Source organism: Saccopteryx leptura, chromosome 2 (assembly GCF_036850995.1).
Source record: "Saccopteryx leptura isolate mSacLep1 chromosome 2, mSacLep1_pri_phased_curated, whole genome shotgun sequence".
NCBI lineage: Eukaryota > Metazoa > Chordata > Mammalia > Chiroptera > Emballonuridae > Saccopteryx > Saccopteryx leptura.
In genome coordinates, this window is record NC_089504.1 from 358,415,272 (window position 1) to 358,549,908 (window position 134,637).

The window sequence follows — 134,637 nt, forward strand, 5'->3', positions numbered from 1 at the left end:
CAGGCTAAGGGTCCAGAGTGCAAGCTGAAGGACACCTCCTATCTGACAGGGCTTGAGCTTTACATGAGCCCCTTACCCACGTCCTGTCCACAGAGGTGCCCAGAACCTGGGCAGAATCCTACCGGCAGCTGGGTATGTTTCCTCGATAAATCTCCCTCCATGCTGGCTTTCTGGGAAATTAGATTCCAGTGATCTGCCCTGGCCCCTCTGTCTCTGGCTCAGGGTCATTTTTTGGACAGGCATGCCTCCTAATGCTAACTTCGGTGCAAGCTAAGAAGTGTTTGTTTTCTTGGAGGGACAGGCTGGCTACCTGATTGTGTCCTGACATCTCTTTAGCACGTCCTGGTCCTGCTGTTCTAAGTCAAAGCCCAGGTTTAAGGGTGGGCATAACCAGCCTCTGCCACAGTCCTCCTGTCCACAAGGGGGCACCTCTAGGTATTTCTTAGTCCTCTGATTTTGTTCTAAAATGGACAGAATCTGGTGGGTTTGACTAAATCAGTGGTTGGCAAACTGCGGCTCACAAGCCACATGCAGCTCTTTGGCCACTTGAGTGTGGCTCTGCCACAAAATACCACGTGCAGGCACTACCTCGATAAGGAATGTACCTACCTATATAGTTTAAGTTTAAAAAATTTGGCTCTCAAAAGAAATTTCAGTTGTTGTACTGTTGATATTTGGCTCTGTTGACTAATGAGTTTGCCGACCACTGGACTAAATTCTTAGGTTGGAATCCAGGCGAGATATCCCTGGATATACTTCTCCATGCACAGTGACATGGGAATCCTCTTTTCCCAGGATCTCAGGTGCAAGAAGTGAAATCTGACCTTTGCATAGCCAAAGAAGTGCAGCCCTTCTCACCCTTACCCCCACTCAACTCCTTGCACTGTGACTCTGGTCAGAGAGCAGACAGGAGCAGGGTTTGGTCAGGCACAGAATTTGACTCAGGAAGCAGAGTAGGTTAGGGGGGCGGGATCTGAGAGCTAGGGAAGCAGAAAACAATAAGGTGTTGAGTGGCTGTGGAGAAAGATACAAATCTCTAATTTTAGAAGCAACAGACTGGAAGGGAGAGCATCAGACTCCCCAGATTATCATCTGCTTCCATCAGAATGGGCTAGATCAGGGGTCCCCAAACTACGGCCCACGGGCCACATGCGGCCCCCTGAGTCCATTTATCTGGCCTCCGTTGCACTTCCGGAAGGGGCACCTTTTTCATCGATGGTCAGTGAGAGGAGCATAGTTCCCATTGAAATACTGGTCAGTTTGTTCATTTAAATTTACTTGTTCTTTATTTTAAATATTGTATTTGCTCCCATTTTGTTCTTTTACTTTAAAATAAGATTTGTGCAGTGTGCATAGGAATTTGTTCATAGTTTTTTTTATAATCCGGCCCTCCAACGGTCTGAGGGACAGTGAATTGGCCCCCTGTGTAAAAAGTTTGGGGACCCCTGGGCTAGAGTATGCTGTAACAAGAAACAGTCCTGACATTTCAATGGCCCAACAGAAGTTTATATCTCTCTCTACATCATGTCCAACTCAGGTCAGCAGGGGGTTCCGATCTAGTCCCTCCGAGGCAGAAGCTGATGAAAGTGCCATCTCAACACGTGCTTCTAGAACAGCAGAGGCAGAGAGCACTCTGGAGGGGCTCATGCCTGTAGTTAAATGCTCCAGCCTGCAGATGACTTGCATCACTTCTGCTTACAGCTGATTGGCCAAAACTCATCCATGACCCCACCCACCATCCACAACCACAAAAGAGCTAGATGTTGAGTCTTCCATGAGTCCAGAAGAAGAACCAGATCTCAGTGGCAACACTAACAACTCCCACACCCAGCAGATGCCTTTGCAAAACATTTGCTTTTTTCCCTTGAGTCTGGGTATTCCTTTACTTCCTAATGGATGGATGACACACTCTGGGAAGTGAAGGCAGGAATGCAGGGTTTGGCTAAGTGGAGAGTTAAACTGGGAGGTTTCCCATCTCCAGAACAGATGATTCAGGGACTCACAGCCGCTCCATCCTTCTCCAATCCCGTGGTACCCCACCCACCTACACACACACACACACACACACACACACACACACACACACACACACATATCAAAACAAAAATGAAGTGGAAGCCAAATATGTTGGTTTTTATTGAACTCACTAGGCTCAAGGACAAGAAGAAGAAGAAAAGAAGAAGGAGGAAGAGGAGGAGGAGGAGGAGGAGGAGGAGGAGGAGAAGAAAATAGAAAAGAAAAGAAAAGGAATGGTAATAGGAGGACAAGAAGACAAGAGCTGAGAGAGACTCCGTATATACCCAGGCCAGGACCCTGGCCCACAGAGAACTACAATCAGAGCTCCAAGCGAGCTGGGCTCTAATTCTACACCTCCCTTTAAAGATGTTGGGGTCAGAGGGGTCCACTTGGTGAGTCTAGGCCATACACCCTTTCTTCCCCAGTTCTCAGGCTCTTTCAGAGAAGGAAGTTGGATTGGTTGGTCCTAGACTTGGAGGAAATGGAAAACAAAAAGGCAAGGTAGGAGAAAGTTTGGGGATGGAGGGAGAAAGTCCTGGGAAGAAAGGTTAGAGTCCCAGGCTGCGGATCCCAATGGGAGGAGGTAGATTCTGACAGGAGAGGGAAGTAAGGAAAAGGCTGCCCACAGCAGGACAAGGGGTGATAGGGGTTCTTCCTTTTGGAGGTTCTGTTGTGCGTTTAACTTTAGCCAGCAGCTTCTCGCCCTGGATACTGCTGCACTGGTCCCCCACAGCTCAGGCGGAGGTCATATGATGCTGGAGCCATCTTGGGTGGAAAAGGTCCCCAGGCGCAGAGAAGTTTCAGGCTGATGGGGAGCCGGAAGGGCAAAGAGCCTGGAGGACCCGAAGAAGCTGGCCTTGGTCCTGCTTGGGCCTTTCTTCCAGGCCGGTAGGAGGAGGGGATTAAATGGAGACGCTGTTCTCGATGAGGGGAGGGTCCAGGTAGGTGTAGGGCAGCGCCATTCCCTGGTTCCGCTCCCGGATTTCCTGCGAGATCTGGGCCAGGCGGCTCTGGAGGGCGGCGATGCTCCGCTGTGCGGCCTCCTCAGTGAAGTGCTCATCCGGATAGGTTCCCAGGGGCCGCTGGGAGAAAGCCAGGTGCAGGGTCAGGGTGATGTTCGGGACAGGATGGAGAATAATGAAGGGCCACATTTGCCAGCAAATAGGGTTTATTCTAAGGACACGAGCTAGGCACAGCTACAGTATTACACAAACCCTTCAAGCCACAACCCCAAACCACCACTTCGCGCCACTGCCATCTGCACACCCACAGCTCAGGGAGCGTGGGGCCGGAATGGGACCTAGGAGCCAGCCAACCTAGCGTTAGTGCTCCCTCTGTTGGTAACCCTTTGCCTGTTACTCTGACACAGTTTCTGCTTCTCAAAATGGATTGAACTGGAAAATCTTTCAAGATCCCTTGAAGTGCCTGGCGCACTGTCCTATGAACTAAAAGAACACAACTACATTGTAACACAACTGAAAGCAACGCAAACACGCTCCCGCAAGGATGCCCAAGAATACACCTAGTGCCTCACAATGGAACAAAATTCAACTTCTGAAGACAGCCAGGGCCGAGGTCTCTTCCCAATCACCAAACACCATGAAACTTTTGCCAGCACCAGTTATCGTCACCATACCCTGTCAAACTAAGCAGCATGGCCAACCACAGTCAAGAAATATTGCAAGAAAAACAATACAATATTGCAATAAATTTCAGTCAATGCCATCTTATGGCAGTACAAGGCCGCCTCTCTCCAAGACCACGCCACACGACCGGTTCGCCATCATCGTTCAAGGAGCCAGCCTTCTAAATAGCACACGCTTCTTGTCTAATATAATTTTGTACAATATAACTGTTGCCAATAATACTGACGTTTAAAAATTATTGCACTGGTAAAGCCTTCCAGAACAGTGTTAAATAACAGCAGTAACAATGGTCATTATTTTCTTGTCCCTTGCTACAATAAGGGGACCTCTATGGTTATACTGTTAAGTACAGTGTTTTGTTTTCTGAAATATACAGTTTCATATTACACTAAGTTTTCATTAGTAATGGCTGTTCACGCTTACTTAATGCTGTTTCAGTTGATTCAGAGATGATTATATGGTGTATTTACTTTTTTATGTAACGAATTGTATTGTTAGGTTTCATAAGGTTGAACCAACTTTTCATTCCTTTCATTCCTAGAATAAACTAGAATTCATCATGATGTATTATTGTTTCACTATGTACTATTGGCCTTCATTGGGTGATGATATATTTTTATGATTGTTGTAGCTAAGTGGAACGAGTTTATAATTTTATTTTCTTAATTACAGCTAACATGTTGTAAGCCCTTTACGTGGACTATCACAATGGCACAACAATCCTGTAAGACAGGTACGTATAATTCTCACTTTACCGGTAAAGAAACTGAGGCTTAGAGACACCCAATTATATAACCAAGTCACATAGGTGGGATGTGTAGATCTGGGACAAGAATCCTCTACCTAAGACCCACTTCTGTTCTTAAGAGCACCTCCTTTGCCAGGTGCTGATATCAGGGTCCTCACTAAACTAGAACCCAGTAAAATGATTTGGGAAACGTTCACCCTTTTCTAAACTTCAAGTAGTTTAAATAATTTAGGAATTACTTGCTCCTTAAAGGTTTATTAGACTCTCCCTTTGCAAGGATAGGGATGGGATCTTCTACAACCTTTCCATTTATGTATTGTTTTCATTGTCTTTCAGAGCCTTAAATTTTGTTTGTGTTTTCTTAGAAAATCTTTTTTTGTTTGTTTGTTTGTTTTTACTGGTGGGCCATTAGCTTTAATCCTAGCTTGCACCCGGCGGGCAAGTAAAAACACACACTGGGCTCCAAAACCCACTCATTCGAGGCTCACAAAGCTAATGACTTATCCAAGTTTCCTAGAATCAAAAGTTTCTAGCTCACCAGCCTTATTCACCTCTGTTCCCCATCTCCTTCTCTCTGCACAAACTGCACAAACTGGCTTCTCCTTCAACACTCCGCCATCTTGGCTGCTTCTTCTGCTCTCTCTGCTCTCTTTTTCTAATGCTATAATCTCAGGAACTGAGCAGAAAATCTTTTTTTTTCTAGATTTCCACATTTGTTTGCATAAAACTCTAAGTAGAATTTTCTTCTAATTTCTTCAGCCTTCTCTGTATTTGTGGCTGTATGCCTTTCCATTCCTAAGGTTGTATGTTTATTTTCTCTTTTTTTTCTTAATTAAAATTAGCTCTTTCTTACATTTTTTTTCCTGCTTTCTTCCTTTCATTAGTCTTTTCAAAGAATCAGTTTTATGTCTTATATACCAAATGACATCTAATTTCTAAAACTATAGTTTAGTTGTTTATAAGCAGAACACAGAAGTATGACAGACTGGGTACAAAGCCTACATGTTAGCTGTGTGACCTTGGACAGATTGCTTAGTGTCTCTGAACCTCATTTTTCTCCCTTGTAAAATGGAACTACCATTTTCTGAACAGTTACATGCTAGGCACTGTTGTAAGCATTTTAAATATAGCCACTTATTTATTTAAAAATAGTAGACATGTGGTATCTGATTTGATGACTAAGATATATCTCAAGAAGTGATAGCTGTTATTATTGTGGTTGTTGTGGTTAAACTTCCCACTGGCTCATGGGGAAGGAATCCTTTGCCCTCATCCTCTTAGCTACTCATCTTTCTCCACTATGATTTATAAGATATATATAGTTGGCCTGTCCTGTGGTGAAGCAGTGGCTAAAGCATTAACGTGGAATTTTTTAAGTATTTAAAAAAAAATTTTAAAGTATTTAAAAAATATATATATACATATATATATATATATATTTTAATTTATTCATTTTTAGAGAGAAAGAAGAGAGAGAGAAGGGATAGGAGCAGGAATAATCAATTCCCATATGTGCCTTGATCAGATAAATCCAGGGTTTTGAACCAGCAACCTCAGTATTCCAGGTCAATGCTTTATCCACTGTGCCACCGCAGGTCAGGCCAACTTGACATTCTTAAGTCGCGGGTTCAAATCCCCAGACTTGCCCAGTCAAGGCACATACAATAAGCAACTACTATGAGTCGATGCTTCACATTCCTCCCCATCTCTGCCTTTCTCTCTCTGTCTCCTCTTTCTAAAATCAATAAATAAAATCTAAAAAAGAAAGGAAAGAAATATATATTTGGTTTTCCTCCCATTCCTGGCACAGAGATCCTAAAATTCTTCTAATTTCATGGTAGAGTGTTAGGGGTGTTTTTTGTTATTCAAATTAAGCTCCTTTCAACTACACTTGAGTTTATGTTAATGGAGTGACTTGGCGGGGAGCCCCTAAGGATAGGGGCTGGTTGCCCAGAGAATCAACAATGTGATTAGAGGTGAAACTTTTAGTTCCACCCCCAACCTCTGGGGAGGGGAGAAAGGCTGGAGGTTAAATTAATCCCCAAAGCTTGACCTGTGGTGGCGCAGTGGATAAAGCATGGACCTGGAACGCTGAGGTCGCTGGTTCGAAACCTCAGGCTTGCCGGGTCAAGCCACATATGAGAAGCAGCTATGAGTTGACGCTTCCTGCTCCTCTATACCCCCTCCTCCACCTTTCTGTCTCTCTAAAATCAATCATCTATAAAAAATGTCTAATGATCACTAATAATCAATTATTCCTATGTAATGGTGGTAAATGTGTGGAAAGGCTGTCAGAGGGCATTAAAGCTCTGCACCCCTGCCCCTGGCCATCGTACCCTCTTATAAGAAACCAGTAATTTAGTAAACTGTTTTCCTGAGCTCTGTGAGCTGTTCCAGCAAATAATTGAACCTGAGGAGGGGGTTGCAGAAATGATTTACAGCTAGTTGGTCAGAAACACAGCTGCCGGCCTGGGCTCTTGACTGGCAATTGGCATCTGAAGGAGGCGAAGGGCAGTCCTGTGGGACTGAGCCCTTAACCAGGGGGATCTGACACTATCTTCAGGTACCGTCACAATTGAGCTAAATTATAGGACACTCAGCTAGTATCTGAGAACTGCTTGGAATGGGAACCTCCCCTGTGCATCTGGTGGCCAGAGTACTGAGTGAGAATACTGAGAGGAGTAATAGGGTAGCCTGTGGGTGGACAAAAACAGAGGTTTCTATAAAAAATGAATGTCTCCAAACCCTTGGGAGATGGGACCTGAAAGAATTAGGGTCCAGGGATGAGTTTTTGGCATTAAGATGGTAAGTTAAAACTTGTTAAGGAGATAAAATATCTACCCCAAATGGAGTCAAGTATGAGAAATGAGGATATTCTTGTAATGTCAGAGAGCTTGTGAACAAGACCAGGAGGGCAGAGGTATGACTGATAACCCAATATGTAATAGGGATGATGGTAATTGCTGATTAAAGGGCTGCACCCCTACGTAAGGCCTAGACTAAGGAACAGCCTCCTCCCTGTCACTGTTGCCTCCAGGATAGCCCCTCCCATCCATCCACGCAGCCACGGAAGCACTCATGCTGAAACACAAATTTAGCCAGGCTTAAATCTCTCCAGGGTCTCCCCATTGTCTTCTGAATGAATACTGCGCCCGCCCTGTCCCAGTAGTGATTTTTGAGACACACCAGCGGACTCTTGCCTTCACTTCATTTCACTTCACTTGGTCTCATCCTTCCCTCTGTCTAAAAATTAACCCTGACCCTCCTTTGTCTGCCACACTCCTATTTGTCTCACAGGTTTCAGCTTAGATGTCGCTTCCTCCAAGAAGCCTCCCTGGGTTCACCCAGACTCGGTCAGGTTCCCCAGGGCCCTGTCCTCACCTCTACCACTAAACTGTAGTAAGCTCATGAAAACAGGGCTATTATCTGTCCATCAGTGTCTGTCACATTAAAGGAGCTCAAGAGGTAGATGTTCAAATGGAGGAATTAGTACCTAAATAATTTCCTACAACACCATGGTACCCTTTTTTCATTTATCTGTGTAGGATTCTTGGAGGTAGGCAGGTCCCACTCAACTTCATATGCCTGAGACCTGGCACTGGGTTGACACATGGGAGGTATCCAAAAAAATGTGTGTTGAATGTTTAGATGAATGGAAGAGTTGTTGATGGATGAATGGCTGATGGAACAAAGAATAAATGGTCAGATGGATGGATGGATGAATTGTAAACTGGTGAATTGAATGGACTTGTACCCTGGCCACTAACTGATATTTGAGTGTATGTCTCTTGGGGTCAGCTATCATTTCCTGAAGAAACTGAAGAACTCAAGCAGTTCAGCAGTGAACATAAATGACAGCAGTCACTCCCCAAGTGCCCCCCAGAACAGTATCAATACCTCCACTACCCAGGCTCTACACTCTCCAATCCCCCAATCTCCCCCAACACACACACCTGGTCCTTGGGCTCTTGGCTGACCAACCAGAAGAGGAGAAGGTTGTTACAGGTGATGTTCACTTCTGGGAGGGTCTCTAGGTAACTCTCCAGGGTGGTGGTCCCCTTGGTCTGGGGTGGGGGCTGCCTCATGGATGATGGTGCATTGGGCATCCAGGCTCCAAAGTCATGCTGTGGAGACCCCACCCCAGTTGAGTCAACTGGCCGGAGAGAGAGGATCAGCTCCTTTATCATCATCCCTGATCCTGCCCCCTATCTTCCCAGGTCTTGCAGTTAGGAAATGAGGGGATTGTGGAAAGGGAAGAGAGTTCCAGAAAGTTCCAGAACTGGGGCAGGATCCTGGCTCACCCTTTGTTACTCCCCGCCCAATGTTCCAGAACTGGGTGGAATGAATCACCAAGGAAGGAGGAGGGCCCAGAGAGGAGGTAACCCTAGAAATGGCCCTTGGGCTGGTATGCCAAACAAAGCATCCTGATGCTCCACTTGGCTCCGTCGTAACCATGACAGGAGTTCACAAGGTCTACTCTTTATGCAACACCACGCAAGTCACCATTACAACCTTGGACCTAGCTCCACCCCACGCCAGTCCTCACCCCACTCAGTCACCACTCCAACCCCATCCCTAATCATAAACCCACCCCAAGTCTCTCAACCTGAACCCTGGCCTCACATGCATTGCTGAGCCTAACCTTTTGTGGAGCAGTGCCCCCTGGCCTGACCTCTGCAGACTCACCTGCCCGCTGTTGACAGCAGCGTGCTGGGCAGAACAGTTGAAGATGATCGCTGTGAGGAACTTCACCAGCTCTCCTGGGGTGTGCAGCCGGCATGGGAAGCCTGGGTGGGGGAGAAGGGGAAGAGGCTGCGGCGGGGACCGGACGCCTGGGGGCAGCTCCATCTGAGGCTCAGCCCAGGGGGGGACTGAGGAAGTAGGGGTGAACATTGGGCCACCACTGTCTTTAGACTAAGGTTGGAGTTGGGCTGAGATTAGGGCTAGTCACCACCAAGGTTTGTGGTCTCTGCAGGGGGTCAGGAGTGGAGCTGGCTGCTGGGGTCAGACCAGAAAACACCCAGCTGGCAGAGCTCACAGCCAGGCTCAAGCTGATCACCAAGGCGCTTCTGTCTTGGCTGCCATATTATTACTTAATGATTTCATTCGACTCAGTGCACTAAGATTGGGCTCTTGTCCAAGCAAGATTTGTCCAAGCAAGCACCCAGGAGCAGATCACCTGCTACTGGGCTGCGTTGCAGGGACAGGTGACCAGATGTGCTACTCATAAGCTCATAGTAATGGCAGCAGAAGGAAGCTCTTGGGCCAGGGGTGGGCTCTTTGAAGAGAGGTCAGGCCAGCAAGGCATTGGGGCTGACACACTTGGGGGGGGGACAAAGAGCCTGTCGGAGTGAGAGTGGGTAAGCTTTGAATGGGAAAAGATGACAAAGGAAACAGTGCAGCCCTTGGCCTTCTTCTCTCAGCGCCTCACTAGTCTCATCCAAGTCCGTGGTTTAACCACCTCCCATGGTCTGAAAATCCCTCGGTTCACATTTCTGGCTGGCTCACCCTGGCCCTCGAACGCTAGACTCAACTGTGGGCATATATCTGAAGCGGCTACCGGACAGCTCCACCTGTGTTTACATGAAACACTTAACATTTGTAAAAGCTAATGCTTGCCTCCATGCCCTACACTCCCCCAACCTGTGCCTTCCACAGTCACCCCATCGATACTCTTCATCCTGTGCACTCACCCCTCTTTTTATCTCATACCCGCAAGTCAGCGGATACTTCAGAAGCCAGTTTCATCTCACCGCCTCGGCTCTACCACTCCCCGCTATCCATCTCACTCCTGGATGAATTGGACTGCTCCCACCATTACCCACGACAGCTAGAGGGAGTGATCCTTTAGATCATATATTCAACTATGTCACTAAAACCCCCCGTGGGCTTCGCATCTCACTTGCCTCGCATGGTCCTATGTGGTCTGGCTTGTTCTCTGACTGCATTTCCTCCCCAACTTCTCTCCCTCTTCCTCTAGCCCAGGCACACAGGCCTTCCTCCCACTCCCCAGACCTACAAGCGTGCTCCCAGCTCAGGGCCTTGCACGCCCACCTCTACCTGCACACTCAGCCCAGCTAGCCACAGAACTAGCTCTCTCATCTCTTTCATATCCCTACTCAAACATCACCTCCTCAGCGAGGCCTTTCCTGACCGCCTGTTTTATCCCACCACCTCGGCACACTGGTGATTTCTGATGCTGTTTCATCCTTCTTAGCATTCATAACCACCTACCTAATATATACATGTATATAGAGTGATCTGTGTCTTCCCATAAGAGGCTGGGAGTTTTTTAGCAAGACAGACAGACAGAGATGAGAAGCATCAATTCTTTGTTGTGATTACCTTAGTTTTTCATTGATTGCTTTCCCATATGTGCTTTGACCTAGGGGACTCCAGCCGAGTGACCCCCTGCTCAAGCCAGTGACCTTGGGTTCAAGCCAGCGATCTTGGGTTCAAGCCAGCGACCATGGGGTCAAGCCAGCGACCATGGGGCCATGTTTATGATCCCACACTCAAACCAGAGACCCTGCGCTCAAGCTGGTGAGCCCGCACTGAAGCCAGAAACCTTGGGGTTTACGAACCTGGGACCTCAGCATCCCAGGCCAACACTCTATCCACTGCATCACCTCCTGGTCAGGCCAGGCTGGGGATTTTTGTCTGTCGTGTTTACTGCTGAACTCCAGCACCTGGAACAATACCTAATGCCCAGGAAGAGCCCAGCAATGACGGGTTGAATGAAGCGAATACATGAGAGGGTAAGAAGCCGGAGTGGGAAGAATGGGGCAGAGCAAGGTGAAGGGTCAGGGAGGGTACTTCTTGGGAGTGAGGCTACAGCAGTGTGCCAGGTCAGGTGGTTTCCGGGCACAATTTCGGAGGATTACCAGGGCGGCGCCCCACAGGCTGGGCGGGCAAGCGTCCAAAGGCTGGGAGAGGTGGGACTGGTGGAGAAGCAGCTGCCACAATGCAGGGATAATGTGAAAACTGGGACTAGGGTGGTGGCAGTGGGAAATGACGGTGACAATAGGATTAGCTAGCCACCCAACTGGATTTGGGGGCAGAGGAAGACAGAGGGGAGCATTAGTCAAAGATGGCTCCGAGGTTTGGAGTCAGGATGATGCAGACAGACTGACGCAAGAGAGCAGACAGGGAGGTCTGGGGGAGGACGGGGTGTCTGCCTGGGAGTGTGGGGGAACTTTCGGAGTGTTCTGTTCATGGTGGGTATTCTAATCCTGAGAACTGGAAATAAAAAAGTGAAGCAGTCAGCTCATCTGTGGGAATTTTCAGCAGCTCCTATTGTTTATTTTTCCCCCGTGAAATATGGAGCAGGAGGCATACTGACGGATGGTAATGAACGAGTGTTTTACCTTAAAACATGTGAATCTAGAATTTGGTTGTACTGGTCAGGAGAGATGTTTGTCAGTGTGAAGAATGTTCTAATGTCTTCAACCAGAGACAAGTTTAATGAAGTAAGATAGGAGAGGTGAGCCAACAGTAGTTATATCCCCCTCTGGTCTTAAATAGGAAACAGACAACCCCAAAGAGAAACTGCCTTCAGGAAGAGAAGCAATTAGAATCAGGACTGCCCATGATTAAATGGTAGGCTTGCAAAGCTCGGGAAGGGGTCGCCCTTTAAAAGAGCCAAAAGCAATCTGGCTGTCACCACCACCTTTACTCAGAAATCACTCTAGGCCTCACTAATAGTGAGACAACCTGACATGACATTATGTGCCACCCAAGATGAGATAATGCACAGACCACAGCATCACCTGAGAAATATTCTTGCCCAAAATATTTAACCTTTAGATATTACTTCCTTTGGATATTATAGGGGATAGAGGAACAAGATGAATGACATTATGAGGAAGCAATTAGATAAATTCAGAAAGTGAGACATTCTGCAAAACTAGTTCTGGCTTTTCATCATCAGATGTCATGTGGCTTAAAAAGAGAAGGGGAGCCTGACCTGTGGTGGTGCAGTGGATAAAGTGTGGGCCTGGAACGCTGAGGTCGCCAGTTCGAAACCCCAGGCTTGCCTGGTCAAGGCACATATGAGAGTTGATGCTTCCTGCTCCTCCTTCCCCCCTTCTCTTTCTCTCTCCCCTCTCTAAAATGAATAAATAAAGTCTTTAAAAGAGAGAGGGGGGGGAGAGAGAGGGAGAGGGAAAGGGAGAGGGAGAGGGAGAGGGAGAGGGAGAGGGAGAGGGAGAGGGAGAGGGAGAGGGAGAGGGAGAGGGAGAGGGAGAGGGAGAGGGAGAGGGAGAGGGAGAGGGAGAGGGAGAGGGAGGGCCCTGGCGGGTTGGCTCAGCGGTAGAGCGTCGGCCTGGCGTGCGGGGGACCCGGGTTTGATTCCCGGCCAGGGCACATAAGAGAAGCGCCCATTTGCTTCTCCACCCCTCCCCTCCTTCCTCTCTGTCTCTCTCTTCCCCTCCCACAGCCAAGGCTCCATTGGAGCAAAGATGGCCCGGGCTCTTTGGCCTCTGCCCCAGGCGCTAGAGTGACTCTGGTCGCGGCAGAGCGACGCCCCGGAGGGGCAGAGCATCGCCCCCTGGTGGGCAGAGCATCCTCCCCTGGTGGGCGTGCCGGGTGGATCCCGGTCGGGCGCATGCGGGAGTCTGTCTGACTGTCTCTCCCCGTTTCCAGCTTCAGAAAAATACACAAAAAAAAATAAAATAAAAAAATTAAAAAAAGAGAGAGAGAGAGAGAGAGAGAGAAGGGAGTGTTGTCCTTAAAAAATTAAGAAACTTTAGAGTCAAAACAAACAAATATATCATGTGGTTCTTGACTGGCTCCAGAATCAAAAGGATCAATTGAGGGAAAATGGTGACAAGTGAGGAAATTTGAACATGGACCAGAAAAGAGGGTGATATTGGAGATTATTGTCAATTTTGTTAGTGTGATGACAATAATATAGTTGTGTAGAAAAACATCATTGTGCCTGACCAGGCAGTGGCTTGACCAAGGCAGTGGTGCAGTGGATAGAAGACTGGAACGCAGAGGACCCAGGTTCAAAACCCCAAGGTGGCCAGCTTGAGCATGGGCTCAATCAGCTTGAGTGTGGGGTCACTGGCTTGAGTTTGGGATTATAGACATGACCCCATGGTCGTTGGCCTGAGCCCAAAGGTCACTGTCTTGAGCCCAAACGTTGCTGGCTTGAGCCCAAGGCTCACTGGCTTGAAGCCCAAGCTCATTGGCTTGAAGCCCAATGTCACTGGCTTGAGCAAGGGGTCACTTGCTCTGCTGTAGCCCCCCCCCCCATCAAGGCACATATGAGAAAGCAATCAATGAACAACTAAGGTGCCACAACAAAGAATTGATGCTTCTCATCTCTCTCCCTTCCTGTCTGTCCCTATCTGTTTCTCTCTCTCTCTCTCCTTGTCACACACACAAAAAAATTGTTCTGAGGTGCACGCTGTTTAGGGGTAAAGTATGAAATATATGTAATTACTTTAAAAGAATTTGGCAATGAACAAAGCAACAAATTTATCGCATGTAGCAAAGATGTTAGCAATTGTTAGATCTGGGTGGTGAGTAAATGGGTGTTTATTACATTATACTCCTTACTTTCTATATGTTTAAAATTTTTGTTTGTTTGTTTAAAAAAAAGACTGGGAGCTGCAAAAGCTGTTCATTCTATTTGTGAGTGACCTGAGACCATTCTTCCTCCCTGAGTGTTCCCAGATAGGAACTCCTTTGGGTGGCCACCGGAAGTGCTAAGCCTGCTGAAAGTCACATCCGTGCTGAGAGGGGATGTCCCAGGCAGTGAGAGTCTTCCACCCTCAGGTCAGGGCAGGGGGAACTGGAGGATGGACATTTGCACCACTTGGAGCTCCTCCTTTTCTTTCACTACACCCAGATGTAGAAGTCTACTCTCCATTTTCCAATGCCTGACATGCAGCGGCACTAGGGAAGTAGACTAGCAAGACTAGCAATGAGGTATATAACCCCAGTGAGGCCAAAACCCTTTGGAATGACATAATTTTCATTCCAAAATTTCATTCGGGTCTCATGACTGACAATGAGATACCCAACAAGAAAAGTCCTTCCGGAAATGGGAAGTGGAGGATTTCTAAGCCAGGAATCAGCAACAGAGGAGAAACACAAGACAAGATCATTCCCACAGAAAGAAGAGACAGATCCAGGATAATCTAAAAGCTGGGATGGGGAGGTGACAGGGAGGGACTTGGGAAGAAGTGGGAGGTTCAGGAGGACATATTCTCCTTGGAGCTCAGGGAAGACTTTAAGGAAGAGAGGGTGATCTGGGCATCTGCTTAGCACTGACGTGAAGCAGAGATCTACAAGGGGCTTGGTGGGTCTCAGAGGGCTTTCGGGCATTGTCAGAAGAGAGAGGAGAGTGAGGGCTACATGACCGAAGTAAGAGGAATCAGGCAGCAACAGGACCAACTCACTCCTTGTAGCCAAAGAAAGTGAGAGAAGTTGATAGGGAGGGGGCCACCTGGCAACACATGATGAGAGTATGAGAGAGGGTTCTAGAATCTTTTATATTTGAAGCTAAAGATGTCTCCTACTTCATGCTGTGACACTTCCACACAACTCAGCAAGCAGAGTGAATGGATGGGTTCAGGCTTGTGTAAAGGTCTAGAATGGACCAGGAGGGCATGGGGGAGCGGCTGAATGCCAGGGCTTTGCAGACCATGGGAGCTGGCTCTGGGTCCTGCCTCTGCAACTTACTGTATAACCTTCTCCATGTCTGTTTCTCATCTGCTCAGTGCGGCTACTGATAGGACTCATGTCCAAGGCTGATCAATAAATAGGAACTGATTAACAGTGGGGCCAGGGGGAGCACTGGGCCCTTGGGAACCTGTGGTTAAAGGATGGAGAAAGGGTACCTGAGCTTTCGCGGCCCAGGAACGCTTGAGCAAAAATTTCGCCGACCCAGGCCTGCAGCTCCGAATCCTGCTGCACAGACGCATCACTGGGGTAATAGTAGCCCACAATTTCTGAGACAAAGCTGCAGGAAAGAGATGTCCGTGCCATGGCAATGACTTTGGGCTCAGGCCTGGCCAGAAAACCAAAGTTCAGTTCTGCTCAGGTGGGGAGGCCAACTGGTCAGTGTCCACTGAGAGCTCACGGGTGTTCCATGGGGACCCCCAGGTGCATTTGGAACCTGAGTGCCCAGGTTTCCCTCAAGTCTCACTCCCACTCCTAAGTCGTGGGTGCTCTGGCCTCCCTTCTGTACAGGGGAGGGCGCACAGAGGAGAGCCAGGCCCCTGCTGCATCCCTTCCCTGTTCCGCACCCCGCAGAAGGGAAGACCTGCCCGCCTGGAGGCCACAGCCTACACCGAGCTGAACACCTTGTCTTTCCCTCCCTCCACTGTGTTCACGCACAGCCCAACCTCTCCCCAGCCCAAAGCTATCTGCCATGTCATAGTGGACCCCAACCCCAACTCTCATCCCTGGGACTGCCCATGCTTGGGCCTGAGAACACCTGGAACCCCCAGCACCCAGCTCTTCAGTCTGGATAAACACAAAGGTTCACACTGCCCCTGGACTAAGAGGCCCTAATGGGGCCAGACTGGCTTCAGGGTCCCAGGCCCACACCTCTTAATGGCGGCCCAGATCTTCAGACCATCATCTCGGTAGTGGTAGTTGGGGATAGACAGAACACCGCGGGCCCGCAGGCTATCCGGAAGGCAGAAATTGGTGTAGGTGAAGTGGGCCAGACCGGTGCTCATGAGGTACAAGAGGCCTTGTCTCCCGATGGAGGTGACCTGAGGACACATCACAGCTCAGCTCCCAGGCCCTTCCAACCCCCACCTCAGTGCCTGGGGGACAAGATGGGACTAAGTGACTCAGCAGAGGGGACTTTTCAGTTAATCAAGTAGTCCAAGACCACGAATCAAAAATACCCATAGGGTCTGACACGGGCTGTGCAAGTTGCGGGTCTACCACGTGCATAGGAGGCAATCCTTAGGTATTTGGCAACTAAAAGAATAAACTGATCTAGGGAGAAGGAAGGCGAGAGCAGATCTCAGCGCAGCGTCAGTGAGGGGCTGTGCTCAGGCTGGGGGTTCCCTACCCACTTCAAGAAGCCTTTGAAACTCTGCCTGAGGAGCGGGCCGTAAGTGGCATGGGCGGGCGGAGACAGGGTTTGTGGGCGGGGCAAGTAGGAGGCTGGTGGGGGAAGGGCCCTGTGGGGAGGGGCTGGTAGTAACTCTGGAGTGGGATTGGAGGCCGGACGGGGGCTTGTAGGCGGGGCGAGGTACGGAGCCACGCCTCCGAGGTGGGGTGGGCGGGGCAGGAAAGCTGCACCTGGTCCACCAGGCCCTCTGGGTTGAGCAGCGTGGCGCGGGCGATGGTGTTCACCTGCAGCGTGTACCGAGTGTGTGGAAGCAGGAGCTGCGAGCGGGATGAGAACACAGGGACCGAAGGTCAGGGAAGAAGGCTGCCCTGGCCCCGCTCTTTCCAGCCCCACCCGAGGGTCACACCAACCTTGTAGATAGGATGACAGAGCGGCAGCTGGCGCAGCGTGGCCAAGGCGAAGGCTTCGCACAGCAAATGTGTGCATAAGAAGTGCGTGTTGTTCTCGTGCACCAGGAACTCAGAGTTGCGCACCCACGTCTTGGCCAGCAGCCAGTCCCAGTCGGAGTCCGTGGGCAGAAAGATGGGGCTGTCGGGCCCAGGGGTCTGGCTGAGCTGCGTCCATGGAATAATAAGGGGGTGAGATTCAAGATGGCTAGTGTGCCCCTTGAGGCCACACCCCCCCAAAGCTCCAGCCCAGGCTCACCTGGATAGCCAAAGGCATCAATGCCCCCTGGGGGTTGAGCCACAGCAGGCAGAGCGGGGCGGCCACGTACTGCTGGCGGCCATTCAGGCAGTGGACAGGGGCCTCAGCTAGGATCCAGTAGTCGGCTAGGAAGATGTTCCCCCTCTGGGGAAGGTGCACAGAGTCTCAGAGTACCCTCCCCAGCCAGTCTTCGCTTTCCTCCCCATTCTCTGCCCTCTCCCACCTCAGCCCCAGCCTCAGTAATGCTTGGTACCTGGACTCATGGTCAATGTTGGGCACTGCACCCTTCCCAGAACGTCTGAAATGAGGTCCAGCAGAGTCCCTGGTTGTGCAACCTCTCACCTGTCTTCCCAGCTTGGACAAACCAGCACCCCCTCCCTCCTCCCCACAGCTGGGCCTTCCTACTCTCAACGCAGATGACCTCAGGGTATCCAAGAAAAGCAAAATCACTGAACTCATCTCCCACCCTCTGGAGAGTTCCTGAGGACTTGGCTGCTTCAGAGTGACTGAATCGTCTTTCTCCCATGCCCTCAAAACTCCTAGCTCCCCATGATTGTTTTTGCCTTTGGCCTGTCCTAAAAAAGCCTTCTTTGGGCCTCAGCACTTAGGATCCCGAAGGCCCCAGAATAGAGGCAGGGCCTCCTCCAAACTGTTAGCCCTGAACAAACATCCATACCTCTTCCCCACACCCCATGTCAGGCCCCAAGCCGTACCCTGTTCCATCTGGCCCTCATCCATACCTACTCTGATCAAAAGGTGCAGGGCACACAGTGTACAGATAAGGTGTCATGGAGTTGTGCACCTGAAACCTGTCTAATCTTGTTAACCACTTTCATCCCAATAAATTCAACAAAAAGGGGGAGGGCAAAAGGTGCAGGGCCGGGGCCACCCCCAGAGGAGGCCTGCAGATGGGATGCATCTTGGCCGTCCCATCCTTACCCTTTACAGCCATTCTTTGTCCCTAATGGCAACTCACTCACCTTTAGCTCTGTCTGCAGGCAGGTGCCAGGTCCCAGCAAGGGGGCCACCATGTCATTGGTGACAGGCAGTTTGCTGGGCAAGCTGGAGAGGCAATGGAGCATGACAGGGTTGACACCATTCAGGTACTGGTACCCGAAGAAATAGTCCTCACACCAGTGCTCTGTGACAAACTCTAGGGGGGAAGAGAAAGGGGTACTGCTGGCCTGAAAATGACTTCCCCAGATCCTGCCCCTGCCCGGCTTTCTGCTCATCACTGTGGCTGAGGACTTCCTCACAGCAACCCGGTGAAGTAGGTATAATTATATCTTCAATTTAACACTGCACGTTGAGAGTCAACGAGATGGAATAAGTTGCTCAGTTGAGTGGTATCACAGGGCTTTGAACATAACAGTCCAGAACTCTTGGTGGAAAAAGTAGAGAAGGAGAGCGACCACTCCTGATCAGGATCAGGACTCCCTAAATGAACCTTGACCCTCTCCCAGGCAGACAGTGTCTCTCTGTCCCCACTCCCCTACTCTCGTCCCCTCACAGAGGAAGAGGAGATCGTGTTCCTGTGGGGAGTCTGTGAGATTGCCACCAGTGAAGCCAGGGGTCCCTTTCCCTGGAGTCCAGCCGTCTCTGAGAGTGCTGGGGGGGGGTGCTTCCCCAGGATGGGCAGAGGGGTTTGGGTACGGGGTAGTGGGGAGTGGACGTCTGCTTGGCTCTGCACACCTGAAGTGAAGGTCTTGTGGCACCAGAAGATATTCCGGATGTCATCCAGCTTCTTCCAGGAGCCCTTTCGGTCCAGCAGTCCTCTAAGCTTCATGCCCAGGGACCTGAGGGGGACGAGAAGAGAAGTTGGGGTTCGGGGCTGCCAGGGGCACTGTGTCTCCAGCCTAGATGTTTTGAGTGTCGATGTCCAGAGCAGAAGTGCCTAGCAATCCTCATGGGAGAAAAGTCAAGTGGCCAGATGAGGCTGTGTAGGGGTGGCCCCACATCTGACATGAAGGTGGCACAAAGAGCCCCACGAGGCAGACCAAGTCACCTCCATTGGTGTTTTCACCTGGTTTCTCCAGGCTTCTATCTCACCGTAAACCTTCCCTGGCATAACACTCTTCCTATAGGACAAGGTCCTACCTGCTAAGGCTGGCTAGGAAGCTCCCTGCCAGCCAGTTTCTATCCACCTTTCCAGCTTCTCCTGCTACCCTGTGCACTAGACAATGCCAACCGCAGCCTTCTTGCTAAACAAGGCCAAAGACTGATGCACCTTGGACTGATAAAGTTTGCATTGGCAACCTGGGGAGTGGGCATTTTCCACTCTGCGGAGGTCTGAACTGTTTGAGTTTTTTATAATGAGTGTATGTTGTTTTATGAGAAGAAAAAAAATGCTTGAAATGAAGTCTACTTTTTCCACATCCAGGCTTGGTTCAAGCTGTACCTCTCCTAGAAAGCTATCTCCCTTCATCCCCACCTATCCGTTCTCCTGTGTGCATTTTATTTTATTTTTTTAAATTTATTCATTTCAGAGAGGAGAGGGAGAGACAGAAAGAGAGAGAGAGAGAGAGAGAAGTGGGGGAGGAGCTGGAAGCATCAACTCCCGTATGTGCCTTGACCAGGCAAGCCCAGAGTTTCGAGCCGGCGACCCCAGAGTTTCGAACCGGCGACCCCAGCATTTCCAGGTCGACGCTTTATCCACTGCGCCACCACAGGTCAGGTCCTGTGTGCATTTTAGATACAACATCCTTTTATGAAGCATGGCCTGTATCTCCCAGAACTCTCATCACTCCCTTCACCGGCTTGTCAGTACAATGCACTCACTCATGTCACCTCCCATGATACCACAGGTTCTTAGGACTGTGACTTGGCTCGGTATGCCCCGACATACCAGGTTCATAATAATCATTTACTAAAGAGGTCAAGTCAAATAGAAAGGCATAGGGCCTCAGGCAGGTCGTGACTGGTCAATAAGGTAGGCTGTGTAAGGGTGCTGTAAAGAGTGTGGACAGATAGAGACAGCAGGGGTCAAGGGGGTATTAGTGACCTGACAAGTCCAGGGACGACTTCCTGTGTTCTCAAAAGCTACTTGCACCTCCTTCCACATGCACTTGCTGAGTGCCTGCCCAGCCAGGACGCAAGAGACGGGAAAAACTGGGCAGAGGAGGCAATTAAGGAGAAAGAAAAGGATGTCCTCCTTCCGAGGGCTCACCGCACACAGTTTTCAGAGCGCCCTGCAGTAGCCCTGCACTAAAGCCCGACTATTGCCCTCTGCTATGAGTACCTGGACAGTTGCCAGATGCCGGCTCCCACTCCTGACTGGCCCCTCTCGGAGCCCCGTGCCAACTGTCCTGGTGGCCTCCTGGGCCTTCCCCCGCCTAGCCCATATATCCATTTGGGGAGCAACTCAGGTTTCTCTATCTTCCAAGAGGTCCCTCTGGTCCCTCAGTCCCGCCAGGGCCTTTTAGTGGGCCTTTGTCCCGAAGCCCTGAAGCCCCAGCCACCAAGCCACCACGCTGCCCGCCTGCTCCAACCCACCACAGACACTCTGAGCCCTGCCGCTCCTTTGCACCCTCTCCCACTAGACTCTCCCCAAAGGAGTCGTTCTTGGTGCAGGCCCAGACCATGGAAAGCCGGCTTTGGTTCTGGCTTCCTCTGGGCTTACCAACCCAGCCACAGCACGGGTGGCCGCTGAGCCTCTCCCTCCTGCCAAACCGACCGGGGTTTGCCCGGGATCCTACCACTTGGCCCTCACCTCTCCTTCTCTCCCTGGCTCAAAGCGTGCTTCAGAGCTGACCTGTGGTGGCGCAGTGGGTAAAAGCGTCGACCTGGAACACTGAGGTCGCCGGATCGCAAACCCCAGGCTTGCCTGGTCAAGGCACATATGGGAGTTGATGCTTCCTGCTCCTCCCTCTGTTCTTTCTATCTCTTTCCTCTCTCTGTCTCTTTCTCTCTCTGTGTCTCCTCTCTCTAAAAAAATGAATAAATAAATAAATTGTAAAAAAAAAAAAAAAAAAAAGACTAAGCTTTAAAAAAATAAAAAAGCCTGCTTCAGTTTCCCCGGCCACCCCAGGAGCCACCTCCCGTCCAGCCCTTCCTAGACCCCTGCCTCTTCTAGAAAGTTGAGTGTCAACTGTATTCCTTCCTTCCAGCCCTGTTCTGCTTAGAGCTTCAGCTGTTGCCTGGAGTAGCTAATGATCCTTGTGGTTGCTAATTAACTGCGTTACATGTCCGGCTAGTGGTACTGAGTTCCTTCCGGCCAAGTTTATATCCTAGTTCTACTAGCATGTATTGAGAGATTACTTTGTGCTGGGTGCTACTTCATTAAATTCCCTCCCAAACCTATGAGGTAGGTATGAATATTATTGTATTTTTATAAGTCAGGAAACCATTTAGAGGCTAAGTGAAAATCAAGGTCATGCATCTTCTAGAAAGCATTGGTTTTGGGGGTTAAAACTGAGGTGGTCTGACCACCTCCTTAAAGTGTAAGGGCCAGGCCTCTCTGTTCTACTCAACATGGTCCCAACAGGGCCTGGGGCCATGCTGTGCACAACAGATTGATTGGTTTGAGGAATGAAAAAAGAATGGATGAGTAAGGAGCAAAGAGGAGGTGATGAGGAGATAGAGAATGGAGGAGTGTAAGGAGAGAGAGAGAGAGGAGCCTGGGGCCACAGAGTGGGGAGACTGGGAGGGAGAGGGAAGACTAGGGGACAAAGAGAGGGGAGACCTGGGGGGGGGCAGGGAGAAGGGAAAGTGAGGCGGAGAGTGCTTGTGCCTCAGGGGGCCGAGGCAGGTGGGAGAGTGGGCAGGAATGTTGCTCACGCGGGAATGGCGTTGAAGATCAGTGAGGTCGTCTTGGTGACTGAGTATCTAATATTGGGCTCCATGTGCATCAGGGACGGGATGTCAATTTTCATGGGGAAGCCAGGAAGGTACCGGTTCCCACTGCTGGGGAGCAGGAGGGGGCGGGGCAGAAGAACAGAGACCAGTCAGGAAGACCTGCAGCGCACCTCCCTCATTCCTCCCCACCCCCACCCCCGACTTCCTAGGCCTCCCCTCACTTTGGGCTTCCCCTCTCCCCTCTCCCTTTGAGCCGGAAACCACTTCCTCCCCTCTGCCAGAACCCTAGGCCCTTCCCGCCTTTTATGCTCCTGACACTTGAATTAAATTGCAATTATCGTTGTTCCCGCTTCTCTTCCCAGGCTGCCTGGGTCTCATCCTCTCAACAGAACTGCCGCTTCCCACCCCTCCAGCGTCTTTCCGAGCCCAGACCCTCGCACCTATCGTCCTGGTCTGCACGAGGTGCTGTCCTGGTCAAGGCAAATTTGTTGTCTGACTCCATCTGCGCGAAGCTGCTGATGTCCACGATGCCAGGGAAGCCAGGGGCGTAGACTTTCCAGCTTCCAGGGGAAGGAAGGTTAGAGGCGGTGAGTCAAATTTAGGGTACACAGAAACTTTAACTTTTAAAGACATGCCCTGGAATTAAAACTCCCCCCCAAAACTCTCATTATCTGGGTCGGTGACAGAGAAATCAGAATTTTCTCCCTGAGGTACTGGGTTTCAGAGCAGGGTAGCATTTGAGAATGACATGAATCCCAGGCTGGTTTCAAGTCAGCTTTGTGCTGAGATTGAGATCACAGTCATTTTGGAGGTGAGGCTGAGGGTGGGCTGAGATTCTTCAATACCAGGGTTATATCAAGGGCAGCTGGGGATCAGGGTGGATTCATTGATGGTATTGGGACAATTATTGGCACTGGTGTTCTGGGCCTGCACTCAAGGGCAATATTAGGTTGAGGTTAGGTTTAAATAATAGTCCTGATTGGAGTTGGGTCCCCAAAGTTGGAACTGAGGTCAGAGTTAGTAGCAATACGATTAAGTCTGAATGTGATTTATTCTGATAAAGTTGGGGGGGAAAGTCAAAATAGGTTATCCTCACCGGTAGCATTCCTGTCGGGCCTGGAGTTCCCGTTTCCTGTGGTCCAAAAGGAGGGGAAGGGAGTCTTGACAAATAGTTCTTGCTGTGAGGAATGAAAACTACTCACCATTTAAGTCCTTTTTTAAAACAACTTCTCCAGCAAAGCTTTCCTAAAGTCCCTAACCCCTGAATCTAATCCCTCAGTGACATGGATACCCCATGTTCTTTGTGCATTCATCAGTAGAAGGGATCTAGGATGATCTCACCCCCAAATTATAACAATGTTCCTTATTGTTTGCATATTTGTCTCCTTCCTAAGTCAAAAAACTCCTTCTGGGCAGAAGCCACTTTGTGTCTATTTATTTATTTATTCATTTTTGTACTTGCCTGGAGCCTAGCACCATGCTCATAGCATGCACTTTATAAGTGAGATAAATGTATATATTTTGTGAAGTGATGGATGGATGGATTGCTATGATGATATGTGGAGGTTCAGAGTGAGGTCTTTGAAGAACTCACATTACTGAGGGGTAATGTTCACCTTACCTTGACCTAGAACAGCATCTCTCATCCCTAAGACTCATCTCAAACCATGGACTAGCCCTAAGCTTGTCTTTCCAGATCAGACGGCTCAGGAGAGATGGGGAGTCTAGAGGCTGAAGGAGCTAGAGCCCAGCATTCTTGAAAGGCCCCCCAAATTCCTGTGGGGAGAACAGTGCCTCACAGGACTTTATTCACACCAGAAAAACCAGTAGTAGTGGACAGGGCCTTTTCAGCTAAATACTCTCAACATTCAGGGCTTCTCCACCTCTTGAAATCCAATTACTCAGCTTGTAGCTTGGCTCCTTTTTGGACTCCAAAGGAATTCATTTTGGGGAAGTGCAGAGGGAATCAGTGGAAAGAAAACTGCCCTCCGTGTGTGTGTGTGTGTGTGTGTGTGTGTGTGTGTGTGTGTCCGGGTGGTGTGAGTATACATGTGTGTGTGTGTGTGTGTGTGTGTGTGTCCGGGTGGTGTGAGTATACATTAGTGTGTGTCCTGTCTCTGTGTGTCTCCAGAGGCATGGATACTGTCTGGGAAGCCCCTGTATTTCAGGGCTTTAGAGGCTCACTTTTTTCAGAAAGCATCGACTTGGGAGCCCTGAACTTGTGACGCAAACCCCTGCCCTGTTCCCTACACCCTGGGCTCTGACAGACACCGCCCGTAATCCCAATGGATGCCTCCTGCAGCTCAGCCCAGCCCCTGCCTCTGGCCCACCTGTTCCTGGTCGCAGCTCCATAGTGCAGAAGCCCTCAATCCACTGATAGCAGGGGAACTGGGAAAGGGTGCCGTCGGGGGCAGTGACACAGATGTGGCTGCAGTACCAGGAGTCCTTATGAAATAAAGCGTAGCGCTCCTTGTGTAGACGCAGAAGCAAGAGCTCCCCCAGCTCTGCTGAGCAGCGCACCTTGTACTTCTTCACCTGAGGGGACCAAGAAAGGAGGAAGCTGAGAGGCAAGGAATGGCCAGAGCTGTCCTTGTCCTCGCAAAGTGTGTCTACACCTACACCTATTCTGGCGTAGAAACCTGAACGGCCGCTAATCCACGTGATGTTTCTGCATAAATTAGAAAAAAGCACACCACCAGGCAGAAGCAGCCACAGCTACCACGGGCAGAGTGGGTTCTGGATGGCACTAGCCTCTTTGGTGGTAGGTCTCCCCAAGACCCACCAGCAAACAATCCCGGGGCCTGGCAGAGACAGGCAGATCTCCTCCAGAGAAGAGGAAAGCCAGACTCGGAGTGTTTGAGTGGTTTGCCCAAAGCCCACGTCAGTTATGAGAGGAGGAACTAGGAGCCAATGGGATTCTTCTGCCCCCCCTTGCTCAGGGCTCCTTCACAGCCCTGTCTGGGTTTATCAGGCCCAGAAAGACAGGAACCAGACAGAAGAGGGGGCATGAGGAAGTCGGGCCAGCACCCTGAGTTCTGCAGGATATGATGACCCCTGAGGGAATACCTTCCCCTTCTGCAGGGGCCCCTGCCGCCCGTGCCCCTCGGGAATCGCTCCTCCCTGCCTCCTCTGTACTCACCGATCCCGAGGTAAAGTCCCTGCCCAGGTGATCCAGCAGCTGCTTGGGACTCTCACCACACATGCCCACCAGAGTGACGGAGATGTTGTCCAGTGTGCCTGCCCCCAGGTAGGCACCGGTGGTCACATGCACGCGGTACACGGCCATGATGGGAGGGGAGGAGGGATGTCCCCCGACAAAGATAGCCCCCAACAGCAGCTGGCCTGGAGGTGAGCGGCGCGCCCGGCAGGACCGGGCGGCTGGGATGCTGAGCCGCTGGCCGGATGGTCTGGGGGCGGCAGGGTAGGCCTCCGGGGAAAGGCCCGGCTCTCTCTGGGACGTTCTCTCTCTTCCGAAGTCCCTGGCCTCTGCCCTTGCTCACTGCCGGCTCCCTCTCCCCGCCCGCTCACAATGCGCCCTAATAATTGTTTGCTGGCCTCTGGCACAGCCGGTCCCTCTGCCTGGCGGGACAGGGCTTACCCAGATGGCTATCAGGAGCCGGAACACCATCGGGAAGGGAGGGACTAAATGCTGAGAGAGACAGGGAGTAGGTGACACCTGCACGATTGGGACATTGCCCTCCTCCCTGTCAGGGGCCCTACAGATGCTCCGGGGCCCCGGTCCAAGCGCCCACCTCCAAATTCCCCCCCCCAGACTCCTCCTCTCTCTCCGCCGCAACTGGGCACAGAGTTCCCACATTCCTGCTTGTGAATCATCCACGTGAATCACTATACGCAAGTGAGACCCACATAAGTCACACATGACTAAACAACACGCAGGTGAGTCTCACGCTCATTCCTGCCCACCGCATGGGGGTCAGAAACAACTCCCGGCACCCCACACTCTGCACCACCGTCCCACGCCCGGCCTCTGGGCGCCCTGTACTGGGCACGCCAGGCTTCAATCTGTCCCTTGGAATGGGGCCAGGCCGGGCACCGAAGTGGATTCCGGGAGCACAGCACCCGAGGGCCCCATGTGGCATTCTTTCTGCCCCGGGTGCGCCCTCGATCTTCGGGTGGGTGGGCGGGAGTGGGAGTGCCGAGGTGCCCAGGATTGAGGTCATCCAGAGCGGGGAGAACCCTCCCCGCAAGGAAGTCCGCAGCCGGCAGCGGCCCCGCGCGGCCAGTCCCGGCACCGCACCATCTCAGCCTCCGCGGCGCTCAGGCCCTGTAACGAGCCGAGCTCGGCGGGGACTCTGTTCCGGGCAGACCGGGTGACAAGCGCTATCGGCAGTCGGCCGGCGGCCACAGCTTCCTCCGGGTCTGTGCGGGAGTCCTCTGAACACACGCATACAACTTGCCCCTCGGTTTTGCGAGCGTGAGCCTTTGCAAGTGGAACAGCCTTAAGAACAGCGGAGAAGGTTTCAGTGTAGAGCCCGGATAGCTCAGTCGGTAGAGCATCAGACTTTTAATCTGAGGGTCCAGGGTTCAAGTCCCTGTTCGGGCGCTCCGTTCTTTTTCTACCTGGGCACGCTCGCTTTTGATTTCTTCAAACAAAATAAAGGACAAGAGTAACAGACATACTACTAGTTTTAAAAGGAAGTGGTAGTGAGTAGTTTTAAGAAGGTAGAATGAATAACGGGAAGAAAAATAGAGATGATTTAGAGCAGTTACATATGTGAGTCGCACACGCTAATTTTAAAAGTAAGAATTTCATCAAGATTTATAGACATTAAATGTATGCAGTTTTTGTATATCAATGACACTTCAATAAAGCTAAAAATGTAATAATAATATATTTTCTGTTCAATTATTCTGTAAACATAAAATTGCTCTAAGAAATGTTATTTTTAAAAAAGTAAAAATCAACAATTGAAATTAATTTTAATAACATTTTATTTAACCTAAAATATCCGAAATCGTAGCATTTTAACATGTAATCAATATTTTTATACTAATAAAATTTTAACAATTTTTTTTACTGTCTTTCTAAGTATGGTTTTTATTTTACACTTACAGTACATCTCAGATGCTCGATGGTAGTCTACGTTACCCAACAGTTGTTTTGTTTTCTGCGAATGGCAGAATGCAGGTGGATAGATAGATCAGGGAATTCACTAATATATGAATACTCAGATGATACCGCTAGCAAGTAGGTTCCATGGTGTAATGGTTAGCACTCTGGACTCTGAATCCAGCGATCCGAGTTCAAATCTCGGTGGAACCTTAAGCCTTCTTTTCACTATCACGATGCTCGTCATTAATTTTACATATGAGATTCTTCTATGATCTGAAAGTTTTTTAAAAGAATAATACTATTCTGTTCTTTGACCTGTTCAGCCTGAGTATTGGATCCTTCACAACACTATGAGGAAAATACACAGTAAATCACTTAAAGATGTATATGAACAAGTGCTGCGCTAATTTTTACACAAGTATGTTACTTCAGGGCATTAATAACGTGGAGATCCGTTTTGAAGAAATGCAGGCTCCCTTATCAGTTTCCGTCAGGTCTTGGTTTGGGGCTGGGATACAGACCTAGGTAGGCTATGTCTGCAATCTCAGAGACAGATGACAGTGACGAGACCTCTTCCCGGGGTCCTCATAAAATTGAGAAGCTTCCTACAAGGGACTGCTGCAAGGGTATATAAACCATAAGAAAAACTCTGGTCTGGCAGCGGTGGGATTCGAACCCACGCCTCCGAAGAGACTGGAGCCTAAATCCAGCGCCTTAGACCGCTCGGCCACGCTACCTGCGTGACTTAAGGTGCTTCCGCGGTCCTCCTAAGAGACTATAGCGACGGAGTAAACTAAAGATGTACCCAATTGGTTGGCTTTCTTTGGAAATTATCTAGATTCGACTGCGAGGCAGCGGTTGACAGAGCAAATAGACCAAAGGGAACAGACACACAGAGAAATTTACAATGGAACACGTTTATTTTGATGGGTGAGGCCACATCTGGGAGTGGGGTGCGCCCGGGCTGGAAGCATCCCCCCAGCAGGCAGCCGGAGCTCTGGGCTCGCCTCCTCGCTCGTACTCAGTTGCCCTCTCTCCGTTTCTTCCACTCGTGTGCGCCCGCACCCCCCCGGCTCACCTGCTGTGCGCCCGCTACCTCTCACAGGTAGGCCGCTTGAGGTCCGAACCGCGCGCTGTCAGCATCCCCCTCCCCCCTTTCCCGCGCTAGTACCCGTAAGCCGTCAGGCGCCACTTCTCACTGGCGGGCTCTGTGGCGCAATGGATAGCGCATTGGACTTCTAGTGACGAAAGAGCGATTCAAAGGTTGTGGGTTCGAATCCCACCAGAGTCGGTTTTATTTCAATTATTTTTTCCTTTCCCTCTTGTTTTTTTTTTGTTTTTCTTAAAGGCTCTCTCCCCTTTTTCCCCTCTCCATCTCTGTGTTTCCCACCTGTTTTCAGTTCCAACCTGTCTCCACTCTGCTCTCTTTACTTACCTGTCTGCCCCGGGGCTTGGGTCATGGAGAGCAGGACTAGGGGGACCGGAGACAGAAGAGCAGGGAAAGTGGGCGTGGACGCTGAGATAAAGGCAGGCCCCTGGCTCGGGGACACACGGGGATTTAATAACCACTTTATTCCATGCACTAGGGACTAGAGAAGGGACTGGGACTGGACTTGTGGGCAGAGAGGGTACAATCCTAGATGCAAGTGTGGCAGGGGAAAAGGACAGGAACCAAGGAAATATATATTTATATAGATACTCTAATATAGACCACATCTCACCCGCGCGCTGCGCCTGCGCGCCCCGCCGCCCTCCCCAGCACCCCCGCGCCCCGACGCCCGGGTCCCTCTGCTGCGCTTAGGCTGGAGTCTCTACCCTACCCCAGCCCCGCCCCCACCCCCCAGAGCTTAGGGCCAAGGTCTCCAGAAAGCGGGCGGCGGGGGCGGCGGGGCCTTGGGCACCCCGTCTTGTCTGTGAGACGGCGGCGGCGGCAGCAGTCCGGTGAGGGGCGCCGGCGCGCCGGAATCCCCGGCGCGGGGGGAGCAGGGGGACGGGGACCAGGCACAGCGAGGGCTGGGGGGCCCCTGGTGCACTGGGGGGCGCTGGTGCAGCGCGGGGCCCGGAGCCGGCGCGGCGGGGTCCAGCGGTGGGCGCGACGCTTGGGGCCTCAGATCTACCGGTGCCTGCCGGGGCGGCTTGGGGCGCAGGTAGCCGTGCAGCGCGGAGAAGAGCTGGGCACGGGCTGCTGGGCTGGCGTCGTGCGCGAAGGCCGCCAGGCGAAGCAGGCACTCGCGGAAGCCGGACAAGTAGCAGCTGGCGAGCGCCTCGGCGTCCTGTGCTGGTGACCGCGGAGCCCCTGGAACCGCGGCGGCGGGGGCGACCGGCGGGAGGTGGACGGTCAGGGCAGGGGCCCAGAGGGGGCAGGGCAGGGCAGGGCAGGGCAGGGCAGGGGCGCGGAGATACCAAGGCCGGACAGGCGCACAGAGACAGGAAACCAGATGGACGGACCGAGGGAGAAAATGAGGGAGACAGAGACAGAGACAGACACGCGCGGGTGTTATTAACCTCGCCTCGGAGCAGAGCCTGCCCCTCCCCAAGCCCGCCATCCACGGCCGAGTCCGCCCCACCTACCCGGCCTCTACCTCGGTGAACCCCCCGCCCGCCCGCCGCTCCCCCACCCCCGCGCTGTACCCGGGGGCTCCACCCGGCTTCGCTCCCTCAAGTAGCCCACGGCGAACTCCAGTATCTCTGCTTTCTCCAGCTTCGGGTTCCGGAGGTTCTACAGACAGGAGGGGAGGGGCAAAGACAGGGAGGGGTGGGGAGAGAGGGGGAAAGTGGCAGGGGGAAGAAAGGAGGGAGGGATGCGGGAGCTGGGGATGCCCCTGGTTCGCGTCTGCGCGCTGGCCGCAGAGCGCGCTACCGAATACGGAGTGGAGATGACCAAGAATGGTCCTCGCCCACCCTGAGACGAAACTGTCCAGCCCGACCGGATGGAACCAGCCCCACACTGTGAGGACGGCGTTTGAAGTAGCAGACCCAGCGAGCGAAATTAACCCACTCTGCTGGCTGTTTGGGGTAGGAGGCGGGGAACAGGAGGAAGAAGGTCCAGACCCAGAGCTTGAAACGGACCCACCCTGGAAGTGAGATTTAGAGAGCCGGCTGTGAAACTTACAGACCCGAGGGGCTGCCACGAAGATCGCGTTCTGAGAGCAAGAGGGGGTCTGGGATGGGATTCCAAGGGCGGGACTCAGGTCAGGATGCCTCGGGGCCAGGGTCGCAAATGCAGCGAGCATATGTCCCCACCCAAGTGGGAAGCCCTGGGACGCGAGGACCGGGTGCTTAGGGGTCCGGAAGGACTGACCTGGTCCCGGGTTCGCTCCAGCAGCAGCAGCCTCAGCTCTTCCAGGCTGCGGTTGATGCGATCTCGGCGCCGCTTCTCCACAAGCGGCTTCAGCATCTGCGACCAGCAGGAAAGGGAAAGCGGGCCGACCGGACCAAGACTCAGCGCGGCCGCGCGGGCGTCGGGATCCCGCCGCTGGGATGGTCCGGCCTCCGCCCCTTTCCCAGGACTCCCGAGAGCCTAGGGCTGGCCCCATTCGATCCCTCTCCGCGCCCCCTCCCGACGTCCGTCCCTAGGGTCGACTTCTGAAGCTCGCCTCCTCTCTCTCCCGGGTCTTCTGCATCCTCCTCTCTCAGTCTTGTCCTCCCTCCTCCCCTCTCTGTGTCTCTCCTCCTCCTCTTTTCTCTCTACTTCTCCGCATCGCGCAGTCTCTCTCTGTCTCAGTGGAGAAACTTTGGGGGCCCTCTTTGCGCCCAGACACGTGGGCCACAAGGTGCCGGACTCAGAGTTGGCGGCCCTGAGTGTAGAAAGGGAGATACCCAGCGCGACGGCGCCTCCTCCTCTCCCTCTAACCCGTCTAAGCGGTCCCGGTTCTCATCTGGTTCTAAAATCTTCCACCCAGGCTCCGGCCTCTGGAACCAATGCCCCCTGGGCCAGCCCGCGTGGAGCAAGTGCGCATCTCCGCTTTTTGTTTCCACCACCCTCCTCCCTTAGCTCTGGGCTCCTCTTGGAGATTTCACTCCAACACCGGCCCACTCCCGCCCCCTCGAGGCCGCAGGCTGCCCAGCTCCCGTTACCCAAACCCCAGACCTCTGCTTCTGCCGCCCGCGCGGGCCCTGCTCTGACCCTTTTCCCTTCTTCATCTTTCGCAGCATCCTCCCCAATTCCTGGCTCCCTGAGTATCCCGTGCACATCTCCCCCTTCCAGCGCAGCGGCTCCAGCCTCTTCCCTGACCCACAGTCTCAGAGACACGGTCCTCTGACCGGACCAGGTTTCTCTGCTCCCTCTTCTCCCGCCTCTCACCTTGGGGCCGTCCCTATTCTCGGCTCGATCCCGGGTGACCATCGCTCCTCCGGACCCTGGTGTGGACCGAGTCCTTGCTCGCATTGCGCCTTATATCCCTCAAGTTCCCGGGGGGGGGGGGCAGGGAGAACCCGGACCCGCCCCCTTAGGCACCCGGATCCCTCCTGGCGTGGCCCGGGGCACGAGGCTCCCGGAAAGGGGAGGAGCGCAAAGGTGGGGGAGAGGGAGTGAAACTGGCCGGGGAGTGTGGGAAATGAAGGGTCAATGCAGCACCAGCTGGTTTAAGGACCATAAGGCTGTATAATGAGGCGGGTCTCAGCTGAAGGGAGGAGGTTATTAGGGGTAGAGAGAGTTCAGGTGATTTGGGGACAGAACTCTCCCCTAGAATCAAAGCTTTTTGGGGGAGGTCAGTGTACCCCCACTGACACTGACCATAAAATAGAAGTTAGCATCCCTCAGCCCCTAAGCTGGATCTTATCTTCCCCCCAAATTCACCTCCTATTTAAGATGAGACCTGAGTTTGTGAGGTAGATCCGTCTAATTCAACTGGGCTAGGGCTCTGTCTGGAGGTGGAAGAAAGGCTCCGTTCGACCCGAAGCAGTCATATTCAATTCCCCCAACAAGGGGAAGGCACTGGGTCCCACCAGAGTCCGGAGGAGCGGTGGTTCCCTGCACTCGTGCGCACTGGGCTCTGGTCTGGGCCTGGACAGTTCATACTGAGATATTCACTAGAGACTCGCACCCGTGCAGGATCTAGTGGGGGTGGGGGTGGCGTGTTACAAAGTAGCTATTATAGAGTCAGGTGAAGGACCTTCCTGAGGGATGTCTGGACTGGGGTGGGCTGGGAGGACCTTAAGGAAGAGGAAGCACAGGATTGGAAGCACAGATATGAAGTGGAGAGATCTTCCGATTTACAAGTATTTGATTTAAAACTATAGGAGACTCAGGCGAACGGCTGCCAGAACCTGACGAGCGCGCTGGCTGTGCTTGCTCCCAGGAACCCCCACCCCCGTGACTGCAGGGGAGCAGGGAGCAGGCAGTTTTCTTAAAAGAACAACAAAGGGATACAAAAAGGCGATCAACACCCACCTCACATCAAGACCATGACCCTCTGCAGAATGATGCGTGAACACTCGGATACTTCAGGACAAAATGCCTGAGAAGATAAAATGAGAGATTGAACGAAACAGCAAGAGTGCCAGGGACAAGAAGACGTCAAGACAAGGTTGGAGACCGAGTCGGAAGACGGCTGCAGAGTCGGAAACGGACGGGATTCCGCCCGACCCTCCCAGCGCCCCTCCACACCTCGTCGTTTTTCTCGGAGCATGCCTTGCTGAAGGCCGAGCCCGAAGGGACACAGACTTTAGGCAGGGCGCTCCCGTTTGGGTTCAGGGCCGCCAGCAATCCCACCTCCCCCTACCTGGACCAAATGGGAGCGCAGATGTGTGACCCCAGCAGCCCCCGCCGCCCCTCCTCCTTGGGAACCTGGGCCCAGGCTGAGTTTTTCTCACCTGCACGCGAGGTTTGGGGGCCCCGGGCTGTTCGCACCCGGGTGTGGGGCCGCCCCTGGCCATATGGGACGACTTTATGGCCGGGTGGCCGGATCCTGGCCTTAGGAAGGATGGCCCGGTTGCTCCACCCACGTGGACTACTGAAAGCCGCTCTCCCGCTGGGACCACTGCTGCCTCACCGCCTTATAAGCCCTGATAAAAAGCTATTGCAGAGAACGCATTGGTGGTTCAGTGGTAGAATTCTCGCCTGCCACGCGGGAGGCCCGGGTTCGATTCCCGGCCAATGCAACACTGTTTTCTTTTCCCCAAAGTGGGAAAATCTGATCATGTATCTAAATAGCAAATCTGTGTACAATTTCCACTGGATAGTAATACTTCGCTTTTTTACTCTATGGCAGGGTTTGAAGCTCTAGATCTTGATCCCACTCCCCCTCACACGTCCAGCCTTCCAGCCAGGGGTTTCTGCTGCCTTCCCCACCCCTGCCTCCGCCCTCGCCCCCGAACCTCCGCAGGCGTGACCCTGAGAAAGGGCACCGCGCTCGGATCCCTTCCCCGGGGGTCTTCTGAGCCCTACGAGGGGGAGGGGCGAGATCTCCCCTCCCCAAGCGCTCTAAGTCCCTCGCTCCTCTTTCCATTTCCCCGCCTCGCTCCCTCTCTTACCCCCGGTTTTCTCTGAAGCTCCCTTTCTTTGCGCAAGTGCAGGGGTCTCGGCCTTTTTTGGGGTGCACTCTTGCTGTGCTGCGTACCTCTTGGCGTCTCTGTCTCTGTCGATGTCCCGTTCTGACCAGATAGATCTCTTAGCAACTTCTGCGCTCATCTCTCTGGATCTTGAGTTGTCTCTGCGTCTCTGACTCCGGGTCTCTCCGTCTGCGACTCGGTCTCTGGGTGTCTCCGCGTCTCTGGGATCTCTCGCCCTCTCTCCGGGTCTCTGCCGCCTGCCGGCACTCGGCGCTCCCACGCCCCTGCCCTAGCCTGGGAAGCTCGCTCACACCTCCCGGTTCCTGCCGCCCGCCCGCCCCTTCCCGGCGGCTTTGATCCCGCACGCGCCGGGCCGGCGGGCGGCCGGGCGCAGCCGCCAGCTGCCACCGCCACTCGTCCGCGGGGCGGAGGCGGAGGCGGAGGCGGAGGCGGACGGGCTCCCGCTGGCCCTGCTGCTTTTCCGCGGTCTTCCGGCGAGGTCACCCTCCCTCCGCGCCCCTCCTCCTGACTCCGTCTCTGCTGCCCGGGCTTGTGCGGGCCCGGGTCTCTGGCTCGCTGAATGTGGGACTCGCCCTTATCCATCTCGGTCACTCTCCCTGGAACTCGCCCCGGGTTTGGGTCCCTGCCTCTGGGGCCTGTCTCCTCTTTCAGCCTGTCTGTTTCACCCGGGCCCGGTTCTGGGTCTGCCTCGTCTCTGGACTGTCAGTGATTGGGGAATGCTTTTCTTCTCTGAGGTGGGACAGTGGCCCCCAAAAGGAAATCGTACAACAGTCTGTGCATGTGTGTCTGTGGGCACAGCCGTTGTTTCTCTCACTCAGCGACTATGCCTGGAGTGCCTCCTGTGTGCTCAGTATAGTTAGGCTAGCAGGGGTAGACAACCTTTTTATACCTACCGCCCACTTTCATATCTGTTAGTAGTAAAATTTTCTAACTACCCACCGGTTCCACGGTAATGGTGATTTATAAAGTTGGGAAGTAACTTTACTTTATAAAATTTATAAAGCAGAGTTACAGCAAGTTAAAGCATATAATAATAATTACTTACCAAGTACTTTATGTCGGATTTTCGCTAAGTTTGGCAGAATAAATCTTTATAAAACAACTTACTATAGTTAAATCTATCTTTTTATTTATACTTTGGTTGCTCTGCTACCGCCCACCATGAAAGCTGGAACGTCCACTAGTGAGCGGTAGGAACCAGGTTGACTACCACTGGAGAGGGTATATTGGGTCTGGGCTCTTCTGAAGCTTACATTACAATGGGCAGGGGAGACACAAAGTAACTAAGAAAACAGAAAATAATATAAGTTCAGCTGGAATAAGGCTGAGGCGAGAAAAAAACGAATATGGCAATAACTTGAGAGTGAAGGAAATACTACTTTTACCCTGGCTTTTGAGAAGCAGCCTCTGTCTGGAGGTGATATGTGAGCCCTGCTCCACCAGCCAGGAATCTGGGTGAAGGAACAGCAAGTGCAAAGGCACTGAGGCAGTAACAGTGTTTGCTGGTGGGAGCCAGAGAAAGAGGCCGGTGTCCCTAGGGTGGGGAATCTGGGGCGTAGAGAGATAAAAATGGAAGGTATGGAGGCTCCCGGAGGAGTTTGCAATGCAAAACCACTGGAGAGTTTTAATAGGGAAGTTATATTCACTGCCCTATGTATTGTATTAAAAGATCGCTTTGGCTGCTGTGTGGAGGATGGAAGCGGGGATATCATTTGGGTTGGCAGAGCACTTGTCTAGGCAAGACATGTTTGTGGCTTGTACTGAGGTGGTGGCAGTGAAGAGGGAAAGTGAACTCCTAGGCTTTTTGACTAAAGTAACCCAGGAGGTTGGTGATACCTTTCATTGAGATAGGAAGGGAGGAGGGACAGATCAGGTTTGGGGAGAAAAAAGAAGCATTATTTAGGTTAATTAAGATATCCTTAGACATCCAAGTAACGGTTACAAGTAGGTGAAGGATATACAACTTGGAGGTCAGAGCTGGGGGTAAATACAGGGGAGTCATTGGAAGAGATGGTTTTTAATGCTATGAGACTGGAATACCTAGGGAGAGACTGTTTAGAGGAAAAAGAGGCTGCTCAAGGAGCCCTAAGGCATCCTAACATTTGAGGTCAAGTTGAAGAGGGAGAGTTGTCAAAGGAATCTAGAGTGATGGGAGAGATAGCGGAAAAGGCAAGCGAGTGGGGTGCCCAGGAAACCAAGAAGAGAGAATTATGAAGAAGGAGAGAGCAGTAAACTCTCGCTAAGCTGTTGGGAGGTCAAGCAAGGAACAGAGAGAGAAGAACCATCCAGTTTATCACCTTGGAAGTCGAAGATGACCTGGGAGGAGTGTGCCTTTTCAGTCCCACTGAGTGGATTGAGGTGACAATGGGAAATGAAGGCGTGCACACAGCGGGTATGGACAACGCCATCAAGTTTTGCTGTGAATGGTGAACAGAATAATGTGTGGCAGGTAGGAGTGCAAGAGATAAGGGTTGCTAGAAAGAGTCTGAGGCTGGTGGGAGTAACCAAGCCTGGGGGGTGGGAAGGGCGGAAGCAAGGCAGGTAGACCTCAAAGCCCCCTGGAGAAATCAGCCTCAGCTAGTAGGGAAACGGGAGGGACAGAGGGCTTGGGTCAGCTGGGTGGGGAAGGATGCGGCAAGTTATCTCTGGTTGCTCTCATTTTCTCAAAGAAGAATGAATTAAGCTCATCTCTGGAAGGGAAAGAACTACAGGTCAGGTCATTTGAGGAGAAAGATGGTGTGAAACGTTCATTTTGGAGAGTAGGAAAATAAACCTTCTAAACTGGGTGAATAGGATGTCTAGGAAGGTTGAGAGTCCATCTGAGATGTGAAATCAAACATTTCAATTTTCAGAGGACAATTCACCACGAAGCTAAAGAAGTTTATACTTCAGGACGCCTCACTTACACAGGCCTCTGTGAGGGCCCTGGCCACACCTTCTCATGGCCATATGCTGCTGTAAAATTTCCAAGTTGAACATATTTTTAACTGTGAACAGTATAGACCACTGACACTTTTCATTCCACTTTCTCTCTGTCACACTCCCCCTGCCCCCAACCACCACCACTACCCCATGTTGGAGTGGCTGTGGCCATTTTGGTGGATACAGTTATGGGGACGGTGAGTTGGAAAGACTTAAGACTTGTGGTTTTAGGGGACATGTTAGTATGGTTCCCAGTCATTCCCCATACACTTCAGTTAGCCTAGCCATCCTGGTGTAGGAATGGGTTCCAGAAGTGGTCCTGTCACCTGGTGAATGTGCCCGTTCACCAGGCCTTGTGCTGTGAAGATGCAAGGCCAGAGGGCACAAGTGACAGGAATGTGTCCAGTGGCTCTTGTCACTATAAGTACATAGATAGTAGAGAAGAAGCAAGATTTGAAATACATAGAGCCAGTAGCTCGTCTGTGGAAAGTATTGTAGAAGTGTGCAGGCAGTAAATTAATATAAGTAAGTTATTATTCTGGACTTTATGACAATTAAGGCATTTCTCAGCTTTCTCAATTGGTAAATTGTGATATCTTGTTTCACTCTAAATATGACTTTTTGTACCTGATTTTGTGTTTTCTTAAAAGCCCTCCCTGCTCCAAACACATGCATGCACGCACACACTACAGGCCCTCCGAACCTGAAACCAGTTTTTGAGGCTGGCTGATTTTTCTCCAGCCCCTGCACCTATGCAGATGTGGCTCTGTGGACATAGCCCACCCCCATCCCCTGCATTTCTTGGGGTATTGGACAGGGTGTCCGTGCGTTTGGCCTGCCTCTGTGTCAGGGTGGGCCTGTATGTATGTTTGTTTGTGGTTGTGTCTGGGTGCATGGTATGGGCCCCTAGCCTCTTCTTGGCTGTGCTCATAACACTGGGCAATGTCTGCGCTTGGCAGAGAGGAGCTCGTGTTGCACACGTGCTGGGCCCCTAGGGAGGCAGGGGGCAGGGAAGAACTGGGACAGCACAGCTGGTCCAGTTGTCTGAGCTTCCGTCCCCCGCTGTGACGTCTCCAAAGGCCTAGGTTCCAAGGCACAGTTCCTCCCTCTTTGTTCTTCAAAGGGAAGGCTGGTTTCCGGGGACCCGCTGGGTCCCGGGTAGGGGGAGAACCGGAGGGTTGGATTCTGGGGGACTGGGGGTTGGGAAGTAGCAGGACCATATCCCTGGGCCAAGAGAAGAATCAGGATAGGGGACTCTGCTGACCCCACTGCACCCCCAACACCCCACTCCTCTGCAGGCCTGTACCTTTCTCCTCCTGGCCCCGGGCCATTACCTTTACTTTTCTCTCTCCTAAACTTCAAGGGCCCTTCTTTTGCCTCCGTAGTTTGTTTTCTGACCCCATTTTTTCTACAACTCACTTCTTCTACCTCTATGACTTGCTAAATAAATTTCATCTATGCAGAAACAAATAATACTCCTTGTCCTTATGAGTCACACACTTCTTGTGGGGGAAACAGTCAAATGAACATTATATAAAACTTCTCTTTTGTCAGATGGTGATAATGCTACAGAGAAAAAGGAAGCGTGAATGGAGAGTGAGAAGTTCAATTTTAAGGTGGTGTGATGGGGAAAGACTCATGGAGGTGAGAGGTAAGGTGAGGGCTCAAGCTACCGGGATGCCTGGGGCAAGAGCACTCCGGGTCAAGGGACTGGCTGACCCAAAGGCTCTGAGGGGCAGCCTGCCTGACTGGTCCTGGGAGCAGGGAGCAGCGAGGGCGTGTGCAGGCACGACTGGAATGGAGGTAGCTAGTGCAGAAGTTGCAGGAGGTGAGTTTGCAGCCAGGAACGGGAAGGCTGCTCACGTGGACGGACGTGGGATCCCTAGGCCCCAGCGGAGACTTTGTCGGGACTTACTCACCTCTGAGTGAGATGCAGGCCACTGGGGAGCTTTTCTCCCCCCTTTGCTTTTTCGTTTTGTTTGTTTTGATTTTGGCACTTTTCATTTGTATATCATTTCACATTTTCAGAGGCATTCCAATACTAGTACAAGGGTCTCTTGTGTGCTCTTTTCCCAGGTGTGTTTCCACTTGCCCGCTTTGCTTTATCACTGCCCTCAAAATATAAAATACTTGTTTTTCGAGCCATTTGGAGGTAAGTTTGAAACATCAGGTCCTTTTGCCGCTACTCAGTGTGTATGTAGTTCCTAAGACAAGGACCTTCGTAGCACACTAGTACACAATATTATAATTATCAATATCAGGATATTAAAATTAATGTAATACTATTATTTAATCCCCAGTCTATAGTCAGGTTTCCTCAAGTGTTTTTCAGCGATGTCCTTTATACCCTCTCTCTTCCCAGTCCCAGGTCCAGTACAGGGTCACATGTTGCATGTAGTTCTTATATAACTCTTCAGTCTCATTTAACCGGAAAGATTTTTTTTCTATTTTAAAGTTAAAAAGGATTATTTTAGTGGTGGCGTAGTGGACAGAATGTCAGCCTGGGACACTGAGGTCCCAGGTTCAAAACCCCAAAGTTGCCGACTTGAGCATGAGTTTATCTGGCTTGAGCATGGGATCATAGACATAGTTGCTGGCTTGAGCCCAAGGTCACTGGCTTGATGAAGGGGTCACTGACTTGGCGGGAGTGCGCCCCCCCCCCCCCCCCCCCCGTCAAGGCACGTATGGGAAGCAATCAATGAACAACTGCCATGATAAGGTGCCATAACTATGAGCTGATGTTCTCATCTCTCTTCCTTCCTGTCTCTCCCTAAATATATATATATATATATATATATATATATATATATTTCTAATTTTTAAAAATCAGATGTTTTTCTTCAAACAAGAAAACATCGTTTACTTTAGAACCTGGAGATTTTAGTGGAATATTGATTAACAGGTGAGTAACTTTGGAACATGTGAAGGTATTCTGTAAGTTTAGGTCTAAGTGAAATGACAAAACAGGATGTTTTAGATAGAAAGAGAGGTGGTGTAGGAGGGCAAAGACAGCAGCTGCAAAAAAAAGAAATAGATTAGTATTGACTTGGCTCCCAGTTTGGCAGAGACTGGCTGTGTGTGAGAACTGACCATGCTCTCTGGATATCCACGTTCTGAAGAACAATGACTGGTCTGTAGTCTCGCATCTTGCCAGCCTGTTTTCATTTGTTCATCTCCTTTTGTTTTGCCATTTCCTACTCCTTCACACCTACTTTTACCCTTGTTGAAAATGTCACTTAGGAGCCCTGGCTGGATAGCTTGGTAGGTTACAGTATCATCCAGATACACAAAGGTTGTGGGTTTGATCGCCAGTCAAGGCACATGCAGGAATAGATTGATATTTTTCTCTGTCTCTCTTTCTCCCTTCCTGTCTCTCTAAAGTCAATAAATAAATTTAAAACATAAAATAAAAAGAGTAAAAGGAAACAAGAGAAATTAATTTTTAAAATGTCACTTATGATTCTTTAATATTTGTTCTCACTGATGGTTTCTATTTAGTCATCCTAGATTTGTTGTTGTTGTTGCAGTTTTATAACTTTATTCGACAATCAGCAGTTAGTTCTCCTCCACATTAACTGTCTGTAGATTTTTGAAAGTGGTGACAGGTACGTAGGCGACCAATGTATAGAGCTTGTGTGGCGAGTCTTCATCCTCACTATGTTTTCTGGACAAGTGCACCCGGATCTGGTATGGCAGTGGTCCCCAACCTTTTTTGGGCCACGGACCGGTTTAATGTCAGAAAATACTTTCACGGACCGGCCTTTAGGGTGGGACGGATAAATGTATCACGTGACCGAGACAAGTGTCAAGAGTGAGTCTCAGACGGATGTAACAGAGGGAATCTGGTCATTTTAAAAAAATAAAACATCGTTCAGACTTAAATATAAATAAAACAGAAATAATGTAAATTATTTATTCTTTCTCTGCGGACCAGTACCAAATGGCCCACGGACCTGTACCGGTCCGCAGCCCCGGGGTTGGGGACCACTGCGGTATGGGACATTCCTTACTCCTTTGGCCCCGACAGATTTGTTGAGCCTGGTGTCAGTGCGCACATCTGGCGTTCCCACCTCTTGCGTGGCAAACTTCCGGATCTCTTTGAGCTCCCCTGCGGCACTGTTCTTGAAACCCACCCCGTGGATGAGCTTGTGGATGTGGATGGTGTATCTCTAGTCACTACCTCGCTGACGGCAGAATGGCCCTTCTTCTTCGCGCCACCCTTCTTTGTGGGAGCCATGACACTAGGTCAAGTTGGAAAGGAGGAAGCAGTCTTCCTAGGTTTCTGTCTAGTTGGCTTCTCATTCCACACCGATTCCATACTCTTCAGAGGCAACTTGGCAGTTCATCGTTGTTAATCTATGCTTTTGCTTTGTGCGTTTCTTTCTTTCTTTTTTTTTTTTTTTAAGGTGGGGGGCATGAAAGGTTTCAAGATATGAATCTTGGGAAAAAAAATTTTTAATTTTTTACTTACTGATTTTGTTTCTATATGTGCCCTGACTCAGGATAGAGCCCAACAACTCCAGAGCTTCAAGATGATGCTCTAACCATCCATGCTATTTGGCCAGGATGATACACTTCGTACTTCTGGATAACATGCATTTATATTTTATCTTTTCTCCCCCATTTTAGACACTTGCTACTCTCTTCCTCCAGATCTCTGTCCACAGATGTTTTTATTTCTCCCTCATTCTTCACGTTCCATTATTATAACTTTTAGTTAAAGGAGTATTTAGTGTTTACATAGTTATGATAAAGTAAATATTTTTGCATTTGAGTCACCTTTATTGTGTAGTTTTATTTTTCCTAGAGTTAATAACTACTTTGTTTTTTTGTTTGTTTAGTTTTCTGTGGTATATTACTAGTTCTTTACCCAAACTCAATTTAAACTCTCAAGTGTGAGGAGAAGTCACATAATCCATCAATTTCAGCTTTAAAAAGATTTTTTTTTTTTTTTTTTTTTCTGAAGCTGGAAACTGGGAGAGACAGTCAGACAGACTCCAGCATGCGCCCGACCGGGATCCACCCGGCACGCCCACCACAGGGCGATGCTCTGCCCCTCCGGGGCGTCGCTCTGTTGCGACCAGAGCCACTGTAGCGCCTGGGGCAGAGGCCAAGCAGCCATCCCCAGTGCCCGGGCCATCTTTGCTCCAATGGAGCCCCGGCTGCAGGAGGGGAAGAGAGAGACAGAGAGAAAGGAGAGGGGGAGGGGTGGAGAAGCAGATGGGCGCGTCTCCTGTGTGCCCTGGCCGGGAATCGAACCCAGGACTTCTGCACGCCAGGCCGACGCTCTACCACTGAGTCAACCGGCCAGGGCCAAAAAGAATTTTTTTAAGAATCTTCCTTCTGGGCCTGACCAGGTAGTGGCGCAGTGGATAGAGCATTGGACTGGGACATAAAGGGCCGAGGTTTGAAACCAAGATTGCTGGCTTGAGCATGGAGTCGCTGGCTTGAGCATGAGATCATAGACATGACCCCATGGTCGCTGGCTTGAGCCCAAAGGTTGCTGGCTTGAAGCCCAAGGTCGCTGGCTTAAGCCCAAGGTCTCTGGCTTGAGCAAGGGGTCATTCGCTCTGCTGTAGCCGCTCCCACCCCCTTACTCCCCCACCCTCATCAAGGCACATATGAGAAAGCAATCAATGAACAAATAAGGGGCCGCAATGAAGAATTGATACTTCTCATCTCTCTCTTTCTCTGTCCCTGTCTGTCCCTCTCTTTCTCTGTCACAGGAAAAAAAAAACCCAAAAAAAAACGCAAGCGCAAGGAAATAGTTTAGAGGTTATTACAATAACCTGGGTGAAAGGTGAGGGTGGCTTGGGCCAGGGTGTAGTGGTGAAGCAGTGAGAAGCAGTCACTTTGAAGAAGAAATTGTTGGCCGAGTCAATGTGCAGTGTGGGGAAGAAGAACCAGAAATGATCCTAAGGGTCTGACCAACTGAAGAAATGGAATGTCCCTAAACTGACATGGAAAACCTACAGATGAAGCAGGTTCGGGAGAGCGCACCAGGGTTTGGTTTGGATATTTTAAGTGTATAATTGCCTATTAGGTATTCAAGTGGAAATGATACGTAGGCAATACTATACGCACATCTGTAATTCAGGGAAGAGTTCTGGAGCTGGAGGGAAAAAAACTTGAATGTATTAACCTATTACTAATTGGTATGTAAAGTCCTGAAACTGCAGGTCACTAAAGGATTGAGTCCAGATAGAGAAGAGGTTGGAAGACTGACCCTTATTTAGACATCCCACAGATAAAGAGCCAGCAAAGGAGCCTGTGAATGAACCGCTAAGGATGTAGAAGGCATATCAGAAGAGTGTGGTGTCTTAGAATGCTAGTGAAGAGAGTGTTTCTAAGAGGGAGTAAGTAAGCATCTGTGTCAAATGGTCATTTGGTAACTTTAACAAGAGCATCTTTGATGAATGGGAGGGGAAGGGGCACCTGATGAGAGGGTTCAAAGGAGACAGAGAGGATGGAACTGGAGACTTTGGGTATAACTGATTTTGCAGGAGAAGGGAACAGAGAAATGGAGTGGTAGATGGGGAAGGGACAGGGGGTCAAGATAGCTTTTGTTGTCTTGCTTGTTCTAAACTGGAATATATTACAGTGTGTTTGCAGGCTGGTGGTAATAATCCAGTTAGAGAGGGACATTTTGATGATATGGGAAAGAGAGCAATGTTCTTGAGCCCTTGTGGGCCAGAGGAAATGGAGACCTATTTAGTAAATGTGGGATTGGCCTCCGGTGGAAGGGTTCATCTACAGTAATGAAGGACAGGAAATATATGTGGCCATAAACAGACAGGTAGGTTGGTAGGCGCAACTGTGGATATCGATGGGAAAATGTCTTCAGAATGCCTTATTTTCTCAGTAACACTGGAAATAAAGCTGGGGGAGGATGCAGGGATTCACAGTTTGAGGTATAAGAAGGAATAAACTAGTCGAGTGACAAGATTGCCGAATAGCCTCCAGGAATCACCTGAGTTTGGAGGAGCTAGGAATTCCAATTTGCGGTTAAAAAGATTCCCTCGGAAACCTAAGGCCTGCCAGAGGGCGCTCGCGGGGTGGCCCCCGGTGGCTGACTGCGGGAGAGTCCCGGAATAGCCAGGGGATTTTCTCCAAGGGAAGACAACACTGGGAAAACAAATCACTCTTCTTCGGACAGCAACCACGCCCACTTCCAAAACTACTGGCGCTGTGAGCAGGATTCGAACCTGCGCGGGGAAACCCCATTGGATTTCGAGTCCAACGCCTTAACCACTCGGCCATCACAGCCCAGCAGAGCTGTGGCCCTGCACAACTATAGCTGCCTATAAACAGATCTGTCTCTTGTCAGTCCACGCAGCTGTCCCGAGATGTACGTGCTCCTGGGTTGCCTGCTGCTGGCCCGCACTACTTGGCGCGACTTTCCTGTTCTCCCTTCTCTCCTGAAGCCAAGAATGGCCCCAACAAAATAAGCCGAAATCCGAGGCGGGGTCCCACTCCCCTGAAGGCAAACGAATGCCCACTTCACCTGGAGACGCACTGAGAGAACACGGCAGCGGAAGCCCCAAGAAGGATGATTTGCAAAGGATTGTTTGATTGCAACAACAAAAACCCTTTGGAAGGGGTGGAAGTGTGTTTGCCCCTCCGCGATAGGATGCTACTGTCAACTGGCCGAGGTGTCGCAGGGATTTGAATCCAGGATCGCCTGTTTATTAAAAGGCACGTTAACTAGCTAAACCGCGGCGCCAACGCTAAGCGTAATACGTCTACAGATGGATGTACTATTTACGTGTGCCAGGAGAAATAATTCCAGCACAGTGGCTGTTCCGGGTCCTCGGTGATTCATCCCTTCCAGTGTCCCCTCCTCCCCGGTTCTGCAATCTGAAAACTAGCAAGTTAACGCTCCGCCCCTTCTTCTTCCGCACTTTGGGGGGGGGGGGGGCAACCTGACCGCGCAAGGGCGCGTGACTCCTCCCCCAGTAGCTATCTAGACACCTTCAGGCCCTCTGTGTGGTGACAAAGAAGCCAGACGCCCTCCACTGCTTCCAGACACTGCAGGTTAGGTGGGTTTCCCCTCCCTCAGGCGTCACGACCCCCGATGGAGCTCGCCCCAGCCCTTAGCCACAGTTGCTCCCCATTTCCCTTTCCCCGGACAAACACAGCTGAGGTCCTTAGAGGTGACTCAGCAGGCTCAGCAAGACCCCCAGCTGGGAAGGGTGCGGGAAAAGAATGGGAATCCCTCTCACTACAGCCTTCCGGAAGCAGGGCCACACTTCCCACAAAGCCCTCCCCTCACCCAACCCCCATCTTCATTCCACGAAGTCCTGGGTTTTGTTTTTTGTTTTTCTTTGTATTAAAAAATATTAACAGACACAATATCAAAAACACAAATGCCATAGGTAGAGGGTACAGCTGAGAACCCCAGGGTCCCACCTGAGAGGCAGCACCAGGGACTCCATGGTCCACCAACCTACCCCACCCTGGAGCAGCTCGGGATTTGAACCACTGGCTCCTGCCTGGGCCTCAGGCCTTCCTCCTCCCATCTGGGGAGGAAGTAGGAGAGAGGACTGCCCCAACCAATAAATAAGTACAGCCCCAACCCACTGGAACTGGGACTAGGGCTCCGCTGAGACTCGGAGACCATTTCAGCAGCCTGTCAGCCAGCTTGTCCAGGGAAGAACAGACTGTGAGGTGAGGCTTCTCTGGAGAGTCCCACCCTCCGCTCCCTCAGAGGCCAGAGGCAGGCCCTGGATCCTGGGCTGGTGATGGGGGTCCAGCCCCCCACAGCGGGAGAAGCTGGGGCAGTTTGCTATTGGTTGGTCCAGCCACAGGTGAGTTCTGAGAGTTGGGTGCGGTAGGAGCAGGCTTCTCGCACTCCTGGAGACAGCCTCAAAATCTCAAAATGTAGTCTGGCTGGTGCCATTTTCTGTGGCAGGTAAGGCTGGACTGGACGAGCTTTCACCTTGTTCCTCCTCCTCCATGGCCAGGTCCTGAGAGCTTGCGACCCCGGCCCCAGCTTGGTCCTGGGTCTCATCACCACCCTCATCCTCACAACCACCACCACCACCTTTGCCTCCACCCTCCTCCATGGGCTCCAGGCCCAATGCGTCCAGTCCCGAGAAGAGCAGGTCATCAGGGTGGCCAGGGTCCTGAGGGCTACTACCGCAATCCACACAGGCCTTGGAGGGAGAAAGGGGATGCGTGTCAGGCAAGGCTTTTTCACTGGTGACCTGCTACCCCAGCCTCCTTGTCCCCCAGCCCAAGAGCACTTCCTAAAAGGTACTCTGAAGTCCACATAGACACACATGGTGCCCAAATACTGTGCCCCGTATCCAGACCCCACTATGGGACGGTCATGATGTACATTAGCATAGGACTGGCCCAGAAAAGGTATACAAAACCCATGTGGTTTAACAATAGAACCCAACAGCCAACTTAGTGGAACTGACGCCCTTCGCTGATACTCTTCAGAATAACCCAGTGGTGATAAAGGGGATGGATCAGCCCTTAGAATCTATCCTTCCGACCTGAGCTCAGTTCTTTCTCCCCCCCCCCTGGCCAGACTGCTCCTCTCACCGTCACATCCAGGACCCGAGGCAGCTGGCCCTTCCGGACCCAGGAATGCACAGCACCCAGCTCCCTCCGCTGGTCCTCTGAAAACCGGGGCTGCTGCTTCTGCATGGCCCGCAGCCGCTCCCGGTCCTGCTTCAGCACGGAGGCCGTGTCCCTGCCGGGGAAGGGGTCAGAAGTCAGAAGCTGGGCTAGGGGCTGGGGCCCAGGAGGCTGGCGTGCTTCCTCTACCACAACACTCCACCCACTGCCTCGTGCTCCCCCCCGAACTTAGGACTCTGGGGGTTCAGGGCTTCTGAGACCAGGAAAGCGGCCCTCAGCCTGGGAGGAACCGAGGGGCTCCAATAGGCAGGGGATAGGTTAGGACACCACTGCAGAGCCGGCCCCAGAAAAGAAAACCCCAAGTGAGCTGGGGAGCAAGGTCGGGAGAGGAGGCCTCAAACTCCTTACCTGGAAGGTACCTGGTAGGTCATCATGACACGCTGGTCAGCATTGGCCATGAGCAGCCAGATGGGGTCCTGGAGCACATACTTGATGACCTGGTCCCCGGGCTCAGTCCTGGCCTGCGCAGCCTCTGCCTCCGAAGAGTCGATGCTGCCGAAGTACTTGCTGGTGTGGCTGCTCTGACTGCTGCCTGTGGAACACAGGGCGGCCCCTGGGTCAAGCCTGCCGCACTCCCGGCCCGGGGCCTCGCAAGGCCTCCCTCAAGGCCCCGTGTCCAGCCCTGGCCTCGGGAAGCAGGGCATGGGCCCAGGTGGCTCGGCCACGGTGTGGTTTGGCCGCCTAACTCCCCAGTCACTATCCCGCCCTGGAGAGTGATGGTGGGGGGCACTCACGTGTGATGCTGGCTGAGGTGCTGCCCCCCTCATGGGAGCCTGAACCGGACCCAGAGCCCAAGCCGGAGCCCAAAGAGCCTGAGGCGGCAGAACCCGTGCCAGAGCGAGAGTCTTCTTGCAGCAACAGCTCTAGGAGGTCACTGGAGCCTGAAAGTGCGTCCTGATTGGAGGATTCAGTCACCTCCACCTGGAGGAGGGGGAGGGGAGGAAAGGAGGAGAAATGAAGGGATCAGCACCCGGGTTTCCCTCCGACTGCTTCCAGGGGTGGGAGGCACACCCAACCCAAGCAGTCTCCGTGCCACTCCGTGACAGTGTGACTGGAATGAGAGCAGAGCGCTGGCAGAGACATGGCCCTGGGCCATTTCCAAGTAGCAGATACACTCTCAGAAGTTACTGGGATGTCCTCACCACCTGTCAGACAGGCAGGACTGTACCCCCTTCACAGGTGGCCCCAGTATTCAGAAATTCGGCTGGGTCTCCCCCCCAACTACACTACCTTCTGGAGAGGGAGATGCCAGGCAGGTGGGGGGGGGGATGGGGAGGAGCATGGAGAAGGCTTGGGGGTTGTGAGGGGTGCAGGGGTCAGCGCTCACCAGTCTGACCTCTGGCTCGGCAGCCTCCTCGCTGGAAGGCAGGGGCCCAGCACTGCTCCCCAGGCCACCTGCAAGAGCACCCCCCTCAACACGGGGGGACTCTTCCAGCTGCAGCAGGTTTAGCTGCAGCGGGGAGCTGCATCTCGAGTTGAAGAGCGGAGAATCCACATGGTGGAGAGGGCTGGGGGGCGGAGGGGGCAGGGACGGAGAAGGGGAGTGGGGGGCCGGGGTGGGAGGACCCTCAGCAGGGGGCGGGGGCGCTCCATAGGGACAGCCGGATGGGGTGGGGAACAGATAGTTAGGTAGCACCAACGCCACAACTGGGGTCACCAGGGGGGCAGGGAAAGCTGCAGGGGGCACAGAGGGGGCCGGGGAAAGAGGCTGGGGGCCCCCTCGAGGGGAGAACACTGCGAGGGGGTAGGGCTGGACCACAGCTGAGAAGGGCGTCGTAGCTGGTGAAGGGGGCCAGGGGGCTGAGGGTGGAACAGGTGAAGGGTGGCGGACATAGCACGGGGCTTCCACCCGGGGGGTCTGGTGGTGCCGAGAGCGCTTGGCTTTGGAGCGGCAGTGGCGGCGGCCAGAGGGTGCCGGGGCGGGGTGGCAGCCTGAGGGGAGAGAGTGGGGTCAGTGAGGGCCTTGGCCTGGGGGTGAGCACCCCACCACCCACTGTCTTGTCACTGTAACGGGGACAGGACAGGCGGGAGGCCTGCCCAGTGTGCTCTCCCTGCCCACACAGAACAGAGGGGACTCTGGGGAGATAGGACCCTTCAGGGGAAGTCTCGGGAGGTAGGAACAGGGATCTGTTGGGAAAGGAAAGGCTACGTGAGGGGTGTGCAGAGGAAAGGCACACTGGCGGATGGCGGGAGCCTCGGTCCCCACCGGACTTCCACAGGCACCGCCGGTGCCTGCGCTCCTGCCAGACAAGGCCATGTTTCGCCTAGCTCTTGATGGAGCAAAGAGGCAGGCAGGAAAGCCTAGTCCTGAGCCCTGCGTCTGCCTACAGGACGCCTCCCTTGGACATCTGGGGGGCTGCCACCTGCCCTTGCAGCCTGACCCCCCTGAAGCTGTCCCAGCCTCCTTGCCTCTATTTTACCCAGAGTCCATCCAGATCTCTCAATCGGTGACCAAGGAGTCTAAGCGGGCACATTCTCTGCCTCGTCCCCAGGCGGGACCTGGAGCAGCAGAGTGCCTCTGCCTGCCTGTCTCAGTGCCAGCTCCCAGGCTGCCCTCCTCTGGCTACAGCCTAGAAACACAGCCTCCTCGGGAGAGGCTAGCCAGGGACCTGTCCCTAGGCAGGGCCCCAGTGGTGGAGGCAGCCCAGCATGGGTCCCTAGAGCAGGAAACCTCTCCCTTCAGAGCCCCCTGCGTGAGAGGCTGGTTCTAGACCACACAGAGGGCAGGCTGAGAGGTAAAGCGGTGCCTACCGTGCACCCCGGGAGCTGAGGGCGCCATGGAAGAGCCTTTGAGTCCACGCAGTCTGCCACGGTCACGAAAGCGGCTGAGGAAGGCCTGTTCCTCCTTCTGTGTGTGCAGGGACAGCACGGCCTTGGTCAGGCCCACGGGGTGGTAGGCATCTGGGGTTGGGTCAGGGGCTACTGTGGGGCTGGGGGCGGGGCCTGGAGCCAGGCTAGGCAGGTCCTCCATCATGACGATGTCTGAGAAAGGTGAGACAGGACAGGTCGTCAGAATCACCTCAGGGATTAACATAACCACACCACACCCTCCCTGTCCAACCCTTAGCAGCCCGGGGTTCTGCCCCCCAGCTAAGCCTGGGCCCTGTGAGTATCTCTCGGCCTCCTCCCCCCTGGCTCTGGGCCCTCTTCTCTATGCAAAGCTGTCCCAGGATGACAGAGAAAACTCTGTCCCCTCCAGAGGCACTGCCCTAGGATGACAACTCCATGACTCTCATTAGAAGGGAAGCACACCCTTGCTCTTCCCTCCCACATTTTCTGGGTTTTTCAAGTCCTGGGCTTCTGCCCCTCTGTAGTCTGTACTTCAGGTTGAGCCCCCACCCGCGCCCCATACTTTGTGTGTGGACTGACAGTGAGAACACAGGAAGCAGGATGAGGAGAGACAAAGCAGCAAAGGCTGGTGGGAGTGAAGGCAAGAAGGGGAGCCCTATGCTAAGAGGGAGGCTTCCTTCTCTCCATTAGGGCCAGAGGGGCCAGGACAAGGCAGGTGGGAGGGTGCTCGGGGCAGGGGACCGCTGCGCTGCTCCCTGGCTCCCAGCCCCTACCCGACTCCGGGGGCTTCTTGTCTCCCACATGGACGATGGTGGAGCTGAAGCTACACTGACTGGTGGCGGACACCACGCTCTCTGCCTTATTGGCCAGGGCGAGCGGGCTCAGGGCTCCTCCTACCACCGGCTCCTTCCGAGGGGCGGCCCCCTCCCCAGACAGCGCTCCTGATGGATCTGTGCAGAGAGATGGCACCAGTTACCACCGCTGCCCCCCCAGGAGGTCAGGAGAGGGACCCAGGGAGGCAGGGAAGGAGAAACAGTAGGGAGGGCTCTGGAGGTCTGGAGGCGGGAGGGAGCGGGAAGGCAGAGCAGGGTGGGGGCCCGAAGGCAGAAGGGTAGAGATGCAAGGCCAGCAGGCCGGCACTGGCCGTGGGAGCCGGCATGCTCGAGGTCTTCACCTTTCTTGGCCCCCACAGGGACTGGGCCTGTCCTCTGCTTGTCGTCATCGGAGGCCGAGGAGGCGGTGTAGGAGGAAGAGGAGGCACATTTGCGCTTGGTTGTGCTGGGAATGTTGCAGCTCTCCAGGTACCTGGCAATACACGAGAAGACGTGAGGGCGGGGCCTGGGCAGGGCCAGTTTTCACGCGGGAGGCGGGACCAGGCTGGCTCTACCTGAGGATGCTGTCCAGGCAGTTGATCTGCTGGTAGGAGCAACTGGAGGCTTCCTTCCTCTCGGCCTCCTCAGGGGCCGAGGCTAGTGGGGCCTGGACTGGGGCAGGCTGTGCCCCCAGCTCTGGGTCTGGGGGCAGGCAGGAAAGGTTCTTGGCCTTGAATGTGCCTGCAGCTGGGGCAAGGAGAGTAAAAAGAGAAGAAAGACCCTCTGGGTTGGGGTGAAGGTCAAGAGACCACCAGCCTCACCCCTCACCCACACCTTCACCCACACTTCTCACCCCTCACCCATGCCCTCACCCCTCTCCCCTCACCCACACTCTCACCCACACCCCTCCAACTCACCAGGGAGACGAGTCCGGGGCAGGGGCCGAACCCGGGACTCAATGAAAAGCTGCTGCCCCTGGTGTTTCACCAGATGCACATCCTTACAGATCTGCTGGAAGGTCACCTGTGGGACAGCAAAGGTCAGCGGGCAGCACTGGGATGGGGGGCCCTGCACAGAGCAGCAAGAGACACCATCAGAGAGGCACAGAGGTCATGATGAGAGCAGGACAAGAGAGAACAGGTGGGGGACGAGGCAGAGCTCCCCGGGACTGGCAATGCCGATTCCAAGAACAGAGGAATGGGAGACTAGAGGAGTGAAGTGGGACAGGACAGGAACACTCACCGGGGCAGGGGGCCCAGGCCCCTCGGTGTCTCCCCCGTTGCTATCACTGGAGGAGCCCGGGCTGAAGGGAGGGCCCGGGGACGCCGCAGGGCCGACTCCACAGAGCCCCCCAGGGCTGGAGCTGTGCACAGGCTGAGGGAGAGAGAGGGATGAGTGAAGCGTCCCCCTTCCTCCGCCTTCCTCCTCTCCCTGCCTCCTCTCCTCTGCTCTCACCTGTAAGAGCAGCCGGTGGATCTGCTCAGACAGCTCCTGGACATCAGGGTCCAGGGACAGAGCCGGGCTGGGCACCGGGGGAGTGAACACGTCCTCGTTCAAGGGCGCCCTGCGGGGTGGGGAAGGGTGAGTCGAACCTGGCCCTCTCCCACATTGTCCCACTTCCCAATGCCAGCTCTGGGTCACAGCCTACTTACGTGCGTACTTTGTGGCGCCCCACCACAAAGGCCACCTTGCGGCTCCAGGGGTGCACGAAGCCAGCCCAGCTGGTGTCCATAGTGACGTACTCCCCGTTACGGGCACAGAAACGGATGGGAGAGTGGTCAAAGGGCTGGCCAGCCAGCTGCAGGACTGAAGGGAATGGGAACAAAGTGAGAGTGGGCAGCAGGGAGAGCTGAGAAAGGCAGAGAACCGCCTTCCTGGAGAGTCAGGAAAGTGAGGCCCTGAGGGCTACAACTGCAAGGGCGGCTATAAAGAAGCCTTGGAGACAGCCGGGGAGGAAGGGCAGGGTGGGAGGAACTCACTCTTCTTGTGGATGGCCAGCATGAGGGGCCGGTCCTCGGGATGCAGGAACAGGAGCACTGGGGCCCCCAGAAGATCCTGGGGGAGGTAGCCCAGAAGCGGGGCAGCCCTGAAATGGGAGGAGGCATCGTCTGGCCATGGCCTCAGCCCTGGCCACCCACCTTCATCCACAGAAAGACCCTGGCCTCACCTTTCATCCACATCCTGGAAGAGGCAGCTGGGCGTGTGCCGTGTGGTGAAGATCCTCTTGTCAGGGGGGATGCGGGGAGCTGAGCGCAGGAAAAATTTCATCCGAAATGGTTTAGCTCCTGACCCCTCCACACTGCCTGGCCCAGGCTGGCTGGCAGGCCTCCCCACAGCTCTGCCCTGGGCCACCGGCCTACAAAAACGGTCTGGGCCATTCTTTTGCCCCACACTAGCAATGAACCAAGAACAAGGCACTCTGCTTTGCCCCTCCTAGCTCAGAACTCTCATCCAACTCTACCTCTAAATGAGGTCTCTAACTCTCCTCTTTATAAAACCTTCTCTGTTTCAGAATTCAAGAGGGTCAAATCATGCCTCTCAAACTCATGTTCTGCATCACCCCCAGCCTAGAGAAGGTACCCTTCCTCTCACCCCTAGGCCCCTGGCCTGCTCACCTTCATAACCAGAGTGGATTCGCTCTGCAATGAGCAGGCAGCATGGCTGCGCGGGGTCCCCATCTGAGTCCCGGATTTTGGTTACATATGGGGTGAGGCGAAATGGCTGGTACCGAGACCCTGGATCCCGGTCACCTCCTCTAGCAAGGGAGAGAAAGAGATATTAGGGACTATCAGTGAAAGGCCACCCACCCTGCACCTCCAAGATCAGAGGAGATTGGGTGCTTTCAGGGTGGTATGGCCATAGACAACCTTCCACCTCAAAGTCAGAATTCACACAATAAAGAGGAGAGATGTGGAAGGGGCCTGCTCCCATTTCTCCACCTACCTGATACGGCAAAAGACAGACTTCTCCTGGGTGAAATCCTTGACGCCTGAACCTGGGACAGATGAGGAGAGAGGTGAGCACAGGCGCCCACACCCTGCCTGGGCTGAAAAAAACCCAGCAAGGACAATTTTGGGCCCCCTGGTCCCTTCCGTGCCACTGCTCAATTCCCCCCCAAGCACCTGGGACCTCACCTGCTGAACCCCAGGTGGGCAGGCGAGATGGGGCAGTGGAACCATAGAAGACACCCACATCCTGGGGAGCCAGAAGCTCCGAGAAGCGGGCACCCCGGAACACGTCCTGCTTGCAGTGCAGCAGGGTACCCGCCTGCTCGGAGATGTAGACAATCCGGCCTGTCAGGAAGGAAACAGCCACGGAGAAGGTATCCTGTGCAGGAAAGTGACACAGAGCGGAATCAGAAGTCACGGGAGTGAAGATGAGGGTGCGTCAGGATGGAGAGGCCGGGCTGCAGCTGACCTGGTTGCGAAGTGTGTACTCAGATGTGATGTGCTCCAGCTCCTCCAGAGTGTAGGTGGACATGTCCATGGCACAAGGCTCGCCTTCCTCCAGGCTCCACTGCTGGTAGTATTCCTGGTTTGCTGCAGGGTCGGGGCAGTGGGACAGTCAGTGAGACAGCCCCACCTCAGTGGCCCAGGACCTGGCCACCGCCTTCCTAGAAAGCACCACTCACCCTGCACCTGCTTGACACAGGCCAGCGCATACTGTAGTGTGGCCAGTGTCCCAGAGCGGCCCTTGCCCCGGCGCTCTGGTGGCAACCGAAGCTTGAGCTCCCGCAGTGCTGTCATGAGTTCCTTCTGGGTCCTTGCACGGGCTGACTGTTCGCTGCTGCAGGCCCACAGGAAGGGGGAGGGTATGGGCATTAGCCCCAGAGCATGGCCCAGGCCCCCAGCCTCTCTCCCCCAGCCCTTACCCTACAAACCTGCAGCCACTGGTGGATGGGTTGTCCTGCTCCGAGCTGGCACTCAGGAGGCTGTAGGCAATGGAACTGCTGGGTGGAGACGGGCTCTGAGAGTTTGTGCTGAGGGAGAAACAACAGACCCGAGATGTGGAGAAAGTGGTTAGCAGCACGGGCCTTTCTCCTAGCTCAGCCTGCTCTTGGACCTCTCCGAGACCCTGTGACACATACACACTTATACACACCTCTTGCTACTCTCAGTGGTCTCCAGCAGGGCAGAGTCCTTGCCATTGCCAGAGGAGGAGCTATGTGAGCTCCGCTGAGAGGCACCCCTGGACTCCGGCCCATTGGATTCATTGCCACTTGAGCCATTGCTGTTGGCATCTGTGTCATCAGCCAAGCTGGGGCCAGGGCAAGACCGATGCTGTGGAGGCCCAGGGGATGGGGCTCCAGTATGGAAGGCTTCTCCGGGCCTGGGGTCCCCTCCCCCATCAGCCCCTTCTAGGGGACCACTCATGTCCAGACCATGGGGAAGGCAGATGGAAAACAGCGATGAAGGAGAGGCCACCACGGACACGCAAGGAGGCCGGAAGGCCTGGCTGGGGGAGTGAGGTGGGAGACTCAAGTCTCTGAGGATTAAGAGGTTCGATCACAGCCAGTACCTGGAGAAGAAGACCAGGAAGAAGGACTTAGAAAAAGTCGGGCGGTTAAACTTCACAGTACCGCCTGCTCCACTCAGCACCCCCCCCCATCCCATCTGCCCCAAGCTCCTGGGACCCTGGCTTCCAACAGGGAGCCTAGGTAAGTTCTGTTTCTTGTCCTGGTAGGGGGTTGAAACTGGTAAGGGGCCTTTCTTTGGCCTTCCCCCACAACCCTTGCCAGCGTGGCCTGGGTAAGCAGAGCCTGAGCACTCTACTAGAAAGAACTACGGCTGTGGGCCAAAGTCTGGACACCTTCCAGCTCCAAATTCCCATCTGGCTCCCACTCTGCTAGGGCTCCAAAGCCTCTGAGCTGGGGGTGAGCACACAGCCTCCTATATTTAGGCGTCGGGGCTAATTTTATCTGTGGGCGGCGCCACCCCCGCTGCACATGCGCCGGGACCTGAGCGGCCCCACCACGCGCTTCCGCCACCGCCGCGGTCACCAGGGAAACCGACGTCAGCAGCTGAGCTCAGTGGTTGCTGGAGGGACCACAGGAGGGGCGACTCTCCCCCATTTCCCGGCGGAAGCAGGGGATCAACCTGCTCCCATACAGGCGGGTGTGGCCAGGGTTCACCCACCTCTAGTACACCCCAGACTCCTGAGAGAGGCGGCCTATCGGGGTTCCGCGGGCTGGCCCTGCTCTCCAGGGCAAAGCACAACCGCCGCCGCCCTCGGCGCAAAAGCCCCACAGCCTGGTGCTCGCCTAGATCCCAATCATTCTGGTCAAGACCAACAGCCGTACCTTCTCTGGCCCCTATACCCTCTCCCGACCCCTAGAACCGAAGCCGGCATCTCCCATTGTCAGGGACCCAGGAATCCTCTCTCCTCAGCCCGATACTTTTCTAGACACCCTTACCCCACTCCCACCCGAAGCAGACACACTCAGTTCTGACCAAGGGATGTACAACCACCAGCGGATTATTTCTTCCCCTACTCCCAGTCCAACCACACCCTCAACCCCCCGAGAATTTTCTGAGCGCCAGGAGAAAAGAGAAGGCTGTGGCCAACGGCAGGAACTAGCGCCGAGAACGGGATGTTCCAACCCGAGATGGGCTGACTGACATCACGCCCGGCGCCGGGCCAGGGATTGGGGGGAGCGCAGGGAGCGCGGAAAACCAGAAAGGGTCCTGGCACTGGGGCAAAACCGGGGACCCCGATGACAAGAAAGGCGGCAGGGGCATGCCTGCTGAGGGTCGGGTATGGGGCTGGAAGAGTGGGGGAGCAAGCAGGATGTAAGGTAAGAGGATCAAGAGTGCAGATATCTGGTGCAGGGTTGCACGGAACACCTGAGTCCCCGGGGGCAGATAGGGAATGGACTATGGCAAGGAGGACGCATTCCTGCTGTGCCATTTGAAAGCCTGGGCTGAAAGGGGCACATCAGGCTGGAAGTGGTGGCCATCCGGTTCGGGTCTGGTAATCGGACCCGGGGTGGTCACGGAGAAGCCTACCTGTCTGCGCGCGCGCCTTCCGCCGCCGTTGCTTCCCCTAGCCGAGTAGAAGCTCCCCCGGGCTAGGAGGCGGGTTGCATAATGCCAGGCACTTCCCCTCATTGGCCTCCCGCCGGCTGAACCACAGATCCCGCCCGGATTGGCTGGGGATCTCACCCTAGCGCCTGATTGGCTACTGGCTCCCACTGAGGTCAGGGCTGTGTCACACACGCGAGCGCACGTGGATCTGGGTGCTGGCACTGAGCTGAAGGGCCCTAGACACCACCGCCCAGCCAATGGGTGCAGGACATCTTGTACAGTGAATATTGAAAGTGAGAAGGGGGAAGGTAAGCTGCCCCTCTTCCAAAAAAATGCCCAGGCCACAGTAGGTGTTTAGGAAATGTTCACTTACTCAACTGACCAGCCTTGCAGGATACCTTGGCCTTGCTAGAAGTGGGAAGAAGGAGTGCAGACCCCGGGAGGTGGGCCAAGCTAGATGAGATGGCTGGTCCCTGGGAGGAGGGGTACAGACAGAAACCTAGCTTGACCTTCCCTGGGTTCCCTTGCCCAGCCTTGTCATCAGAATAAAGCTGTTTTACCTAACCCCTTCCTCTGACACTTCAAGTCCCTGGACAACTTGGAGGAAAGCAATTGAGAATAGAGGTGTGATGGAGTGGTGGGTGTGGGAGGGGGGCAGATACAAACAATACCAGGTACTTCTGCGGCCAATCAGAGTAAAGAGCAGCCCGGGCTGACTAGTGTTTCTCTCCTGAGAATGCAACCATCCACAGTTAGGGCTGTCCCAAAATTGGGGGCCAGAAACCCAGGGTTACAGGGAACAAGGGAGAAAAGACCAACTGGGATCCTAGACAGAGAAAGATAGGGTGCAAAGGCTTCCAATCCCCACCATTCGGAAAAGAGAAAGCCAAGGACATCATCTCCATGTGACAGTAAAAACAGTGATTTTGTTGTTAACAAGGATGGGGGTCTTTGCCAGGTAGCTCAGCTGGATAAAGCACCCTTATGACACACCCAGGTTCTAGCCCTAGTCAAGGCACATGCAAGAATCGAGCAATGACGACTGAGTAAGTGAAATAAGTCCATGTTTCTCTATCTTTGTCTCTTTCTCTCCCCTTCTTTCTAAAAAGCAATTATCAAAATTAAAAGGATAGGAAAGGGAAAGGGGCCTCAGCAGTGGAGACGGGGCTTAAAATTACAACTTTTTTAAAAGTAGGGGAAGCACAACGCTAAATCATAAAAAAAGAACAGGGGCCTGATTTGAGGGATAAAGTAACAGGCTGGGCCCAGGCGAACTGCAGTTACATAGACCCCCTCCCCCCCATCCAGGGCTCCCTGAGGATGTGGGTGACAAGAGCCTCCCCCCATGATGCTGACATAATCAGATGTGGATGCACTCCCCTTACTGTGGTGTGGCCTAAGCTTTCCTGAACAATGGTGTTCCCGTGGGGGGTGGGGGGGCTAGGGGGAAGGATCTGCTGAAAAGCTGGGGGCAGGGTAGGAGGGAGGGAATAGAATAACCTAGAAAACCCAAAGCAAGAACACAAAGGATTCTGGAGCCTGGATTTTCAGTCTTTTCTACTTGAAAATGTATACCCAACTCACATACTGTGGCCCTGTCCCTTATCTCATTTTCAGACACCTCTTCTCTGGAAACAATTTTTCTTCCTCCCCAGCTCTCCTCAGGGATTTAGGTGTAACCTCCCCTGACACGGGCAGTCCTTGCTCTCCCACCACCACCTCCGTATTTATTTCTTGCATAGACAAAAAGGCCCAGCGCCCCGGCAGCCCTCACCTGCTCCCACCGCCCTGGTTGTCTTGCCTCACGGTCCCCACAGTAACCAGGGCCCGCTGCTGTCAATGGAGGAGAGGGGGCTGGAGACAGCGGTGACGTCAAAGCGGAGGAAGGGGGCGGGGCGAGGAAGCCGGGGAATGTGGGACAGGGAGGCTGGAGGCAGCGGTTTGGATGGCCGCCAGCCCCAAAGGGCGGCAACCAGCGCACTTGGGAACATCATGTTCTCTTGGCTGGTGGCCCAGGACATGCACCAAACTCGGGCACCTCCCCCATCCCAGCGACAGCCGTCCTGTCCCAAAGCCAGGGATTCCTGGAGAGAGAATTAGAAGGAAGGGGTCCCCCTACCCGGCCCCTCCGACTGGATCTCTTTTTCAGACACGCATCACCCTCCCCTGGGCTTCTTCCTACAGCTCCTAGTACTGGCTTTTCCCCTCTCCCAAACTGTACACATCTGCTGGCCGATCCCAAAGAGCCAGGGAGGGGAAGCTGGAGGCCCAGGTTCGGTGAGAGCGTCCACACCTTTGCTCTTTCAGAGGCCTCCTTCAGAGCCTGAATCTCTCGTTACTATGGCATCAGAGAGGGAGGAGGGGCAGGGAGAATGGGGCTAGAATGAGGAAATCAAACTGGGACAGCAACTGGCTCAGCCTAGGGCCTGACTCCTAGGACAGGGATAAAAGAGTGGAAGGAGGGTTTGGGGCTGGTGCCTGAAGACCAGAACCAGAAGAGAAAGGGTGACCAGAGTCATCAAACCTTGCAGAAAACCTTGAGAATGTGACAGTTCCTAACCACAGCATTCATATAGATTTCTCACCCTATCACTGTTGTTTCGTCATCCTGTAAGCATTTTTTTAGCTAAATAATTTTAAAAACATGACCCAGGCATTGTGCCAAGCACTTTACATGCATTATATTATTTAATCCCCTGAACAACCCTGTGAGATGGGTATTATTATACCCATTCCACAAGGACCTACTTAGGCTCAGAAGTTACTAAACTTGACTAAATTGCCTCATAATATGTTCTCAGGCTCTTAACAAATAGAGCCCAGAGTTCAAACCTGATCTCTGCTAATGGTTTGTCATTCTGGCTTCTTAGCTTTCTGGAACCTGTGAGGGGTTACCCAGCACTAGGTAACCCGAACCTCTCAAATATCCCGCCGATTCTGAATTTTGTGCCTGGAACACAGACTCTGTTCAACCCCTCCTTTCATTCAGGACATTCAGTTTGCACTCCCGACACACTTCGAATCATCATAGCCTCAGTTTTCACATGCTCACGAAGTCCTAGAGATAATTGTAGCAGCTACCAGCCCCAGTGATTTCCTTGGAACCTCATTTCCTCTCTTCCACCTTATGCTAAGTCCCTTTACTACAGGCCTAGTTGTTTGTACGGATAGTTATTAGCGCCCTGTTGGTTCCTGCTCAGGTCCAGGCGCTCAGGAGGACATGTACACAGCCAATCTGTGCAACCCCATTCTCCCTCTCAGTATCCAACAGTTGCTACCTTACCTTTACTCCCAAGGATGGCTCCAAAGCCTAATCCCTCCCCTTTTATACATAAGACATCCAGAGCCATGAAGTGATTGGCTCAGGGTCACACAAATCATCACCCTGTCAAACCTTTCTAACCCTCCCACCTACCCTACCAGGGCGTCCCAGCCGGCTCAAAACCCCTACCTCTTTCAAGCGCTTGAGGCACATACCCAAACAGCAGCCACGCACTGGAACGCCCCCCACCCACGCTTAGAGACGCGACCCTGTACCTCCTTAGGAGCAGGGGGGGTCTCAGCTCAGCTCCCTCAGGTCACTGAGGGCTTCCGAGCCCCGCCTCCCAGGCATTCAGGGGTCTAGGCCCCCTAGGGTGGTGAAGGATCTGACGTCAGTGCCTCCCCCCAGCCCCCACCTCCGTCCCTCTAGAGCTGAGTTCTGGCCCCTATTCCCCACAGCCATCAGGGCTCCCACCTCTGCGATTACGCATTCACAGGATCCCCTCCTACACACAGACGCACACACTCCATTAACACCCCTAGTGACAAAACACACCACCCCAGAAAAACTCAACCTGACTACCGCTCATCTCCCCGTACCCCTGAGCACTCACCGCTCGGCAAGCACGCAGAGTCCACTCTCCTTCCAACTAGAACCACAGAGACAGACTGGCTCCCCCAGTCCCGCCCACCGACTGGGATGCCACGCCCCTCAAGCTTATTGGCCTAAGGACGCGGGTCCATGCCCAGCGCCGCGTGCCATCGCCGGGCCTCTGCAGAGCCACCATTGGTGCCGCCCGCCGCCAACATCACCTCATTGGTCAGTTTGCCAATCCGCAGTGACAGAACCACGTGCGGGGTGGGCCCCCAGCGCACGTTGATTGACAGAAAGCCGCTCCCCCATCCACTTCCGAAGTTCATATTGGCTGTGGCACGTCCCCCAACCTGCTTAGACCCCGTGACGCAAATGCCAGCCCAACCCTCCAAACTTTCTCATAGGCTGAGAGGTCTCGGAGCTGTAGAGGACACGTGCCGACGGTCTCACGCGGCAATTTATTTACCTAGAAGCTGGGGATTTTCCTTGACGACACTCTTACTCAGGGCTGTGGGGTGTGCGCAGGCGCACCGAGTGTGAGCTGCACGCAGGCGCTGATGTGTGCAGTGGTGGCTTTGATGGGGGCACATTGTGCTGAGTCCCCCGCGAGCGGTCCCAGCATGGAGAGCGCCCCCCCCCCCATTCCCGTCCTACGCCTTCCTCAGCGCTGTGACCCCGGCCCTGGGTCGCTGAAGCTCCCAGAAGCTGGAAGGTACGAGCATTAGGTGAAGAGGGCTTCAGGTCTCAGTGCTGCGCATGAGGGTGATGAGGATGAAGAGGGCGAAGATGGTAGCAGCCTCCTAGATTCTTTTCTACGGACTGCCAGGCGCTTCTCACAAACCTAGAAGAGGCTGGCTTACTTATTACCCCACTGCCTCACAAGTGAAACTGAGGTCCAGAAAGGTTACATAACCCATCCAGATTAACATACTTATCAGTAATGGGGAGATCTGAACCCAGGTTTCTAGCACTATAAAGAAGGCAGGTCCTGCCTGACCTGTGGTGGTGCAGTGGATAAAGCGTCCACTTGGAAATGTTGAGGTTGCAGGTTCGAAACCCTGGGCTTGCCTGGTCAAGGCACATATGGGAGTTGAAGCTTTCAGCTCCTCCCCTCATCTCTCTCTGTCTCTCCTCTCTCTCTCTCTCTCTCTCTGTCTCTCCCTCTCCTCTCTAAAATGAATAAATAAATAAAAATTTAAAAAAAAAAAAAAAAAAAAAAAAAGAAGGCAGGTCCTAGGGGCTGTGCAAACCTAAACCTGGAAAGTATTGAGTAGATGAAATGTGAAAACGCCTTGAGCACTGACTGGAATGTAGTAAACCCTCAATAAATGATGAGCATTATGATAACTGTGTGCCTAATTATAAGCAGCATCTCAGCCCCTTAGAACTGCTGAATCAGTATCTCCAGGGAAGGGGCCCTAAAAATCTATTTTAAAAAGCACTCCTGCGCCTGACCAGGCGGTGGCGCAGTAGATAGAGCATCAGACTGGGATGCAGAGGACCCAGGTTCCAGACCCCGAGGTCCCCAGCTTGAGTGCGGACTCATCTGGTTTGAGCAAAGCTCACCAGCTTGGACCCAAAGTCGCTGGCTCTAGCAAGGGGTTACTCCGTCTGCTAAAGGCCCATGGTCAAGGCACATATGAGCAAGCAATCAATGAACTAAGGTGTTGCAACGAAAAACTGATGATGCTTCTCATCTCTCTCCGTTCCTGTCTGTCTATCCCTCTCTCTCTCTCTGTATTAAAAAAAAAAAAGCATTCCTGGCCAGGTTCAGTGGATCGGTGGAAACAGCATCCACCCTGCATGCGGATGTCCAGGGTTTGATCCCTGGTCAGGGCACACAAGATAAATGACCCTCTGCTTTCCTTCCCCTGCCTCTCCCCCTTCTCTCTCTCTCTCTCTCTCTACCTCTCTCACATTCAGTGGCTCGACTAGTCGGAGTGTTGGCCTCAGGTGCTGGGTTGGTTTGAGCATCCGAGCCAGAGTGGGGTTGCCAGGTCGATCCCTGGTCAGCAATGTCTAGCTCCCCTCCTCTCAATTAAGAGCATTCTTGGTTCGTAGGAGCTGACAAAGGTTTGGGAAACTATCTAGGTTGCTGGCAGCCCAGAGAAGTCAGCCCTACAGAGTTCTTTTAGCACTCTCCAATCATTGTTAAAGCACCTGGGGACAAGTGAGAAGGTGCCACATCGGGGGCATCATGGACTAAAGTCAGGAACAAGAGAGTGGAAGGGTAATAGGCCATCTCTAGCCAGCTCCACACCACACTTGGCTGGTCTCTCTGGGCCAGTTTGTTCAATTAACCCCTTCAGGATGCTGGCACTGTGCTAGGCACAAAAAGGAAAAGATGTGACTGGCTTGTGGTGGCACAGTGGATACAGCATGGACCTAGAATGCTGAGGTCGCTGGTTCCAAGCCCTGGGCTTGCCTGATTAAGGCACATACAACAAGCAATCAATACACAACTAAAGTAAAGCCAGCTCTGAGTTGATATTTCTATTCCTCCCTACCCTCTTCTTCTTTCTGTAAAATTAAAAAAAAAAAAAGAAGAGATGTTTCACAGAAGTTGGTTATTTACTTCAGGCCTAGGACTAAACGACCACAGGAGCGACTGCACAACTTCTGGGAGTTAAACCAAGGGGTAAAAGGGTTCCAACAAACAGCAAGAGCATACTCTCAGGCAAGAGGGGAGGGAAACCCAGCAGCACTTCCCATTCAGTCCGCTTGGTGCCCCCCCCCTCCCTGTGGCCACTTTGGGAATCACACTTCGTCCTGCCCAAGGTCAGGCCCTCCAGCACAGCTCAGTGCTTCCCAAAGTATCTTCTCAACCTTCTGGTTAAACCTGCAGACTCAATACTTGTTTTCCCACTGGTTAAGAAAAGATCTTAGAACAGACACCACTTAGTTACTCATTACACATTTATTGTACATTTTCACAATCTGGATGCGCCACAGAATTAGGGGTTTGGGGTAAGGGAAAAGGGGCAGGGGACACTGGGATAATATGGGGGGGATCTAGAGCACAGCACCCCCACCCCCAGCATCTCTCCCTACCCTTTCAAACCACAGCTTAGATCTCCCTGATTCTCCACACAGAAACCTTGAGTGTGGGGGAAAGAGTTGGGGGGGGGTCCCCTCCAGTAGCAGTTTAAAGGACTATACCCTCAGACCCCCCCAAAATTGTGCCATTTAAAAAGATATTAGACCCTTCCTCTATCACTTCACCTAAGGAGAAGACATGTCTCTCTCTGGGCTTGACCACCCTGAAGAGGGGCAAGAACCCCCATCCCAGCAAGTCCCACACACACATTGGCAGTGACTAGTACCCCCACCTTGAATTCAGGGGGGGCAGTCAGAGGAGCTGGGCAGTGAAGGAGGCAACACCCTCCAAACTGGGGAGGAGAGTTTTCATTCCAACCCCCAGCAGGGGTGGGGCCAGAGAAGACTTCAGGCAGGAATTGGGGAGATTCTCTGCCCTGCTCTACTCCTCTCCAAGGCAGTGATGACCCTTCAGACACTGGCAGCCACCTCTCCCAAAAGAGATCAGATTGTGGCCAACCCCCAACTCTCCTGGTGGGAGGAGGAGGGGGAAGATCAGGCAGATGGGAGGGAGGGAGACCCCGTGGGAATGTCAGTTTAGCGCCCCACATGAAAACTGGGGATGAGGAACGTGGGGAGAAACTCCAAGTGGTGGAATTATTGGTCCATCATAACACACTGAACTGCAAGACACGTACACACCAGCTCAGGGGAGGGAGAGAAAGGGACAACAGGTTTGGAAAATGGGGGAGGGGAGACAAACTGGACTAGAGTGACTAGGAGGAGGATGATTCTGGGGCCAGAACAGCCTGGCTCCCCAAAAGCCTAGGCTCCCCACCATCTACAAGTAATGTCATGCAAATGAAAGTGTAATACAAGGACCAATGAGGACTAACTCCTCAGTGAAAAAATCAAAAAACCATGGGTTGAAATAAAGAGTGATATAATTTAAAAAAGAAAACAAAAACGGATGTCAGTATGCAAATGAATGCTAATTAACATGCTGGAAGCTCCCAGACCTTGGGATTCTTAGGACCAAGTGGGGCCAGTCTCAGGGCCTCCCAAATAATGCGAAGAAGATGCACCTAGGGAGGCCTGGACAATTGCTTTTCGTCTATTTTGGTTTGGTTCTTTTGTAGGGGGTGGGGGTATGGGAAAGGCCAGGGTGGGAGGAAGGATCAGCTGAATCCAAGGAAAGAAGGAGAGGAAAGGGGACTATTGCATAGCAGATGCAAATGAAGGGACTTGGGGTTGGTCAGGAAAAGAGGAAAAGGGAAGGAGGGAAAGAGAAAGGTGTCAGGAACCTCAGGAAGGGGTGTTAAGGACAACCGGAAAAATCTTCTAGTAATAAAACTACAAACAGACCAAATATATATAATATTATATATGTATAAATAACAGCTGGCTATTTACAGGGGGGGCACACACACAGACACACACACAGATGGGAGGGCTGGAAGATATGGCTGAGAGGTGGAGGGGCGGCTGGGGAAGGGGGGGGAGGCCCTTCTCTGGGCAGGCTCCTCAGGGGTTTAAGAGCTGAAGTAAACTATAGAGAGGGGAAGAGAAGGGAGAGGGAGAGGGAGAGGGGAGAGGGAGAAAGAGAGAAGGAGAGAAAGCAGTGTGTCAGGTCTGGCCCTGCTCCCTCCCTCCCCACTCCCCAGCTGGCTGACACCCTTCCCCCTCTGGGCCTCAGGTTCTGCACCTATAAAGCCATGGGGCTAGACAGGTGGCTTCCAAGGTTTCCTCAACCCCACGGTATGGTCTTAGGGCCAGAGAACCCTAGTGTTCTGGGTCTCTGAGACCACAAGCTGTTAAACAGTTTGGTGGCTGGTTTCCTAGCCTTGGCTCAAGCCCCTCAGCCTTTCCTGTTCTCCTACTCCCCAATTCCAGGCTTCCCAAAAATCTTAACAGAATTGTCCACAACCAGGCAAAGTGCAGACTCAACAACATCCAGGTTTTGGGTTCTAAATGAATCAGAACTGCCACTGGCAGCTTTGTATGCTTTTTGCTGAATAGTAAAAAATAGGTTAATGACCTTCAAAACCCAGAACTCATAGGGGAAATCTCTGCAAAGAAAGGGCCCTCACGACTCCCGCCCGCCCTACTCACCTATGATGATGATGAGGATGATGGCGCAAATCACTCCCAAGATGATCATCATCTGGAGGTGAAAGGGGAGGGTCAGTGAGACAGACCATGCAACCCCCATTCACCCGCCAGTCCTCTTACCTGGCTCTGTCCTTACCTTGAGGTTTTTCCACCAGTATTTGCGCTTGAGCTTGGCTGCACTTGTTTCAAACTGCGAGGCCCCTGCCTGGAGCGCATCTGCACGGTCGTCCAGTTCCGACAGCTTCTGGTCCCTCTCCAGAACCTTGTCCACGTTCACCCTCATGATGTCCACAACCTGGGGAAGGAGCCCGCAAGGCAGGGGGTGTGCCAAGGCCCACCTCAGTGAGGGCACTCCCGGACCACGTGCCCACACACAGAACACGCCAAGCTAACATGCCAAGGACACACACACAACATGCCTAACGCTTCTGGGGACATGCAAGGAGCACACAACGGGTATGCTGATAGCCAGACATCTCAGATGTCATAGCAGCACCCTCTACTTATCGAATTTCAAGCAGCCTGCCGGTCACCAGAGCCCATCTATCTGCCTAGGCTGAGACACCCCAGGCTGTCACGGCTAACGCTCCAGGGCCCCTCCAAGTCACGCTGACAGGAATGGGGTATGGTATATTTTCCCCAAAATTCATAAACGTGACTGTCATCACCTCAGCCCAAGTGGACCCCTACACTAGTCTGCCGACACTCAGGGTCCTTCCCGCTGCCTCTCGCCCCCACCCCCACCGCACTCACCTCGTCCACCTGGGCCTGAGTCTGCTGCAGTCTTCTGTTACTGGTGAGGTTTGGAGGGGGCCCGGGAGGACCCCCCTCCCCGGCAGGGGCGGCAGGGGGGGCGGTGGCAGCGGTAGCCGACCTGAGGGGCAGAGATGGATTAAGACCCAGGGCCTGCATCCTTTGGCCCCGCAGTCAGGGCTCCGCCCATCCTCCTGTCCATCCATCCGTCCCTCTCTCTCCCTTCCTCGGAGGAAGGCCACCCGAAGGGAGCCTGGATCTCGCCCGGCCCCGCCGCTGAAAAGCTGCGTGACCTTGAGTGAGGCCTCCTTCCCCCCTCCAGTCCTCGGTTTCCCCGCCTGTCAAGGGAGAGCGACCTCAGACATGGTCCGGGGTCGACCCGAAATGACCGGCGGCAGCGATGATAGGGGCGGGGCGGGCGGACAGACACCAGGTCCGCTCCTCTCCGCGGCCACCGCCCGCGCGCAGTCACGGGCTCCGGCCTGGCCTCCGGGCGTGGGGAGCGCTAGGGGCGCGGGTCGAGCCCCTGTCTGGACCCCAGGGCGGCAGTCGGCTCGGGCCAGCCGGGAAGGACAAGGGCGGCCGACTCACATGGCGGGGGCAGCGGCCGCAGGACTTCGCAGCGGCAGGGACGGCGGCGGCAGCGGCGGCGGCGGCGGCGGCTCGCGCTGGCTCCGACTAGCGCTGGCTGCCGGGGACGGGAAGATGGCGGCCGCACGTCACCCACATCCGGGCACTGCGGCGGGGGTGGGGCGCAGTGGCAACTGGTCGGGAGCCGGCCGCGGGGGCGGAGCGCGGCGCGGTGGGGCGGGGGGCGTGCCCGCGGGGCGGGGCGCCTGGCGCAGCCGGGTGTCTGCACGGTCCGCAGCCTACCTGCTGCGGCTTTCGCACCGCCACTGCCAGCCTTCCCAGTCCCAACAGAGCCCGCACGATGGTCCCCAAGCCTCGAAACAAGTCTGGCCCACACAGCCCAAGATCTCGCCCTGTACCCAGCTCCCGACGACTGCTGACCCGTCTTCAGCCCTTGGCACGGGCTGGGAGTGGGAAATCAGAAAGGGCAAGTGCAGGTGCCAGGGCAGTGCCAATAAGCTGGAACCCTGCTGCTGAGGGGAAGTTGGGAACCAACCTGTCACCTTTGGGGTGGAGAACTCAAAGGAGGTCTGGGGGTTCCTGGACACTAGGTAGGGGGATTTGAAGGAAAAGACACCAGGCAGGCTCTTACCCCACACCCCTGCCAAGTCACTGCGGGTGTGCAAGTTACCCCTCCTCACAACTGGAGATCAAACCATGGGCACTGGCAGGGTAGACCCTACTGAGAAAGGACAAGCTTAGGACCCCACGGAGGAGCATATGAGGCTGCCCCGTGGGGCTGCTTCACGTTGGTGGTGGCTGCAGACTGGCCCAAACCTACGTCTGGCCCAGAATTGGGTCAGCCACCCTGGCCCAAAGAGGTGGGCTCAGCCTTTTTTCCCAGGCACAGGGCCTGGGCCAAAAGAGACAGGGTTTTGGGGTTTTTGAATTTGTTGTTGTTCTGATGGATAGAGGACAGTAGGGAAAGGGAGTGCCTGCGGTATGCAGGTTACATGGTACGACATTACATGCGTATTAGCCCCATAGGTGTGACCTTGTACAGTTCTAGCCCTGTTCTTGGACCCAAAATACATTAGCTGTGTAGGCACTAAATATATCTTTGTTACATGGCTTGATCTGGATCATAGTGGAGAAGGTTATCCATGACCCCTTCCATCCCTGACGATCTCTCTTTAGGTCTCGTAAACAGACAGACCCAGCTGCTGCGCACCCTGCCCAGCTCATTCCCAGTAATCCTGGCACCTCAGCCAGAAAAGGTAGGACCAGATGACCCCCTATCCAGTGGGTGAAAGCAAAGCTCAAAGATTAAGAAGGAGGCATCTTAGGAGAGCCCTAGTAGGGTCCTCACTGTTTCCCCAGATGGGGAGTAGAGGAGGCTGGTGGTCTTGGTCTCTGAGACAGACAGGAGCCAGCTTCTGCCCTCCTCCAACCGGGCTTCCCAGGCCCTTAGGGTGTGAGTACCTCCTCCCTGCAGCACCCCACCCCTTCCCAGCAGACTGGCTGTGTCACCAGAGGTGTTGTTTCCTAGCTGTCTGGGGGAAGTGAGTGAGCAGGGAGCCTGGGTGTTAGGTTCAGGGATGCAGCAGATCCTCAAATAAGATGCCTTCAACTCCATCCTTCTCCAAGAAGCAGCCAGTTCCCTGGTCCTTGTGCACTGACACACAACATCTGGTGGTTCAGCCTATGTACAAGGAAAAAAAGAGCAACTTCCATTATCCCACTGTGGATTGCCAGCTTCAGATCCCACTGTGGGGTACTCGCTCTTGCTTTTTGGCCCTGAGACTGCTCTACTCTCTAGCCAGAGAACAAAAACACCAAATTCTTAGCTTTTAAGTTCAATTGCTACATACAGTGCCTGGGTCTAGGATTGGAAGGGTTGGAAGGAGGTACAAACAGGCAGAGCCCCCCACCCCAACTGTACCCCAACACTCTCCCTGCATTAGCTGTGAAGAAGCTAGCAGAAGACTAGACAAAATATTAGACACTGGTTTAGAAGTGATTCCCAATTTCCAGCCATGGCTGAGTCCAGGACACAGAAGGGACAGAACCTGAAATAAATTTCAGAGCCATGGGGTGTGGCTTGGGAAGCTGGCACATTGCTATTGCTGTTTGATCCTGGAGGGAGCAGCAGCAGAGTAGAAATGAGGACATGTGTGATCCATGAAGTCAGGGCTCTCACTGAGCAGCCTCCCCCCCTGCAGCCTGGGCTGTGGTGTTAAGGAACTCCCCAAATTTACATCAATGCTGGAGGCAGGAGAAGGGAAGGGGTGGGTGATCAGGCTCATCTGGAAATGAATAAAAGAATGTTTTCTTTGAGCAGATAGAATGGAGACCCAAATAGGGGTAATATGAACTAAAGAAAAATAAGGTATAATATTTATATAACTGAGATCCGGCTTCTACATTTACCTGCTTCAGGAGTTGTCAGCTGTCTCTGTGGGCCTCCCTCCCAAGGCTTATTCACAGGATGTGGGCGGGGCCTGAGTACACTTCTAACCAGCACCTCTGGTGATTCTGATGTAGGTGACACTTTAATAAGGGTTTATTGTTGTTGTTTTCTTTTCAGCTAAGAAGTTAGGATGAAAGGGGGCTAAGCCGTTTCCACATGAGTCATGAACTAGCTCCATCCATGGGAGTCAAACCAGACCACCAAAATCGTAATTAATTTTGGAGACCTTGTATGTCCCTTAATGCAACTTGTAAATCAAGGCCTTCTAATTAGGAGCAAAGAAACATGCCCTTGGGAATGCTCCTTGGAATACAGACCCAATGGCTAGCCCACCACCCACAATCCAATCAGCTGCTCAAACCTTGTGACCTCTGGCTGAGCCTTCAGGTCAAGAAGGCTCTGGGGCTGCCTGCCAGACCCTGGGCTCCCCAAGGAAAGAAATGACCAGGGATCCACTGTGTGTCAGCAGCTTTATAGGGATTGACACATGTGCTCAGTTTGGGTCTTTTTGTTTTTTGGGTTTTTTTTTTTAATTTTTAGTATTGATTTGAGGGAGAGAAAGGGGGAGAGAGAGAGAGAAAATAGCATTCTGTTTATGTATGTGCCCTGAATGGGGATTGAACTGACAACCTATGGTGGGTTTTTTTGTTTGTTTGTTTTTGTTTTGGTTTTTTTTGTATCTTTCTGAAGTTGGAAACCGGGAGGCAGTCAGACAGACTCCTGCATGCGCCCTACCGGGATCCACCTGGCATGCCCACCAGGGGGCGATGCTCTGTCCATCTAGGGCGTTGCTCTGCTGCAATCGGAGCCATTCTAGCGCCTAAGGCAGAGGCCACAGAGCCATCCTCAGTGCCCGGGCCAACTTTGCTCCAATGGAGCCTTGGCTGCAGGAGGGGAAGAGAGAGACAGAGAGGGGGAGGGGTGGAGAAGCAGATGGGCACTTCTCCTGTGTGCCCTGACGGGGAATCAAACCCCGGACTCCTGCATGCCAGGCCGACACTCTACCACTGAGCTAACTGGCCACGGCCAACCTATGCTTTTTGACTGGAGCATTTAATTGTTTGCATTTAAAGTAATTGTTGACAGGCCCTGGCCAGTTGGCTCAGCGGTAGAGCGTCAGCTTGGCCTGCAGGGGACCCGGGTTCGATTCCCGGCCAGGGCACATAGGAGAAGCGCCCATTTGCTTCTCCACTCCCCCCCCCTCCTTCCTCTCTGTCTCTCTCTTCCCCTCCCGCAGCCAAGGCTCCATTGGAGCAAAGATGGCCCGGGCACTGGGGATGGCTCCTTGGCCTCTGCCCCAGGCACTAGAGTGGCTCTGGTCGTGGCAGAGCGACGCCCCCTGGTGGGCAGAACATCGCCCCTGGTGGGCGTGCCGGGTGGATCCCGGTCGGGCGCATGCGGGAGTCTGTCTGACTGTCTCTCCCCGTTTCCAGCTTCAGAAAAATACAAAAAAAAAAGTAATAATAATAAAGTAATTGTTGACAGATATGTATTTATTGCCATTTTATTGTTCATATTTTTAAGTGTTTTTTCTTTTATTTATTTATTTATTTATTTATTGTATTTTTCCGAAGTTTTTAGCAGGGTGGCAGTCTGACAGACTCCTGCATGCACCCGACCGGGATCCAGCCGGTATGCCCACCAGGAGGCAATGCTCTGCCCATCTGGGCCATTGCTCCTTTGCGGCCAGAGCCATTCTAGTGCCTGAGACAGAACCCATGGAGTCATCCTCAGTGCCCAGGCCAATGCTGCTCCAATGGAGCCTTGGAGCCTTGGCTGTGGGAGGGGAAGAGAGAGATAGAGAGGAAGGAGAGGAGGAAGGGTGGAGAAGCAGATGGGCGCTTCTCCTGTGTGCCCTGACTGGGAATCAAACACTTCCACACGCCAGGTCAACGCACTGCTGCTGAGCCAACTAGCCAGGGACTCTTTTTTTTTTTTTTAATACTTTATTCAATTTTTAGAGATGGGGAGAAGAGAGGGAGAGTGTGAAGGGGGAGGAGCAAGAAGCATCAACTCCCATATGTGCTTTGACCAGGCAAGCCCAGGGTTTTAAACCAGCAACCTCAGTATTCAAGGTTGATGCTTTATCCCACTGCGCCACCACAGGTCAGGCTGGGAGTCTTCTTTTTAAAGAAGACCCTTTAATGTTTCTTGTAATACTAGTTTTACTAGTTTAGTGGTGATGAACTCCTTTAGCTTTTTCTTATATAGGAAGCTCTTTACTAGTCTTTTGAATAGCTTTTCATCACTTTGTATATTTCATGCCAGTCCCTTCTGGCCCACAAAGTTTCTGTTGAGAAATCAATTGACAGTTTTATGGGAGACTCCTTGTAGGTAACTAACTGCTTTTCTCTTGCTACTTTAAGATTCTTTGTCTAAAAAAAAAAAGATTCTTTGTCTATAACCTTTGGCATTTCAATTATGATATGTCTTGGTGTGGGCCTCTTTAGATTCATCTGTTTGGGTCTCTCGGCATTTTCTGGACTTGAGTGTTTGAGATAGAGAAGTTTTTTATTATTATTTTTTTCAAATAGGTTTTCAATTCCTTGCTTTCACTGTTCTTCTTTCAGCACTCCCATGATGCCAACGTTGGTACATTGGAAGTTGTCCTACAGGCTCCCTAAACTATCCTCGTTTTTTTGGATTATTTTTTTCTTTTTTTTCTTTTTTTTTTTTTTCATTTTTCTGAAGCTGGAAACAGGGAGAGACAGTCAGACAGACTCCCGCATGCGCCCGACCGAGATCCACCCGGCACGCCCACCAGGGGCGACGCTCTGCCCACCAGGGGGCGATGCTCTGCCCATCCTGGGCGTCGCCATGTTGTGACCAGAGCCGCTCTAGCGCCTGAGGCAGAGGCCACAGAGCCATCCCCAGCGCCCGGGCCATCTTTGCTCCAATGGAGCCTCGGCTGCGGGAGGGGAAGAGAGAGACAGAGAGGAAAGCGCGGAGGAGGGGTGGAGAAGCAAATGGGCGCTTCTCCTGTGTGCCCTGGCCGGGAATCGAACCCGGGTCCTCTGCACGCTAGGCCGACGCTCTACCACTGAGCAAACCGGCCAGGGCTATTTTTTTCTTTTTGCTGTTCTAATTAAGTGTTTTCTGCTTCCTTATCTACCAAATTGCTGATTTTATCTTCTGCTTCATCTACTCTACTGTTGATGCCCTCTATTCTTCTTTACAAATTATTATTTTAGAGAGAGAGAGAGAGAGACAAGAAGAGAAAGAGATGAGAAGCATCAACTCATAGTTGTCACTTTAGTTGTTAATTGATTGCTTCTCATATGTGCCTTGATGGGGGGGGGGGCTCAAGTTGAGTCAGTGACCCCTTGCTTAAGCTGTGACCTTTGGGCTCAAGCCAGTAATCTTGGACTTCAAGCCAGAGACCTTTAGGCTCAAACCAGCAATCATGGGGTCATATCAATGATTCCATGCTCAAATTAGTGACCCTGCCTGATCTCTGGTGGTGCAGTGGATAAAGTGTTGACTCAGAATGCTAATGTTGCTGGTTTGAAACCCTGGGCTTGCCTGGTCAAGGCACATATGGGAGTTGATGCTTCCTGCTCCTCCCCCACTTCTCTCTCTCTCTCCTCTCTAAAATGAATAAATTAAAAAACAAACAAGAAAACATAGACCCTGTGCTCAAGCTGGCTAGCCTGCACTCAAGTAGGATGAGCCTGCACTCAAGCCAGTGACCTTGAGTTTTCAAACCAGGGCCCTCAGCATCCCAGGTCTATGCTGTACCCACTGCACCCCCACCAGTCAGGACCTGTATGTATTCTTCATTTCAGTTAGTGTATTCTCCATTTCTGACTGGTTCATTTTTATGTTTTAATCGTCATTTTTAAAAATTATTTTTATTTATTTATTCATTTTAGTGAAGAGAGACAGAGAGAGAGAGGAGAGAAGGGGAGAGGAGCAGGAAGCGTCAACTCCCACACGTGCCTTGACCGGGCAAGCCCAGGGCCTTGAACCGGCAACCTCAGCATTCCAGGACGACGCTTGATCCACTGCGCCACCACAGGTCAGGCAATCGCCTTTTTTTGTTTTGTTTTTCCCTTTTCTTTTTCCCAAGTGAGAGGAGGGGAGATAGTGAGACAGACTCCCACATGTGCCCCAACTGGAATCCACCTGGCAGCCCCTGTCCAGGACTGGTGCTCCAATCAACCAATCTATTTTTAGCACCTGAGGCTGACATGATTGGACCAACCAAGCTATCTTTATTATTATTTTTTTTAATTTTATTATTATTATTTTTTACAGAGACAGAGAGTCAGAGTGAGGAACAGAGAGATGAGAAGCATCAATCATTAGTTTTTTTTTCATTGCGCATTGTGACACCTTAGTTGTTCATTGATTGCTTTCTCATATGTGCCTCGACCACGGGCCTTCAGCAGACCAAGTAACCCCTTGCTCGAGCCAGTGACCTTGGGTCCAAGCTGGTGAGCTTTGTTCAAACCAAATGAGCTCACGCTCAAGCTGGTGACCTCAGGGTCTCGAACCTGGGTCTTCCGCATCCCAGTCTGATGCTCTATCCACTGCGCCACCGCCTGGTCAGGCCAAGCTATCTTTAGTACCCAGGGCTAATGCTCAAACCAATAGAGCCTTTGGTTGTATGAGGGGAAGAAGAAGAAATGAGGGAGAGAAGCAGATGGTTGCTTCTTCTATGTGCCCTGACTGGGAATCAAACCTGGGACGTCCATACACAGGGCTGATGCTCTATCCACTGAGCCAACTGGCCAGGGCCTCTCTCTATTTTTATGTTTCCTATGTCGTATTTTCCCCCTATGTCCTTGTTGAAGTTCTCATTAAGTTCATCCACTCTTTCCCTCAGTTCATCGAGCACCCTTATAACCAGTGTTTTGAACTCTGCATCCAGTAGATTGCTTGTCTCCATTTGGTGTAGTTTTATTTTCTGGAGTTTTGTTCTGTTCCTTCATTTGGGCATGTTTCTTTGTATCCTCATTTTGGCTGCCTCTCTGTGTTTGTTTCAGTGTATTAATTAGAGCTGCTATGTCTCCCAGTCTGGTTTTGATAGACTGGCCTTAGTAGGTCTCCTGGAGGGCCCAGGGGCTCAGCCCTGATCACCTGAGCTGGCACTCCAGGTGCATTCCCCACGTGGGCCATGTGGACTCTCCTGTTGTGTGGTTGGGCCTTGCTTGCTGTAGGCACATCAGTGGGAGGAACTTACCCCCAGGCCAATCAGCTGCAAAGACTAGCTGTGACCATATGGAGGATATATGCTGTACAGGGGCCACCCCCATGGAGCAGGACTTGCTTCGGAGGGGCTTTGGTGTCTGCTTACTCCGCCCCTCAAATGTGTTGCTCACAGAGGTGCTTTAGCATGGTCTGAAGCATTGGCTCTAGGGCCTCCTGGGAGGTGCAGGACAAGGTCAGCTGCTGCCTGTGCTCTGCCTGGGGCCACCTGGCCACCTGGCTACCCAGCGTGAGATAAAGAGTGATCTGCAGGTGGCTGCTACTTGTGCTGAGCTTGGAGATGGCCAGGAGAGGCTAAGCTCTGAACCAAGGCCGGCTGCCATTAGTGCCAGGCTTGAGGCCACTTGGCAAGAGGTACAGGGCATGCCAAAGCCAAATGTCGCTTGTTTGAGAGATTTTAGGAAAGTCTGAAACATAGGCCCAAACAGGCCATTTTTATGAAAAAGCCCCTGGAAATGGCTCGGGTAGACTCACAAGGTGAGGGAATCACCAGGGCAGGTAGACAGTGTTAGCCAGCTTGGTGGGGAATCCCTTTTGGCGCCCAGCGGCACAGGGGGAGGGCTCAGCAGAGAACTGCAAAGGAACCAGCACTTCTGTCGGGAGAAAGCGGCCCCTCCAGCCCTTGCCCTTACGTCAGTTCCTCCCTGTATGTCCCCGGCATCTTGCAAGCTGCTGCCACAGTGCTGGAGCTCAGAGCCAGTGAGCTGGAGGAAGTCTCGTGCAGACCCTTTAACCGGAATGCTGGGGACTCCAGCAGACATCTGGCTCATTCAGCCACAATACCTGCTGGTTCTCAGGGCTGCCGGCAGTGACGGGGACTTCTCTTCCTGGCTGGAACCCTGGCTGGGGAGCCTGGTGTGGGGCTGGGACCCCTTGCTCTTCAGGAGGGGCCTCCACCGCTAAGATGTCCCTCCCAATTTTTAAATCACCACATGCATGAGTTGTTCTTTTTTTTAGAGTTTTTTTTTTTTAATTTATTGATTTTGAGAGAGAAACAGAGAGAGAGAGAGAAGGGGGAAGCTTCAACTCATATTAGTTGCTTCCTATACGTGCCTTGACCAGGCAAGCCGGGGATTCAAACTGGCAACCTCAGCATTCCAGGTTGACACTTTATACACTGCGCCACCACAAGTCAGGCGAGTTATGTTTTTGTTGTGCTGTTTTTTTAATTGATAGATTTAGAAAGTGAAGAGGGGAGAGCCAGAGAGAGCAACAGGAACAGTTTCTGTATGTGCACTGACCAGGGATAGAGCCGGCTGGCTCTAACCAACCACGCTGACCAAGCTGTGGATGTGAGATCAATATATTTTTAAAAAGATTTTATTTATTGATTTTTAGAGAGCAGGGGGAGGGAGAGAGAGCTAGAGAAGAAGGGAGTAACAGGAAGCATCAACTCGTAGTAGTTGCTTGTTATATGTGCCTTGACTGGGCAAGCACAGTTTCAAACCGGTGACCTCAGCATTCCAGGTCGATGCTCTGTCCACTGCGCCTCCACAGGTCAGGTGATATTAGATTTTAAACTAGGTAATAGGTAACAATCAAAACTCAAAAGTTACAAAGGAATGTACAGTGAACCCTGGTTCTAAGCTGCCCAGGATCCCTACCTGACATTGTTGCTGTTTCTAGTCTTGTTATTACTTCTAGACAGTTTTTTCTTTCTTTCTTCTTTTTTTAAATTTATTGATTTTTTTGTGTTTTGTTTTTGTTTTTGTTTTTGTTTTTTTAGAGAGGAAGGAAGAGAGAAAAACATGGATTTGTTGTTCCACTTATTTATGTATTTATTGGTTGATTCTTGTATGTGCCCTCACCAGGGGTCAAATCTTGGTGTATTCAGACAATGCTCTAACCAGTTGAGCTACCCAGCCAGGGCTTTTTTTCTTTTTAAAACAAAAATACTTCCCTGGCTGGTTGACTCAGAAGTAGAGTGTTGACCCAGCGTGTGGAAGTTCCAGGTTCAATTCCCGGCCAGGGCACACAGGAGAAGCGCCCATCTGCTTCTCCACCCTTCCCTCTCTCCTTTCTCTCTCTCCTCCCCTCTCACAGCCAAGGCTCCATTGGAGCAAAGTTGGCCCTGGGCACTGAGGAAAACTCCATGGCCTTCGCCTCAGGCGCTAGAATGGCTCCAGTTGCAACAGAGCAACATCCCAAGTGGGCAGAGCATCGCCCCCTAGTGGGCATGCCAGGTGGATCCCCATCAGGCACATGCGGGAGTCTGTCTCTCTGCCTCCCCACTTCTCACTTTAAAAAATACAAAAAACCCACAAAAACTAATAGACTATGTATTGAGTTGCCCCCTCTATTCTTTTAACTTTCTAGTTATAGGGTTTTTTCCTAGGTGTTTTTCTGTTTGTTTGGGTTTTTTTTTTTTTTTGTATTTTTCTGAAGTTGGAAACGGGGAGGCAGACAGACTCCTGCATGTGCCCGACCGGGATCCACCCGGCACGCCCACCAGGGGGCGATGCTCTGCCCATCTGGGGCGTTGCTCTACTATAGCCAGAGCCATTCTAGCGCCTGAGGCAGAGGCCACAGAGCCATCCTCAGCGCCGGGGCCAACTTTGCTCCAATGGAGCCTTGGCTGCGGGAGGGGAAGAGAGAGACAGAGAGGAAGGAGAGGGGGAGGGGCGGAAAGCAGATGGGCGCTTCTCCTGTGTGCCCTGGCCGGGGATCGAACCTGGGACTCCTGCACACCAGGCCGATGCTCTATCACTGAGCCAACCGGCCAGGGCTAGTTATAGGGTTTTTTGTTGTTTTGGTTTTGCTCCCTAAGATCTCTTGTCTCTTGTAGATTTAATTGGCTTTTTTTGTTTTTGTTATTTTTAAATAATATATATGGATGGGAGAGTGTCTCTTTTCCCTTTTAGAGGCTTTCCTCAAATATCTGCTGGTCCATGGCTCTCTGCTCGAATTGAATGGGAGCCACCGGGAGGACTGGAAGCTGTGTGGGTGGGCGTGAGGGGACAGGGCATTCACTGGCTGTCAGTTTTGCAGGAGGACAGTGAAAGCCTTTTCACAGGAGCTCCCAAGTGTTGATAGGTGACAGGCTGTCTCTGGGGCCATTCAGTTTTTTTGAGAGAACAGTATGTCCTAGTCTCCATCCCCTGCCCTTGATGTGGGAGTGGATCTGGAGTAGGGTGGGACTCTGCTGGGCCTGGTGTCCTCAAGTTCAAAGCCTCCTCCAAAATAAGCATGTAGAGGGAGAGGTGGGATGTGGGACTCAGGTGTAAAGGTGAGGGAGCCCCAGGGTTTTTGTCACTGATTGCAGACTCTCAGCCACCCCTGTGCTCAGCCAGGCCAGACCCAGCACCTGGGCATCTCCGGGACCTTTAGGCGTCGTGTCCTCCTGATTCCCTCTGCCCTGCTTGGTCTGTCACACACTTTGGCTGCTGTTCAGCCTCTGAAATCCTTTGCTGCTGTCCTCTATCCTGGTCTCTTAGTCCTTGTAGATTTACACCTTCGTGTGTGTGTGTGTGTGTGTGTGTGTGTGTGTGTGTGTGTGTGTGACGGAGACAGATAGGGACAGACAGGAAGGGAAGACAGATGAGAAGCATCAATTTTTCTCTGTGGCTCCTTAGTCATTCATTGATTGCTCTCTCTCGTGTGCCTTGTCTGGGGGGCTACAGAAGAGCGAGTGATCCCTTGCTCAAGCCAGCGACCTTGGGCTCAAGCCAGAGACCATGGGTCACCATAGGGTCATATCTATGATCCCACACTCAAGCAAGTGACCCCGCTCTCAAGTCGGGTGACTTTGGGATTTCGAGCCTGGGTCCTCCACGTCCCAGCCCAACGCTCTATCCACTGTGCCACCACCTGGTCAGGCGATTTTCGCCTCTTTAACTCCCCTCCTGTTACTTAGTTAACCTTTGGAAAGAAGACAGGTCCTGGCTGGTTGGCTCACTGGTAGAGTGTCGGCCTGGCGTGCGGAAGTCCCGGTTCGATTCCCAGCCAGGGCACACAGGAGAGGCGCCCATTTGCTTCTCCACCCCTCCCCTTCTCCTTCCTCTCTGTCTCTCTCTTCCCCTTCCGCAGCCAAGGCTCCATTGGAGCAAAAGATGGCCCGGGCGCTGGGGATGGCTCCTTGGCCTCCGCCCCAGGCGCTAGAATGGCTCTGATCGCGACAGAGCGACGCCCCCTGGTGGGCGTGCCGGGTGGATCCCGGTCGGGCGCATGCGGGAGTCTGTCTGACTGCCTCCCCGTTTCCAGCTTCAGAAAAATGCAAAAAAAAAAAAAGAAGACAAATGCTCATGACCAATCTTCCATGTTTAGCCAGAAGTCTTACCACAGTTTATTTAACTACCCTCAAGGACCAGCCTTTTAGGTTGTTTGCAGATTTTCGTTGTTTTTTCTTTTATAAAAGTGTTCTTAGGATCGTTGTTGCGAATACCTGCCATGATCAATCAACCCCTCAATCCTGTGACATAGGGGTTATCTTGAGTTTACATTTGGGAAACCTAAAGCCTAGAGCAGGGGTCGGAAACCTATGGCTCGCAAGCCAGATGTGGCTCTTTTGATGGCTGCATCTGGCTTGCAGACAAATCTTTAATAAAAAAAATAACGTTAAAAATATAAAACAGCCCTGGCCAGTTGGCTCAGTGGTAGAGCGTCAGCCTGGCGTGCAGGAGTCCCGGGTTCAATTCCCAGCCAGGGCACACAGGAGAGGCGCCCATCTACTTCTCCACCCCTCCTCCTCTCCTTCCTCTCTGTCTCTCTCTTCCCCTCCCACAGCCGAGACTCCACTGGAGCAAAGTTGGCCCAGGCGCTGAGGACGGCTCCATGGCCTCTGCCTCAGGCGCTAGAATGGCTCTGGTTGCAACGGATCAACGCCCCAGATGGGCAGAGCATCACCCCCTGGTGGGCATGCTGGGTGGATCCCAGTGGGGCGCATGCGGGAGTCTGTCTGATTGCCTTCCCATTTCCAACTACAGAAAAATACAAAAAAAAACCCAAAACAAAACAAAACAAAACAAAAAATAAATAAATAAAACAGGCCCTGGCAGGTTGGCTCAGTGGTAGAGCATCGGCCTGGCGTGCAGGAGTCCCAGGTTTGATTCCTGGCCAGGGCACACAGGAGAAGCGCCCATCTGCTTCTCCACCCCCCCTCCTTCCTGTCTATCTCTCTCTTCCCCTCCCGCAGCCGGGGTTCCATTGGAGCAGAGTTGGTCCGGGCGCTGAGGATGGCTCTGTGGCCTCTGCCTCAGGCGCTAGAATGGCTCTGGATGTAATAGAGCAACAGCCCAGATGGGCGGAGCATCACCCCCTGGTGGGCATGCTGGGTGGATCCCGGTCAGGCGCATGCGGGAGTCTGTCTGACTGCCTCCCCGTTTCCAACTTCAGAAAAATACAAAAAACAAACAAACAAAAAACATAAAACATTCTCATGTATTACAATCCATTTATTTCCTACCACTCATGTTCAAGGTTGCAGGTGGCTGCAGCCAATCACAGCTGTCCTCTGGGAGAACACCAAATTTTTATTGGATAATGCGTAATGTACACGGGTTGTTGTATGGCTCTCACAGAATTACATTTTAAAACATGTGGCGTTCATGGCTCTCTCAGCCAAAAAGGTTCCTGACCCCTGGCCTAGATAAATGCCTTGATGGATTTTTTTAACTGATTGATTTTAGAAAGAGAGGAAGGAAGAGAGAGAGAGAAACACTCATTTGCTGTTCCACTTAGCTATGCGTTCACTGGCCACTCCTCGTGTGTGCCCCAACTGGGGATCAAACCCAGCAACCTCGGTATTTCCGGATGACACCGACTGAGCTAACTGGCTGAGGCCAACATTTTTATTTACTTTTTAAACACATTGAATATTTCTTTTAAAATTGTTTGGATAAAACATAGTACAGTTTCACGTGTGGTGGCGCAGTGGATAAAGTGTCGACCTGGAACGCTGAGGTCGCCAGTTTTAAACCCTGGGCTTGCCGGGTCAAGGCACAAATGGGAGTTCATGCTTCCTACCCCCCCCCCCAAATGAATAAAGTCTTGCAGAAATTTCATATATATACGAAATGAAGTTTCTGCAAGGTTATAACAGCTCAGGTTTAAACTAAAAAAAGAATCTGGAGGCTCACAGCTCACAAAAACAGCAGGATCCAGGTGCTCACGTGCTATCAGCAGGGATCTGCTGCTTTCTTTTTTAGCTCTGCTGGCCTCTGACTTAGCTTCAGTTCCAAACAGGGGATATAAGCAGCTTCAGGCTCATATTCTTTTTAAATGTTATAGTTTGAATGTTTCTTTAAAATGTGGTTCAAATTCCAAAAGTTCAAGAGAGCATATGGAGAAAGTCTCTCTCCCAGCCTGTCTCCCAGCCACCCAGTGTCTGCGCCCCGACAACCAGTCCTCCTAGTTCCTTCCGTTCCTTTCAGAGATGTTCTGTGCACACAGCTTTCCACTTCTCTACACAAAGGGAAGCAAACTGTATGAACCCTTCGCTGCCTTTCTCTGAGCACCGGCAAGCCCATGCTCAAGGCCATGAGACTGCGCTAGAGCAGGAACCTTGGGGTTTCGAACCTGGGCTGTCAGCATCCCAGTCCACACTCTAGCCACTGTACCACCGGTCAGGCAAAGAGACTTACTTATTGATGTTAGAGAAAGAGGAAGGGAAAAGGAGAAAGACACATCAATCTGTTCCTTTATGTGCCCTGACCAGCGACTGAACCCACAAACCTTTGTGTACTCGGATGACGCTCTAACCAACCAAGCTGTACCGCCACTGGCATTTTTCTTCTAAGACACAGAGAGGATGGATGCCCTGGCCAGATACCTCCGCTGTTTAGACCATCATCCAGAAGCACAGAGGGATTAGCCCTTTCTCTGCAATATGAATTCTATTTTCCCTAGATTGTCATCTATCTTTTAACTTTTGCCATGTATACTTTTAACATTTTTTTTTTTGTATTTTTCTGAAGCTGGAAACGGGGAGAGACAGTCAGACAGACTCCCGCATGCGCCCGACCGGGATCCACCCGGCATGCCCACCAGGGGGCGATGCTCTGCCCCTCCGGGGCATCGCTCTGCCATGACCAGAGCCACTCTAGCACCTGGGACAGAGGCCAAGGAGCCATCCCCAGCGCCCGGGCCATCTTTGCTCCAATGGAGCCTTGGCTGCGGGAGGGGAAGAGAGAGACAGAGAGGAAGGAGGGGGGGGGGTGGAGAAGCAAATGGGCGCTTCTCCTATGTGCCCTGGCCAGGGATCGAACCCGGGTCCCCCGCACGCCAGGCCGACGCTCTACTGCTGAGCCAACCGGCCAGGGCCTACTTTTAACATTTTAATATATGTTTAGATGTACGTCTTGACTTTTATGACTTGTTTTGTCATCATAATTAGAAATACTATCATTCCAAACTATTTACATCTGTGATATTGTTGCCCAAAATGCATAACCTCAATGTAAATCACAAGAAAACACTGGACAAATCCAAACAGAGACAGTCTGCAAAATAACTTGCCAGTAATTTTCAAATATGTAAGGGGGGAAAAAAAGACTAAGGAACTGTCTCAGACTGGAAAAGGCTAAGGCAGGCGAGGCCAACAGTTTTTGCCCCTGGGCCAGATTAGAAAGAAAACTTTTTTCACCAGCTGGACAAAATATTAAAATTAAAAAATGTTAAATACAAAAATAATTCATTTAAGTAAAAAAAAATTATGTAATTTGTTTATGAATAAATGTGAGTGAAAAAAATTTTAATATACAATATTTTAATAAAAATAATTACATACCATATAAATATCTAAACTATCGCAATCATTCGAAACAATATTTAATTAATAGAATGAGCTTGAAGGGGTTATATCGCAAATAAAACAATTATTTCATTTTACAAACAGCCTGGACACGTTTTCAGTTATCAACTGCAGCTATTGTCTATGCTACAATGCCACTTGATTCAACACACTTGACCACAAAAATAATGAATTGTTTGACCTTGGGTGCACACTGGCAAACTCCGCCTAAAACAGGGGTCCCCAAACTACGGCCCGCGGGCCACATGTGGCCTCCTGAGGCCATCTATCCGGCCCCCGCCGCACTTCCGGAAGGGGCACCTCTTTCATTGGTGCTCCTGGAGTACTGTATGTGGCAGCACCCCAAAGCGCAGTATCGCTCACGTACAGTACTACTTCAATGACGCAGGACGCACATGTCACGGCTCCAGAAGCGCATCATATCACTTGTTACAGCTAGCAGTGATAAATATGGAACCAGACATTGACCATCTCATTAGCCAAAAGCAGGCCCATAGTTCCCATTGAAATACTGGTCAGTTTGTTGATTTAAATTTACTTGTTCTTTATTTTAAATATTGTATTTGTTCCCGCTTTGTTTTTTTTTACTTTAAAATAAGATATGTGCAGTGTGCACAGGAATTTGTTCATAGTTTTTTTTATAGTCCGGCCCTCCAACGGTCTGAGGGACAGTGAACTGGCACCCTGTGTAAAAAGTTTGGGGACCCCTGGCCTAAAAGAATGTGGGTTTCGCCTGACCAGGTGGCGGTGTAGTGGAAAGAACGTCGGACTGGGATTCAGAGGACCCAGGTTCGAGACCCCTGAGGTCGCCAGCTTGAGCACGGGTTCATCTGGTTTGAGCAAAGGCCCATCAGCTTGGACCCAAGGTCGCTGGCTCCAGCAAGAGGTTACTCGGTCTGCTGAAGGCCCGCAGTCAAGGCACATATGAGAAAGCAATCAATGAACAACTAAGGTGTTGCAACGCGCAATGAAAAACTAATGATCGATGCTTCTAATCTCTCTCCGTTCCTGCCTGTCTGTCCCTGTCTCTCCCTCTCTCTGACTCACTCTCTGTCTCTGAAAAAAAAAGAATGTGGGTTTCACATCACTGCTAAATGTCAAACTGTTCATATCGAATACAGACGAGTACAGAAGTTGTAAATCTTTATAATGGAATTTTTTTTAAAAATAAAGAAGTATCGCGAATCCATTTGACCAATTATCGGAAGTTAACCCTAGATTAGTCACACGCGAATTCTTTTCCGCATATCACTATCTTCTTAAATATCTCGATTTCCAGTAATCAAAGACGCTTCTGCTTCTGAGTAGCTGAGATTTTAAAGTGGCGGAGAATATTAAAAATTTAATCGCGGGCCGCATAAACTCATTACGTGGGCCGTATGTTGGCCATGCCTGGGCTAGGGAGACATGACAACTAAATCCAACGTGAAGCCCTAGATTAGATCCTGAATGACAGAAAGGGCATTAGGTGGAAAACTGACAAAATTTAAATTAGACCTGTAGAGTAGTTAATAGTATTGTATCAACACCAATTCCTTGGTTTCAAATTATACTATGGCTATGCAAGATGTTAACATTTGGAGAAGCTGGGTAAAGGGTACACAGGAATTCTGTACCATTTTTGCAGTTTTTCTATAGGTCTAAAATTATTAAAAATAAAAAGGTCTAACATTTCAAGATTTGAGTTTATGGTTTTATTTTTTTTACTCTGTAATCTTTGACCTACCTGTAATATTTAAGGATTGATCCATATTTTCCCCCAGATGGTAACTCAGTTCTTTTATTGACTAATCCCACTTTTCACCACTGATATTCTTTTTATTTTTATTTATTTTATTTTTATTTTTATTTATTTTTAAGTTTTATTCATTTTTTTTTTAGAGAGGAGAGACAGAGGGAGAGAGCGAGACAGAGAGAAAGAAGGGGGGAGGAGCTGGAAGCATCAACTCCCATATGTGCCTTGACCAGGCAAGCCCAGGGTTTCAAACCGGCGATCTCAGCATTTCCAGGTCGACACTTTATCCACTGCGCCACCACAGGTCAGGCTATTTTTATTTATTTATTTTTTTAAAATACTTTATTTATTGATTTTACAGAGACAGGAGAGAAAGGGGAGCATGGAATGGGAAGTATCAACTCATAGGTGCTTCATGTTAGTTGTTCATTGCTCGCTTGTTGTATGTGCCTTGACCAGGGCAGCCCAGGGTTTTGAACTGGCAACCTTGGGCATTCCAGGCTGATGGTTTATCCACTGTGCCACCACAGGCCAGGCTATTTTTATTTTTAATAAATAAATTTTTATTAATTTTAATGGGGTGACATCAATAAATCAGGGTACATATATTCGAAGAAAACATGTCCAGGTTATCTTGTCATTCAATTATGTTGCATACCCATCACCCAAAGTCAGATTGTCCTCTGTCACCTTCTATCTAGTTTTCTTTGTGCCCCTCCTCCTCCCCCTCCCTCTCTCCCTCCTTCCCTCCCCCTGCCCCCCGTAACCACCACACTCTTGTCCATGTCTCTTAGTCTCGTTTTTATGTCCCACCAATGTATGGAATCCTGGAATTCTTGTTTTTTTCTAATTTACTTATTTCACTCCATATAATGTTATCAAGATCCCACCATTTTGTTGTAAATGATCTGATGTCATCATTTCTTATGGCTGAATAGTATACCATGGTGTATATGTTCCACATCTTCTTTATCCAGTCTTCTATTTTTTTTTTTACAGTGATTAAAGCCTTTAAGCAAACTCTTGGCCAATACAGCAAGAATCCATAAAAGAGTAGTGTCCTTAACATGTTCACCAAGTCCAAGTTGGCACCATCACCATGCCAAATCCCTGAAAGATGCAACCCAACCCCAGTTCAGTCTGTTAGGAGCTGTCACAAGGAGCAGGAGTCCAGGAAAAGTCCACATCCAGGAAGTCTGCATGGCACTGGAATTGTCACAATTCTATACTTTGCAGCTCACGACCAAGTCCCAATGACCGCTGCTTCTAGCTGGTAATGATTCAGGTAGACTGGAAAAGCCATCTGCAGCATGTGTGGAGATGGAGCTTCTGTTCTCCTCTGGAGAGATGCGACCAGGTTGCTTTTCCCTGGAGCTCTGCGACTGTGCGTGGTAAAGAGAACCTTGGGATACACTAAGCTGGGTGGCAAAGGTAGATTCATAATAGAAGTTGGCAAAAGGGGGAAAGAGAGCTCTAAATTAGGAGTAGGTCCCAGCCTGAAATATGTGTGGGGCATTGAGGTAGGAGGAATAGAGGAAACACTATATATTAAACAAAGCAGCAGAAAATAGGACTATCAACACCCACAACAGAGATCTTTGAGGGAAGAATAAAAAACCTGACTATTCAGGCAAGACATAGTTAAGTGGCCCTTGTGCAAATGAGATCAGTTTACCTGCTTCTTGGAAGAAATACCCTAGGCTCATCCACAGTGTCGTAGATGGGGCCGATGGCCCTGGGCACCTTCAGTCTTCAGTGGCAAACCCCAGCATTCTGGGCAAGGTTAGGTCATAGGTGGCTGGAGCAGGGCTGGAAGAGACTGAACCCTCCCTTAGCGGAGCGAGGGGGAAGCCTACCTTTGAGTGTCCCTGTTTCCTCACAGCAGAGGCATGTAAGTCTGGCAGGCTTTAGCTCAATGACCTTCCTTTCTACTATTGAAGCAGGACCCAGATGGCATAATGAGACCCCTTTGGGGCATTGGAGCCTTTAAGGGCGTATCCTAAAAGCTGGTAGGTCACCTGATCTCTATTGGGCTTTTTCTGCCTCTTGGTATCTTAAAAGCCATGCTCAGAAGATCTCGCTGAGGGGTTTGAGGATCCCCTTCCGCCTATATAAATCTTTTCCATATATCTGGAGCTATTTGGAAAAAGACAAAACGGTGTTATTAGCTGGATCAAATAAAAGAAGGTAGTAGTTTGCAGGAGAAAAAGATTTGGCGTCTCCTGTTCATCAGCATTCAAAAGAAATTTAAAAATTTTTAAGTAGGCCCTGGCCGGTTGGCTCAGCGGTAGAGCGTCGGCCTAGCGTGCGGAGGACCCGGGTTCGATTCCCGGCCAGGGCACACAGGAGAAGCGCCCATTTGCTTCTCCACCCCTCCGCCGCGCTTTCCTCTCTGTCTCTCTCTTCCCCTCCCGCAGCCAAGGCTCCATTGGAGCAAAGATGGCCCGGGCGCTGGGGATGGCTCTGTGGCCTCTGCCCCAGGCGCTAGAGTGGCTCTGGTCGCAACATGGCGACGCCCAGGATGGGCAGAGCATCGCCCCCTGGTGGGCAGAGCGCTGCCCCATGGTGGGCGTGCCGGGTGGATCCCGGTAGGGCGCATGCGGGAGTCTGTCTGACTGTCTCTCCCTGTTTCCAGCTTCAGAAAAATGAAAAAAAAAAAAAAAAAAAATTTTTAAGTAAAAAGCATGATATGGTAGACCCATAGGAGTTCCAGGATATGATTCCCCCCTTTTAAATTGTTTTAAATTGACCTTAAAATATTTGCTGGGTACACTTTAATAATACCTTGACTTTAAAGATTGTAAGAAATACACGTAATTTGAAAGGTTTGACAAAATACAGTAAATGCTTTTGCTCCATATGCAGGAGCATTGTCAGTTTAACCAGTTTAGGAAATCCAATAATAGAACAATGCCTACAGACAATGAGCTATAACATGTTTAGCAGCCTCTCCTATTCTGACAGAGGTTACTATAAATCCAGAATATGTATTCACTGTAACGTGGTCATAGGACTGTTTGCCAAATGAAGGTATATGAGTAACATCCATTTGCCAAAGTTGTCCTGGTAGGGGTCCTTGAGGGTTAACTCCAAATGAAAGGGCAGATTGTAGTATAGGACCCCTTAGACAGGATTTCCCAATCTGCCGTGCTGCTTCCTGAGAAAGTTGAAACTGTTTACACAGGGCTGCAGCGTTCTGGTGATGAATAGTATGAGACTGAATTGCTTGATCTGTCATGGTTGCTCCAAATAATTTTCTTTTGGGTAGCACCACTGATATTCTTAAATTATCTATTTTTATAATTGATGTAAAAATATATAACAAAATTTACCATCTTAACTATTTTTTAAGTGTACAGTACAGTAGTGTTAAGTACGTTCATGTTATTGTACAAACAATCTCCAGAACTCTCTTCATCTTGCAAAACTGAAACTCAGCACTCCTTAAACAATAACTCCCCACCCTCCCCCGGCCTCTAGAAATCCCATTCTACCCTCTGTTTCTATGAATTTAACTACTTTTGGTACCATTTATAAGTGCAACCCAGCAGTATTTGTCTTTTTTTGTGACTGGCTTATGCTGATTAACAAGCCACTAATTTCACAATAAAATGGAAACCTATTTTTGATGTTATTGGCAAAGCCTCTGTTGTCACTGAAGAAACAAATAGTTGAAGTGCTTGTAATAGCTATTTCTGGAATGTGGATGAGGAAATTGAGGCACAGAGAGGTTAAGTGACCTACCTGTTGCTGATCACACAGTGAAGAAGGGTAGAGGTTGCACTTTGAACCCAGGATTGTCTCCACAGCTTACCCCATAGCCTTTGCCCTGGGCTAGAGCTCACAAGACAGCCAAAACTTGGAAACCAGCAGCATCTGGCTGGTGTTTGAAAAGAGATGGATGAAGTCATCCAAGGAGTAGTGGCCACCAACATTTAACTAAGGGGCAGCAAAGGAGACAACCCAGTAGTATGTCCCCACTGACTGACACACTGTGGGTCCTCAACCACTGTTCACTGGATGAGTCTGAGAAGGAGCAGCGGGAAGTGGGAGGTAAACCAGGGGACTTTTCAGAAGCCAAGGGGAAATTTCTTTTTCAAAAAAGGACAGTGGTCAACATATTTTATGCTGAAAAGAGGTCAAGCTAAAGTCTAAGAAGTGACCTCTAATTTTAGGAACAATGGAGTCATTGATGATAGGCAGTTTCTTGGGATGGTAGAGGCAGGTGTGCTGGCAAATGTTGAACAGCCAACTCTCCAAAAAAGTATCCAATATGTACATATGTTTATTATAAATTGTATTGATGTAAAGGCTATGTAACAGAATATACAGATAATAAAATATATAATTTCTTTATAATAAAGTCCTCTTGTGTATCCATGATTTCATAAACAGAGGTGTAGTTCTAACATGAATGTTGACTGATATTTTTATTTATATTTTCAAGTAAGACAAAAAGTGAAACAATGAAGATATGTTGAAACTTATGGTTCCTCAATGACTTGAGTGACTTCTTTGGTATGCTTGTCCAAAATATAATCTCAATCTAATCATGAAAAAACACTGGACAAATCTGATAATAGTTTACAAATCCAAGAGAATAGTTCCCCGATTTTTGGTGCTACTCACAATTCAACTGTTACAGACATGACACTTCTAAATAGAATCTGCACTATTAACATTTCTCCACTGCTTTCTTAAACCTACACAATCAACAAAGCCTGATATGTTGTGTTTGCCAATTTCTTTTTTTTTTCCTTTTTTTTTTTAGATTTTATTTACTAATTTTTCAGAGAAAGGAGAGAGAGAGAGAGAAAGGGAGAGGAGCAGGAAGCATCAACTCCCATATGTGCCTTGACCAGGTAAGTCTAGGGCAGAGGTCCCCAAACTTTTTACACAGGGGGCCAGTTCACTGTCCCTCAGATCGTTGGAGGGCCGGACTATAAAAAAAACTATGAACAAACCCCTATGCACACTGCACATATCTTATTTTAAAGTAAAAAAACAAAATGGGAACAAATACAATATTTAAAATAAAGAACAAGTAAGTTTAAATCAACAAACTGACCAGTATTTCAATGGGAACTATGCTCCTCTCACTGACCACCAATGAAAGAGGTGCCCCTTCCGGAAGTGTGGTGGGGGCCGGATAAATGGCCTCAGGGGGCCGCATGCGGCCCGTGGGCCATAGTTTGGGGACCCCTGGTCTAGGGTTTCAAACTGGCGACTTCAGCATTCCAGATCAACGCTTTATCTACTGTGCCACCACAAGTCAGGCATATTTGCCAATTTCTGTGGTGTAAATACTCCCACCAAGGCCAATTTCAAATGATCAATTAGATGTCACTAAATGAATTCAGAAGAGATCACAGTAGTACAACATTAGAGTATCTCTACCATACAGATACTATAAATGTAAATAACCCTGCCTGAACAGGTGGTGGCGCAGTGGACAGAGTGTCGGACTAGGACGCCGAGGACCCAGGTTCGAAACCCCAAGCTCACCAGCTTGAGCCCCGGCTCATCTGCTTTGAGCAAGGCTAACCAGCTTGAGCCCAAGGCCCCTGGCTTGATCAAGGGGTCACCTGCTGTGCTGTAGCCTCCGGGTCAAGGCACATATGACAAAGCAATCAATGAACAACTAAGGTGCCACAATAAAGAATTGATGCTTCTGGCCCTGGCCGGTTGGCTCAGTGGTAGAGCATCGGCCTGGCGTGCAGGAGTCCCGGGTTTGATTTCTGGCCAGGGCACACAGGAGAAGCGCCCATCTGCTTCTCCACCCCTCCCCCTCTCCTTCCTCTCTGTCTCTCTCTTCCCCTCCCTCAGCGAGGCTCCATTGGAGCAAAGATGGCCCTGGCGCTGGGGATGGCTCCTTGGCCTCTGCCCCAGGCGCTAGAGTGGCTCTGGTAGCAACAGAGCGATGCCCTGGAGGGGCAGAGCATCACCCCCTGGTGGGCAGAGCGTCACCCCCTGGTGGGCATGCCGGGTGGATCCCGGTCGGGCGCATGTGGGAGTCTGTCTGACTGTCTCTCCCCGTTTCCAGCTTCAGAAAAATACAAAAAAAAAAAAAGAATTGATGCTTCTCATCTCTCTGTGTCTCTGCAATACATAAATAAATAAATAAAATACAGTAACTTTAAAAGCATGTAATAGTAAAATGTAAAATGAGCTGTAATATTTATTACTTGTTTTTATTTATTTATTTTTAGTGAGACAGGGAAGAAAGGAGAAGCACCAACTCATAGTTGCATCAGTTTAGTTGTTCATTGATTGCTTCTCATACATGCCTTGACCAGGGGCTCCAGCCAAGCCAGTGACCCCTTGGGCTTAAGCCAGCAAGCTTGGGCTTCAAGCCAGCAACCTTTGGGCTCAAGGTAGTGACTATGGGATTATGTGGATCAGGGGTCCCCAAACTATGGCCCGCGGGCCACATGCGGCCCCCTGAGGCCATTTATCTGGCCCCCACCGCACTTACGGAAGGGGCACCTCTTTCATTGGTGGTCAGTGAGAGGAGCCTCGTTCCCATGGAAATACTGGTCAGTTTGTTGATTTAAATTTACTTGTTCTTTATTTTAAATATTGTATTTGTTCCCATTTTGTTTTTTTACTTTAAAATACAATATGTGCAGTGTGCATAGGGATTTGTCCATAGTTTTTTTTATAGTCTGGCCCTCCAACGGTCTGAGAGACAGTGAACTGGCCCCCTGTGTAAAAAGTTTGGGGACCCCTGATGTGGATGATCTCATGCTCACGCCTGCGACCCTGTGCTCAACTTGGTGAGCCTGCACTCAATCCGGTGACGGTGGGGTTTATGAACATAGGACCTCAGAGTCCAAGGTTGACACTCTATCCACTGTGCCACCACCAGTCAGGCTTATTACTTCTGTTTTTAAATATAATTTATTTAATTGTAACTTTACATATTTGATTTTGATAATAGTTGCATTTAATAACTGGTTTACAATATTTCTGTAAAACAAAAAGTTAGCTTTCACAGATTGGTAGAACACACTCCTGGGTGGGGGTGGAAACCAGACTGCAGTGAGATATAGCTTCCCTGATCAAGTCTCTAACCATTGCCAGAAGTGTCCACCTTCCCTGTCTTTCTTTATAATCTGTTCCCCTGCTTCTCTGCTCCAGCCACACTCCAGGACCTCACTCAGACTGTTCCTGTAGAAGCACCACTTCTGCTAGTTTTGGCAAATTAATCCATACTCCAAAGCATGTGTAAGTCTCCTTTGTAGCCCTTATCACAAGTTGCTATTAAATTACTCTAGAAGTAACAGAAATTGTTTCTTTTCTGTCTGTATGAGACATAATAGCTGTGATGGCAGAGGCTGAGTATGAGTCATATTCACATTGATTCCTGCAGTGCCGACTACAGTGCATTGCATATATTTAAGTGCTCAGTAAGTATTCACTGAATGAATGCTTAAGATGAAGGCCTGCCAGGAGAAGAAACACGATCAGGGAAAGGTTAAATATGTGTCAGGCAACACCACAAAGCATCTCCTTGGATGCCTTTTTGGAATGGCCTGGGTTTCACCTTCCCAACATACACTATTACCAGTAAACATGATTCTGAAAACATCCATCCTGTGACAAGTTAGAATTTTAGATTTGGACCTGGCCGGTTGGCTCAGTGGTAGAGCGTCAGCCTGGCGTGTAAGAGTCCCGGGTTTGATTCCCAGCCAGGGCACACAGGAGAAGCGGCCATCTGCTTCTCCACCCCTCCCCCTCTCCCTCCTCTCTGTCTCTCTCTTCCCTTCCCGCAGCCGAGGCTCCATTGGAGCAAAGATGGCCCGGGCGCTGAGGATGGCTCTGTAGCCTCTGCCTCAGGCGCTAGAATGGCTCTGGATACAACAGAGTGACACCCCAGATGGGCAGAGCATCGCCCCCTGCTGGGCATGCCGGGTGGATCCCGGTCGGGCACATGTGGGAGTCTGTCTGACTACTTCCCCGCTTCCAGCTTGGGGGGGGGGGGAATTTTAGATTTGTAGTTTATGGCAGGTTTCTGAGTGGGAGCTCCCACATCAGGGAAGTCCCCCCTGAGGAGGTGGCCTTTCTTGCCATAGTGAGATAGGTTTGACAATATAGACCTGGTCCCTACCGCCCACTAGTGGGCATTCCCGCTTTCATGGTGGGCGGCAGTGGAGCAACCAAAGTATAAATAAAAAGATAGATTTAACTATAGTAAATTGTTTTATAAAGATTTATTCTGCCAAATTTAGCGAAAATCCGACATAAAGTACTTGGTAAGTAAGTATTATTATATGCTTTAACTTGCTGTAACTCTGCTTTATAAATTTTATAAAGTTACTTCCCTACTTTATAAATCACTGTTACTGTGGAAACCAGTGGGCAGTTAGAAAATTTTACTACTAACAGAGATACAACAGTGGGCAGTAGGTATAAAAAGGTTGACTACCCCTGATATAGACCATCTGTGATACCAAGAATGACCAACATTAATGGCCATTTCATAGGAAAACCCAAGATATACAATATTGTTCTCAGCTCACCTACCGCAGATCTTTGAAATAAAGGGCTGGGGGGGAGGGGATAACAAAAACGTAGAGCTTAGATCTAACTGCCCATATAATTCTATACTTCCAGGAAAGATATAAGATACCCCACCTGCTAAACCAGCTGAAAGGGGAAACCCACTTATTTCCACAAAGTCCCTAAATTAAAAGACTTAAAAACAAAATGAACAAAAAGAACATTTCTGTTACAACCCTATAGAAGCAGCTTTCTTACACATCTAAAGGAAAGAAAAGGAAAATGATCGTCAGGAAGAATCAGAGAGGAGCAACCAGGGTGTTGCAAGCCCTGATTACGCAGAAGCGTTAATCACGAATCATGCGAGCTCCAATCATCATATTCTAGTCTGTCCTCCCGAAGGAGGAACAGGTAAGGATTATCCTACCTGACGATAAACAACAGTTTTTGGTATTCCGAACTTCAAGAAAAAGATTCCGCTATAAAGTAGGGTGAGTAAATAACACGTTAGCCTGGGCCACTTAAAAATATTTAGAATCTTGCTTTTGTAGTAGCTACCTTTACTTGCATATTTTTCAATAAAAATGTATTTCCATTTGGCTGCCAAAAGGGATAAACTATTTCCTCCCAGAATGCTCCACTCACGAGCTTGCAGGCCTAATTTAGCACCACTTATTTACATGTCTCCGCCCACTCGCTTCCGAAAGACAGCTACCGTAATAACCAAAATAAGAGCAATACATATTATCTTACAGACTGTAAGGCTGGAAAACAGCTTTCTGTTTCTCTAGTAGTTCTGATGTTACCCTAAAATAGATTTCATTATAAAGCACTAAATAGACCGCTGATAATCCCAAACTCGACAGATAATTAATACTAAAATCTTCCACTGAATGCATTTTGGGGGGGAGCTTCCTCTTTCCAGTAACGTGAACAGTCCTTTGATCCTTCAGCCTTTCTTCCTATGCTCCCATGAAGGTAATCAGAAAGGTTTCTTTTTCAGGCCAAAGACGCTGATAAATAATGCCATTTCAGTGACAGCTGGGAGGGCACTGTGGAAGGTAGGTGGTGAGTTTAGGGCCCCCTCCAATAAAAATACCTAAATCCCCAAACCGGAGACCCCACTGCCAAAGTATAGGTGGAGTGGGGGCTTCAAGAGACTACAGGAGCTGGAGCGGATCTGGTAACTCTCAGGTGGAGTCAAGGGCTGGGTGGGGGAAACGCTCAGATTAAGAGTTCCTCCCCCACTCCCAAATATTGGGTACTACTGTACCTGCAGAAGACAAAAATGTACCAGTACACGGTGCACTCCCACCGCTCAAGTATGAAAAAGGATAAGGCCACAGATGCGCTGCAGTGAGCCCCGATGGCTTGGGAACACACGTGAGTCAAGGAAAGTCTGGATTAATTGGTAGTGACGGGCCAGAAAAGGCCAGTGGTGGAGCTGGCACTTGAATTCAGGTCCATTTCTTGCTTCATCGACAATTGAAAAGATAAGGGCCAGCAACTCTGCCTTCTGAGTTTTAGGATAGCCATGTGAGTACAGGCCAGAGCTGAGCCTGCACAGCTGGGACCCCCGGCTATCTCCATCCCATATCTAGAATCCAGCTTGGACCCTTCGGATAAAGTAAGAATAGGCTCCCCACCTACCCCAGGCCACACAAGGACTTGATACATTCTGCTGGAATCAGCCTCCAGCACCCTTGTCCTCTGGGTCCACAATTCAATTGTCAAGAGCCTTCCCTGTTCCATTTTCCTCACTTCCTCTGTCTCTTCTGAGTTCCCATAGTGCTTTATATTTTCACACACTCCTATAGCACAGTGCTTTTCACACTGAATTACAGGGTCTGCCTGCTCAAGGTGGAAAACTGTGTTTCATTCCATTTGGGAAATCTTCAGTGCCTGGTGTACAGCAGAAGCTTAACAAGTGATAGCAGGTTGTATTAACCTGTATTGCCTAAGATCTCTCAACTGGAGAGACTGCCTGCCTGCAAGGGCAGACGCTATTGTGCCCCAAGTGCTAGTTAGGTGGTAGAGGGGAGTCGTGCAGGAAACAGGCCCTATGGGAAAGGTGCTCAGGCAGAAAGGATACAGATGAGACTCTGGGTACTGTTGAACATAGAAACTCCTGAGAAGAAGCCGGCCAGCTCCACTGCAAAGAGGCCCAGGGTGACAGAGAGCGCTACCACCAACCTGCAGAGAAGAAGGGAGTTGGCTAAAGCTTTCTGGATTTCTTCTAAGACCCCTCCACTCCCACTATTATTTAATTCTGACTACCGCGCCCCAGTGCTCACTGAATGTCCTGCTTCTCATACTCCTCGGGGGTGAACGTGAGAGGCAGACAGGCCTGGATGTTGCTGTCCTAGAGAGCAAAGAAGAGCAAGAGGGTGGGAGGACCCGACTAGGTCAGGGCCTGGGGAATGAGCGGGATTGGGCTGGGACCACTGAAGTGGGAATGGGGGCGGGCGGAGGGTGGCTGTGGGTCTTACCCGAGACCAGAATAAGGTGATGACGACCACCAGATGCGCCAGGAGCGTCAGGAAACGAGAGGGCACGAGCGTTGAGATCCGGCCCATGGCCCTCAGAGGCAGGCGCACCGCCTGGAAGAGAGGCTGTGGCCTCTACGGCTATAAGTTCAGGGATGGCCACTTCGTCAAGTCTCCAAGGCTAGCTTGCAAAAATCCCCAGCTTTCTTTCGTCAAGTCTCCAAGGCTAGCTTGCAAAAATCCCTAGCTTTCTTCCCGCCGCCGCTGGCACCGCCCAGTTGCCTTGGCAACAGCGTACACGAGCACGCCGGACCCGGATCTTTGAAAATCTCGCGAGGCAGTAAAACATGCAGTCGCTCTGAGCCTCCGGGAAATCGCAGAGATGGGTTCCGCAGGGGGAGGCTTTGGCAGGTGGCCCACCGCGGGCCATGTCCCCTCGCGCAGCGGAGCGACTTGTGACTGCGCAGTGCGGCGCGGCCCCGCACCGCCGAGTCTGCCCATGCGGGGCCCGAGGAGAACAGAAACCGGTCCGAACCTATCCGGGGACATCTCTTCGTGTTGCCCACGCAGGGAGCGGCTCGGCCCCTAGTACCCACTGCATTGCCCAGGAGGATCCTCCGCGTAAGAGCTACTCGCTGCAGACCGCTCTCACCGCCACGCGGGTTACGGAATCGCAGTGCCCAAGGCATGGACGCTCTCTCCCTGTCACTCCTCCGTATCCCTCTGGCTTTCTACTGCCCTGGCCAGAGGAGACGAAGGGAACTGACGTTAGAGAGGTCGATGTCCCTGGATTGTCCAGTTGTCGCTTATTTTCACGGAGCCCCAGGTTGTGCAAGGACCCCAGACCTAAACTGATCTTGATTCGGATCGCCCCCCACCTGACTCTCCAGACAACTTTGCTCAGTTTGGTGATGGATTTACAGAGTGCAGAAAATGGCTACTTTTCTTGAACTAGGATGTGGAAGAGAGGCATGTTTTGGGAAGAAAGTAGACTCAGCCAGAAAGGCGGGGAGTGGAGGAAGGAAATAGTACCCGCATCCCTCCCGAGGCAAAGAGCAGTTAATGACGCAGACTCTACTCCGATTTCCTTAGCTCTTTGAGGTGTGGATGAGGCAGGTTAAGAAGTTAGGAAAATTCCCTGGCAAGTGGAATGAGGGAAACAGTTAAAAATAGTTAAACAAGGCGGAGCAATTAACAGCCTGCTAATAAAATCGTTACGATTTATCTTCCCTAATCAAGGACATTTAGGAGCATATGGTTTATATCTCTTCTCCCCAACCAAACCTCTTCCATCTTGGGTGGGACAGGCGAACTCATCAAGTCAGGTGGACCCAATTGCGTCTTTACCTTGAGGTAACCATCACCATGAGACTCTCAGAATGACAATGATGGCACCTAAAGTACAGTGACAGGTGAGCTTCATGTACTCCCCAACATGGGAATTACAGTACAGCAAGCACAGAAACATTCTTAGCACAAGCAAGATGCAAGGACCAACCGAAGGGCTCCTTGTGCTTTTCTTCCCTCTGTAACTTACATGACTTTTCTCTTGGAAGGCCTGAACATGGGGTTGTTCCTCAGAGCCAAGTTCCTCCAGTGACAGTTTATCAATTTGTTCAGGGATGAAGGAAGCACTGTCATAGTATGAAAGTGAGGAAAGACAGAGACCAGCTTTTCCAAAGTGAGGTCCCTGAAACAAAGAGAATGATAAGGAATCAGCTGTGTAAATATCTGGTGGAGGAACAGCAAGTGCAAGTCTTTAGGTGGGAACAAGCCCAGTTTGTTGAACAGAATAGAAGTTTGTGTGTCTAAGGGAAAGAAAAGATCAGGGTGAGGTGGGATGGGTCAGATCATGTATGGTCTTGCAGCCACAGGAAAGGACATGGTAAACTTTGTGTCCTAAAAGAGGACTTTGGTTGCAACATGGAGGATGGATTTAAGAAGATTTTAAGCAGAAGGCTAGTGAAGAAGCCACAGAGTTATCAGGAAAGACAGGATGAGATTAATGAGATTGGAGAAGAGTGGGGTCAAGGAGGTAGAATAGCCTGACCTGTGGTGGTGCAGTGGATAAAACATCGACCTGGAATGCTGAGGTCGCCAGCTTGAAACCCCCGGCTTGCCTGGTCAAGGCACATATGGGAGTTGATGCTTCCTGCTCTTCCCCCCTACCTCTCTATCTCCTTTCTAAAATGAATAAAAATCAGATATTAAAAAAAAGAAGGTAGAATAAAGTGGAAGAAATCAAGAAGATAAGAAGGCCTGAACGTGGGGTTGTTGGTTGGTGAGAAAAAGGGAGGGATGACAGATTTTGGGCTCTAGCAGCTGGGAGTTTGGGATAATCTCAAATATACTGCATACACACACACACACACACACACACACACACACACACACACACTATTCCTACTAGATAGTAAGAACTGGGTAGTGACATTTCACATTGTGAATTAATGAACAGCCAGCAGGCATTTAGGTCTGTCTTGTCATTTTCCATGACCTTGGTTTACAGAAGCCTGTCCTAAGAGAAGCTTCTTAAAAACGTTGAGTTTTGGAGCCAGCCTGTGGTCATAGGAGGTACTGCAGTTACTGGTTGTCCTTCACTCACCCTGATGACAACAGCACACAGGCCTCAGGCCACCATCTCTGTCTCTGAATCGGTACTATCCAGCAGAACTTCCTATGGTGATGGAAATATTTCATATTGTTTCTGCCCAGTAGGAAAGCCAGCTAGCTCCATGTGGCTGTTGAACACCTGAAATGTGGCTAGTGAGAAGGAACTGAATTTAAAAAATTTAATGGCCCTGGCCGGTTGGCTCAGTGGTAGAACGTCGGCCTGGTGTGCAGGAGTCCCAGGTTCGATTCCCAGCCAGGGCACACAGGAGAAACGCCCATCTGCTTCTCCACCCCTCCCCCTCTCCTTCCTCTCTGTCTCTCTCTTCCCCTCCCGCAGCCAAGGCTCCATTGGAGCAAAGTTGGCCCAGGGCACTGAGGATGGCTCTGTGGCTTCTGCCTCAGGCGCTAGAATTGCTCTGGTTGCAACAGAGCGACACCCCAGATGGGCAGAGCATCGCCCCCTGGTGGGCGTGCCAGGTGGATCCCGGTCGGGCACATACGGGAGTCTGTCTGACTGTCTCCTCGTTTCCAACTTAAGAAAAAAATTAATTAATTAAAAATTTAATTTAATTTAATTTAAATAGCCCCATATTGAATACCCACCTAGTGGCTACAATATTGAGCAATGCAGCTCTGGAAAGAATAATTTATTGGTGTCTAAAGTTTGGAAACTGGTTGGATGAATGGAGGAGATTTAAATATCAGAGAGTACTATGAATGGTGACACTGGACTGATCATACTTCACACCTGCTGTAGAACCTCTCTGAGCCTAGAGATCAAGTTCACGTTCCCTGGTACCATGTTCATTGGCCCAAATTCCCTTTCTAGCAAAAATTTTCACCCCATCCCTTACTTCTTACCTACCCAGACATGTCTCCTTCTTCAATAAGCCAGGCTCTTGCCCACTATAACTATAGTGCTTTACTCAAGCTATCCCTAAATTTCACACATACTTATTGAATATGCACTGTATTCCTGTACTGTGTACTAGGAATACATATTTTCTACTTCTGAATAACCAAAGAAACAACGGAAAGATAGTATTCTAAGTGTGATCTTGGGGGGAGAAACAGGAAAGTCCTCTTACCCCAGTTGGGGGGAAAAGTGGGGAGGAGAGAGCTTCTGAATTGAGTCTTGAGGGGTACGTAAGAACCAAGCTGGTATAAGGATTGGGAAGACCATCAAGCAGTACTTCCAGGGACAGAGGCACAGAGACACTTGGGACCAAGGTGAGTGTAGACAGTTGTAAATGAATCGGCAGGGTTGTCACATAGGAGATGAGAAGGCAGTAGCTGAAGAATCAAGCAAGAATATTAAAAATAATGACAACCATAATAATTGTGTGATAATTACCATCAGGGTCTGAGCACTCTATTTGTAGTAAATAAACTAATGGTATTATAACCATTACTATTTTACAGATGGGGACATTGAGACACAGGGAGATTCAATAACTAGCCCAAGTTGCACAACTAGAAAGTAACAAAAGTTTGCATATGAACTCTGGCAACCTGGCCCCAGAGCATACGTGCCTAAGAAGCTCTTGGTCCTGGGGGCCCACCCAATAAATTAGGACTTAATCCCAATTTTAAGCCGTGGCGTCATGGGATCATGTGTCCGTTTTAAAAAGGTGAATCTCTTCAACTCTTTTGGAGGCAGACCATCAAAGGGTCTATTACAATAATTCACAGAGAGAGACTGAGGGGATGGCGATGGGAATGGGGTATGAAGGCTGACAGGAGAATTACAAAGGAAATGGAGTTGACAGGACTTGGTGACTGGGAGTGGGAAGTGAGAGAGAAGGAAGAGTCAAGGCCACTTGCTGGGAATGCAGAAGGACTGGAAAGTAAGGATGACAAGGTCAAATGGAGCTATCCAGCAGGCACTGGCCATCTGAATCCAGAGGTTGGGGCCCTCAGCACACAGGTGATGGCTGACTCCAGGGAAGGTGTGCTAGGAGAGAAGACAACTGAGGAAAAAGAGAAAAAGAGACGGGGTGGGGAGTAAGAGCCAGGGGAATGTCAGCAGATGAGTGTCAAGACAACCAAGGGAGGAGAAGGCTCTTCAAGATGTTGCCTGGGTCATTTAAGATGAGGCCCGAATAATAGTCTGTGACATCTTTGTAGTCCTTGATAACTTTCCCGAGGGCCACTGCGCAGAACGTGCAGACGTTTGGCTTGGAAGGGGACTGAGATCCAGCATGGCCGCTTTTGTCATATCAGCCTGTTGAACTTTTCTCATCCTTCAAGAAGCAAATGGGGGTCCCTCTTTAGAGGTTCCCAGCTGTATCTCACCTGAGGACTTAAAAAAAAAAAAGACTGATGTTTATTGTGATCAAAATCAGAACAGTGGTTGCCCCTAGAAGAGAGAGGCAGGGATTGCTTGGGAAGTGACAGGAAAGAACTTCCTGGGGTGAAAGGAATGTTCTATGTCTTGAAAAGGTTCTGGGGTGCATTTGTCAAAATTCATCACTTCAGACTTATGTATTTCAGTGTGTAAATTATCTGTCGGAATTATAAAAAGTGGCAAAATTACCGATGTCGGAGTTCTACCCTGGATGTTTAAGTCAGACCCTCTGAAACTGAGGCTTTTCTGTGTGACTATCTGGGAGGCAAGCGACTGTTAACGTGCGGCCGGGGCCGAGACGCATTGCTGGAGCAGCTGATGTCACCGCTTCAGGGACCCTGGGCTCCGGCGTGGCTCTAGCACTCTGGGTCTGGTGTCCGTTTCTGCGCAGGTGCGTCCCTGCTGCGCTGGGAGCTCCGCTTCTTGCAGGTCACTAGCTCGGGGCCGACTGCTCGACCGCAGGACGCCGGGGGAGGGGTCGGAGGGACCGCTGAGCCCGAGCCCGCAGAGCCTCTGCTGGGTCGGCGTGCAGCGCTCGTCCCACAGGATGAATGAGCGGGCGCAAGCACCACGTCGCGAGTTCAGGTAAACCCTAGGCCCTCGCTCCTCCATCACTGAGACTTCGGCAGGCTGCAAACCAAGCTCTCAAGTGGTTATGAGGAAACTGGACCACAGCGACGGCCGGTCGACCTCGTGGCGCAACGGTAGCGCGTCTGACTCCAGATCAGAAGGTTGCGTGTTCAAATCACGTCGGGGTCATGTTTTCTGCTATTTTAAAAAAATATAATTTTCCGTTGCCTTCGAGCCTCACCGCCCACGCTGGGAAAGCATCTTGTAAGTGCCGGAAGGAGAGGGCTCCCGGCGGGAAATCCCGTGCAGTCCGGCCTGGTCCCCAACAGTCTCGCGGTGGTTTGTGCTGCAGGGTCAGTAGCTGTAAATCGAAGCTTAATACGGCGTTCCCGAGGACTGGCGCGTGGTCCGGTTCGCTCAACCCAGCGAGTAGCGCGCTCGCGCAAGCGAGAATGTCGCTGGGTTAGTTCAACGCCCCGCGTACCGTTTCCACCGAGCAGGGCAGGATCTCAAGGATGAAATCCCTCCGCGACCTGGGTGAACAATTCTTGATTGAGAAATAAATAAGAATTCAGACCTCAGAGAGACGCCCCAGGAGCAGCTTCTGTGCGTGATGTGGCTCAGTGGTTAAGGCGATGGACTGCTAATCCATTGTGCTCTGTACGAGTGGGTTCAAGTCCCGTCCTCGTCGGGTTGTAGTTCTCATTGCTTATGCCAATTTTTGTAATTCAAAAGTAAGAATTTCTCGTTACCTTCCGTCTGCCTACATTTAATTTACATGTCACTTCTCCACTTTCTCTTGTTAGCAGTCAGATTTTTCATAAGAATAGGGGAAGGTTGCTTATAAAATGACACTCACCGGATATTAACTCACTTGCCATGGAGCTGACCTGGCCAAGAAAAGAGGTTCCTACGCTCCTGGCGTGAGGCGCCGTGGCTTAGTTGGTTAAAGCGCCTGTCTAGTAAACAGGAGATCCTGGGTTCGAATCCCAGCGGTGCCTATGTGAGTTTGTGTGTCTTTTGCTACGACAGTGCTAGAAGAGTCTGAGTTTCGGGGTATCCATCCTTATCGAATTTCCCTTATATCCATCCTCTCTCCGAGCAAGCAGTTTTCCATTTCGATTTGGGTTCCTGAGCACGACTTAAAAATGGTCAGTCTTGAGCTCCTTATTTGCGCTTTGGCCTGCTGCCAAGCACCGCAGTCGCAGCATCTATGTTTGTCTGTGTTGTGTCTTAGCCGTTACTTCCTGAAATGCTTGGTAATTCACTCTTCGCATCTTGTTCATTTCTCCAAAATAATTATTATACCCGTTTAAAGTCTTTCCTAGACAGTTATCAGTAATGCTAATTCTTCATAATATCTATTTATCCTCCCACTAGACATAGTTGGCCGGTTAGCTCAGTTGGTTAGAGCGTGGTGCTAATAACGCCAAGGTCGCGGGTTCGATCCCCGTACGGGCCAGAAGGAAAGGTTTTAATACATTCTATTTGTTTTTTCCCCCTTTTCTTTTTTCTTCTTCTTTTTTCTTTTGCCCTGATCAGTTCTCAATTGGTTAAAGCATGCTCCTGATACACCTATGTTAACGGTTGGATCCCGGTCAGAGCACACACAAGATTCAACCAATGAATGCTTAAATTGGTGGAACAACAAATAGATGTTTCTCTCTCTCCTCCCTTCTTTTTTCAAATCAATAAATAAAAACAATTTTTAAGTGTTTTTACTGGTTAACTTATTGTTGCTGGGGAAAGCTTGAGGAACATTCCAACACCAGAACTTTACATACAAAAAAGAATAGTGTTGAGACACAGTCCAAGTGCTAGTGTTTTCACGGAGAGAAGGAAGGTTCCAAGAAATTGGAGCTCTATCTGTGAAGTCTTTCTAAATCTCCTGACTATAATATGGTGGCTGCAGGAACTCACTATGTGTACTGTCCACAGATGCCAGAGGGTGGAACAAAGATTGTCTCAAACCATACACGTGGCACTGATCAGTGCATGTGAACTATGGGGTCAGGAATGGAGCTAACAAGTTTTTCCTGTATTTCTCCATAGACAAGATGGCTAATTAGCCCAGTCCATGACTGTCCACTTTAGGATCTGAGAGGACAATCCCCTCCCTTTTACTTCTGGAGCGCCTTGGTTCCGTTTCTGCTTTTCTTGGATCTCTGGGCCACATCTGTGTCCTGCAGTTCCCCTCAGACCTGCTGCCTAAGAGCAGGAACCATATCCTTCCCCATATAGCCTGGGACCCCCACCTCACTCCCAGTAGTACTGGCCCCTCCAGGAAAAAGACAGCCCCATTCCTTTGACTCATCAATCCCTGAAATGCCACACAGACACAGCTTCAGCCTTAGCAGCAGCAGCACTTTAATTCCACAAAAACTCAGAAAGCCAAAACTCATTAGAACATTCCACAACAGGTGGGCTTCAAAACCAGCAACCAATCTACTGAACCCTGAGAGTAGTGAGGCCCCTCCCAACTCACCCCCTCTACCATGCAAGGCATTCCTTGTAGCTCCACCCTGGTCTGCTGAAACGGGATGGCAGGGCACCAGCGAGCAGAAGCAGATTATTTATCTGCAGGTGCGCATCCTCGTCTGCGTGGTGTGGCCAAGAACCACTCAAGCTCCCATAGACCCTGGCACCTGAGATGTAGCCACTGAAGTACCAGTGGCCACAGTGGGAGCAGGGGCTTCCTCTGTTCTCCTTTCTTGATCACATATAGCAGTCATCATGTCTCCCAAGCCAAGACCCGAAGGCCTGGGTTCCCAGGGACTGTGTTCTAGCTAGGGAAGAGAGTTGGGGAAAATAAAGTAGCTACAGTTGGCTAACTGAATGATGTTCACATCATCCCCTCCCACCAGGAAAGCCTCTAGAACTTCCCCATATACACCTGCATAATGCCCATCAAGTGGACACGGGCCTGCTAAATAAATGCATCTTAAAGAGCCTCTCAATATATCGTTCTCCCCACCAGAGCTCCTTGAAGAGTCCTTAGGATCCCGCTGGGCCTGGCCTTTCTTGCCCTCCTGGTTACTTGCACAGAGCCTCCAACACCTCTAAGGTGCGCCGGATATCCCGGACTTGGCGCGCCAGCCCCTGCACCGGCTGCAGAGCACGCTCCAGCTCTTCACAGCGCGCGAGCAGGGTGTACATCCCCTTGATGCTCATGTCCACGGCTTCGCCTAGGGAGTCCACGGCGTCGCGATAGGTCTGAATGCAACCCACGCTCAGTGCTGTCAGCTCCTGCACCGCGCCGCCCAACCCGCGAAGCAGACGGTCCACTCTGCCGCCCAGCTCCCGACTCAGCCGCTCCAAGTCCCGCAGCACGTCAGGGTCGATGGGAGGGATGGCCGGAGTGGATAAGGACTCTGCACAGGGCGGCGCAGGCGCAGGGGGCGGGGGCGGGGGTTGAGAGGTGCTGCTCAGACGGATCTTGAGTTGCAGATTGTTGGCGACAAAGTGGGTGAGGTCGCCGTGGCGGCTCACCGTGCCCTCCAGCTCTAGAGGGCTGGAGATGGTGGCGCGACGCCCGCCGCCCGCGCAAGACTCCGCACCCCCCGCGGACCCGGAGCCGCCGCACGCCCCGCTCAGCCCGTCTAGGCTGCGGCTGTCCTGAAGGCGGCTGGAGAACGACCTGCCAGCCCTGCCGGCCACCCCCTCGCTGTCTTCCTCCTCCAGCTCAACATCCATGCCGCCGCCTCCCGGGCTCCCCCGACGGCAGACACTTTCGGATGCAGGCTTGTCCTCTGGTGGCTCAGGGTCCTCTCGTAGAGAAGGGTCGTGCTCGGGACTCGGCGCCCCCTGGCGGCTCGCCGGTCCACTCGGCGTCACTGCGCCGCTGGGCTCGTTCTCCGGAGCCTCCCGTTCCGGCCAGTGGACGACGCTGCAACTCGAAGTCTTCGGAGACGCCCTGGGGTGGCGACTCGAGCCTCCAACGTTCTCGGCCTTTTCCTCCCCCGACACCCGGAAGCCTGAGGGCGGACCAGAGGGCGTTCTGCCCGGCCCGCCGCCGAAGATCGCGGCTTGCTGTCCCCCCAAAGCTAGAAGGTCTGCCTCGGGCCCAGGCTGCCCCCGGAACGACTCCATACTGCAGTTGGGGGCAGGAACCGAGGAATTGGTTCTCCCCGGCTCGGGAGGCGTCGGCGGCGCCTTTAAGGGGCGTTGGTAGAGGCACGCCGAAGGGCTGCGGGCTGACAATGGGAAGGACGGGAGCAACACTCTGATTGGCCACGGCGACCAGGAAGTCCCGGAAGAAGTGCTGTTATTGAACAGCCGGACACAAGTGAGAGCCAGCGGGGTGGAGATAAGAGGGTGACAGCTGCTCTCCTCGCTCCGCCCTTTCGAAAAGTTGAGGGGGCGGATCTTAAAGACGAAGGTTCTGAAATACCAGTCCTCCAGGGGCCGGGCTGAGACTTTTTCCTCCCGCAATGGTCACGCCCACAATTGTTGCTTAGCAACCACACCGCGGCAGGATCAGACCTGAGACCGAAACAGTATCTCCTACTTGGACCATCGGGATTGAACCGCACCTACTTGAGCAGGAAGGATGAAAACAATCCTCAGCAGAACATGAATGGTTCGTACCGTTATCCTGGGCCCACAGAACTAGCAGATGAACTACCCAGAGCGACTAGCGCTGGACGGCGAAGCGGCTGTAAGGGCTTTCCTGGGCTTTTGCCACGCTGTTTTCTCTTACCCCCTACAGAGTCTCTTCCCTTGTAGGATGACACGTTATTTTCCCACTAGGTAAAATATTAAGTAAGTGAATGTCTCCACATGAAGATCAGAGCCCTGGTACCATTCTGACCTCATCTCTTCTTTCTCATCCCCTTCCTGGTCCTCTTGGAGCCACACAAACCTCCTCACTGTTCCTCTGCAGGACCTCAGGGATTTACACTTGCTCTAGACTTTTTTTTCCTTTTGAAGCTGAGTCTACCAAGAAAAATTTTCAACTTGAATATTTCTCCTTTCTTTCTCTCCTCCAGGTTCTTATTTAAATGTTATCTTTTCAGTGAGACTTCTCCTCATTCTGTTTAAAATTTTACCACTTTCCCAACAATCCCGTCTTCCCTCCCTGCCTTTTCTCTGTAGCATTCATTACCATCTGACATACTATATATTTTGCTTACTTGCTCATGTAAACTCCAGGAGGGTAAGGCATTTTGTCTGCGTTGTGCTCTTCTGTATCCCAAGTGCTCAGAACAGTGTTTGGTGTATAGTAGGTGCTCAATAAATATTTAAGAAAATGAGGCCCTGGACAGATGGCTTAGTTGGTTAGAGCCTCCTCCTGATACCCCAAGGTTGTGGGTTTGATCCCGTCAGAGTATATACAAGACTCAACCAATAAATGCATAAACAAATGGAAACAAAACGATGTCTCTCTCTCTCCCTAAAATCAATATATTAAAAAAAAGAAAATGATTCCACATCATTAATCCCTCTTTTGACTTGAACTCATTCAACATGTGTTTTTATCACTTGCACCCAGAGTCTATTCCAACCTTAAGTGTTAATGTTCTTATTTTTCAAATCTTATTTCTTTTATTTTTTAAGTGAGAGGAGGGGAGATAGTAAGACAGACTCCTGCATACCCGGGATCCACCTGGCAACCCGCGTCTGGGGCCAATGCTTGAATCAACAGAATCACTGACTGGGAGAGGGGGAGAGAGAGAAGCCAATGGTTGCTTCTCCTATGCGCCATAACCAGGAATTGAACCTGGTATGTCCACACACTAAGCTGATGGTCTATCCACTGAGCCTCCTGGAGATTTAAAATTGGATACCTGACCAGACGGTGGTGCAATGGATAGAGTGTTGGTCTGAGATGCTGAGGACCCAGGTTCGAAACCCCAAGGTTGCCAGCTTGAGTGCTGGCTTGAGCACGGGGTTGCTGGTTGCTGGCTTGAGTGTGGGATCATAGATATGACCCCATGGTCTCTGGCTTGACCCCAAAGGTTGCTGGCTTAAAGGGTCACTAGCTCAGCAGGAGGTAGTGACTAGCTCCTGCTGGGAGCTAGTCTATCCACTAGCTCTCCAAGAGGCTCAGTGGATAGACCATCAGCTTAGTGTGTGGACATACCAGGTTCAATTCCTGGTTATGGCGCATAGGAGAAGCGACCATTGGCTTCTCTCTCTCCCCCTCTCCCAGTCAGTGATTCTGTTGATTCAAGCATTGACCTCAGACGCGGGTTGCCAGGTGGATCCCGGGTATGCAGGAGTCTGAACCCCGCCCCCTCCTTAAGGCACATACGAGAAAGCAATCAATGAACAACCGAAGTGCCACAACTATGAGTTGATGCTTCTCACCTCTCTCCCTTCTTGTCTGTCTCTGTTTCTCCCTAAAAAAAAAAAAGGGCTCTCCCACTTACTAGTTATGTGACTTTTGGCAGATCATGTGTCTCAGTTGCCTTACCTGCTAGGGTAAACCTACAGCAAACATCATACTTAACAGTGAAAACTTAATCAGGAACGAGACACCATCAGTGTTGTTTCTGTTCACTCGTGTACTAGATCCTGACTAGAGCAGTAAAACAAACAGAAAAAGACAACTTCTAGGGTACAGCACTGTTCAGTTGCTTCTAGGTGGGCAGGGATGAATCAGGAGAAAGACGAGAGGTCAGACAAGTGGGAGTGAGAAATAAGAGGTGGGCAGAGATCAGGCTTCATAGAGAGGGTCTGCAGTCTCCAGCACCTTCAGACCCTAGGAGTTAGAACAGAGGAAAGACAGTGGGGGCAGGGTGGCCGGCAGCTGACCAGGTCAGTATCAGAGCTGAGGGCAGAATGCTACCAGGGGCAGCGACGTGGTACCCATCCTGGCATCCAGCAGGGGCAACTCCCCAGCCTCCTCCCACTGGGCACAGCTTCCTCCCCAGCAAAGTGTTCATCTGTAAACATCTATACACATCATTATAAAAAGCTTCAGCCTTTACTAAATAAAAAGAGGTAGAATACAGATAAGGGAACAGGCCAGAGACCCCCACCTTCCAACTACACATATACAGACATACAAATATAGATGCAACTGAGTAAATGACAGGGACGATTCAAGGGACAGACTGAAGGGCCGAGGGTGGCAGCACCCTCCGAGAGTGGGCCCGGACCCAAGGGTGGGCTGAGACCTGGGCCAAGGGCAGACGTTCTGAGGGGTTATGTTTGAGCAGCTTGGAGATGAGGTCCTGGGCTCCCACGGGCATGGAAGAGGGGAATTTCAGGTCCACCTGCAGCAATAAAGGAGAAGGATCTGTAAGCTTCATCCTGGCTGCTTTTCCCTCGACTGCCCGGTCTATCTGGAGAGTTACATAGGCCCCACGACTACGTTCTTCGCATCCCCAGCCCGTAAGATCCGCAGCCCGCACAAAGCCCTATGACACTCCGGGTCAGCCCTCCAACCTTGACAATGCGCCGGTAAGTTTCATTGTGTGATGCGCTCTCAAAGGGGGGGTTTCCCACCAGCAGCTCATAGCAGAGTACTCCGATGCACCACAGGTCCACCTTCTCGTTGTGCATGCGCCCCTCAATCATCTCTGGAGGCAGGTAGTCCAGGGTGCCACACATTGTCTTCCTCCTGGGTGGGGTGCAGGAGTGGGCAGGGATGCCAGAGACAAATGGCCTCTCCTTTCCCAGCTGCCTGACGACAGGGAGGCACCAGGATGAACCAGGGGAGTGTTCTAACCTGGTTCTGACAGGGCTTCGGGGGTAGTAGTGGGGTGAAGATATAAACCAGAGCCCAGAGGTAGGTTTACACACTGCCTCAGCATTTCCACACTGACGGCTATGTCTTCATCAGATAAGAGGGCAATGTTCATCTTAAAATTAAAGGGAAAACTGGGGACATCTTGAATGTCCATCAAGCATGTCCTGCTTAAATAAATCACATTACATTGCTACAATGCAATACTATGAAGTCACTAAAAATGATGTGGGAGTATTCTCAGCATGGTAAGAGAGTCCCAATATACTGAATAAGAAATCTGGGCAGCCTGCCCTGTGGTGGCACAGTGGCTAGAGCATCAACCTGGGACGCTGAGGTTGCCATTAAGCCCGGGCAAGGCACATACAGCAAGCAACCAATGAACAACTAAAGTGAAGCAACTATGAATTGATAATTCTTGCTCCCCCCCTCCCGTAAAATCAATAAATAAAAAATATTTTTTTATGATTTTATTTATTCATTTTAGAGAGGAGGCGGGGGGAGAGAAGCAGGAAGCATCAACTCCCATATATGCTTTGACCAGGAAAGCCCAGGGTTTTGAAACCAGTGACCTCAGCGTTCCAGGTTGACGCTTTATCCACTGCACCACCACAAGTCAGGCAATAAAACCTTTAAAGAAAAAAATCTGGGCAACAAAATCGTGTCTCCTATTTTTATAAAGATATTGCTGTCTATATATTTACATGAAGACATACCCAAATGTTTCTGGATAACAAGATCTGGAGTGGTTTTATTCTGAACATCCCAGCCTCAACCCAGGGCTGGCCTCCTGGCTCCTGTACCTCAGGGAGGGGGCATGCACAGACCAGCCGAAGTCAGCAATCTTCAACTCCCCCTGCAGCCCCAAGAGTAGGTTCTCTGGCTTTATGTCTCTGTGAATCACTTTTTTCCTGTGGCAATACATCAAAGCGTCTGCCAGCTCCTCCATGATCTGGGAAGGCCAATGACAGGCAGTCAGACAAGGACAGGCCTCCGGAGGCAAGCAGCACCCTCCCCAGCCTCAGGCCCATTGCAGGCGTCTGGGGGCGCCGACCCCTTCCCAACCGTGGCTGTTCGTGGCTCGTCAAAAGTGCGGCACTTCTGCAACTCCTTATAGAGCTCCCCACGGGGGGCATACTCCAGAATCAAGTAGATCCTTCGACGGTCATAGAAATAGTTGTAGAGACGCAAAATGTTGGGATGCCTGAAAAAAGAGACAGAAGAGGCCTCAGGCCGAAGCCTGGCAGAAAGAAATTGGAAAGATGACAGGTCCCATACGGGGCAAATGGCAGTCAGATCCAGACCAGGCTGCGGACACCAGGGCTGGAAGCGGTAAGGGGGAACCAGAAATAGCTCTGCGATTCTGGATTCCGGCCAGAATTGAGAGCTCAGAGGGGCTAAGTGCCAGTCTGGATGTGGTGGGGTTGAAAGCGCAGCTGGGGGAGGGCTTTGGCTCAGTGGGCATTGACCATACATACTGCAGGTGTGCCTGGATCTCGATCTCCCTGCGAAGCTGGTGCTCCACACCCTCCTTCTCTATCTGAGATTTGAAGAGGACCTTGAGCGCCACGATGAAATGGCTTTTCTTCTCCCGGGCTAAGTACACGTTTCCAAACTTGCCTTTGCCCAGAGGACGCCCAATCTCAAAATCATCAATTGTGAAAGACCGCCTGATGACAGAGTGGGGTAAAGGCAGCTGAGCACGGCTTTGGGGGCCACCCGAGGCACCTGCCTTCTCTCTGTACCTCCGCCCATCCCTCCCTTAGCCCCATTTTCTCTTCCAAGGGAGATGAAGATAGATCAGGCTCTCTTGCCTGCATCCCTATGCCTCCTGCCCTTAGCTTCTATCTCCCTCATTTCCTCCCTGTTCACTGTCTCCCCCCAACCCTCTGGCCACCCCATGCCTTGGGCACTTACATTAAGTTGGGTGTCCCACTGCTGTTCTGGCCAGGGGCAGCTAAGAAAAGAACAGGTAAGTTGAGGCTGTCCTTTGACTTCAGCCCTGTACCCTTCCCAGACTCTAGTCCTCTCGGGTCAATCCTCTTCCCCTTGTTCCAGTTACCTGTGGGCTGGGCATTGGAGCGGCCCATGAGGACAAGCGAAGATGGGGTGGTAGGCTCCTTGTGGAGGACTCTCTGTGGCAGGGTGTTCAGGCCAGACTGAGCCTGAGAAGGAGCACAGGAAGATCTGAGGATGCCTTTGTCCCAGTGACCAGGTTAGAATGTGCTGCAGCAGCATTTCAAAACTTGCTATGCAGCTGCCCACCCAACACCCACCCAATGCCAGTTCAAACTGGAGCACAGAGACAATACTGCTACTCAGCCCCAACAATCTGCTCAGAATCCCATATTAATGGGTTATTAATAAACAAGCTAAACCAGCTTAAGATGAGCAGCAGCCTGACCAGGCGGTGGCGCAGTGGATAGAGCGTCTGACTGGGATGTGGAAGGACCCAGGTTCGAGACCCCGAGCTCACCAGCTTGAGTGCAGGCTCATCTGGTTTGAGCAAAAAAGCTCACCAGCTTGAGCCCAAGGTCGCTGGCTCAAGCAAGGGGTTACTCGGTCTGCTGTAGCCCCATGGTCAAGGCACATATGAGAAAGCAATCAATGAACAACTAAGGTGTTGCAATGCGCAACTTAAAACTAATGATTGATGCTTCTCATCTCTCCGTTCCTGTCTGTCTATCCCTCTCTCTGATTCTCTGTCTCTAAAATGAATAAATAGAATCATAAAAAAATATTTTTTATTTATTGATTTTACGGGAGGGGGGGGAGCAAGAATTATCAATTCATAGTTGCTTCAGTGGTAAAGAGTGCAGGAGTCCCAGATTCGATTCCTGGCCAGGGCACACAGGAAAAGCACCCATCTGCTTTCCCACACCTCTCCTTCCTCTCTGTCCCTCTCTACCCCTCCCGCAGCAGAGGCTCCATTGGAGCAAAGTTGGCCCGGGCACTGAGGATGGCTCTGTGGCCTCTGCCTCAGGCACTAGAATGGCTCTGATTGCATGCAGCAGAGCGATGCCCCAAGATGGGCAGAGCATCGCCCTCTGGTGAGCATGCCGGGTGGATCCCGGTCGGGCGCATGCGGGAGTCTGTCTGACTGCCTCTCCGTTTCCAGCTTTGGAAAAATACAAAATAATAATAATAATAATAAGGTTAAAAATACAAAATAATAATAATAATAATAAGGTTAAAAATATAAAACATTCTCATGTATTACAATCCATTCATTTCCTACCGCTCATGTTCAAGGTTGCGGGTGGCTGGAGCCAATCACAGCTGTCCTCCGGGACAACACCAAATTTTTATTGGATAATGCGTAAAGTACACAGGTCATTGTATGGCTCTCACTGAATTACATTTTAAAATATGTGGCATACATGGCTCTCTCAGCCAAAAAGGTTCCCAACCCCTGGCCCTAAAAACCTGTTCCCAGTGATATTACTATCATGATCTGAAGGCCCAACCCTGCCAGCTCAGTCTGTTAGCATCTGTGTATTAACAGGAAGGTTTATCCCTGCAGAGGCGCTCACAGGCTGACCAGAAGCAAGCTGGCAACACTTGACAGGATGTGGCTGCAAAGAACCAGACCAAGTTCTGCTACCTAACTCTTGGACCATAACGAAGCAAGTGCTTAGAATGTCGCCCTCTACAAGCGGGTGGGGGGAGGGTAAGTGAGAAAGTCCTTACCATCTGCCGGCCGTAGGGCCAGGGGTAGGCGTTCTCCTTCTGAGTCATCCTTAGAGGGAAAGGGGGAAGAGAGCTGAGCAAACAAGGGAAACAAAACCGTAAGAAGCAGGAAAAGGAGTGAGCGAGAAAAGGACCGATCTAGCCGAAAGCGATTGAAAGCGATTGCCTGGGGCTGGTGAGAGGGAGCAAGACAACACTTCGCCTGCATCGCGGCGCACTGGGGCGCGGGTACTTACGACTCTGCCCAGCAACACGCCCCGCCCCTTTCCAGGACCCTCTCTCTACCCTTGACCACTGAGCAGCCGGAAGGAGTGCGCGCGGGCACGCCCAACGGACCCCCGATCTGCCTGTTCACCTGCCCTCTCCCTGCGCGAAAGGTGGTCGGCTCACCTGAGGTCCGTGGCACAGTTCAACTCCAGGCGGCTGACAAACGACTGAATTACCCTGGCCGGGTCCCAGCAGAGGCTCTTTCAAATCTCTCGCCCTGGTCCTATTGGCCGAGCGCGCTGCCCATGCTCAATCTTCATTGGCTGGATGTCCCGTGACGTTTCCTTGGGGGCCCAATGGAAGAGGTGAATTGAGAGGTTTCGCAAGCTCAGGTTCCGGGTTTAGGAAAGTTTCACTTTTTCCCCAACCAAATGGTTTTATATTCTTTTTTTTTTTTTTTTTTTTTTTTTTCTGTATTTTTCTGAAGCCGGAAACGGGGAGAGACAGTCAGACAGACTCCCGCATGCGCCCGACCGGGATCCACCCGGCACGCCCACCAGGGGCGATGCTCTGCCCACCAGGGGGCGATGCTCTGCCCCTCCGGGGCGTCGCTCTGTTGCGACCAGAGCCACTCTAGCGCCTGGGGCAGAGGCCGAGGAGCCATCCCCAGCGCCGGGGCCATCTTTGCTCCAGTGGAGCCTCGGCTGCGGGAGGGGAAGAGAGAGACAGAGAGGAAGGAGAGGGGGAGGGGTGGAGAAGCAGATGGGCGCTTCTCCTGTGTGCCCTGGCCGGGAATGGAACCCGGGACTTCTGCACGCCAGGCCGACGCTCTACCACTGAGCCAACCAGGGCCTTTTTTTTTTTTTTTTTTAATTTTAATCTTCAGTATATCTGGAATGTATCTCTGTGTATGTATGAACTAGGGTCTAACTTTGTTTTCTGCCAGATGAGAGCTAGTTAAGCTAGCAACCTTTGTTAGGCAAACTACACCATCCCAGTGGTATTTCAATGCTCCCCTTGATGTATGAAGTCATTATAGATACTTGGATCTTTTTCTGGACTCTATTCTGTTCCATTGTTCGTTTGCTTGTGCGTTTACTCTTGCGTCGTTATTATTTTGTTCTTTAAAGTCTTCGCTCCTATTCCTAGTAGATATTTTCCACCAGCAGACGTTTCTCTGCAGGTCTCCTGACGAAGGCCACATTGTTCGGACGACTCTCACTTCTCATCGTCCTGCCACGCTCCCTTTTCTGCTCTTTCTGACCCCGGACTTCATTATTGAGTTAAATAAATACATTTGGATACCGTATATGAAGTAACTAGTGGATATTTGTAAGTAGTGTTGCCTCTCCAGCACCCTTCCTCTTTTTTCAAATAAAAACACCCTCATTTTGCCTGTCTCCCCATTCCGTGTGGTCTGTTTTTGTTGCTGCCAACTCCAAATCCCTAACTTGATCAAGACCTACTGTAGTGGGTATTGTGGTTATCTAGCCATCGTCCATTCTCTGGGTGATTTCCACTTCCTGAAAATACCTTGAGTTTTGGGAGAAGGAAGCTGACCCTATCCCAGATCCAGAAGTGGACGGTGTTTGATTTATGTCAGTCAACACCTTTTCATCTGGAGTCATCCAGGATCATGGTCACTGATTCAGGGATAAGCTTGTGACACAAGGGGACCATTTAGTGGGAATTTTAGAATTCTCCAGAATGCTGGACAGAAACTCCTTTTCTCCTGCTGGCAGTAGACAAGGAAGCATGCATGAAGCTGACATTGCAGAATGCAGAAGAGACTCAGGAAGAACCTAAGACTTGGATGCCTATTTCCGTACTTTCCTTACATAAGGCAAAGTCTCCTTCCCACTGAAATTGTGAATACAAGAAGGCAATAACAGAAACAATAATTAATTGAAAAAGAAAACAAAAGAAAATTTGCTTTGCTTGAAAAAGTAACACAACATTTTGGACAGCAGTACATTTAGTGGTATAGCTATGGAGAAGCTTTAATCCTAGAACTGGAGTTTCAGGAATTTATGTCATGGACTTAACTCACCAGAGCCACAGAAATAATAGAGATGCTCATGGTAACATTTATTTTATTTATTTACTTATTTTTAATTTTTCTATTGACAAGAGAAAGAGAGAGAGAGAGGAGCATTGACTCCTGGTTCCACTTAGTTGTGCACTCATCAGTTGCTTCTCGTGTGTGCCCTGACCTGGAATTGTGCCCATGACCTGGGTATGCCAGGACGATACTCTAACCATTAAGCAACCCAGCCAGGGCTCGTAGTAACATTTTTAAATAATAAGAAAGAGTGCAGACAACCAAAATGTCTTCCTTTAGATAGAAGATTGTTTAATACAGTAGTCTCCTCTTATCCACCAGGGACAGTTCCAAGACAGTCCCCCAGCGGATGCCTGAAACCATAGGTAGTAACAAATCCTATACAGTAGGCAATAATGACAAGAAAAAGATTTGTATATGTCCCAATACAAACACAACCATGACCCACTGTAGGCCTAACTAAGTACACATCAGCAAAATTGCAGCTTTTATCCCTCTGAATATTTTCGATCTGCGGTTGTTTTAATCCATGATGTTAAACCCTCAGAAAGAGGGCCAACTGTATAATACTCACCGGTTAATCACTTAGTAGCCATTTGGTTATCAGATCGACTATTGTGGTATCACAGAGCTTGTACTCAAATAACCCTATTGTACTTATTAATGGTCCCTGAAATCTGACCAGATGGTGGCGCAGTGGGTAGAGCGTCGGACTGGGATGCAGAGGACGCAGGTTCGAGACCCCGAGGTCACCAACCCAAGGTCGCTGGCTCCAGCAAGGAGTTACTCGGCCTGCTGAAGGCCCGTGGTCAAGGCAAATATGAGAAAGCAATCAATGAATAACTAAGGTGTTGCAACGCGCAATAAAAAAACTAATGATTGATGCTTCTCATCTCCATCCGTTCCTATCTGTAAAAAAAAAAAAAAATAATGATAATGGTCCCTAAAGCGTAAGAGTAGTGACGCCAGCAATTCAGATATGCCAAAGAGAATCTGTAAAGTGCGACCTTTAAGTGGAAAAGGTATGCATGTATGTACAGGGAAAAACTTCATAGGTACAGTTTTCAATCATGGATTCAACCAACATAACAAAAAAATATATATATATTTTTTCATTTTTCTGAAGCCTGGAAACAGGGAGAGACAGACTCCCGCATGCGCCCGACCGGGATCCACCCGGCACGCCCACCAGGGGCGAAGCTCTGCCCACCTGGGGGCGATGCTCTGCCCATCCTGGGCGTCGCCATGTTGCGACCAGAGCCACTCCAGCGCCTGAGGCAGAGGCCACAGAGCCATCCCCAGCGCCCGGGCCATCTTTGCTCCAATGGAGCCTTGGCTGCGGGAGGGGAAGAGAGAGACAGAGAGGAAGGCGCGACGGAGGGGTGGAGAAGCAAATGGGCGCTTCTCCTGTGTGCCCTGGCCGGGAATCGAACCCGGGTCCTCTGCACGCTAGGCCGATGCTCTACCGCTGAGCCAACCGGCCAGGGCTGAGCCAACCGGCCAGGGCACAAAAATATTTTTAAATTTTTTTTTAACAGAGACAGAGAGAGAGTCAGAGAGAGGGATAGGTAGGAACAGACAGGAACGGAGAGAGATGAGAAGCATCAATCATGAGTTTTTTGTTGCAAAACCTTAGTTGTTCATTGATTGCTTTCTCATATGTGCCTTGACCATGGGCCTTCAGCAGACCCAGTAACCCCTTGCTGGAGCAAGCGACCTTGGGTTCAAGCTGGTGAGCTTTGCTTAAAGAATATGAGTCCGCACTCAAGCTGGGGACCTCGGGGTCTCGAACCTGGAATCCTCCTCATCGCAGTCCGATGCTCTAGCCACTGAGCCACCGCCTAGTCAGGCCAAAAGTATTTTTTAAAAGTATTATGTAGCTCTGGCCGGTTGGCTCAGCGGTGGAGCGTCAGCCTGGCGTGCAAAAGTCCCGGGTTCGATTCCCGGCCAGGGCACACAAGAGAAGCGCCCATTTGCTTCTCCACCCCTTCCCCTCTCTTTCCTCTCTGTCTCTCTTTTCCCCTCCCGCAGCCGAGGCTCCATTGGAGCAAAGATGGCCTGGGCGCTGGGGATGGCTCCTTGGCCTCTGCCCCAGGCGCTAGAGTGGCTCTGGAGTGGCTCTGGTCTCAACAGAGCGACGCCCCCGGAGGGGCAGAGCGTCGCCCCCTGGTGGGCAGAGCGTCGCCCCCTGGTGGGCGTGCCGGGTGGATCCCGGTCAGGCGCATGCGGGAGTCTGTCTGACTGTCTCTCCCCGTTTCTAGCTTCAGAAAAATACAAAAAAAAAAAAAAAAAAGTAAGTATTATGACCAGCCGTTGGCAGAGTGGATAGAATGTCGGACTGGGATGTGGAGGACCCAGGTTCGAGACCCTGGGGTTGCCAGCATGAGCTCATGAACTCATCTGGTTTGAGCAAGGCTCACCAGCTTGAGCCCAAGGTCGCTGGCTCCAGTAAGGAATCTCTTGGTCTGCTGTAGCCCCACCCCACACCCCAATCAAGGCACATATGAGAAAGCAATCAATGAACAACTAAGGAGTCTAAACGAAGAATTGATGTTTCTCATCTCTCTCCTTTCCTATCTGTCCCTCTCTCTGTCACCACCAAAAAAAAAAAAAGATGTTGCTTGACCAGTGGTGGCACAGTGGAGTGGATAGAGCATTGACCTGGAACACTGGATCATCAACATGATCCCAAGATCCCTGACTTGAAGCCCAAAGGTCGCTGGCTTGAACCCAAGGTCGCTGTCTCAACTTGAGCCTCCTCCCTCAACACGTCCTGTTAAGGCACATAAGAGAAGCAATCAATAAACAACTAAAGTGAAGCAACTAGAGTTGATGCTTCTCACTCTCTCTCTCCTCTCTCTCTCAAAATTAATAAAAAATGAAATGCACCTGACTGGGTGGTGGCCCAGTGGATAGGGCGTTGGACTGGGATTCGGAGGACCCAGGTTCACAGGCTCATCTAGTTTGAGCAAAGCTCACCAGCTTGAGCCCAAGGTTGCTGGCTAGAGCAAGGGGTCACTGGGTCTGCTGTAGCCCCCCCCCCCCCCATCAAGGCACATATGAGAAAGCAATCAATGAACAACTAAAGTGCTGCAACTAAGAACTGATGCTTCTGATCTCTCTCCCTCCCTGTCTGTCCCTCTCTCTGACTCTCTCTGTCACTAAATAAATAAACACTAAATAAATAAATAAAAATGCTATGTTGTTACTGAACTACATGTACTATGTTAGGCCCAAGATGGTTGCATGGTTGCATCTGTACTAGACATAGACCTTTTTTTTGGTCATTATTCCCTAAGCAATACAGTATGACAACTATTTATGCAGCACTTTCATTATATAAATATTAGGTATTACAAGTAATCTGAGATGGTTTATAGAATACAGGAGGATGTGCATATGTTATATGCAAATATTACACCATTTTATATACCCCTGAGCATCTGAAGGTTTTGGTATCCAAGGGGGTCCTGGAACCAATCCCCCTCAGACACCAAGGGATGACAAAGGGATGATTTACATCCAGTCGGGACAAAGCTGTTGGCACCAGATTTCAGTAAGCTATTCAGAACTGTGGACAATTTAAAACTTACAAATTTTTTATTTCTGAAATTTTCCACTTAATATTTTCAGACCATGGTTGATTGCGGGTATCTAAAACTTCCCTCAGAAAGTGAAACTGCTGAGAAGGGGGAACTTTTTGTAGTTTACGGAGTTCCTCGACTTTTAAGTGGTCACTAAAATTATAATTTAAGGACTACAGAATCATATTTCTATTACAATTATAATTAAAAACACTGGAGTACAAGATTACGGACACTACTGGAAGCTAAATTGCCAAAATTTAAATGTGGTTTAGGACAATGAGTATAAATTACTATTATGTTAAAATTATTCATTATTGCTATATTCTTTCCAATATAGAACATTTATCACTCCAAATACATTTTGTGAACAAGATTGGGGACCGTTCATGAAAAAATTCTGTGTTAGAATACCTAAAATATCCATGGGATCAAAGGTATTGCAATTGGATGATTTGACGGAAACAGTTAAGATGAAAATAAGAGTTTCAAAGTTTGCATTTTAGGAGAAAATTTAGACACTTTAGGAAAGAAAATTACAGAAACAATGAGGTTTATATTTTTCTTATCTAACAAACTAGTTTTTTTTTTCTTTCCGGAAAAAGGTCACTGTAAGTAGTAGATACTTAAAACACCGGAGCTTTAGGACCCCCGACGTGATTTGAACACGCAGCCTTCTGATTTACATTTAGATGCTTTACTCCTGTATCACCAGGCCCTTCACAGAACACAGCTGTTGATGGTTTGCGTGAACAAATTTTACCCTCAAGCCCCACCCCTAAAATTTTATCAGATTGGTCCTCCGAGCCTCGAGTGGATTAGATGCTAGTGGATTTAGGAGTTGAAACCTTCTCCTCCGGACAAATTGTGCTTGACTTAATCACACTTGGTTTAAAACCCAATTCTTTAACCTTGGTACACATTGAGCTCACACAATATAGAAGCGATTTTTTTGTCTATGGGGTTTATTTCTGGGGATCATAAAGCCATTACGGTTTCGCTGTGGTTAGGGCCTAGATGAATTTTAGGTTTAATCTTGGCTCTGCCAGTGACCTAGCAAATCCTTTTACCTAGCCTCCCTTTACCTAGGTTTCTGTCTGTAGACCGGTGTCGGAACCCACCTGCTCCCCAAGGGATGGATGGCTTAAGCGGTGAGAGTTCCAGGGTGAAGAAAGCACGAGGAGCCGGCTTTATTCCTACTTTTAGTAGTGCCAGAGTGGTAGATGAGGTGCTCATGGATAAAGTGACCAACTTTTTTACAATGAAAAGGAGGACAAAAATAAATGGAAGAAAACAATATCGTAAATAAAAGAAACATTTTATTCATTGCAATAATACACTATAATATGATAAATGCATAATAAAAATATTTGTAATATTTTATATTATAATTATGCTTACATGACTATTAATTTTTAATAATAATTGTAAGAAAAAAGTCCTCATGCCTGACCTGTGGTGGCACAGAGGATAAAGCGTGGACCTGAAAATGCTGAGGTCGCCGGTTTGAAACCCTACCTAGGCTTGCCTGGTCAAGGCACATATGGGAGTTGATGCTTCCTGCTTCTCTCTCTCTCTCTCTCTCTCTCTGTGTCTGTCTCTACTCTTTGAAATAAATAAAATAAAAAAATTTAAATAAAAAAAAGAAAATACTCATTTAGGTACAAATACGTCACATCACACGCAATGGATCGACTCTGCATTGATTGAATCGGACATTTACAGATTAGTCTTCCAATATCAAAAAGGAGGACGGGTAGGAGGACACTTTTTGAGGGAGGACGGAACTTACAAAAGAAGGACTGTCCTCCCTAAAGAAGGACGATTGGTCACCTTATTATCGACAATAGTGGCAAGGTGCCAACGTTCCATCAGCGCAAGCGACGGAGAGACGCTGTCATGGATTAGCAGTCGCTGAGTCAGGCCACCCCGAAAGGCGTGGGAGCCAGAGAGCTTCTGAAGTCCGCTGACCAGAGCCCATATCCTGGGTCTCACTGTCATTTCCCCATAACTGAGTTATAACCACACAGTCTCTCGTGGGGTAACTGGAGCGCACTAGCGATGATGGGAGCCTAGCTTCTCACACGTGCATGCTCGGAAGCCAACAGATATTACGTCCGTTTCGGTTTCATTCATGTTCACCCTTGTCTGGGCTCTCGTCACACAGATCACAGCCCTGCCGACGCGTCTAACAACTAAATAATTAGGTGGTTTGAACACCCACATCTTGCAGTTGGCGTTGGTGGTATAGTGGTGAGCATAGCTGCCTTCCAAGCAGTTGACCCGGGTTCGATTCCCGGCCAACGCAGTGTTTATTTTTTAACTTTTCCTCGAGTCCGGCCCCAGTGCCTCACAGAGAGAGCTACTTAAGGTGACCAGCTTTCCGTGACCCCGGGGAGATGTGCCCCTTACCCCTTCCCATCGGAAGGAAAGGTATTGCACCCAGGGTAGCGAGTTCTGTGTGGATAGCAGTACCAATCCACAGCCACAAAAAAGAGGAGTCGAAAGGAAACCAGCTCCCCGGCTGATGCAGGGCGCGGGCTCAGAACCGCTTGCGGCTACTGGTAAAAACTGCTTGCTTAATTGCAAGCTGAGACTGGAAACGCGTGTTTGGGTCAAGGAGAAAGCCCCTCGCAGGAAGCCACGGCTGGCAGCGAGATTACACGGGCTGTGTCAGTTTTGTGCTGTTGCCCATCTGTGTTTTTAAAATTATCGTCAACGAATACGTCTAATAAGCATACTGAACAGTGAGAATAATGACTGGTAAACCTTTTGAATGGAGAGGATAATGGTCAATTGAGCCACAGTGCGTGTTACTTGAAGTATGCCATAAACTTGAAATTTAGAATGTGAGCTCAAGAGTCAGGATAAACTGTTCTTCCTTTTTTATTTTAATCGGAGATAATAGATAAAACTTTAATTTATCATGTATACTACTGGATTTTTTAAAAAATATCAAGTGAAACCTGTTATTAAGTTTCCTTTAGTTGGATGGAATTTTGCAACCCTAGATAATTTTTCAGCGTTTCAAAATACACTATTTGTATCATTTGGCCATAAAATTTCTCTTCCTTAAAATTATATTTATTTTCTTTTCATTACACTTTATTTTCCTGATTCTTTTCTTAATCTGGTCAATTTTAATGCCTTCTCAGTGACTGATCTTTTCCTCCAAAGGGCAATAGGAATACCTTAAATGTAGGTGCTTCTCAAAGTTGAAAGCAAAATACTCTTATTCTTTCTCTAGTCTACCTTCCTTCCTATGGCAATTTTCTCTGTTTCCATCATAGAAGCTATAAATTGAGTGACAACAAAGTCTGGTCTCTTTAGAGTTAAATTTTATCCCTAACAAAATTTCCATATATTTTTTTAATTTTATTGATTGATTTTACAGAGAGAGGAGAGGAGAGAACAAGAAGTATCAAGTCATAGTTGCTTCACTTTAGTTATTCATTGATTGCTTGTTGTATGTGCCTTGACCTGGCAAGCCCAGGGTTTTGAACCGGCAACCTCAGCGTTCCAAGTCAATGCTTTATCCACCGCGCCACCACAGGTCAGGCAAAAAATTTCCATGCTTTTATTAAAACTTCTTTCTCTTTTGATATTTCTCCCAGTTGATGATATCAATGTACTTTCAATAAGTACGAAATAAAACTATGATAACAATATTCAATTTCCCCATGTCTCCAAACCTCAGGGTACATCTTTAGCAAAATACCAAAAACATTACCTCAGAAAGGACTTTTTGATTATTTTGCTTCCCTTTCACTGCTACACTCATTTAGATGACTAAAAATGTTATCTCTCTTCCCCCAATTTGTCTCAAAATCTTTCTTCATGTGGGCACTGATAACTTGCTAAAGCACAGATAGGATAATGTTATTATTGTAAAACATGTGAAACGTTATTTTTCTCTTTTGAATTACTTTTCTCCTTATCCATGCTTCTTTTCCTTAAGCATGTTTTTAAAAATGCTTCCATTGATTTGAGAGAGAGAAGCAGAGAGAGAGAGAGAGAGAGGGAGAGAGAGAGAGGGAGAAGCACGAACTACATAGTTACACTTGGTTGTTCACTCATTGGTTTTCATGTGTGCACTGACCAGGGATTGAACCTGCAACCTGAAGTGCCCTCACAACACTATCCATTGAGCAACCTGGCCAGGACCTCTTTAAACACTCTCAGTACAGTTTAGATTTAGTGTTTGCACCTTAAGTTAAACTACTATTTATATTAAACTTTAATAAATTGTCAATATATTTATCTTAGTATAAATTATATAAACAGAATAGTTTTTCCTATAATTTAATGAAAAAGCATTAAAAAAAACATAAGGGATACTTTTTTTTGCTTGTTTTTGAAACTCAAATTCACTTTAAAACAAAAATTATAGATTAACCTTTTAATTACATCTTTCTTTAAAAGCTGTCAGATTTCCATTTCTTTGGGAGATATTTTCATCAGTGTGCTGTTCAACTCCACAGGTTAAACTTTCTGCATTATTATTAAGAACTTCATACCTATGAGCGAGATTGCCATTCATTGCTTTTTCAACCTTCAAAAAGACACAGAAGACTTACTTGACTACGAGCTGAAGTCTTTAAAGGCATGCAACGAGAATATTCTCACAATGATTATACAGAAGCTACTCAACGTACCAATGACATCAACAGGCATATCCTACCACCTCTTAAAAAGAATAGCTGAACAAGTTAAAAACTGATGTAAAGAAGAGGTAGTAGATTGGAGTCACAATGGAATGTCCAGAGGGTGTTGCAGCACAAGCTACCTAGCAGACAGCTCTTTGATAACAAGGCCCAGACCCTAACACAGGAGACAGAAAACTCCCCGACCACAAAACAGATCGTTATGTACAAAGAATGTTTGTAGTCCACCACGAAGATTAATATCAAGGAGACAATGACCACAAGTGTCGCAAAGATCACAGAACCGGGATCCCTGGGCTTGTGGGATATTTCATGTAAAGTCTCCCCCTGTTCCGCTCTGGTCCCTTCCGCTCACACCCTCCCACGGGTCACGCGGGCCTCTCTTGCCCGCGCCCCCGCGGCGGGCGCCTTCCTCCTGGTCCAGTGGAAGGTGCGAGTACCCGGGACTGAGCGTGGCGCGCCGTCCCCTCCGCAGAGCCGCACCGAGCGCACCTTGCTCCGGACAGCCTCCAACTCCTGAGATCACTTGTACAAAGGACCGCCCCGAGCTCCTTGTTTATTTTCTCTCCCGCCCTTTTTTTATCTCCATCCCAGGACCCAGTTTGGGTACTTCTTAGGTAAGTAGAATTTTAAATACAAACATCAAAGTAATAAAAAAAAGGGAAGAAAAAATAAAAACACACTTTCCTTCTCCCCGTCGGGGAATCGAACCCCGGTCTCCCGCGTGACAGGCGGGGATACTCACCACTATACTAACGAGGAAGAAGTTGAGAGGTGTTTGCTCCAAATCCTTGATCTATTCTTCCACCGCGTTCAAAGTGCTGCAGCGAGGATTTTGGAGGTTCTGTCCTTCCGATCACTGAGAAATTGACCTGAAACCTATGAACGTTCTAAACCACAACTGTGCGCGAATTCCCAGAAAGGCGGAAACAACGAGTGACCTAGACAGAGGCCGCCAATGACGCAGGGACCTGAATTCTGAGTACCTGGGTTCTCTCAAAAACACCCTGAATACATCCCACCCCCACCCCCCTTTTTACTGTCATGCACAGCTACGAGTTGACACTTATCAATCGAACCAAAAGCTGGCTCTCGCGGCTGCGCAGAAGCACCAAGCCGGGAGGAGAGAAGACAGTGTGTCTTGTCCAACCAAGTCCCGACGTGTCTGCGCTCTTCCTGGCGCGTCAAAAAGAACTGTGTTCCTCGCGCCCCTTCCTGTTACTGGGCTGTCCGCTCACAATAAAAGTGCTCTCTGCGCGTCCGCTCCAAAGCTTCCCGAGAGCCGTCCAAGGACTAAGGGCTTTGAGGTGCTCTAGTCCCCGCAAAATTCAAAGGAGGGCTCGTCCGGGATTTGAACCCGGGACCTCTCGCACCCGAAGCGAGAATCATACCCCTAGACCAACGAGCCCGCGTGCGGAGGCGACTGCGGACACCTTTAGAGGTCATACTAGGCTTGTTTCGGTTCTAGGACCGCAAGTCTAGGTGGAACCACCCTGTAGCGCGCTCAAGGACTCTTCATTCCGACGACGAATATTCTGGTACAGGGGTCTGGATATCTCTCTCCGCTCGCTCCAACTCTAACCAGGAAATAACATTGGGGAAGTGGACGAGAGTGGTGTCGGTGTCACTTCCGCGCAGTCCTCCAGGACTGCATTGAGCACCCGAGTTCCCGCTCCCACCGGTCGCTGTCTCGCGGACATTCCATAATTTGGGGTCTCGACTTCCCGCTTCCGCCTGCCGTCCTCGGCCCCAGAGCCCCGGCGCAGAGCTTTGAAGACACAAGTGGAGTTGCCTGGTTGGGGACAATTAGTGAACCCAGAAATCCCTAGGTGAACACCAGCCCTCTTTTCTGTCCTTGCATCTGTCCATCCTCCTGGAGTGACGGGCAGGGCTAGCCTCAGGCTAGACCATTAGTAACCCACTGACTTCCCAGCACGTTACTACTGTAATCATTCCTGCGGCCAAGAAGACCCACGAAAGAGGCGTCATTCAGATGAGTGGCTGGCGTGGTGCGTGCTGTAGGGGTATCCGCTTTCCAATCTGCGTGAGTGGGGCGGGGCGCCAGGCCTGGCAAACAGAACGGCCCCTGACGTCTAACACCCTTTCCAGAACTGGTCCTAGGACTTCCCCCTGTAAGACCTTGTTATCCCTACCTTCCCATCTAACCACTCTCCAGCGCTCTCCTAGGGTGTCCAAGAAGGACACCTTCTTACCTGCCGCCTAAGACCCCAGAAAGTAAGGGCCTACTTGGTCTAGTCCAAAGGCAGCAGACCCCGGAGGACGGCTTAATCCACTCACCATGCTCTCGCCTGGGGTCTGCCAAGAATCCTGGCAAGACCTGGTGGTTCGGCCGCAGGCCAGGGTTCTGCCTTCCCACAGCTGGGTACCAGCTTTGGGGAGTCTTTCCAGAGGATTCTGACCTGTCTGACACTGGACACCCTGATAGCATCTCTGGGCTGAATCATCTTGTTCCATACCCCAGTCATATGAATTGTGGGGCCAGGCCTTCCCTCCTTACCAACCATAGATACTTTGGTGGGGCCTGACTTCAATGAAGGTTTCTGTTTTTTGCTTTTTCTTTCCCAGGTGTCCCTGGACATAATGTCTAGAAAGGCAGCAGAAGGCAGTCTAGACTTTCCTGTCAGTGTCCCAAGCCTTTCAGGTGAGTGACAAAAGCTCTCAGGGCTCATCTTCTGGCATCTTCTTCCCCCTACCCTTTTCCAAATCCTGTCTCCATCCTCTTCGGCCCAGCTTTCCTCATGTTTCCGGTCACCTCTTTTTCACCTGGTCTCAGACACTTAACCTTCACAGAGGTGGAGGCCTAAATCCCTTCCAGATCATGATAAAAGCTACGATCTCTTTTCCTGGAGAAGTCCATGCAATCTCAGGGTGTTTACAGGTCTCCTGAAGCCCCCATCCATGGACTCCACTTTTGGAATCCAAGAACTAAGGAATACACAACTGATCATTGTTTAAAATTTGATGTATATTGTTTCCATTTTGACAGGAGTCAAAGGTTTACACAGAAAGATTGAGTTCTAAGGTATAACTTTGAACAGTCACAATTCTTTGAAAGAGATTGGGTGCAAAAGAGTGAAAGATATTTTTGGTGAGCCTGAGATGGTAGCAACCCCCCACCCCCTAACACCAGCACTTTCCTAAAGTAGATCTTCTTCAGACTACACATCCCATCAGTTACTGAATCCTGTTGTTGTTGTAGTAAACATGTCTTCAATTCATCACCTCCTCTCCATCTCTCCTACAACTGCGTTGGTCCAAGCTTTTGGCATTTTTATAACCAATCCCTCCCTCCTTCCAATACTCTCTGATCCCTTCTGTTATTTTTCTATGCAGCATTTATTGAATACATTACATAATTTAAGTTTTAAAACATTTTTATTGTGTTCTCTTGTTCCCTGCTGTATCTACAGGGCCTAGAACGGTGGTCATTACATAGTAGTTGTTTAATAGAACGTATGGCAAACTTCCACTTGGTTTTTAAAACTTAGCTCACCTCCTCCAGGAAGCCTCCCCTGGGCACTCTCCACTTTCCGGCCCTGTGAGATGCCACTTCCATTCTCTGGGTTCTCGCAGCATCTTCACATTGTGGTATCACTGTGTCTTCCTCCCTGTGTGCTCTCTGAGACAACGGACTATGCCTTCTTCATTTATTTATACACAGTGTGCAGCCCAGTGCTTGGCACAAACCTAGTCTCAGTGGTGCTGCACTGACTTGATCTGTCACCTTCCGAGAGTGATTCCTTTAAGACAACACTTTTGCTCAGACATCTTACAGTGGCTCTTGGGCTAAGTGATGGTGTCTAGACCTTTCTGCCTACCTTTCAACGAGGTTTAGGCCCTGAAAACGGTCTACAGATCCTACTTCTTGTCCCCTTCTCCACTGCATTTACTTCTACCCTGGCCAGCGGAGCTTTAGTGCCCCACAAATGGGCCCCGCACTTCCCCAGGGCCTGAAGACTCCAACTGGAATGCACTCTTCTGCTCCCATCCTGTCCAAAGGGTCCCAGCCCTTCAGCGCCCTGTGGCAAGAAACCCGACGGTACCAGGCCAGACAGCTCTGCTAACTCCTAACCCTGACTGCCAGCTTGTGCAGACGAATGAAGATACTACCTATCTGTGATGGGCCCGGAACAGGAACTGAACAGAGAAGATGCACCTCCCCCGCCCTCCATTTAAAAATTTTAAAATAATATATATACAAATATAAATAAATATTATATCTATAAATTATATCTATAATATTGTGGTCTCAAACCAAAAGAAATATATTCAGAACCAAACAAAACAAACCGATTCAGGTTCTAGGGGATATTCTGGGTAGGGCCTGGGAGGCCTGGGAGGTGGGGCGGCCCCTCCCTGCGGGTTTGGCGCCCAGGAGGGTCCACCTGCACCAGGGCGCTGTGGCATCAGCTGGGCAAAGGAAGGTGCAGGTCTCCGGGTTCCCGGCCTGGTCACCGGTGGAGTTTGTGGGGCGATGACGTCACGGGACTGGCAGGTCTTCTCAGCAGGAAATGTGGATGCTCTGAGTAACCCTTGCCTCCTCTAATATAAAAACAATGAATAATGCCGTTAGGGATATCACGTGAAAGCAGCGATAAAACGTAAAACAGCATTAGTTTAAGGGTTGGAACCAAAGGCACCGCTGGGATTCGAACCCAGGATCTCCTGTTTACTAGACAGGCGCTTTAACCAACTAAGCCACGGCGCCGAAGTCGTCGGAAGCTTTTCTCGTAGCACACTACAGGAAAATAGCGCTCGGAGCTCGGCCACATCAACTCTTCTAGATTTTACTAAAATTAATTTTGACAAATCAACTAGGTTTGGCATCAAGCGTCCATCTACGGGATCCCCCCGATGTTGAAAAAAGTAAATCAGAGATCTCAACACTCGCTAAAAGTATGCGGGTGGGGAGCTTCCCAGAATCGAGGAGTCCTGAGACGGGCGGATTGTGAAGCGCGGAGCCAACCTATTTTCTGAGTGGGCAGAAACGTGGTTAGAATGTCGGGGAAAAAAAGAGAAAAAGAAAGCGCATACACGTAGTCGGCAGGATTCGAACCTGCGCGGGGAGACCCCAATGGATTTCTAGTCCATCGCCTTAACCACTCGGCCACGACTACCCATGGCTGGCAACATCGCTTGTCTGCAACCTTCCCTAGTTTCTACGCTGCGTAGACACCACCCCCTACGCCTACGGTTTCCCCGTTCCAGGGCTAGGAGGCCGGCGGCCGCGACACCGGATTACACTCGGAATCCACCCTTCGCTCCGGCCAGCCTCACTCCGTGATTCTGGGAAGCCCCGCCCCTCCGCCCCCGGGTCTCTCCTTTTCTCCCACCGGCTCCTGGGAAGCCCCGCCCCCCTCCCCCCGGGTCTCTCCCTTTCTCCCTCCGGCTCCAACCACGTGCTCCCGGGAAAGAGAAGACGCTAAGTTGCCTGTGAACGCTCCCTGCGCCCCAGCCCAGGGAGCACTCCCCAAAGCTTGAAGTGCGTTAGCAATTCGAGTTTTGAAAAGCAGTGGGTCCTGCGTCGTTTGTAGTCACACACACAACAACCAAAAAATAACCAAGAACCACACACACAAAAAACCCTTCTTGGCCCGTACGGGGATCGAACCCGCGACCTTGGCGTTATTAGCACCACGCTCTAACCAACTGAGCTAACCGGCCAAAGATGGGAGTGCTACCTCTCAAATCTGCATATCTACATTACATTACTCAATCATGTAACCATTACTCTCACCAGCCAAAAATCTTGCATGGCCCTAGTCTTGTTCTCTAAGGTCCTCCTAAATACAAATTGGAAGCAATCTCTAAAAGGCTGGAAAGGAAAAAAAAAAAAGGCTGGAAGGAATGTCCTCTAAACAGCGCTGAGGTGTGGCTAGGCTCTACCTCTTCACTGAACAGGCAGTTCCCAGGAAAAAAATGGGATAATGCCAACCACATGCATGAGCACCCCAACTAATTGATCCCGCAACCCCTAAGTCTACGGGCTCTGACTTAGGAATTCCTACCAGTCTCATGGAGTGGATCAAGGATGTGCCTTAGGCCTGGCCCATGGGAAACCCACAGCACTGACCCCTTTACCGGGGTTCCAGAGGATAGGTTCCTCATATGCCTCTCTGAATGCGGGGTGCTCCCTGCAACTCAACCCCTATACTCACTCCGTACTTCCCAGCAACTCCAGGTCACATACTTGACTTCTCCAGCCCAACCTTGCTGACTGAGACTGTCAGAGCAGTGCTGTGTACTCTGCCTCCAACTCCCCAATTTACTCCCTTTAGGGCCTGACTTCTCGTATCATTTCTTCGGCTGGATCATAAGCTCCTAAAACCAGTTTTGGCATTCATAGAAAACCAGGGCAGAAAGGATGGTAAACGATGGGCCAGCTGCCAGGTCAGGAGACCTGGGCCCTCATAGATAGCACAAGTGTGACATCATTGGAGCTTTATTACAGGCCAAGGGGCCTGTCCAGCACCCCTACAAGGGGCAAGTCTTTTGTTCCTCTAGCTCCCACCACAAAGACAGAACCCAGGTGCTCAGGGCCAACTGTGCGCGCAGGTGCCTTGTCCCCAACCTCAGAGGAAATATCAGCAGCGCCATGACTTGCCTATGCCTACCATTTCCCCAAGGCAGGCTGGCACCAGAAAGAACATGAAGGAGGAGAAATCACAGGAGGGTGGCAGTTCATGAACACAGGAGTCTGCTGTCCTAGTTCAGTCACCCACAAGGCAAGGGGCACAACAAATGGGAGAAGCTGGGCCCAGGCTTCAGGTGTTCCAGCAGGGCAGGGAAACTTCCAGGCCACGGCGCAGCTCCGGTTAGCAGGCAGACGCAGATGCCCCCAGGGAGCCGGAATGCTTGAGCTCCTGGATGGACAGACACAACAGCTGGATCCTGGGATTCACCCGAGTCAGGAGAGGGAGCTCCCCGCACTGGAATCGCTGTAGCCTGGGAGGCTCTGAGATAAGGAGAGGAAAAGACATGTCATGGGCATGTGGTTTTTAGTCCTCACCCACCCTCCTCCTCCCCAACTCCAGGAACTCCGTCAATCCCTCACCGCTTTCCTCCCAGGACCCATCTGCCTCAACTTCCACCCTCCCACCTTCCCTCTTTACCTGAAGGGCTGATCTTGGAGGGTTTCTTCTCACACTCGAAAGAAAGCACAACAGGGCGGAGGACAGAGACACTAGTGCAAAGTGTCCGGAGGAAGCGGGTCAAGGGCTCAGCCTTGGCTGAAGACTAAAAAGGGAAACTAGGATTAATCAGAACTCCAACTCCCAAGCCCTCTACCAAACCCTCAGGAGCCCGGGTATCTGAGCCCCCGCTCCCAGCCACATCTCACCTCAGGTTGGGCTCCAGGCCCCATAAACTGCAGGGCCACTTTTCCTGGCCCTCGGACAAACTCTAGCAGGGAGGTCCACTCACTAGGACACAGCCCTAGTGCTTCCGCCACATGATGATTCCTACAGGTCACCACAGCCTCGGCAGTGCCGTCCTCCACCAGGAGCCTGGGGTGCGACAGAGAAAGTCCCCGAGCAAACCTAGTGCCAGTCCCCAGAACCCACCACGCCTCCCTCTCCACTGTTCCATCTTTAACTCACTGACCCTCACTCACTCATTCAAAAATGTTTATCAAAGCCATTCCCACAAGGCAAGTTCTGTTAACACAGGGATAGCACACAGAAGACATCATGCAATAGAGGAGTCAACGGTGTGACAGGCACCCACTGCTCTCACCTGATGTTGGCCTGGCTCACAGGGGTCTGAGTGGGGCAAGTGGAACCCAGATGAGTACACCTTCCCTGCGATTAAGAAAGGGGTTCAAAAAATCCTCTGGTCCCCTCACCTCCCTCTGGCACCAGGCACCCAGTTCCGCTTGTCCCCTCCCATACCTGGATGAAGAGGCTGGTACAGTGAGCACACACCCAGAGGATCTGAAGGCTGAAGACAGAAACAATATGGCAGGAGGCCATGGCCCGGAACGGGGCCCGGCCAGCCCGCAGCAGTCCAGCCAGGTAGATGTGGGGCAGAGGGTCACTAAGAAAGAGAGAGACAGGGCTCAGGAAATCGTCAGAGGGGATCTGAGGCACAACGTGTCTGGGAGGACTCAGCAGGCACTGGGATGGGGACAGTGGTGGCTTCCATGCTCTTCGGGAAGCCCCATGCTCCCCGTTTTGATTCTGATCTCCAACTGTCATCAATTATTTCTCAGGCATGAACAACCAAGATGTTAGCCCTGAAAAGACAGTTGCATTTTAGACTGACAAGCCTTTATTTAAGAATCTCAAACACTAAATCTTTCTGGGTAAAGTGAGTTATTAGGCATTTTTTATTTGGGGCTCTGACTCAACATGTTCTGCTGGGATTGGAAAAGACTGTAGTTATGGCAATAATTCCAGAGTGAAGAACATGTGTGGGGTGCAGATGCGAGGCTGTGAAATTTGGGGACCGGGGCCTGAGGCACTGACCTGACTCTGGTTTCCGGGGGAAAACTCAGGACCTGAACATAAGTGGATGACCGGAATGAACAGTAAACATTGTGGGACCTGTAAGCAGAAGAGGAGAAGGAAGTCAGACTGAGGCTGGAGCTGGCACTGCAGCGCAGGCTTGCACCCCTGCCCCTCCAGGGACATGCCCCGGCCCAGGCTCCATCACAGCAGAAGGAAGACTGGGGGAAGGACTGGTCTGGAACATCTCATGAGGCCAGAGGGCGTAAGTTGCAGAATAACACACTGACATAGTATCAAGAAGGAAGTGTCAGTGTAGCCTAGTTAGGAAGCGGTGAACATTCAAAAGGACCACCCACATGCGTAGGGAGGAGCGGCAAGGCCAGCTGCACAGATCTTCACCTGGAAACTCTTTTCTCCAGCTGGTTAAAGTAGACCCGGGCTCCCGGAAGCAGTCCTAGTGGGGGAGGCAAGTGCGGGTCTTCGATGTAGATGTCTAAGTGAGGGGGGAATTCACGGTCAGAGGTCTCCAGAGCCACAGTTACCTTCACACAGCCTCTCCGGGCCCCACTGCTCCCTACAGAAGCAAAGGGGAGGGGTCAGTGCTCTCCGTCCGGATCACTCGGTCCAATCACTCCATTCTGTACCTTCCCCCAAAGGAGTTGTCACATTACCAGGCTTTGTCCAGACAGGGACTGGAAGTGGCTCACACAGCGTCCGTGACAGAATCTCAGCTGAGAAAGACACTAAGGAGTCGGTGAAGCTGAAGGGTCAGAGAAGTGCAGTGAGAATGGAGGCATGGGAAGCAGCCTGACCGGGCAGTGGCACAGTGGGTAGAGCATCAGACTGGGCTGCAGAGGACCCAGGTTCAAAACCCCAAGGTCCCTGGCTTGAGCATGAGCTCACCAGCATTGAGAATGGAGTCATAGTCACTCATGGTCACTGGCTTGAGACCCAAGGTCGCTGGCCTGAGCAAGTGGACGCTCTGCCATGCAAAAGCAATCAATGAACAACTATGGTGCCACAGGGAATTCTTCTCAATCCTCTCCCTTCCTGTCTCTGTCGGGTAGGTAGGGTGGCTAGAGCATCGTCCCGAAGCACAGAGGTTGCCAGAGAATGGAGTCAGGTCCAAGGACAGAAGCTAAAGTATCTGCTAGAATGTCATCTATAAGGTTCTGGAAAATCTCATGCTGTGTTGAATCACACACTGAAAATAACAGGAAAATAACAGGGCTTATGGGAAAAACAGGGTTGTGGCAGATCACTCAGGACCTCTACAACCTTGTAACCAGAGGCCTGGCCAAGGAGTACATCAGTAGAATTAAATATCCACTTTGCAGTTCACTGTCTGCAGTTTTATATGCTGGAGCTCATGGCCCTCCAGAAATTACACATACAATCCAGTAGAATTTTGTTTAATACAGGGTAAAATATCTTTGTAGCTTTTTTATGTACACTAGCAGCAACCCCAAAAAGCTTATGTGAGGAAAGTATAGTTGTTCCTGATGCCACTTCTTGTACTAAAGGAAGGCACTTTCAGCTTTTGTCCTTATAGTTTAATGTTTCTTATATTTCCTCTTATTACTAAAAGCTTTCCCTGAATTGTGAGAAAGCCTGCTCATGATCAGTTCAAAACAGGAACATGCTCAGGTGAAAATCAGGTATGAAACACAAGGACACCTCAGGGCCATGATGGTGAACCTTTTTATAAAAACCGCCCACTTCTGCAGTGCTGGTCAACCTGGTCCCTCCTGCCTGGACAGTCCAGCTTTCATGGTGGGCCAGTCTCTGGCAGGAGCAACCAGGTTGACCAGCACTGCAAAAGTGGGCGGTTTTTATAAAATGGTTCGCCATCACGGCTCTAGGAGCTAAATCCCATGAAAGAAACACGCTGCAGTAGAGAAGTGACCACCGCTCACCAAACCCAACCACGGCGGAGGAAGAGAGCAGCCCAACAAGCTGGAGGAGCTGGCGGACACTTACTTGTCACTGAGCAGGTCGGTCAGCGAGGATTCAGACAGTGCCTTGTTGACACGAGGCACATCTGGGATGTCCTGGGAGCTCTCAAGTTCCAGGGTCCACTCATCCTGGACAGTGAGGCAAGACGTACAGCCAGCCAACTCCAGAGGACGCTGTGATATGCAGGATGAACCACTCTTCTCAAACAGCATTGGTGTCTGCCAGGAAACGAGAAGACAGTGTCTCAGTGTGTCCTGATCCAGAAGAAGGTTCGAAAAATACTACGACCCAACTTGGTTTCCTCTCTGGAGCCTGGTGAAGAAAGCGACCTAGAACAGAGAACCTCCTACTCGATCTAGACCCACCCTTCCGCTAGGAGACCTCGAAGTGACCAGGCACTGCACTTCCTCTCCAGACCCCAAGCCGAAAAGCTTTCTGGGGCAGGGGATGATGGAATAGGGCGCTCACGGGAGGACCAGGAGCCACGAGTCGGTACACTTGCCCCGGGTGCAAGAATTCGAACCAGCGGATGGAGGAGCCAAGAAAGATGAGGAGAACCTGCGAGGAAGGAGAGCAGGGTCGTGGGGTTCCAGACAGGAGCGAGGGGCCCAGGCCGAGTCCAGGCCCTTGCAGCCTCAGCTTACCTTCTGCTCCAGGTTCTCATCTCCCCTGAGCTCGGCTGGGCCCCATCCAGTGCCCTCCTTCCTCTGGGTACCCCCAAGCCAGCTCGCTGTTATGCAGAAACTGAGGGTGGGCTTGGGCACCTTCGGACTGGCTCCTGGGGGGACACAGAAGTTCCTCTTCATCAGTGCCTCCTTGTGGGACAGCAAGAACAGCCGGCTCTGTCCTAAGGAGGGGGCGTTGGGGAGGGCAGGCTCTGTCCGAGCAGGTGTTGAGGGGGTGCCTGGGTGAAGGAAGGGTCGGGGCACAGACAGGACCAGGGCATCGGCCAGAAAGAACTGCACAGAGACTCTGTGGGGAGAGACAGGAATAGGTTTCTTAGCGATCCAGCATTGAGTGTGTGGGCTCCCGCGCTCTAACACCTGCCCGGGCCCTTCCCCTTTCCCTCCGAGGCTCAGAGAACAGCTACTACCCCAGGAAGCCAACCTGGCCCACTGCTTCTGGATGAAGCCTGCTATGCTCAGCTCCTTCCAGGAAGGAAAGTTGCTTCTGACACGCCTCTCTACGACCACCTGGAACCTCTCTGCCCGCACCAAGCAGCCTACAGGAAAGAAGTTTCCTATTTTGGCAGGAGGACAGAACCGGGGAATGGGAAGTGAAGTGGACCAAGACCACCCTGCAGGCCCTGAGGCCCAACCTAGGCCCGACCTGAGCCCCATCTAAGGGGGTGAGCTCTCTAAGGGGAAAACCATTGCACCCACTTGTCCGATCCCACCCCTGGCCTCCTAGGCTGAAAAGTCTCGATTCTACTTTCTCACAAATCCGTAAAACACCTATGACTAGATCCAAGAAAACTTTGTTTCCCAGGACTTTTCTGTCTACAAATCTGATTAAGTCCAAATAAGACCATTCTTCTTCAGAATGAAGACTGCAGGGTGTAGGAGCTGCCACCCTGCGTGCACGTCGGGCGCTGTGGGGGCCGCCAGGTGCGGGACCGCGGTCTGGCCAGGAGACCCCTCCTCCTTCTCTCTGCCTGGCAGTGCCTGTCTCCCGGCCTCCTCCCCAAACTCGGTCCATGTGTGCCACCGCAGTCCCTAGAAAAGCCCTGCAGGGCCGCCCCCAGACCCCTGCTCTGAGGCCCTCGGCTGCACTGCCACCTCCTCTCCACTTCTGAACTCCAAACCTATGAGCCGGGGGTCACTGAGGGGCCGGGAGGGCTCGTTCAGGAGTAGGCAGGGTACAGAACCACTCTGGTCTCGGAGTTGCAGATGACCTTTACGAGATGAAGCCACCAGAACCCCCAGTAGAACCTGCAGGGAGATGAAAGCCAAGGGGTGAAGTATTTATTCAGCAAATATTGAGCATCTATTATGTGCCAGGTACTGTTACATGTTATCTAGAAAGTAATGAGAAAAATAAAAGACATGGTCTCTGACCTCAAAGAACTTATATTCAGAGGACAGATGTGAAAAAAACACACATACATTCACATATATGGTAGTAGCAGAGGAAATATTCAGATCGAGGTTAAAGGAACTTGTCAGATCTAGTGGAAGCTTAAGTTTTACTTTCCGTGCACTGGGAGAAACAAGAAAAGGACTTAAAGCAAGAGAGTTTTGTAATGCAAGTACATTTTACCTACCGGTAGCTCTTTCTAGTTGCTGCAGGGAGGGGGCAGTCTAGTTAGAAGGCTAGTCAGCCGGTGGCGCAGTGGATAGAGCGTTGAACTGGGTTGCGGAGGACCCAGGTTCAAGACCCTGAGGTCACCAGCTTGAACACGGGCTCATCTGGTTTGAGCAAAAGCTCACCAGCTTGAGCCCAAGGTCACTGGCTCGAGCAAGGGGTTACTCGGTCTGCTGCAGGCCAGCGGTCAAGGCACATATGAGAAAGCAATCAATGAACAACTAAAGTGTTGCAATGCGCAATGAAATACTAATGATTGATGCTTCT

At 50.8% G+C, this 134,637-nt stretch overlaps 8 protein-coding genes, 1 long non-coding RNA gene, 16 other non-coding genes and 2 pseudogenes across 43 annotated transcripts in view; 9 read left to right on the plus strand and 18 right to left on the minus strand.

Moving 5' to 3' along the window:
- Window positions 1–2,123: 2,123 nt before the first annotated feature.
- Window positions 2,124–25,696, minus strand: ALOXE3 (arachidonate lipoxygenase 3). 3 transcript variants are annotated; one of them, XM_066366442.1, is made up of 15 exons: window positions 25,092–25,696; window positions 24,283–24,487; window positions 23,049–23,130; window positions 22,393–22,512; window positions 21,935–22,057; window positions 18,851–18,954; window positions 18,139–18,311; window positions 17,159–17,302; window positions 16,864–17,067; window positions 16,684–16,770; window positions 15,973–16,142; window positions 15,261–15,382; window positions 9,097–9,197; window positions 8,364–8,534; window positions 2,124–3,098 (listed from the first exon to the last, which is right to left on the minus strand). In XM_066366442.1, exons 1-15 carry the CDS (start codon window positions 25,236–25,238, stop codon window positions 2,919–2,921), a joined length of 2,133 nt encoding a protein of 710 aa, XP_066222539.1. In that variant the 5' UTR covers window positions 25,239–25,696; the 3' UTR covers window positions 2,124–2,918. The 3 variants fall into 3 exon arrangements, with proteins under 3 accessions (XP_066222539.1, XP_066222538.1, XP_066222540.1); XM_066366441.1 differs by having other exon boundaries at window positions 21,935–22,060; XM_066366443.1 differs by lacking the exon at window positions 2,124–3,098 and having other exon boundaries at window positions 8,370–8,563; window positions 21,935–22,060.
- Window positions 25,697–26,443: 747 nt separating this feature from the next.
- Window positions 26,444–26,516, plus strand: TRNAK-UUU (transfer RNA lysine (anticodon UUU)). Its single transcript has one exon. It is a non-coding gene; the product is annotated as a tRNA-Lys (tRNA).
- A 648-nt stretch (window positions 26,517–27,164) lies between these two features.
- On the plus strand, window positions 27,165–27,236 carry TRNAQ-CUG (transfer RNA glutamine (anticodon CUG)). The gene has a single exon. It is a non-coding gene; the product is annotated as a tRNA-Gln (tRNA).
- A 445-nt stretch (window positions 27,237–27,681) lies between these two features.
- TRNAL-UAG (transfer RNA leucine (anticodon UAG)) lies at window positions 27,682–27,763 on the minus strand. The gene has a single exon. It is a non-coding gene; the product is annotated as a tRNA-Leu (tRNA).
- Window positions 27,764–28,230: 467 nt separating this feature from the next.
- TRNAR-UCU (transfer RNA arginine (anticodon UCU)) lies at window positions 28,231–28,317 on the plus strand. The gene is given in 2 exon segments: window positions 28,231–28,267; window positions 28,282–28,317. It is a non-coding gene; the product is annotated as a tRNA-Arg (tRNA).
- A 526-nt stretch (window positions 28,318–28,843) lies between these two features.
- HES7 (hes family bHLH transcription factor 7) lies at window positions 28,844–33,913 on the minus strand. Of its 3 annotated transcripts, XM_066366444.1 has the most exons (8): window positions 33,501–33,913; window positions 32,841–33,032; window positions 32,419–32,485; window positions 31,330–31,385; window positions 30,328–30,423; window positions 30,143–30,187; window positions 29,658–29,745; window positions 28,844–29,322 (listed from the first exon to the last, which is right to left on the minus strand). In XM_066366444.1, exons 4-8 carry the CDS (start codon window positions 31,369–31,371, stop codon window positions 28,874–28,876), a joined length of 720 nt encoding a protein of 239 aa, XP_066222541.1. In that variant the 5' UTR covers window positions 31,372–31,385; window positions 32,419–32,485; window positions 32,841–33,032; window positions 33,501–33,913; the 3' UTR covers window positions 28,844–28,873. The 3 variants fall into 3 exon arrangements, with proteins under 3 accessions (XP_066222541.1, XP_066222542.1, XP_066222543.1); XM_066366445.1 differs by lacking the exon at window positions 31,330–31,385; XM_066366446.1 differs by lacking the exons at window positions 30,143–30,187; window positions 31,330–31,385.
- Window positions 33,058–33,128, plus strand: TRNAG-GCC (transfer RNA glycine (anticodon GCC)). Its single transcript has one exon. It is a non-coding gene; the product is annotated as a tRNA-Gly (tRNA).
- Window positions 33,914–40,016: 6,103 nt separating the features above from the next.
- LOC136393794 (large ribosomal subunit protein eL31-like) lies at window positions 40,017–40,698 on the minus strand (annotated as a pseudogene).
- A 2,947-nt stretch (window positions 40,699–43,645) lies between these two features.
- On the minus strand, window positions 43,646–43,727 carry TRNAS-CGA (transfer RNA serine (anticodon CGA)). The gene has a single exon. It is a non-coding gene; the product is annotated as a tRNA-Ser (tRNA).
- Window positions 43,728–44,766: 1,039 nt separating this feature from the next.
- On the minus strand, window positions 44,767–59,685 carry PER1 (period circadian regulator 1). Of its 3 annotated transcripts, none has more exons than XM_066364817.1 (23): window positions 59,610–59,685; window positions 53,813–54,229; window positions 53,592–53,690; window positions 53,343–53,497; window positions 53,129–53,250; window positions 52,846–53,038; window positions 52,655–52,706; window positions 52,327–52,466; window positions 51,879–51,957; window positions 51,691–51,797; window positions 51,364–51,517; window positions 51,167–51,275; window positions 50,954–51,085; window positions 50,629–50,734; window positions 50,287–50,458; window positions 50,074–50,204; window positions 49,673–49,849; window positions 48,861–49,091; window positions 47,437–48,041; window positions 46,844–47,030; window positions 46,458–46,641; window positions 46,014–46,164; window positions 44,767–45,616 (listed from the first exon to the last, which is right to left on the minus strand). In XM_066364817.1, the coding sequence occupies exons 2-23, from the start codon at window positions 54,082–54,084 to the stop codon at window positions 45,335–45,337; spliced, it is 3,840 nt and encodes a 1,279-aa protein (XP_066220914.1). In that variant the 5' UTR covers window positions 54,085–54,229; window positions 59,610–59,685; the 3' UTR covers window positions 44,767–45,334. The 3 variants fall into 3 exon arrangements, with proteins under 3 accessions (XP_066220914.1, XP_066220916.1, XP_066220915.1); XM_066364819.1 differs by lacking the exon at window positions 59,610–59,685 and adding an exon at window positions 57,509–57,939; XM_066364818.1 differs by lacking the exon at window positions 59,610–59,685 and adding an exon at window positions 55,717–56,553.
- Window positions 59,686–62,488: 2,803 nt separating this feature from the next.
- VAMP2 (vesicle associated membrane protein 2) lies at window positions 62,489–66,225 on the minus strand. 2 transcript variants are annotated; one of them, XM_066364820.1, is made up of 5 exons: window positions 66,083–66,225; window positions 65,492–65,612; window positions 64,875–65,033; window positions 64,739–64,790; window positions 62,489–63,157 (listed from the first exon to the last, which is right to left on the minus strand). In XM_066364820.1, coding segments are annotated over exons 1-5 (423 nt in total). In that variant the 5' UTR covers window positions 66,085–66,225; the 3' UTR covers window positions 62,489–63,068. The 2 variants fall into 2 exon arrangements, with proteins under 2 accessions (XP_066220917.1, XP_066220918.1); XM_066364821.1 differs by having other exon boundaries at window positions 62,489–64,175.
- Window positions 66,226–84,241: 18,016 nt separating this feature from the next.
- TMEM107 (transmembrane protein 107) lies at window positions 84,242–94,531 on the minus strand. 3 transcript variants are annotated; one of them, XM_066364822.1, is made up of 5 exons: window positions 94,216–94,531; window positions 94,021–94,088; window positions 93,819–93,919; window positions 93,000–93,096; window positions 84,242–84,606 (listed from the first exon to the last, which is right to left on the minus strand). In XM_066364822.1, exons 1-5 carry the CDS (start codon window positions 94,300–94,302, stop codon window positions 84,462–84,464), a joined length of 498 nt encoding a protein of 165 aa, XP_066220919.1. In that variant the 5' UTR covers window positions 94,303–94,531; the 3' UTR covers window positions 84,242–84,461. The 3 variants fall into 3 exon arrangements, with proteins under 3 accessions (XP_066220919.1, XP_066220921.1, XP_066220920.1); XM_066364824.1 differs by lacking the exon at window positions 84,242–84,606 and adding an exon at window positions 92,020–92,778 and having other exon boundaries at window positions 93,021–93,096; window positions 94,216–94,529; XM_066364823.1 differs by lacking the exon at window positions 84,242–84,606 and adding an exon at window positions 92,020–92,778 and having other exon boundaries at window positions 94,216–94,527.
- LOC136396004 (U8 small nucleolar RNA) lies at window positions 92,025–92,160 on the minus strand. Its single transcript, XR_010749440.1, has one exon. It is a non-coding gene; the product is annotated as a U8 small nucleolar RNA (small nucleolar RNA).
- A 5,328-nt stretch (window positions 94,532–99,859) lies between the features above and the next one.
- On the plus strand, window positions 99,860–99,931 carry TRNAW-CCA (transfer RNA tryptophan (anticodon CCA)). The gene has a single exon. It is a non-coding gene; the product is annotated as a tRNA-Trp (tRNA).
- Window positions 99,932–100,669: 738 nt separating this feature from the next.
- TRNAT-AGU (transfer RNA threonine (anticodon AGU)) lies at window positions 100,670–100,743 on the plus strand. Its single transcript has one exon. It is a non-coding gene; the product is annotated as a tRNA-Thr (tRNA).
- A 387-nt stretch (window positions 100,744–101,130) lies between these two features.
- On the plus strand, window positions 101,131–101,204 carry TRNAI-AAU (transfer RNA isoleucine (anticodon AAU)). Its single transcript has one exon. It is a non-coding gene; the product is annotated as a tRNA-Ile (tRNA).
- An 888-nt stretch (window positions 101,205–102,092) lies between these two features.
- Window positions 102,093–104,165, minus strand: BORCS6 (BLOC-1 related complex subunit 6). Its single transcript, XM_066364826.1, has one exon. The coding sequence runs from the start codon at window positions 103,829–103,831 to the stop codon at window positions 102,776–102,778; it is 1,056 nt and encodes a 351-aa protein (XP_066220923.1). The 5' UTR covers window positions 103,832–104,165; the 3' UTR covers window positions 102,093–102,775.
- Window positions 104,166–106,247: 2,082 nt separating this feature from the next.
- On the minus strand, window positions 106,248–122,671 carry AURKB (aurora kinase B). 4 transcript variants are annotated; one of them, XM_066366448.1, is made up of 10 exons: window positions 122,388–122,671; window positions 111,516–111,676; window positions 111,126–111,198; window positions 109,498–109,600; window positions 109,353–109,392; window positions 108,914–109,105; window positions 108,501–108,639; window positions 108,239–108,387; window positions 107,135–107,309; window positions 106,248–106,962 (listed from the first exon to the last, which is right to left on the minus strand). In XM_066366448.1, exons 3-10 carry the CDS (start codon window positions 111,171–111,173, stop codon window positions 106,789–106,791), a joined length of 1,020 nt encoding a protein of 339 aa, XP_066222545.1. In that variant the 5' UTR covers window positions 111,174–111,198; window positions 111,516–111,676; window positions 122,388–122,671; the 3' UTR covers window positions 106,248–106,788. The 4 variants fall into 4 exon arrangements, with proteins under 4 accessions (XP_066222545.1, XP_066222546.1, XP_066222547.1 ...); XM_066366449.1 differs by lacking the exon at window positions 122,388–122,671 and adding an exon at window positions 111,911–112,048; XM_066366450.1 differs by lacking the exon at window positions 122,388–122,671 and having other exon boundaries at window positions 111,126–111,174; window positions 111,516–111,829.
- TRNAG-UCC (transfer RNA glycine (anticodon UCC)) lies at window positions 119,215–119,286 on the plus strand. The gene has a single exon. It is a non-coding gene; the product is annotated as a tRNA-Gly (tRNA).
- Window positions 121,363–122,688, minus strand: LOC136392383 (magnesium transporter NIPA2 pseudogene; annotated as a pseudogene).
- On the minus strand, window positions 122,333–122,404 carry TRNAD-GUC (transfer RNA aspartic acid (anticodon GUC)). Its single transcript has one exon. It is a non-coding gene; the product is annotated as a tRNA-Asp (tRNA).
- Window positions 122,689–122,906: 218 nt separating the features above from the next.
- Window positions 122,907–125,874, plus strand: LOC136393796 (uncharacterized). 6 transcript variants are annotated; one of them, XR_010749134.1, is made up of 4 exons: window positions 122,926–122,949; window positions 123,111–123,877; window positions 124,229–124,304; window positions 125,663–125,874. It is a non-coding gene; the product is annotated as an uncharacterized lncRNA (long non-coding RNA). The 6 variants fall into 6 exon arrangements; XR_010749129.1 differs by having other exon boundaries at window positions 122,907–123,877; window positions 125,663–125,854; XR_010749130.1 differs by having other exon boundaries at window positions 122,907–123,686; window positions 125,663–125,854.
- TRNAP-CGG (transfer RNA proline (anticodon CGG)) lies at window positions 122,979–123,050 on the minus strand. Its single transcript has one exon. It is a non-coding gene; the product is annotated as a tRNA-Pro (tRNA).
- Window positions 125,875–126,297: 423 nt separating the features above from the next.
- On the minus strand, window positions 126,298–126,371 carry TRNAT-AGU (transfer RNA threonine (anticodon AGU)). Its single transcript has one exon. It is a non-coding gene; the product is annotated as a tRNA-Thr (tRNA).
- Window positions 126,372–126,698: 327 nt separating this feature from the next.
- TRNAS-AGA (transfer RNA serine (anticodon AGA)) lies at window positions 126,699–126,780 on the minus strand. The gene has a single exon. It is a non-coding gene; the product is annotated as a tRNA-Ser (tRNA).
- A 473-nt stretch (window positions 126,781–127,253) lies between these two features.
- On the minus strand, window positions 127,254–127,327 carry TRNAI-AAU (transfer RNA isoleucine (anticodon AAU)). Its single transcript has one exon. It is a non-coding gene; the product is annotated as a tRNA-Ile (tRNA).
- Window positions 127,328–128,070: 743 nt separating this feature from the next.
- The window catches only part of CTC1 (CST telomere replication complex component 1), a 16,747-nt gene continuing 10,180 nt past the window's right edge, over window positions 128,071–134,637 (minus strand). For both annotated transcript variants that reach the window (XM_066364828.1, XM_066364827.1), the window contains exons 11-23: window positions 133,871–133,997; window positions 133,174–133,288; window positions 132,711–133,038; window positions 132,535–132,624; window positions 132,091–132,284; window positions 130,782–130,870; window positions 130,510–130,684; window positions 130,129–130,206; window positions 129,553–129,697; window positions 129,398–129,462; window positions 129,003–129,168; window positions 128,776–128,899; window positions 128,071–128,618 (exon numbers count right to left, since the gene is read on the minus strand). In XM_066364828.1, coding sequence (XP_066220925.1) covers window positions 128,479–128,618; window positions 128,776–128,899; window positions 129,003–129,168; window positions 129,398–129,462; window positions 129,553–129,697; window positions 130,129–130,206; window positions 130,510–130,684; window positions 130,782–130,870; window positions 132,091–132,284; window positions 132,535–132,624; window positions 132,711–133,038; window positions 133,174–133,288; window positions 133,871–133,997 — 1,836 coding nt within the window. In that variant the 3' untranslated portion in view covers window positions 128,071–128,478. The remainder of the gene's footprint in view (window positions 128,619–128,775; window positions 128,900–129,002; window positions 129,169–129,397; window positions 129,463–129,552; window positions 129,698–130,128; window positions 130,207–130,509; window positions 130,685–130,781; window positions 130,871–132,090; window positions 132,285–132,534; window positions 132,625–132,710; window positions 133,039–133,173; window positions 133,289–133,870; window positions 133,998–134,637) is intronic.

Coding starts and splice junctions, on each gene's coding strand:
- BORCS6 (XM_066364826.1), bottom strand. CDS start 103,831: ATGGAGTCGTTCCGGGGGCAGCCTGGGCCCGAGGCAGACCTTCTAGCT.
- VAMP2 (XM_066364820.1), bottom strand. Junction 65,034..65,491: donor CTCAGGCCCAGGTGGACGAG/GTGAGTGCGGTG, acceptor CTCCTTCCCCAG/GTTGTGGACATCATGAGGGT. Junction 63,158..64,738: donor CATCCTCATCATCATCATAG/GTGAGTAGGGCG, acceptor TCCTCCCACCAG/GAGAGTTGGGGGTTGGCCAC.
- AURKB (XM_066366448.1), bottom strand. CDS start 111,173: ATGACTCAGAAGGAGAACGCCTACCCCTGGCCCTACGGCCGGCAGATG. Junction 108,640..108,913: donor GAGATCCAGGCACACCTGCA/GTATGTATGGTC, acceptor CTCTTTTTTCAG/GCATCCCAACATTTTGCGTC. Junction 107,310..108,238: donor GTGCATGCCCCCTCCCTGAG/GTACAGGAGCCA, acceptor CACCCCACCCAG/GAGGAAGACAATGTGTGGCA.
- TMEM107 (XM_066364822.1), bottom strand. CDS start 94,302: ATGGGCCGGATCTCAACGCTCGTGCCCTCTCGTTTCCTGACGCTCCTG. Junction 93,920..94,020: donor TATGAGAAGCAGGACATTCA/GTGAGCACTGGG, acceptor TCTTCTCTGCAG/GTTGGTGGTAGCGCTCTCTG. Junction 93,097..93,818: donor CAGTACCCAGAGTCTCATCT/GTATCCTTTCTG, acceptor TGTGTTCCCAAG/CCATCGGGGCTCACTGCAGC.
- PER1 (XM_066364817.1), bottom strand. CDS start 54,084: ATGAGTGGTCCCCTAGAAGGGGCTGATGGGGGAGGGGACCCCAGGCCC. Junction 53,251..53,342: donor CTGTGTCAAGCAGGTGCAGG/GTGAGTGGTGCT, acceptor CCGACCCTGCAG/CAAACCAGGAATACTACCAG. Junction 51,798..51,878: donor TTCCAGGATGTGGATGAAAG/GTGAGGCCAGGG, acceptor CTCCCATTTCAG/GGCTGCCCCGCTTCTGGGCT.
- HES7 (XM_066366444.1), bottom strand. CDS start 31,371: ATGGTCACCCGGGATCGAGCCGAGAATAGGGACGGCCCCAAG. Junction 30,424..31,329: donor AGAATAGGGACGGCCCCAAG/GTGAGAGGCGGG, acceptor TGCTGGTCGCAG/ATGCTGAAGCCGCTTGTGGA. Junction 30,188..30,327: donor TGGAGCGAACCCGGGACCAG/GTCAGTCCTTCC, acceptor ATCCCATCCCAG/ACCCCCTCTTGCTCTCAGAA.
- ALOXE3 (XM_066366441.1), bottom strand. CDS start 25,238: ATGGCCGTGTACCGCGTGCATGTGACCACCGGTGCCTACCTGGGGGCA. Junction 23,131..24,282: donor GGAGCTGCGACCAGGAACAG/GTGGGCCAGAGG, acceptor CATTCCTCACAG/CAAGAACTATTTGTCAAGAC. Junction 8,535..9,096: donor CTGCTGTCAACAGCGGGCAG/GTGAGTCTGCAG, acceptor GGGTCTCCACAG/CATGACTTTGGAGCCTGGAT.